The sequence below is a fragment of the Eutrigla gurnardus genome, assembly GCF_963514095.1.
Source record: "Eutrigla gurnardus genome assembly, chromosome: 11".
In the NCBI taxonomy this organism is placed as follows: Eukaryota; Metazoa; Chordata; class Actinopteri; order Perciformes; family Triglidae; genus Eutrigla; species Eutrigla gurnardus.
In genome coordinates this window covers 9,784,459-9,919,789 of record NC_139925.1, presented here as the reverse complement: position 1 = coordinate 9,919,789, position 135,331 = coordinate 9,784,459, and the positions used below count along the sequence as shown (strand labels likewise).

At 42.5% G+C, this 135,331-nt stretch overlaps 10 protein-coding genes across 13 annotated transcripts in view; 4 read left to right on the top strand and 6 right to left on the bottom strand.

The window, feature by feature from the left end:
• Positions 1-9,563: 9,563 nt before the first annotated feature.
• On the bottom strand, positions 9,564-12,027 carry nkx3.3 (NK3 homeobox 3). Its single transcript, XM_084021376.1, has 2 exons — positions 11,600-12,027; positions 9,564-10,970 (listed from the first exon to the last, which is right to left on the bottom strand). Exons 1-2 carry the CDS (start codon positions 11,862-11,864, stop codon positions 10,417-10,419), a joined length of 819 nt encoding a protein of 272 aa, XP_083877502.1. The 5' UTR covers positions 11,865-12,027; the 3' UTR covers positions 9,564-10,416.
• Positions 12,028-14,589: 2,562 nt separating this feature from the next.
• nkx2.3 (NK2 homeobox 3) lies at positions 14,590-17,261 on the bottom strand. Its single transcript, XM_084021014.1, has 2 exons — positions 16,650-17,261; positions 14,590-15,662 (listed from the first exon to the last, which is right to left on the bottom strand). The coding sequence occupies exons 1-2, from the start codon at positions 17,038-17,040 to the stop codon at positions 15,019-15,021; spliced, it is 1,035 nt and encodes a 344-aa protein (XP_083877140.1). The 5' UTR covers positions 17,041-17,261; the 3' UTR covers positions 14,590-15,018.
• Positions 17,262-18,977: 1,716 nt separating this feature from the next.
• LOC311020913 (uncharacterized protein) lies at positions 18,978-27,416 on the bottom strand. The gene is made up of 11 exons (XM_084021180.1): positions 27,386-27,416; positions 25,446-25,534; positions 24,867-25,016; positions 24,453-24,607; positions 24,138-24,274; positions 23,913-24,006; positions 23,566-23,677; positions 23,107-23,333; positions 22,802-22,976; positions 22,563-22,693; positions 18,978-22,207 (listed from the first exon to the last, which is right to left on the bottom strand). The coding sequence occupies exons 2-11, from the start codon at positions 25,531-25,533 to the stop codon at positions 21,890-21,892; spliced, it is 1,587 nt and encodes a 528-aa protein (XP_083877306.1). The 5' UTR covers position 25,534; positions 27,386-27,416; the 3' UTR covers positions 18,978-21,889.
• Positions 27,417-33,808: 6,392 nt separating this feature from the next.
• Positions 33,809-37,916, top strand: got1 (glutamic-oxaloacetic transaminase 1, soluble). Its single transcript, XM_084021724.1, has 9 exons — positions 33,809-34,004; positions 35,346-35,527; positions 35,621-35,744; positions 36,049-36,161; positions 36,252-36,356; positions 36,485-36,635; positions 36,917-37,082; positions 37,177-37,319; positions 37,407-37,916. The coding sequence occupies exons 1-9, from the start codon at positions 33,896-33,898 to the stop codon at positions 37,544-37,546; spliced, it is 1,233 nt and encodes a 410-aa protein (XP_083877850.1). The 5' UTR covers positions 33,809-33,895; the 3' UTR covers positions 37,547-37,916.
• Positions 37,917-38,779: 863 nt separating this feature from the next.
• Positions 38,780-52,553, bottom strand: cnnm1 (cyclin and CBS domain divalent metal cation transport mediator 1). The gene is made up of 10 exons (XM_084021973.1): positions 51,011-52,553; positions 47,309-47,452; positions 46,100-46,240; positions 45,761-45,930; positions 45,428-45,527; positions 43,755-43,900; positions 42,982-43,225; positions 41,791-41,895; positions 41,296-41,400; positions 38,780-40,886 (listed from the first exon to the last, which is right to left on the bottom strand). The coding sequence occupies exons 1-10, from the start codon at positions 52,479-52,481 to the stop codon at positions 40,807-40,809; spliced, it is 2,706 nt and encodes a 901-aa protein (XP_083878099.1). The 5' UTR covers positions 52,482-52,553; the 3' UTR covers positions 38,780-40,806.
• A 4,083-nt stretch (positions 52,554-56,636) lies between these two features.
• Positions 56,637-103,879, top strand: hpse2 (heparanase 2). 2 transcript variants are annotated; one of them, XM_084020994.1, is made up of 12 exons: positions 56,637-56,980; positions 58,712-58,866; positions 59,528-59,689; positions 83,605-83,778; positions 84,772-84,943; positions 87,755-87,802; positions 93,433-93,526; positions 94,552-94,658; positions 94,735-94,849; positions 98,104-98,249; positions 100,395-100,541; positions 102,724-103,879. In XM_084020994.1, the coding sequence occupies exons 1-12, from the start codon at positions 56,685-56,687 to the stop codon at positions 102,890-102,892; spliced, it is 1,785 nt and encodes a 594-aa protein (XP_083877120.1). In that variant the 5' UTR covers positions 56,637-56,684; the 3' UTR covers positions 102,893-103,879. The 2 variants fall into 2 exon arrangements, with proteins under 2 accessions (XP_083877120.1, XP_083877119.1); XM_084020993.1 differs by having other exon boundaries at positions 56,642-56,980; positions 83,609-83,778.
• A 3,046-nt stretch (positions 103,880-106,925) lies between these two features.
• hps1 (HPS1 biogenesis of lysosomal organelles complex 3 subunit 1) lies at positions 106,926-114,592 on the top strand. The gene is made up of 18 exons (XM_084020992.1): positions 106,926-107,215; positions 108,848-109,038; positions 109,153-109,287; positions 109,635-109,777; positions 109,861-109,969; positions 110,720-110,880; positions 110,985-111,087; positions 111,183-111,267; positions 111,364-111,422; positions 111,512-111,679; positions 111,869-112,048; positions 112,476-112,552; positions 112,648-112,785; positions 112,901-112,966; positions 113,100-113,244; positions 113,494-113,607; positions 113,718-113,800; positions 113,894-114,592. Exons 2-18 carry the CDS (start codon positions 108,922-108,924, stop codon positions 114,054-114,056), a joined length of 2,046 nt encoding a protein of 681 aa, XP_083877118.1. The 5' UTR covers positions 106,926-107,215; positions 108,848-108,921; the 3' UTR covers positions 114,057-114,592.
• On the bottom strand, positions 114,588-116,794 carry st3gal7 (ST3 beta-galactoside alpha-2,3-sialyltransferase 7). The gene is made up of 7 exons (XM_084020995.1): positions 116,641-116,794; positions 116,449-116,566; positions 116,030-116,367; positions 115,752-115,938; positions 115,492-115,632; positions 115,106-115,255; positions 114,588-115,006 (listed from the first exon to the last, which is right to left on the bottom strand). The coding sequence occupies exons 1-7, from the start codon at positions 116,787-116,789 to the stop codon at positions 114,920-114,922; spliced, it is 1,170 nt and encodes a 389-aa protein (XP_083877121.1). The 5' UTR covers positions 116,790-116,794; the 3' UTR covers positions 114,588-114,919.
• A 4,415-nt stretch (positions 116,795-121,209) lies between these two features.
• Positions 121,210-126,438, bottom strand: morn4 (MORN repeat containing 4). The gene is made up of 5 exons (XM_084021007.1): positions 126,230-126,438; positions 125,208-125,281; positions 123,737-123,851; positions 123,550-123,659; positions 121,210-123,457 (listed from the first exon to the last, which is right to left on the bottom strand). The coding sequence occupies exons 2-5, from the start codon at positions 125,272-125,274 to the stop codon at positions 123,309-123,311; spliced, it is 441 nt and encodes a 146-aa protein (XP_083877133.1). The 5' UTR covers positions 125,275-125,281; positions 126,230-126,438; the 3' UTR covers positions 121,210-123,308.
• Positions 126,439-128,320: 1,882 nt separating this feature from the next.
• The window catches only part of LOC311020634 (ligand-dependent corepressor), a 26,792-nt gene continuing 19,781 nt past the window's right edge, over positions 128,321-135,331 (top strand). For 2 of the 3 annotated variants that reach the window (XM_084020787.1, XM_084020789.1), the window contains exon 1: positions 128,321-128,443. In XM_084020787.1, the coding sequence (XP_083876913.1) occupies positions 128,347-128,443 (97 nt within the window). In that variant the 5' untranslated portion in view covers positions 128,321-128,346. The remainder of the gene's footprint in view (positions 128,444-135,331) is intronic. The other variant, XM_084020788.1, reaches the window with a different exon arrangement.

The following is a 135,331-nucleotide window of genomic DNA, read 5'->3' as shown; positions in this document are numbered from 1 at the left end:
CAGTCAATAATAATGTGTAGTGCAGCTTATAGTGTCTGGTATAAAAGTACTTTGTAATGATGTATGTTTACAATGCTAAGCCATTCAAATAATAATTGTTGACAGATATATTTGAATTCTATACTGGCATTTCTAAATCCCAATTTCACCTCATAAAATTGAATCAATAGAGGGATTTATATTTGCTTATAAATAAAGCTTGGGATCAAATCATTTCGAGGACCCCCTGCAGTAAGCCTGCGGACCCCCTAGGGGTCACGGACCCCCTGTTGAAGATCTCTGTATTAGATGACTTTGACCTGGTCATAATCGATGATGTGATTTAGTCCCTTGTCTAGAATCCTTGCCATTAAACCAGTGTTGGGTGTTAGTCAGGTGGGTAGCAGGTATTCTCAGGACAATCTATTATAAACTTGCCCATTCAGTTAGTTTTCTTGTAAAAAGTCCCTTCGTGCATAAAATAAGTGGTGTCGAGGCACAACTTTAACAGTGTGTGTGTGTGTGTGTGTGTGTGTCACACCTTTCTGCCACCTTGACAAAAGTTCTTCCCCTTGGGCAGATGATACAGGTTTGACCTTAGTTTCTTTTGTTTGTTTTACTGCTTTCGTTATTTCTGAGCCCATAGATGTTTTAACATTTCATCGCAGGGTGTAATTAATAACACGAATAATGGCAGCTCTCCGGTTAAGTGTGCCAATTCTATTTCTGCTATTATTGGAGGTGAGCCATCAGTTAATGTCATGAGTAGCACCTGTGCTTTCCATAGCATTACAGCTCAAACTGTCTCCTGTGTTTTGTTTTAATACTGTTTTTATTCACAAGCCGTGTAATGGATAGACAAATGATCAACCGCCAAAACAGAAACATGCTCAATCACAAAACCAAATATGCAGAGAAAAAAAGGTAAACAAATAAATATTTGGGTACCTAGAAAAGTGCTATATAAAACCTATGTATTATTATTATTATAAAAACAGAATCTCATTACAAAACCATGTTATTTTTGAAAGTTTTCCCATGTCCATACATTGTCCACGTTACTTTATTGATTTAACTGTTTGGTCCATCAGCTGTCGAACATTCAGTTGTCTGGATTGGAGATAAATATTTTCATTTCTTCTCACGGACAGGTTCATGAGTAACACTTAGGTAACTTATTGTCATCCTTCTCTCACCTATCTGTAAAGGCATTTAACAGAAAAAATTGCCTGTGAAGAGCTACTGTATGTACATTCAATACTTGTTTGATAATTCATTGAAACCACTTCAACCCTCATAACTCCTAATAGCGGAGAGAATACAATGAAGCGTCATGGGTTTGTCACAACCATTACTCCCTTTAAACGCAGCAACAAATCATTTTAATTGGATACAAATAAATAGAAAATAGTTATTGCTTTTGGAGTGGCAGACTTTACACTCGGTCATAATGACTCCGGTGTTTACCCACTGGGTGTGTGTGTGAATTATGCGTACATGTATTAATGTGTGCATCCGTGGCGGCTGAGCTCTAAGCAAACCTCGGTCACTTTTTGTTCTCGACCGAATATTATTACTATTTCAAGGCTGTCTTGTCTGACTTTGGACAGTAGCACACACACACACACACACACACACACACACACACACACACACACACTGCATACATCTTTTCTGGTGGAAACGGCTGGCAGAAACCATGCAAACACTCCCTTGTGTATTGGTGTAAGCCCATGTTTTGGAAACTCAAGCCTCCGGTCAAAGCCCCTTACAGCAAGCACCTGTGGAGGGGTATGTTTCACACACACACACACACACACACACACACACACACACACACACACACACACACACACAGTCGCAAACACACACTCCAAGGGTACTTAGGAATGTGAATGCCAGAAGGACTCCGGTCCTCGTCAGCAACTCTTCCTCGGTCGCTCGCCTTCTCTTGCGCTCTCCATATTTATGGCTTTTTTTGTTGCGCCTCTTGTCGGCTCTCTCCCCATATATTTAGCTAAATCATGACAGGACTACTCAGCATGAATAGTGATACAGGATTATGCCATAACGTCCACTTTATTCCATCCTTGGCCAGCAGCTAATGGATGAGGTGTGATTGCAGGCTCTTCGTCTCTAACTGGGAAACACACAGACACACACGAGTTGTGATCTCACGCTCCTTGGGGGTGCTGCTGGATAAAGGAGCTGTTGTTGTAATCCCTTTTGGCTGCTGCAGTCTCTCCCACTCTGGGCAGATACAGCTATTTAGAGGGGAGGAGAGGAGAGAAGCCAAGAGAAGAGGAGACACCTTGAAACAGAATGAGATAAAGCAGAAAGAGAGTAGAGCAAACAGGCATTTGGTGCAGAAATTTAGCATATAAAATAACATGACACACATTTATGGCTGGGTAATTTATTTAGATTTATTTGTTTCCTGGCATTCTGTAAAACTTGATCCTGCACAACAGTGTGCAGACAGGATAATTATGAATTGAGATATAATCTCTGATTTTCCTCATGTTTCTTTTCCATTATGGACCACAAGTGAAGTGCTAATTGGATTTATGCAATCTGATATGAATTGTATTTCTGAGAAATGTGGGCTTTCCCCCCTCACTCAGGGCTGGATCAACCCGAGGGGGAGCCTTGGGGTAAAATAGTCTGTGGGGCCCCGATGCCCCCTTAGTTTTTATTATTTGATAAAACACAAATATGACTATATACTCTGTTTGGGGGTTGGGCGATTGGACAAATATATCGGGAATCAGTCATTGGCTACATAGGCGAATGTTTGAGTTAAATTTGTCGTCTTTTTTCAAGTTTGAATGAGGTGTTTTTTTACGATGGATGTTCCGCCACTTGAACAGCTGATCTCCCAAACAAAACTACGCTCAGCTCGACTCTGTACACATAATATCCAGAACTGTGTGCTAAAACAGAATAGTAGTTATCCAATCTTGTCCAACCTTTCCCTGGTTCCCAAACTATTTTCCAGTGAAAAATAGTTCCTGGGGAGGTTTTCTGATCTGTTTGTTTATCCTTCATGCTGACATGACTCCAAAGATGGCAGCATCAGACTGAATGATGAAGCATAGCAAAATGTGAACTCTGGATGAAGGTCTATCTACCAACATCACAGAAAGATTATCAACCTATGTGCCAGTTGTGGCTTGAATGTCTCCCACAGTGCCTTGCTGTGGAGAATTAGGATGCGGGGGAGATGTGGATCCTGTCGTCACTTAAGGGAACAAGTTGGGGAGGAGAAATTCTTCCCACCACCAAGGATACAAATTGATCGCTAATACACACACACACACATGATCGCTAATACACACACACACTTACACACAGAAATCTGCAAGAGAGAACAGCTGTGATTATGAGCATTTATATGTGATCTGAAGCCTTTGTGGCGTGAGTGTGAGTTTGAAACAGGATCCTCCTCCCTTCTTGTGCAATCAAAGAATAACATGCAAGACTTGCCTTGAATAGAAAGCTCCTCGATAAATCCATGTGTTTATAGTAAAATGACTAATGGGACAGAATGTGGGGAAGGGGAGAGCGGGAGAATAATGCTCCTGTGGTAGCCAAACTGATTTCATGTGAGCAGACAAAAACTAAAGTGTGATGATGAACCAAACACACATGAAATCAAAGAGTTAGAGAAGCAAAACTTGGAGTGTGTGTAAAGAGAGAATATGTCAACTGGCTTTGTTGCCTAAGGAGGGATCCCCAATCCTCTACCGTGCTGCTTTCATGATCAAAGGCACACACACACACACACACACACACACACAAACATGCACACTTATCATCCCTCGGCCCTTGGGAGTGAAGCCTGGCAGGGTCTGATGAACTGCAGCATTGTTACAGATGACCGCAGGTGCCCGGCATTTTCTCTCCTCTGCCCTTCCCTCAGTTTTCAAATATTGTGACAGTTTCCTTTTAAAAGGTAACGAGGTCATAAAATCTTCTTACAAGCACTTCAGAGAGCTGCAACCACAACTTTAAACACACACACACACACCCTCAGTATACATCCAAGCACATGTGCAAGTGCCAAGACACTGAAGTTTACACGCACACACACACACACACACACACACACACACACACACACACACACACACACACACACACACAGCCTCAAACCAAAACTAAGGTTGTGTGTGTGTGTGTGTGTGTGTGTGTGTGTGTGTGTGTGCCAAAGCAACACAGGTGCAGTCAGGGACACCGAGGAAGAAACAGGCCTCCTGCCCTTTGAACTTGATCTTGAAAAGAAAGCTGTCTTCCCGTCCTGTCAAATAAGCTTAACTGCTATGCCTTGGAGCTCCAGTCAGCACAAACTGGTCTGGTGAAAACCATGAGCCATTCGCTTATTCGCCGGAAACGCTCACGCCAGTTCAAAAGTTTTCATTGCACACTTGAGTGACAGGTATGAGCAGCAGTGAACTATAAGGAAGCCATTTATTTTATTCATTCAATTTTCCTTTATTTTGCAAAGTCTCTGACAGTCCAGGTGAATATTGTACTTTTTTTTATCAACACACATGTCCAGAAATGGTCTTCTCTGGCAAACGGCTTCAGGGAGGATCTGTCCAATTGACATTGTATCCCTCGGTGTGTATCAGGTGGACTTTGGCTTGTGTGTGTCCAGACCTCCAGAGATAGAGCATTGGTTCAAGGTGAGGACATATTTTTTTGGGCTGCATCTCCTAACCGTGTAGCAATTTAACCGTAGTAGTGGTTTTAATTGGGGTTGTGGGCCTCACAAAGGTTTAAGAGACTTGTATAGTCTCCGTTTCCCATTGCGGGGATGAGAGTCCCTCTCATCGGAGGTGTGGAGAGAGACCATGGAGAGGAGAGGGAGGAGGAGGCTTGAGAGGCCGTAAGTGGGCCTGAGGAGTTTCTTTATCAGCCCACTGATAGGATTCGTCTCTGTGTGTGTTAGAGCTGCTCAATGCTCTCCTTGTCTCTGCTTATCACGGCTAATTAAAACATTTGGATTCCTCCGGCCGGCTCTGGAGGAGTGTGTGTCTGTCTGAGCATGTGTGTGGGAGACATGAGAGCGCAGAGGAGGCTGAGGAAGGAAATGTGGCAGCTTGGAAGACTTCCTGTCCATCTATGGACCGAGCAGCTCAACACTCACTCTCAGCCACTGATGGACACGCTGTTTCTACTGATGCATCACACTTCTCACAACCTTTTACGGTTCCTGTATTATCAATCGTTTATGTTTTATCAATAGTTTTCAAAATAGTGTCAATATAATCTATGAATACTGACATATAATGAAAAAGTACGCGTAAGAGGTCTTTGGCAAAGGGATGTTTGGTGATATGGTGTCTTTTTTGTCCCTCGTGAGATTTCCCTTTGTGCTGTTTCTTAATCTGCCTCCACTCAAACTCTCAGCCCTGAATATCCCGTATCTGCTCCTAATGGACGCACACATATAAACACACACACACACACACACACACACATGCACCACGTGGACTAGATGCTGCTTCCTTCAAATGGGCCTGTTCTGGGTGGGCTCATCTTTCTATTCTTTCTAATCCTCTCCATGACCCCTGCTCCTGCTCTGACAAAAACAGACCTGGGATCATTTCTTTACAGGCAGCATGACCACTGAGACACAAAAACCAGCGGGTTCTATACTACTCAGACTAAAACATCAATGATGTAAACCAGTTTTTGTTTTGGCAACTGTGATTATAATTGAAATCACCAGTAACTTTCAACATTGCAAACGGAACATTAGCGTGAAGCTGATCGTACAGAATCGGTTTGTAAATTGCGCACAAAGGTGTGATTATCTAATTCCTTTTGAAACCAGTGGGACCGCGAGTGAGTGCTGATGCGGTTGGCCTGATGGATGTGTCTTCCCCAGGGGGAGTTGATGTCTTACAGCTTTACTGTAAATGTTTACATTCCTACATGCACTGATGCTATCTGCTAATAGTTTCTGGAACAAGCCTGAAAAGTCCTCTGGGTGGGATTATTTGCGGTGTGTGTGCGTGTGTGTTTGTCTGTGTGTGTGTGAGGCCAGGTCAAAGGGAAGCAGATCTGTCTTTAAACAGAGGTATTAACCATGACCCCTCTCCTTCCTGAGTCCTGCCCCTGTGTCTGCCGAGGGCCAACGCATTAAGAGCTGCTAAACACACACTACTGCTCCATTTTTTCGTCCCCACAAAGCAAAATATTTAGCGGTTGTTATACTTTAGTTCTAATAGTACGATCAACAACCGGCGGCAACAAATGCATCCTAAGAAGGACATTTCTCCTTGTCTCACTGTTGCGTTAGCTCTAACTCATACCACACTGTCGCGGTCTCGGTGCCAGCAGGAGTTATGTGAAGATGATAGTGTTTGAATCAACAAGGCCCTTGAGAATATAAATCCAGTTACAATAGGCCAATCGGAAATGCAGGTTTAATTGCAGCCCAGAAGCCCCTGTTAGAAGTCTCCATCAATAGATCTGGGTCTTAAAAGCTAGCCAAGCATGGATTAAAGTGAGCAGTGAGTTTTTACTCGGCCACACCCGAAACGCATTCCTCTCGGCTGAGAAATCTGCAACAAATGTTTTTACCTGTTTCCACTGGCATTAATAAGTCCTATTTAATAAGGGTTATTTAAATCTGCCCTTCTAATGCTTTGTTAAGCTGTGTGAGCTGGCGCTGATGATTATTAGAAGAGGCAGAAGAACATGTTCTTCTGCTCTGTCTGGCTCCTTTCATTCTCTCGCTCTCTCTCTCTCTCTGCTTTATGAGCCTATTCATGGGGAGCACACTAATAAAGCACGACTCAAAGTGTTTACATACTTGAGCATTACATATTTATACATGCGGTAATGCCTGAAGCCACAGTTGGTCTACAGTAACGACACACAATTGCTGAGAATTCTGCAAAGAGGAAGAAACGCAAGCAGCCAGACAATAGCTGTTTCCTCACAGTTTGAAGTATTGCCATAGAAATACACTAGGAAGCGCTGGCGGCCACTTCTGTATAATCTAACCATCTTACGGCAGGTTGCAGACTCACTGAGGTGAGGTTTTACAGTCGTGTCTAAAACGAGTGTTGGGGTAGTAAAGTTATGGAGCAGTCAGAATAAATGATAAAATTCATCCACATACTCTTGTCGCACTAGGAAAGCATATTGCTATTTCCAGATGGGGGGCGGGTTTACCTCCATGGAGCCATCAGCAAGATTTCCTCTCTACATGACTTGCACCTTAAGATGACTTCCAGGATTCATGTATTATTGCAACCCAGACCATATTCTTAAACCTAACCAAGTGGTTTTGGTGGTGAAACCTAACCAAGCTGGCGTGTCCTGTAGTACTATATGGATCTACCATCTACTTAGAGCCATACGTAAAGTTTAGCCTATACCGCCAACTGCTATCGAAACTTTGTTTTGGGTAACCTAGTTTATTTCCTCCAAACCCCTGAGGGAAACGCACTAAATTCATTTTTGTGACATTTCAAGAGCTGCTTAAAATTCACTTGACAATTGAATGGAAACGCAACTAATCATACAGGTTTTAAACAAATCCCAAGGTTAACCACATGTATTTGGAAAAGGACAAAAACTTTCTGTTGCAAATATAAAACATACATACAGTAAGTTTCAAGTGTACACAAGTACAAGTGTATACATTAACTTTTACCTTTTAGAAAATAGACGTAATTTGACCTAACCGCTTTGTTGTAGCGATGTTCCCATGCTCCCATTTCAGCACTTAACTTTCTGAGTATAATTTGTATCATAACTGATAAAAATAATAGCAAAAAAACACGAAAATAACACCTTATTTGTCACAAATCAGATTTTTTTTAAGTAAAGATGTGGATAAGGACCACAATCATCGATATCACCCCTGGGTTGTGTCGTACAATTTATTTTTCTCCACTACCTAATTTGTTCTCTGTGAAAATTTCAGTTTGACTCACTGGGTGCAGGAAAAGAAAAGGAAACTTATCTAGTCACGGTAGGCAGCAATGACTAAAGCAACTATTCACCAGCACAATGTGACTAATCAGGGCACATAGAAAGTGGCATACCTTGGAGCCACAATGCAATACAATGACCTTTTCTGTTGCATAGTCTAATTCGGCTAGTCCTAAATAGCCAAAACACACCGTGAGAATGGAAATAATGAGACTTAATGATGCTCTGGTGATCTCAGGTTGGACAGTCCAAATGAGCGTTATGTGTAATAGTCCTCCCTCCCAGAAACCTGTTGTGCTAACCACTTAGCTTGAAGTGTGTTTTGATATTAGAGATAAATGAGGTTTGGTCTGCTGCCAGCCCAGCGGATGGTACAAGGTGAGCCTCTCCGCCACAGCAGCTTGTAGTAAGACAGATTTTACATCACAGCTGATGTCTTCAGCGTTGTATTATTGTAATAATTATATTGACAGGTGTATAGACAGGATACAAACATTTTGTAAAAAATATTTAGTGTCAATGTGATATCATTGACCATGTTTTTTTATATTTTTGTTTCTGGCCACATATAAAAATTGTTTTATCTGTTTACATGTCTTACATCAACAGACTTTGTGTTTTGCATGCCCTTCCCAGTAGCCTGCAGGCTTCATTAATGCAACACAATTTTAGCAGAAAGTATACCAGCAGTTGAGGATCAAGCCAGAGCTAGTCGCCTCATTTAGAAGTGATGTTTTTATTTTGCTATCGAATGTCTACATATCTTTGGTATGAGTGTGTAGTCTTTTCAGTATGATTCATGCGTGCTGTCTTGTGCAACATCTCCACGGTCTATTGACCCCCTCTGACTCATGCAGCACAGCAGTGTAGGCTCACGCAGGATTCTGAACATGCATGGGAAACACAATATTTTTAAAAAGGAACAGGACATATTCAAGTTGTAAAATAAATCATCTGGTTGAGTAAAATGTGTTAGTTTAGTGTAATACTTGAATCAGTGAGCAGGAACTTTTTACACTAAGTTATATTTTCACTTTGACACAGACTCGGTCTTCAAAATGTTTCTAAAGGTCCATAAATCGCATGTAAAAAAAAGAAAGTGTTCTTGCAGGTGCTATGTTGAGCCTCTTGATCAATAAAGATGTCCCATAAATAAAGTATATACCTACTTAAAATGTCAGAGGCTCGGGCATGCTACTCGCACGTCGAGATAAGCTACTTTCTCTTGTTGGGTTTGTATAAATTCTGGATTCCTTTCGGCTCTGTCTGGTTGCTTATGGGCTGTTACTGGCATTCAATAAGGAGGAATAAAAGCAAAATATAGATAGATCATCCTGTGGTCCAGTCAGGAGCCATTGCTGTGAGTCACTATCTGATTTAACTGTATGTACAGTGACATATTTTGTAAATAGTTTTAAATTATTTGAAGTGCAGCTACAACCTTTCAGACTCACTGGAGTTATTTCAAGTTTACCAATTCAAAAGCATAAACCTTTATTAAGCATGCATAACATTTAGATTACCAAAAAAATGCAATTGAAACTATTATTTTTAGTCAGTGTTTGTGTGAAAATGACTGGCGTGGGAAGCTTATTAAATCTTAATTTACGTTTTTAAAATTCCAACACTCATTTTAAATGTTTAATTCGGAACCAGCCCTTCACTTAAAAAAAAAATACATTCATCATTAAAATTAAAAAGGCAAAGCCTGAATCTTTTAGGATGGTGTTATGAATGTAACAAATTAATTTATAGAATGATCATTTTCTACAAATGAGTAAATTAGAGGAAGAATAATAGAAAACTTTTTTGTTATGCAGAAAGAGGATGAAACGTTATCTGAAATTACATGAATTAAGCCCTGAAACAGACAAGATTGTTGTCTTCAGCAGAACACACATTTATGATGCACACTTAAACAATAATTTACCACGATATGAATCTTTAAAAAGAAAAAAAATCTTGTGAGGGAACGCTGAAATTGTTGAGTTGCGTTTTTAATAAAAATACCTTTTTTTGCTTTCTCACGTTTGTCCTGTGTGTCCCTTTGTGTCTTAGATAAAATGTTAAGCCAATATTCTGAAAAAAATATCTGGCAAATGGGACAAATCAATATTCTTTTTCTGTAAAACATTATTTTTTTCTTGCAAATCTTTACAAAATAATAACCAAACTCAGTCTTCAATGTCAAACATTTCTATTAATCCAATCCACTGACAGAGCTTTCCTCACTCATTTTCACTGCAGGCGAACACTTAAAATAAATAATATTTTAATTTCTTTCTTACAGAAAATCTCTTAATTCAGCTCATCATGAGAGGCATTTGCGTTTTATGAACCATAAATAGCCTAAGATGCTAAACTGTCTACTAGTTATATGACAACAACAAAACATAACCCACAAACAACTACTGAAAAACCTGAAGAGTCTCAGTCAGTTTGACAGGAGGGAGATCCATCGAAAGCTGCCAACACCTTGAGTCATGTGTTCGGTGAGGTAAGGAGAGGGTTGGAGAGCATCCCTCCACAGGACATGTTCATGCTCCAGGGCTGGCAGCAGTAGTGCAGGTACGGTTGGTACTGGTAGACCTGCTGGTACAGGGGCACGGCCATCGGGAAGGGTACTCCATTCGTCTGGTGGTACTGCATGCGATTGTCCCTCACCAGCACCTTTACTGCCACTTTCTTGGGCGAGCTGCACACCGCCAGCTCGGCCGCCACCTGGCGCCGTTTGGTTTTGTATCTCCGGTTCTGGAACCAGATTTTCACCTGGGTCTCTGTGAGTTTCAGAGCATCGGCCAGGTCGGCCCGTTCGGGACCCGAAAGGTACCGCTGCGCGCTGAACCGGCGCTCCAGCTCGTAGACCTGCGCGTGAGAGAAGGCCGCCCTGGAGCGCTTCTTCGCGCCGGGCCTGCTCTGCTGCTCGTCGGAGGAACAGCTGACCGTCTCCCCGCTGTGGTGACATCTCTCCTCCTCCGCCTCCTCTATCTGCCGTTTGTCCAGCTCCACACTGTGGTGCTGCTGACCCGTATTGCCTAGAGACAGTAGAGATGACAATAAGTGGCGTTCTCTGTCATAAACTCCACTGGAGCTAAGGTCACGTCAACGAGGTGATGTTAGTCACTAAGAGGCTTCCTTCCCTCTTCCATCCCTTTCACACAACCAGAACCGGTCAGGTAATATAATGGAGTAAGTGATGGTGATTATTTTCGAACAAAACTATCAGATTTTACATCACAACCCTTTTTTTGTTCCATGCTTTTCTTTTCCAGTAGCCTGATTTCCTTTCTCGGACAACAATGTCTGACTGCGCAAAAACATTAAGGATTAAATTGATCTCAATTGGATACATATTTGGATTTATTCAAATACATGTTTTATTAATTGTGGGAAGAAATAAATGCCGCTGTAAATAGTGCGGTTATCTTACAATGTTTCCGTTGAGACTCGAACATATTTTATCTAAAACACGAGATTAACAGACATCGGGTGAGAGTTATTAATCCTGTTTCCTACGCGGGAGGGTTTCTTTTCTGTTCTTTTCTTCTTTATCTATCTTATCTAAATTCAGGAAGCGAAATTCCCAATGCAATGTCATATTTGTTGCCGTGTAAAACTACAGCATTCATAATTCCATCCTGTCGAATGGAATAAAACTGCTCACCTCTGAGCTCAGCCTCCTCTCCCGCGACCTCCTCGGTGTGGGTAGCAGTCCCGAGGTTCCCAACGGACAGACTCCGATCAGCAGGAAGTCTCTCCCGGCGGATGCGGTCCTCTTCCGCGTCTCGACGAGACGGATCAGGGACTCTCGTGCCATGTCCGGGGCAGACGGTGCGCGTTAGTGCGCATGGCTCTTCCGTACACCTGGTTCCAGGCTTCCCCGGGGTGAGGATGTCTTTGATGGAGAAGGACGAAAAACTTAATGTCATGATTAAAATAGGAGCACGGATATTTCCTCACGCTCGCATGCGTTTTATTCGGAGGCATCAAGAGACCAGCCACTCGAAAGCTAAAGTCCTTACTGATTCGATCTTTTCGCCGCTGTCTTTAATTGCTCTAATTTAATTGCGGTGAGTCCGGTCTGCTAATGAACAGCCTGCATCAGGAGCTGTCAAGTCACTTCCAACATTCTCAGCAGCAGCAGCACCAGGTAACCTTTGATAGGCTGTTTCCTCCGCCTGGTCCCTCCTCCGCACCGCCCCTCTCCATGTCTCCGCGCTCTGTGCAGGACGACGGACACTGATTTCGCATGTATTTCTCTTTGACGAGCTTAATGTTTCAAACGCGAGGAATTGGTTAGACTCAGTGGGTGTTATCAGCTCTTGCAAAGTGGATCTGCTTTAGTCACTGTGTGTTTAACAAGTAAACATCGTTGTAAACTGTGAGGAAATTGATGCGTAAAGTTCGTCAATTGTGCGTAAAACGCAACCCAGCTCACGCTTTCACGTATGGGAATGTGGTTTTAAATGCTTCCACGATACTATAAGAAGATAATGTAAGAATTTATAAGATACTATAAAAGTAGCTTTTAAATTTTACTTTAAAAATGGCTACATTTCTCCAATCCATCATTTGATATTAACATCATTTTCCATGCAATTCTTCACCATTGTGGATCGTAGTACTTTTTTCCTTTCATGCAGACAATTTGAGATATCTTTTTGTCTATAAAGTTGTGACGTTTTAAATGCTGTAGGCTAATATTTTAGGAGACCATATATTGTTTCTTAACACAACCCGTGAGAGAAATTTCACTGAATAACTTGATAGAGGACGTCCAGCATTTTCGCTCAAACAGGTGGGTAGCGCCACCTCGTGGTTATAATGCATCCCTTACTAAAGTTAAGAAGCTCGTGAAAACAAAGATGCCCCCCCCCCCTCCACACACACACCCTAACGCATTACACAATCAGCAGACCTATGCTTCATCGAGGAGACGCGATGACAGATGCAGTGATCTGCCTCCTCCGAGTTGTTTTGTTTGCTTCCTCTGACTGAACACAGAAATCTTTTCTCTGTTTGCAGGGCAAGATCGGCCTCAGTGTCACAACATGTCCGGATGGGAAATGTGTTACTGACTTGCCTGCTGTAATAAATGGTGTTTTAGCTGATTTAGCAACACGCCTTTGCGTTTCCAGCTCTTGCCTTCACCAATTTGGAACTCAGGAATGACTGAAATTAATGTGGCTTGTGTGGTGCATCAATTAGCTTCCACAGTGAGCCGATTGTATTTAAACAAAGCAAAACCAAACCGCAGGTTTGTCTCTGATGATATTTGTACAACGTGCCCATCCTCTCTGCTTAGTCACTCCACGTGCATTAAACATTTTACCCGACGTCTTTTGAAATTGTAATGTCAAAATACATCATATATGTATATAGAAAAAGTGTCCTCATCCATCCGACGCCACGTTGGCTGGCGGACCCTTGGAGGTCCACCTAATGGGCTTTACTCCATGCTTCTCCACGCACTTTTCCTGCTCTATATTAGGGCCCTGGTTCCTTTTGTGAGCTCCTTGAGTGGTTGCCACTGGAGACTTTGTTTGGGAAACTCCACGCCCAGCAGCGCGATGATCCGAGCTGCTATCTTTGGAAACGCAAGATAGCGATCGCAAGCGCCTGTCAGAGCAGCCGTGGCCAGGCCGCGTCCTCAGGCATCGCCGTCCTGTCGCCAGCTCTATTTACACGAGTGACTCTGCAGCACTTAGAGCTGACACCAGGTATGTCCTACCGGCAGCGCAGTAGCTCGGGGAAGTGGCCGGCGAGGCTATCAGGGGAGACAAACACTCTGTTTACGTTGCCATTCATTTCCATTAATAGTGTCTGCGTATTCGGCCATGCCTGGGAGGTGAGTGAGTGAGAGTTAAATGTGGCTAATTATTATAGGATATAATAACACTCACAACGGTACTCAAAGGCTATGAAACCAATTGTATTATTATTTGGAGTGCAATATTATATAAAGTTATTTTCTTTTAAACGTGAGTTATTTCAGTGTGATTCCTCCACATAGAGAAATATTTCCAAGCATGTTTATCATCCGAAGCTGTGTGAGTTTTTCGCTCTGTGAGTCCCGAGGATGTTGACTGTCTGGTTAATGTCCATCTCTAAATCCTGACCGGACATTAGCTCGCCTCTAAATTCTCTCGGTTTCTGGTTCTTGTCTCAGACCAAAGTCTATAGGATTCCACGAGCTTTCTCACAGGAGGAAAAAAAAAAAAAGCTTGAGAAACGACTCGAGACGATGATAAACTACACGCTTATAATAAGCTCAACTCAACGTGAATGTAGTTCATTTTACCATCCACATATATACGAATGTTAAAATGCTTTAACGCTTCCAAACGTTTTGGTCACAAAAAAAGAAAAAAAAATTGGGTTCCGTTAAACACACACACACACACACACACACACACACACACACACACACACACACACACACACACACACACACAGAGAGAGAGAACAACAGGCACGTGTGTCATGTTTTTATCATTTAATTTCATAAACAGTGATACTTTTCGTGATTGTAACTTGAGCGTAAAAACAGGTCATACACGCTGACGTTCACTTTCACTTAGACTAAAAGAAATGTCTGTTGGCCAAAAAAAACAAAACCAAATCTGTTAAAAGAGGGGAGAACGCATAATACTTATTAAGATTGCATAACCTAGCCATTGTTTTCCATGTTGTTATTTATTGCAATGGATTTCTAATGAATTGGGCAAATAATGAATTAATTGTCCTAGAATGAGCCGTGTTTCTTGGGAAATGTCCATACCATTTCCCTTTTCCTTTTAATCCCGCACACTCCATTTTGAACCACACATTACGCAAAGTCTTCTTTAGCGGCAATTAAATATCCATCAGCACAATTGGCTCGTTTTCCACAGCTTGTGGTTCAGAGAAACGTGTGCATGTTTTTTTTTTAAATCTCAGTCTACGGGTTATTTCCTCATAGGCCTTCCTTGAGTTACAGCCGACTGGCCTACAGGTTACAGAGTTGCATTAGTTGGTCAGGTTGGGTCCATTCAGCTCCCCCAGAGAAGTCTCTCCCGTGCTGTGGTTGCGCGTAAAGACGGGCTACCATGCCCGGATGCCCTGCAGAGTTCCCTGACAGGGTGTCACAACTGGTCCTTGGGACGCCGGGCTTTGCGTCTGTGCACCGAGGTTTCCCAAATTCATGTTCATAAAAGCATTAGCGGGGGCGTTGTTGGGCGGCAGAGCAGGTAAACTAGAGTAAGTACAAGAGTAGGTGTTGCTGTACACCGAGTTGTTGTAGCTGTAGGCCGGATAGCCGTTGTAGCCGTACGGGTTTGGAGCTCCGACTGTGTAAGAAGTGTTATAGTTCTGGGATCCGGTCAGACAAGGCCGCCCGTCCCGGACCAGCACCGGCACAGCCACCCTCCTGGGCGGCGGCGGGTGGTGGTGGTGGTGGTGGTGATGACCCGCCATCTCCAGACTCTTGTCCTGCCGCTGCCTCTTGCATTTGTATCTCCTGTTCTGGAACCAGATCTTGACCTGGGTGGAGGTGAGCTTCAGGGAGCTGGCCAGGTGCTCTCTCTCCGGGGCGGACAGGTAACGCTGCTGCTTGAAGCGGCGCTCCAGCTCGAACACCTGAGCCTGGGAGAAGAGGACGCGCGGTTTCCTCCTGGTCCTCTGCTGTTTGGTGGCGGGCTTCTCCGAGTCTGGATCCTCGCACCCGCCGCGCAACGCACCGCAGCTCTCTGCACGGAGAAGAAGCGTTTACATGCCCATCAGTGCTAAAACGAGACGCGTTCACTGCAGTATTTAAACACATTTATCCAACACTCTGATTTCCTAATCCCATGGCACTGATATCCACATTAATTAATTAATTTAATACATCTGAGCTTTCTGAAAATGTTGAAGCAAAAAAGTTTTCCTATAGCCTTTCACATAGCATTTTGGGGGATTTTTAAAAATGTATTACCTATATTTTGCATTATTTCCCCACTATATTCAACCTTTAAATAGTAATTTAAATATATATTTAAATAAATATAAAAATAAGTAAATTATTTGATATAAAATACTGGATTTGAAATTGCTATAGTATTTTTGCAACTTGGCTTATTTATTATGACTATAATCAAAATATGGTTGCACAGATGACAGAAGGGTGAAAGGTCTACCAGTGTTTGGATCTTGGAAATTAAAGGTGAAGTTAAACGTATTTTATTATTTGTATTAGTTTTCTGTGACGATGAACTGTATCCACATTTATTAGGAGACATCTAATTAATAATAATTGTTATAGATTGTTACATGGATTAATTTGTTAAAATTATTAATCACTTAAGATGTAAACAACACTTAAGTTGCACAGCGAATGAAGAGCATGAATCAATGGGCGTGCATCGTGCAAGGTGTGGTACTTGCATATATAAAATAATAAAATAAAAAACACCGATATATTTTTAAATCTTTTTTTAACATTATTTATTCAATTAATTTCATTGAACCCTTCATTTGTACAATTTGTTTCATTTGGTGATTGTTTCATATTTAAACATTAGTCAAATGTTCGCATTCATAATTTGTCCTTATTATATAATGTTGGCCTATTTTTTTGCAGGAGATGCACTTTTTAATGTTAATGAAGTTGTGATTCTCCCGTGGATGCTATTATTCATCATTACCGATAACAACAACAGCTATCGTCCTCCTCGGATCGACATCGTCCTACTTACTGCTCTCCTGGTCCTCCTGCTCGGTCTCCAGCCGGAGGTCTGCGGAGTGGCTCTGCGTCGGGTTGCCGAACATCTCCCCCGGCAGAGCGGACTCCACCAGCCGCTCCTGCGCCGTCAGCGTGGTGAGGTACGACATCCTCTCCTCGCTCTCCGAGAGGCCGGAGCTCATGGGACTCGGACTGTCCCTTCCGGCCAACATGCAGGAGGGCGGCGAGTGCGAGCGCAGCGGTTTGTTTGGGAACGCACCCGGCTGCGACAGCGCGCCGGAGAGACCGAAGCAGGAGATGAACTGGAGCTGCTGCTGCTGAGATTGCTGCTGCAACTCCAACTTGAGAATGTCCTTCACGGAGAAAGGCGTGCTGGAAGAAGTTATGAGCGGGCTGGGGAGCATTGTTACCACCAACGGAGAGATGATAGATCGCGAGGAGTCAACGGGCCCCAAATTGGACCGATTCGTCTCCGGACGGCGCGTAAAAGCAGTAAATAGCCCGTATGTAAGCGTGAAGAATGGTCGCGCACTGCTTGTTTTTCATGCAAACGGAGGAGGACTGGTTTTCTCTCCGCCGGGACATCCCTCTCCTTTGGTTGTGTGTCTATCACTGGAGGGCTGAGAGAGAGAAGAGAGGTCGATCCTGTTTGGTTGGCTGAATTGAGTTATCCAGAGAAAGAGCTGGGTCAGCCAAGATGCTGTCCCCTCTCTCTCTCAGCAACGTCCTGGAGCGAGGGAGGGACTGATGGAGTTAACCTCCCTCCCTCCCTCCCTCCCTCTGTCGATGTGTGTGTGCAGGAAGACATAATGCTAATTTATGAAAATAATATTAACACGATCCCCTCAGACTGTTTAAGGTCTTAAAGGTAAGGGAGGTTTTTGTTATATTTGTAACAACACTTAAACAGAAAATGCATCATAAAAGCCTTTTTTATTATAATTAAAACAATTTCGTGCCATTAAAACGTTTCTACAGGACAAATCCTCCTAAGGAGCCTTATTGTTTGAGTGATTCCGATAAACACGAGTAACATTTATTTATCTGGCGTTGGTCACAGTCGTTCCCATCATCACCGCGGTGCTTTTAAGATTAGCCATATCTCCGTTTCCTGTCTCGGCAATCCGCGGATAAGATAATATGCCGCAACTGTGGGAAAAGGGATAGATTTGGCAACCCAAGGAGATACGAAGAATATAAATTTAGTGCTTTATTTATATGTCCCCCCCCCCTTAATTTGAGAAAGATGCGGCATTCTTCTCCACCAACATTTGGCCCCCGATGGCTTTCCCTTGACATTAGGTCAGCGCTTCTGGAAAACAGCCCTGGGTAAAATGTTAAAATGTTACGAGGCACGTTTCTCTGTTGACGTTACTCGTCCCATGTGCGAGTAAGGAGATTAATCGTTTTAAATGTCTTTAAATAATACTAATCATAATCATAATAGCACCTGCTTTAAGAAGTTACTTTTCCTACAGCAGAAAATTATCTTTACAAGTTTTTTTTTATTATAAATGAATCATGCATTTAAGAATTTTCTCTCGACTTGTACCTGTGTGCCAAAGGGCAGCTGTAACGGGACACCTCTCTCCAGGTCGCCTATCTGTGGCCAAGTGCAGGCGCCAGGGTCTGAAGGCCCATTTGCTCCTAAACCGTGTGGAAAGAAAAGGGAGGCACGCCGACATAATCTCATCCGCTCCCCATCAACGAGGCGCTGTTTAGATTAGGGCAGCGTCTTTTAAAACGGCCCGTTTAAGTGGAGAAGCAGCCTGAGGAATTAGGTGTGCGGACACCACACAGGAAATTTTGAAGAGTAAATTTTACTCAATTTGAGTAAAATTTTACTCCCAAAAAGACAGTATTTGGTCCCAGTCCAAAAAGAGTAAAATTTACTCTCGTCATAGAGTTACATTTTCAGAGTTATTTCTACTCTATCTAGAGTTCATATTTTACTCCACAATCTTAAAATTTACTCAATTTAGCATAAAGTGAGAACAACTCCAACAGTATTTCACTCAATACAGAGTAGTAACTGCCTCAAAATAGAGGTCTATTACTACTAATAACAGAGTAGTAACTGCCTCATAATAGAGTTATATTTCTACTATTAATAGAGTTGTATTTCACTCTGTAAAGAGTAGTAGCTGCCTCAAAATAGAGGTCTAATTCTACTATGAATAGAGCTCTATTTCACTCAATAAAGAGTTGTATTTTACTCAATATTGATTGTAATAATGATAACTCTGGATTACAATGTTTTAAATAAAAAAGACCAGAAATGAATATTCAACAATGCACTTTTATTTTTCTTAAATGCATAACATGCATTGAGCACCCATAAAATACATGTCAGAACCGTTGGCCTTTGTAATGACAGCATTGTACATAATACATGAAAAATCAAAATTGCCTCAAAAAAAGGTCTTTCAGGGTGACACATCCCTATTATTTAATAAAATAAAAAAAACTATACTGCAAGCAGGTATGCACACTATCACCACACCATCAGTAGCTGCAGATAAGGCTGTAAAATATTGCAATAGCCATCAGCCCAGCCAAAACATTTACGCCCAATTGGTGGGCCATCACAATTTGGACACAATGTGCTCTTGGAAATTGGGTGGATTAGATAAGAGGAGAAAATATGAATAAACTAGAATTTGCATTATGGGCAAAGAAATTCAGAAATCCATTGTTCATCCCCAGTGCAATATTTAGAGCTTAGCTAGCTTTTATCATAGGAAACAGTATGGAACAATAAATGAACTTGAATCATCATTACTGTATGACATCTGCATATCGAATGCTTTGTGACACAAAAGCCCTTTGACATCAACAACATGAGGTCCTTCTGCAGTACACACTACTTTAAATGCATAAAAATGCTCATCCATACACACGGTTTGTAGTGCAAATGTAATCAACAGTAACCTGTCATCTTTTAGAACAACACGGTGGATTTTGTCAAAAACTGGCATCTCATTAAGCACTTTAAGACAAACAACTAAACCTGGACGATACATATTTCCATGGTGTTTGGCCCATCTAACATCTAACACCTTAGTGTCAATCGTTACCTGAAGAGCCTCTGCTATCTCACAGCCCCTGTCCATCACATTTAAAGCTACCATTTTACTTGGCCCAAGCACCAGTCTGTCAGGCTCAAATGTCTGCCAACTATATGCTACCTGACTTTGGTGTTTCTTTGCCAATGTTTTAGTTATATTTTTGAAGCTTTTTAGTTGTTTTTTAAAGAAATTGTGCTTCGCTTCATAGCGCATGCACCAGGTATGCAAAATTGGTCCAATTTTACGAATGCATGTAGGATAATGCACCATAAAATGATGCTTTGGGAGCAGCCTCTTGTTGGGAAATAAATGCTTGAATAAACCATGGTGCTCTGAAATCAAATGTTTCAAATAAATGGTAATGCCAGTTGATAACCTGGGAGAAAAGACAATATTTACTATTTGAAGCAACAACAGAAGCAAATACCAGTGTTGATCATCTCGACAAACCAAGTCTCCAAATATAAGTGGGAGATTGCGAAGTAAACACCAAGATTGGATCGCATTTAAACCCAAGTCATTTGAGTCCTCTACTAACTTCAATGCAGGTGGCTTGTTGTTTTGTTCCATATAGCCATAGTTAAAGTTCTTAATTCTCCTGTCTATTTCCTTTGATGTTGTGTAGTTTTTGATCAAGTGCAGTATTAGCAGCTTCATTTCATATTGTGCCACGCCCTCCAAGATATCGTGCATAATATCGACAGAGAAGTTTTCACATGTATTGAAGTACTGCAAGGAATTTAGAGCACAAGAACGTTTAACACCCATCACATAGGGAAGACTAGGAGTTTTCTCCATTATTTGGCAGTGTTCTGCGTGGAGTGCTTGAGCTCGCATCACTATCTTGGGTGAATCTTCTGTGAATTCAGTCTGAAAGTCCTCTTTCTCAGCAAGACAAAAGCGGCAACAATATCTGGCACTGAACGATTCTACGAAACCAAACAAACCATGAAGACCAAGGTTGTCACCAGTAACTTGCACAATAGTTCCATAGACATTTTCATCATACAGTGGGACCCAAATTCCTTTAGTCTCCAGCTCTTTAATGTCTTGGACAATTGGATCAAGTATTTTAGAAAAGCCATATGTTTTAATGTCTTGGGCATGGAATAAAGCGACCAAATGAATATTAAGCAGCATTGAGTTGTGCTTTGGAGAAAGATTACGCAACGTGAAATAGATTGCTCCTACTTTATGTATTCCCTTTTTACTCCCCAACGGATTTGCGCATTCAAAATCATCATAGAAAAGTTGCAACTGAATTGCATGCCTCTGTTTTGAAAATAAAGGATGACTCTTGAAAAGATCTCCATCACAAAAGTCATTAAGAAGATCTTCTCTTGAACTGGAATAACTCTGCATCATCTCTTTTATCTTAGGGTGTTTGTAAATGAAGTCTAATGTTTTCAAAATTGGGATATAAGCAAATTTATCAGTAACAACAGCTGGATCGTAAGTTCCAGTAGTCCGATTACGCCGTGTATCAAATCTTGTACCAAGAACGCATTCAACAGGTTCAACCCCTCCCCACTTCTCTGTGAAATACTGCCTTCTCTTAGTTTCAGAATTTAAGACACCAAAAGGATTTTCAATTTTTTCAAAGCACTGATCAATTTTACACTCGACCTCACTTTTGATAGGTTCCTGTAAAGATAGACACTGCTTCACAGAGTCTTTTGCTTGATTATGGATATCATCAACAATCTCTTCCATTGAAGTAACCAAAGAGTTAATGATTGTTTCGCCTACACCTGCCACTTTAAGTTCAGCCACTGTTGCAGCACAGCTGTCTACAAGACTCTTATTAAGAAGGACTGGGTCAGAAGGGGCGCTGTTTGATGGAAAGCCATCAACAAAACTTCCGGCTAAATCTTCAGTTATAGAGGGGCCTTCACCAGGATCATCACAAGGTTCATGTGCTTTGAGATGTTTTCGAAACCCAGAAAAAGTACCAAAGAAATGAGAACAACCAGGCTGACCACATTTCAGACGAAGTGTCTTTCCTGAACAAAGTCCGTGGATCAACTTTAAGTGCTTAATTAGTGAATTGGCATTTACCTGAGGGCCTTTGCAAATAAAACAAAACATCTTTGTATCAAATCAGTGCAAAATCAGAGTCCTCAAAATACAGCTTTGCAGTATAGCATCAGAACCCTCCAAACCAAAGCATCTCAAGGTGTCAAAATCAGTGCAGCATCCGAGCTCTCATCTCTTTGACCCTGGGATTCACCTTGGTGGTAGCAGCATCAATCTGGTAAACAGCGGTTTGCAAGAAGTGGTAGACATTGGCCAGATCCCTGTTGTACGAGGTAGCGAAGACGAAATGAGCTTTAAAAAGCTCGTCAAAAGAGGCAAGAGAATCTGGTGACTGACACGGGATTGCATGTTTGTCAATCACAATGAAATACTTGTGAATGGCGCTCCTCTGGGTCCCCATAGCCAGTAGATAGGGTTGACGGCTCTCTGTGATGCTGTCCAGATGCCCCTCAACACTGGTCCCAGTCTGTGACAAGAAAACTTTATTAGTCTTGCTATTAAAATTAATCTGTTGCAGTTTAGGGCCCCATCATCACCACCAGAATCACTTATTGCCACAAAATGCAAGATAAAGCATAACATTTTCAGCCTTATATTTTTATATTCTGCTAAATGTAAAAGGAATAAAGTTATTCATATCAGCGTATCTGAGGCCGATGGTGATAGATCTGTGGGGAGCGAAATCAGATAAATATCACAGGGCACTCGCTGATTACAGATGAGCATGGTCATCACATGATTTCACAAGAGTAGAGTTTTAGGTTTAATATTACGGACAGAACAGTGAGCCTTCTTAAACTTTAATTAAACTGTAACATTACCTTGATAAATCTCACAAGGTGGTCAATGGCTTGTCTGGCAGAGAGCTTTCCTGGTCTCTTGTTGCGGCCATGAGGTGATGGTGGCATGAGGTGGATAAGGAGCAAGATGGAGGACATCTCACTGTCCCATCCTGAAAATACAAGAAAATTCAGAAAGCCATTTTTACTAAAATGTTTATATTTTTGTTCCAAAACAATTTCCCTCTTCCATTATTATTATTTCTTTAATTCGAGTGTACCATCTTCCAGTTCTTCTGTTGTGGATTCAGCGTTATGAAGGATATATTCAAGGTCCCTTGTTTGGGTGAGGCCACGGCTTTGTTCAAGGACTTTCTGCCTGTAGTGAGTAGGCCACTTCTCCAGGAACTTTGCAGAGATGTCATCACCAAACATCAGACTGAAATCCTGCTCTATCTGCAGACAAGATGGAATATAGAAAACAACATGGCATACATTGTTAATAGGTGCACCAGGGATGAGATCTGTTTAAAGTCATTTTTCATTTAAGCTCATTTTAATACAAGGCAGTTTAGGAGCGACAAACCATTCCCGTGATGTCAAGAAATCTTGGAAAGGTGGTGAATATTTCAGAGGACTTCACTGGGTCATGAACCATTGCTTGGCGTTGGGTGAAGGTCTGTTTCATTTTCTCCTTGATGATTGCTTCATCAGTTGTATGCTTCATCAGTGCGATGGCCTCACGACACTGGGTTTCTGTGGTTAGTTGGTTTTCCCTACTGACGGGAGTTCTGTCACCAGAATCTGGACCACCTGTAACAGCAATCAGTGAAAAGTGAAACCACATACTGATGCAATACTTTCTTTACTTCTCAAAAAAGTTGAGCCACTTTCACCCCTCACACAGATGGCCACTCGTCTTCTTGCTAAACCCCCTGCGATGCCCACTACTGTAACAAAGAAGGACTATGCACATTAAAAGTGAATTTAACATGTGAATTCTCATTAAAAAAAACAAAAACTAAGTACACTCAAAATCATGTACCCGTCAGTGGCTGATGGTTTATTTTCTTTTGTCCTTCAGAGGCTTCTTTTTGAAGTGTTTTCACTCTCCATGCAAGAAATCCACTCCCATCTTCTGGATTGTAATACTGCTCCTAAAAACCAAGAAAGGGTTTTATTTTTCCTCCTTCAAAAACTAACACATGTCCTTGTCTGGAGAATTGCTAAAATCAAGGTCAACTAGTCTGACATCTGCTGTGTTCAACTTGTTGAGGTTAGGAGAAAGGGTCAGCATACAGAAATGTTAATATTTAGTTGAAATCTGACTTGGCTTTTTGATCACTACCAGAAGTAATGAGTAAAGAGGTTAGACTTGTTTTATGTACTTACATAGCCCAAAGTACCCTGGGGATCGGCCAGATATGGAAACAAGGCAGTGATGCCCTTCGCGTAGTCCTCTTTAACACGCCTTGAAGGGCTTGTCCTACAGTGTACACACACACACACACACAAGATCCAAACAAAAGTATTGCTATGCTGATGCCTTCTGCACCTGGTCTGCACCAAATAAAACCATAAATGCTAGGGTTGGATGTTAATTACGTGACATCGTACCCATGTTCACTCGCCATGTGTGCAACCAATATCTTCACCATGTCACGTCTTCTGGAATCTGTTAGGCTTTTTTTCCGAGCATACTCTGTAAGGATCCTCTCTCCTCCAGGTTTCTCCCTCAGAATGTTTTCAATGATCTAAGTGTGAGGGGGAAAAAGAGGGGAGGGACACAGGGATTTGGTGGCCAATTACATTTACAGTGACAAAAATGTAAACCATGCCCTGTATTTCTCTACAAATACTTTACTTTGCCATTTCCCCCCTTACCCCTTTTATCAGAATCACCATCTTGATCTCTCCATCTGCAAAGCTTACCTGAGCGAGACGAGTCAGGTCAGCTCTGTTTCTTTGGGCAGGACTAGACTGCAAAATGATGGTGTCATCAGAGTCCCCTACATTTTCTGCACCAGAGCTGAGAAAGGAGCTGCTGCTGCTGGCAATGGAGTGGCTTGTAGAGGGGCTCACTGAATCTAGAATGTTGACATAACAGGTGTGATTATAATAACATGTCATTAGCAAGAGGGGATCATCTGTGATAAGAGTAATGTAAAAGATCACATTAGATTAGGATGGATCCACACACCAAGCTAGTAATTCCACAGATGCTTTCTTAAGTGTCTGAAGAGGCATAAATTCAAAATGTCATGCAACGTGGATGAGTCTCTCTTTACTATGTTGCATTACAAGGTTAGCCAGGACTGCATGGGTTATAAGTAACAAGTGACTCACCCTCAAAATCTGAGCCCTTGGGTAAACAGACCTCAAGCACACCCAGGTCTGGTTTCATTAGAAGAAACGCAAACGCATCCTCGTCAACTTCAGTGTTCAAATCATCATAGACTTTTAAGTCCAAGGTAGGAATTTCAAATTTCTTGGAAACTGTGAAGACAAAACAATATTGCACAAGATTAATATTCTGTTGTGCAATTAATCTTATTTTTAAAACAATAATTTTATACTTTAGCTTTAAAAAGGAATAGATATTCAAAAACAGCAGATCTGCAAGCTCATAGCACGAGTGCCGCACTATGAGCTCAGTATATCTGCCTTTTATTTATTTTTTTAATCATGAAGATTTCTGCAAATCTTTGAATATACTTTTACAGCGAACATTTCTAACTCAAATCGTTCTTTTTCTTGGGGTACACAAAACAACATTTAGAGATGGGGCTCCAAAATCAAATACATATACTTCTAAGGGTCCTTGACAATAATAATAATAATAATGATGATAATAATAATAAATATAACACAGCATCACTAATTTACACATGACACCCAGTAGGTTGTGCAATTTGTTTCACTCACCACACTCCAAAAATAATTTGAAGGTCAGTTGCCCTTCAAAACAAATGTATTTCTGGCGGTCTCGGTACTTCACTCTTACAGCCTGCATCCTTTATGGGAAATAAAACAGTTACTAAGATGATATAGAGCACAACAATTCATGCATTGAATGCTACAATTAGCTTAAGTATTACAAAAGCCCTATCTACAGGTAGGCTCAATACCACTCTGCATTTGCATCTCATTAAATGCTGTTTGAAAGCTGTGTAACGGATGAGTGTTCATCATTGCCAATGTCTCCATGTGTGTCTTACATACACAATAAAAACACTAGCTAACCGAAGAGCAGGTAAAATGGTAATCCTACATAGACCTAAAACGCCTGGAAATAGTGCTATATTTTAATCAATTTTGAGCTTATATTTTCAGGTAGTACCAAGTATTATGCATCATATGATTCAGGAAAATCTGCCATTGTATCTGCTACTGTGTAAAGTCTCATTTAAACCTTACTTTTGGGTGAGCATGCCATATTTCACAAAAAACTAAAATCACCCAGTTAAAAAAATCTGTGAGTTACAGCTCATTTATCATGACAATAGACAGAATGTACAGTACCACTAAAGGCCTACACACCCAGAATATACTAAACATCAGCAACTAACAGCACACAAATACATTTTGTTAACATTTATCAATATTAACAATAAAAAAATTATGTAATGATGACTTTGGCTCACATAAAAGTGTTAATTGGGAAGTTTCTGAAGACAAATGAATGATCATAGTGATGATATAATAATAAAACAAATCACACAGTAGAAACAATAATTGTTATAAAAGATAAAATAGCCTAGTCATAAAGATGATGACAATAACAATGATGAAGTTATAATAATAGGCTAAACAAGTTACTGCTTCACAACAGTAATGACAACAGCTGGGGTCAAAAATAAGCAAGGGGTATGGTAAAATAATTAAATAAGTGTATTTTTTCCTCGTGGTGTGTAATTGTATCCGTCTGTTTTACACTACTGTCACGAGGAACCGTCTAGGGGAAAGGACGAGAGACGTCTGTTTCTGTCCCTTGGTGTCACACAGGGACCCTTCAAGGACCCTCGGAAAACAGAGAATCCCGCGATTCAGACACAGTTTACAGCTCGTTTCTATCAAACGGTTCAGTAATGACAATGAAACACGTTAAAGCGTTGCGTCGGTCTTTACACGGTAGCATCGACGCTACGCTCGTTAGCATCTGTGATCACACACACACACACACACACACACACACACCTTGGTCCTTTGGTGTCACAGGCACCATTCAAATATGCTCGGAAAGCGGAAGATCCCGCGATTCAAATACGGTTCAGAAATTAATTCATGTTTTGAAAAAACTGTCCGAAAGTGTCCTCGTGGACACTCTCCTTACATTACTCAATTCAGAGTAAAATACACTGCTTGCAAACCAAACAGCAGGTGAAAACGCTCAGTGTAAATACCTCAATTCAGAGTGAAATACATGTGCTTGCTAACGGTCCACACAAAAAAACCCACTGACTAACCGAAGAGCGTCATGACTCAACCCAGAGTAAAACACACGTGCTTGCTAACCGAATAGCAGAGAAAACAGTCGACACATACTAGACTGGCCCATTAAATTAAAACAACCGAGTGCACAACTCAATTCAGTGTAAACCTTCTTCGATAAAGAAAAGTAGAAATTAAGCTCAGTAAAACACACACGTGGTAAATTAAGCTAACAAGAGTGAGGCTCGGTTTAAATTCACATCTAATATTATAGTTTGTGCTGAAGCTAACGTTAGCTTCGACATTGGCGGTAATGCAGTGTGTGATACCACCATTCTCGCTAGCTGCAATGTTACTCACAAGCATTACCTTTAAAGTAAGCCAACAAAAATGCTGCTGACATTTTATCTTACATTAGTACTTTGCTGACTTACCTTGCTACCGCCGTCCACCACTGCCGTTCACCTCGACGTTCCACTGCTGGGGTAGAAAATGGCGGCAGAAACGAAACCTAAGAAACATTAGTGGGCGTGTTCTTGATATTACTCCAATAGGATTTACTCTATTTTTTTCCTCCTACTCTAGTAGCCACTGGAAATAATTACAATCCAAAATTAGTAAAAATTACTCTTTTAGAGGAAAATAATGATAACTCTGAAAAAAATACTCTCTCATTTTTCCTGTGCATTTAGCTCGACCCATTCCAAATACCCAAAAGAATGCAGATTTTAGATGGTCAGTTGAGTTCGCACCAACTACCGAATGCGTTTACATTATAGTTCTTTACGTAGACATGTCCACAAAAGTCGAGGGGGATTTTGCGCGTGTTATTATGAATTTATGAGGACTTTGAGTGAAATTTATTGCCTCGTAAAATACTTAGAACGTCTGTAAATCTGGTCAATTTGTTTCCCAAACATTTACCCACTTCTGTTTATTGGGTGGGTGATTCATAGAACTAAAGGGAGTATTATATATGTCTATATAAATAGAAAGGAGAACGGCATGCGCTGCGTTGGAGAGGCGACTAAAGGCTGCAGCCGTCTTCATGTGAATGCAAAGTGTCACGGGTCAGAGAGCCGGGTTACCGCGCTAATGGCGCAATTAGCTTTTCAACCCTAAACACGTACGCGCTCGCGCACGCACACAGCGTCGCGCGTCCCCAGCTGACCACCATCAGTGGTTCTTCGCGTGCCACCGGCAGCCCCCGAAGTGTCCGAGCAGAGAAGCGTGTTTACGCAGCGGAAGAGTCTGTTTCCTCTCTGTAACAAAACCCAGACTCGCACGGAGCGGCGAGGAGCTGCTCGGCCCGCTGAACGCGACCCTCCAATATATCATCTTCGTTTCAGCGTCGTCGTGATCAGATGTAGGCGAGGTCAGGCCCGCAGCAGAGGTCAGCACGGAGAGACAGCACCACGAAAACAAAGAGACAATGAACGGACTAAATAAAAAATAGTAGTTTCCGCTTGTGAGGGCAGGCGAATATCAGCCATTCCTCACAATTCACTTTCTGGTGGGTTCTTTAAAGTTGATGGCTTGCCAGGCAGTGGTGAACATGTTCCTTCTTGTTGCCGGGTCCTCTTTCTCTCCATATCACTGGCAGGCCAGCCTGTTGAAGCAGTGTCTTCTCTGCAGAGTGGCAGGTGTACAGTCAGTCGGTGGTTGCAGGCCCACAGCGCCCACGCACTTGGAGATGTATGGGGCTGAATGTTTCAGCAGATCCCTGAACATGGAAAGGAAAAAAAAAAGTTTGATGACTCGGTAATGACAGCAATTATCTCCCCCCTGTGGTCTCTGCCTCCGTAAAGTGGAGAGGTGATCGGTATCTCGGCGGTAAACTCCACACGGAGAAAGCATCAACACCTCTAGCGTGTGTGGCTGCAGCGTTACACGCACAGGCCCGGTCTATAGCATACATGTGTGTGCATGTGTGTACTGAAAGATGTGTGTTATGACTTGACGGAGCTTTGTCGAGGAGCACTTAACATCTTTCTACAAAGGAGGTGGTTGTTTACAGGTGTCACGATTAACGGCCCGAATGTGCGATGAAGAACTGAAGCGTGACTATCCATTTGTCTAACAGTAAGCCAATAACAACAATAGATTGTTACATTAGAAAATAGATTAGCTCAAGTGTGCCTACGCGCTCTGCTTTCCATGTGTGGGCGGGTTATCTAATGGGGCGTGTCAGCTTCCCCCCCCCTCCAGCATCTTGTGTTAGGAGGACGCGTTGCAATATGGAGGACATAAAAACTTTAAAGGACCTTGAAAATGTAAAAGAAAGCACAATTCCATGCAGATGGTACTGGCCTCATAGTGTACTCTCCTTTTTCAATTCATGGTCATCTGTAAGAATGGCCCTAGCACCAATCTGTTGTGTGTCGGTAATGGCTCAGCTCTCCTGGGTCCCGGAAGGTGAGCCTTATCAGCAAACCCACGTGATGCTGTCGGTAGCCAGGACCCAGACTGTGCTATTGTGCCCCTGCCTGGCTCTGAGTGACTGATGACAGCGCCTTCTCACTGGAGGAAATGAGGAGGCCAGAGGCGAGCCTGGGGGCCAGATTTTTAGCAAAACCTCGTTCTCACCCACTTACCTTCGGCTCCGAAAGTACCAAATATTCCACAATGGCGGGCCCGGGGCCTCAGGTGCCAGCTAACGTGCGTGTTGCAACAGTCCCTCGGGGCTCGTTGTGATGACCAGGTTAGGAAAAAAAGATACCCTAATTAAATAGTTTGTTTGAAAGGCTGTGAGAGGGTGACGTGTTTGAGAGCCAGTGTGTATCAAGGTTATTACTTGGAGAAAGGAGGAAGTAAGGTCAGGCCAGTCTGGGTCCCCTGCCCTTTGCCCTCCCTTGGGTCTCATAAATTAGCCTGCTGTAATTCTCCCCCAGACGGCCTTGCCCCAGCAGGTGTGTGTTTGTATATATGAGCGTTCACAGGGGGATGTGAGCGCTGTAATGTCTGTGATCTACGGTGTTGGGAATGTAGTTTGGGAGGAAACGTGCAACCTAAATATGCTTATCCTCTCCGCTGCCACACGGCCCGTGTAGATAAAGACACTGCAGGGAGGCGGGACTAAAGGAGTCGGATGTGTGCGCCTTGAATGTTCCCTCTATAGCTGTTTGTATGTTCTGTCCTATTTGGCATTTGAAAAAAAAAATATCCAAAATATCAAAAGGTTGACTCAAGTTCAGCTTGATACTGGAAGGGTTTTCTCTAACTAGCGCAGTAATGGCTCTCTTGGGAAAGACGCTGTTGCCCTAAAATAAAAGCATCCATGCATCCTGGCTACAAGTGGTAAACATCCTTGAAAGAAAACACTAGTGTCTCTCCAGCAACCACGGTGGTATCTTCATCAAAGTGACAGTTTGTTTTTGGCAAAAATCCTCATGAATAAGGTTCATTTTTGTAAATAATTTATGTATAAAACACAGAGCATTGAGTTTCAGTCTCTGTTTATGGGAGAGTGAAATCCTCTATGATGATCTCACCATGTGGATTAATAAAACATTACATCATTAGAGATCATGATGACATTGTCAGTTTTTCTTTTGTTTGTTTTGTTTTTTTTGTCACCTATCATTTTCGCGGCTTTATCCAGGCAGAAAATAAGCAGTAAGGGTAAAAATTGAGTCGTAAGTCTTCCACTTCCTGTCTTTGTTTCTTTGCATGCATATTTGTATAAAGCTGAGGTCTGGAAAGCCTGAGTTGGCCAAAAGACAGCATCAATCAATTAGAATAGCACATTGTAGACCTTGTGTTTGAGGTTCCACCCAGCCTCATAGGTTAAAGGCCATATCAGTGAAAAGCAGTGAGTGTCAAGCATATTAGCAGCCCATTGTAGATAATATCATACTTTCAATTATCAGTCAAATCTTAGATCAACTATGTAAACAGTTTGTTTGCACTAGTTATTATCATTATTATTATTATTATTATTTAACTTTATTGCCAAGAGTGTGTGTGTGTGTGTGTGTGTGTGTGTGTGTGTGTGTGTGTGTGTGTGTGTGTGTGTGTGTGTGTGTGTGTGTGTGTGTGTGTGTGTGTGTGTGTGTGTGTGTGTAGTTTTAGAGTTTTTTGTCTGTACAATAAATAGAAGCATACCTGTACATGACGGTACCCAGTTAGGAGAGGGGCATTAATCTTCTCATTCAACTCATTCAACTCGGCTCAAGAAGTTGAATAAATATAATTGCTGAAATGTTATTTATTTTTATTTTTAAACGCCTTACATGCACTTCTTTCACTCATGTCTTTTGTCGGATGTACATGGAGAGCGGTGTAAATGACTGCATGCATGTGGAAAGAAAACAGATTTCATGTCACGATATCAAATGGAGCACACAAAGGCTTGTGCATGCACACAAACATGCACACACACACACGCACACCGGTCGGAATGTCGTCGAACGTAAAGTGCACGGACGTCTGTTATTGCATGCATGCTGCCTCAGTCTTTGGGCTATAGAGGGAGCGGCGGGGAGGTCCTGTTCCTTTTGTTGTTGCTGTGTCTAGTCCCTTGTTGGAGAATTGATGACACTGTCTTGGGAAAACAAACACGGCGGGAAGCTAAAAAGGTGGTCACTCACCAGAGCTCTCTGACCCAGAGACACAGAGGCCATCGCTACATGTGAGCAACGCCGCAACATCCCCCTTGGAATGTACGGCACTGTGTGTGCACACGCTCCTGTTTGTGTTTCAGTGATACCGCAGCTGGAATGTGACTGTCTTGTGCCTGAATGTGTGCCTTTGTATGTTTTAGTGTCGGCCTCCTACAGCAACAATGAGAACCTGCATGCAAAATGAAAACACTGTGATAAAAGAAACCTTGTCGGCACCACTCTTTTTTTTCCCCCCTTTTTTTTTCATATTTGCATTACGTTGCTAGATGCCAAAATAAATGTTCCGCATATCAGTGTCAAAGAAAATGCAGAGAAGGTTCTACCTTCTAACTGAATGATCTGGATGTGACACACTCCCCCTGTGGGCACTGTCTTGCCAGAGGCTGCTCCTGTCACTCCTTGCTCTGACTCACACTTCACATCACAGCGCAGACCGTGGTCCCAGGGCCTCCCCGGTACCTACACACACACGGCAAACCCTGCCCTGGGCCCCCGAGCCTTGTTCTGGGAGCTCAAATCCCATAATTGCAGGGCTGACAGTGATAGCTAACATACGAGACACCCTCACCTGGTCGGAAAGAATGAAAACATCTACTGTCAAAGTGATGCGAGGAGATGAGTGGGGGTGTTATCAGCTATGGGGAAAGTGAGTAACATCTGGGACAAAACAGGAGGGGAAAATAGTGTCTCAGTGTTCTGTGATAACTGGTATTAAGATTACTTGTACTTCTGTATCTCTACAAGGCAAAACTAATCTTAATGAGTGGTTAATCAGAGGCACACATCAAACGTAGAGGTCCCGCCTACGCCGTTGGCAGGCAATTAACATTTAATTAATGCTTATGAACCATTGCTGTTGTTCAGTTTCTGTTTTTCACTTTGGCTATTTGGGAGCAATGGGAAAAGATGTAAAAGCAACATCATTATTTGATCACTGTAACAATGTAAACAGTTGACTATTTACACATTCAGAACAACACTGTTAATCCAATATTTACCCTTATTTTCTTTTTTGCTCTGCCGTTCTTCACCAACTACTGAGGAAAAACACATTTTCCTCTTTGGCTACGGTATGCTCTGTTTTTTTCACCGGCTAGTTGCTACTATAATTCTGTTTGGTGCTGGCGAGGTAATGATAGCATTGAAACTGAACCAAAATAGTAAGGTTGCGGGCCGTATAAAAAACAAAACAATGATCTAGAAGACGCCAAAACTCTTGTACAGCTGACGGGAACTGCAGAGTTGGTGCATTCATTACTTTGATTGACCAGTTCACATTACGTTGACACATTGTTTCTTTATTAATATTCATTTGTGCAGCTTTAACTACATGTGGTTGGACCATGCAAAGGCCTATTTATTGCAAGCAGTAAGCGTACTTGTTATTGCTGTGTGTATCACACTAGTGTCTATTACTTATTTCAATCTGTTTAACAATACACCAATGCATATGTCCAAGCTAATACGTTCTACCATCAGTTTAACTTCAAAAACTAGGTCAGACGATGCAGCAGCAGCCACTTTACCAGACAGAAATATTAAAAGCCAGCACTAAGGCGTCAAAACGAGCCGAGTGCTGCCTCCAGGATAGCCACAAAAAAAACTTTCCTACAGAGTCCCGATCGTGGTAGGGGAGAGCAGGCTGGAGTGGCCCTCATTTATCAACCACTTCAGGCCCTGCAGACAGCTGTGGGGAGAGCACAGCGGAGCCAGCGTGTTTACGCCACAGCTCAGCCGAGGCCCTCACAACAGAACGGATGAAAATGCTTGCACTTACTCATTTAGGCATCCTTGCACTGTAGCTTTTTGTTCAGTTTCAGTTCCAATTTACATTTTATATTGGGATGTTACACATGTTAGGGTGCTGCCAGATATCTGCTCATGTCATTTGATCATTAAATGTGTTATTTTTAACTCTACCATGGAACACATTGCTGTCATGCCTTCAGTAGCCGCGGTGAGCAGTCTTTAACGAGGCTGTGGCACCACCTTGTGGTCAAAATGTTTATTGCACTAAAATCACTGAACCACCCACTTTTGAACGCTTAGCATTTGGTGCGTCGTGCGTCAGTCATGCTGCAGAGGTATTCATTGGTCAGCAGCCCCCCCGTGTTGTTTTCTTGAACTTTGACCCGTCTGGGAACAGTGCAGGGATTGGCTGGTCAGATGCATCTTGATTTCTATTGGTAAACCTTCTCACACCCACTTTCACAGCGCCTCAAATCCAAGTTGAAGGTTGAAAAATGCTCTTTTGTCCCGTTAGCTCTCCCGGTAACCGTCCGTCCTGCTGTCGCCACAGTCTTCTATAAATAACCTGCAGCCATGTCGGTGTTTTGTGAGGTCCCCCAAGCAGCCCCCGTCGCTGTCTTCAAGCTGTCGCAGGACTTCAATAACGACCCGTTTCCCCGCAAGGTGAACCTCGGAGTGGGCGGTGAGTTGTCCTCAGTAACTGCGGTGACTTAATTTGCCATGGTAACGGTATCCAGGAAGAAGCAGCGGGTCCGACATCCAGCTAATGGTAGTTTGCTAGCTAGCTGGTTATAAATTGAAGCCTATATATTAACTTATAGGCTTATTTAAATATATGTTACTGTAAAATGTGAAACCCTTTTGATATGTTTCGATTATGATATCGATTGTTAAAGTTAATTGTGTTATCCTGTTAGTTTCCCACTGATATGAGGGTTGTGAAGCTCTATCTTTAGACGTTGAGAGTAAATACAACTCCTGGCTGTTTCCTGCTGTCCAGTCAGTCCACACCAACAAGCCTACTGATTGCAGCTTTGTTGATACGGTGTCCTTGTTATGTAATAAAGAGTGGAAACATCTCTGTCCTCCCTGTTTCCACCCCTCCCTCCTGTTCCCTTTGGCTCTGTGTACTAAGGAGTCGATGGGATTACTGTTACCTCATGCTACTCGCGAGAGTTACGTGGTTTAGTCCTGCCTCTCTCCTAAAGCAAGCAAATGGCACATTTTACCCCGTAATAGGCCACCACTGTTTTCAGTGCTAAATTTAGTAATCCTTGCTGCTGGTATTGCAAAGGAACAGCGTGCTAAACATTGCTTAGCTCTGTTGTGGCAGCGTGTTCGTGGTACTGAGTCCCATGATTAGTGCAGGAGGCCTTATAATCCCCTTCTCTCTGCAAGACACACAGTGCTGCAGATGGTAATCAACTACTGGGCAGCTGGGAAATGTAGGCCACACAATGTTAATGTTAAACGTCATACCGGTACTTAGGCCTGAAATAAGTAGTGCATTAATCGATACATTGATACATTGATGGATAGAAATAAATCAAAATTACACAAGGAACTAATTTCAACTCAAATGCATAGCTTTGTTTTTTTAAGACATCACATAGGGCTTTGTGATCTACCTTTTATTTTTACTATTTTACATTTTATAGACCAATTGACTGTCATGCCAGGGGATAAAGGGAAAAAAATACTAAAGATGAAATTGAGCTTGAAACTTACTTTGTGAGCTGCAGAGCAAAGTTTCTGGTCTTTGTTCTGAAGATAAAAAGGCCATTGTATACTTTAGTCCTTATCAGTCGGTGACAGAGTTCAGCCGGCTAAAACGCTTGACAGAGAGATGAAAGTGCATGTTTGTTACAGTATGTGAGTGATCTTTTCAGGGTCAGTGTCACATTCTTCTTATTTGACCCCTGAAGAATCAGCCACTAGCTGAATATTCATTCAAAACTTTTTTTTTTTTTTTTGTAATATCAACAAATAAATAATAACTGTATCCTGAAATTATTTCTTGCAGCCTACCGGACAGATGAGGGCCAGCCGTGGGTTTTGCCAGTGGTTAAAAAGGTTGAGAAGATCATCGTGCACGATGACAGGCTAAACCACGAGTACCTGCCCATCCTGGGCCTGCCTGACTTCAGATCCTCGGCCTCTAAGATCGCACTGGGAGATGACAGTCCTGCCATCCACGAGAACAGGGTTCGTGTAGTGACAGACCACGCCGTTTTTTTTTTTTTTTTTTTTTTAAATACATTACCTTTGAAACTAACTGTTTGTTTGTGTCACTGCCAGGTGGGGGCTGTCCAGTGTCTGGGTGGTACAGGTGCTTTGAAGATGGGCGCAGAATTTCTCAGGCGTTTCTATAATGGAACCAACAACACCAAAACACCTGTCTATGTGTCTGCACCTACCTGGGGTATACACACACACACACACACACACACACACACACACACACACACACACACACACACACACACACACACACACACACACACACACACACACACACACACACACACACACACACACACACACACACACACACACACACACGCGCGCGCACACACGCGCACACACACATCCTATTAATAAATCTTACATCTTATCAGTGATCTTGCGTTGTTATCAGCTCCCATGTTTGAAACATTTATAAAACAACATTTACTTTTTGTATCAAGAGCAAATATTGACAATAAAGTGAGAACTGTTTGTTTCAGAAAATCACAATGCTGTATTTGCCAATGCTGGCTTTGAGGATGTCCGTCCATACAAATACTGGGACGCTGTGAAGAGGGGCCTTGATTTTGCTGGTTTCCTTGGTGATTTGGAGGTAAGCGATCTAGTGCTCTGGTGCTACTTCGTTTTGGTCTTCAGTCATTTGCAGTACAGCACTTCTTCTCCTGCTCTCTGTTTCCCACAGAGTTGTCCAGAGCACTCCATCTTTGTCCTGCATGCCTGTGCCCACAATCCAACTGGCACAGACCCCACACAGGAGCAGTGGAGGCAGATTGCTGAAATTATGATGGTACAATACGCATACATAACACAAACGCAAGCCAACACACGCCTGGCCGTACTGTTATTTCAACTATCACCACGAATTGCCGAATGTTTAACGCAATATGATGATTGTTTTATCTTCTTCTTTTCTAGAGGAGGAATCTGTTTGTGTTCTTTGACTCTGCTTATCAGGGATTCGCCTCAGGCAGTCTGGACAAAGATGCCTGGGCGGTCCGATACTTTGTCTCCGTGGGCTTTGAAATGTTCTGCGCCCAGTCGTTTTCCAAGAACTTTGGCCTCTACAGTGAGTGAGCATTAACTTGGACATTCACTTGCTTGCATGAGAGAGTGATAGAGAATCACAATGACAATCACACAGTGTTTTGTGTGTAGAATAAAGAGAAGCCCCTAATTTAGTTATTATTACTCAACGCCTTTCAATCATGACAATACGGTATATGATAAAGAGCATACAGCTGAATCTCAACTACAGTCCATGTAGGAGTGTTAGCGTTGCCTCCTGCAGGTTTACGAAAGTAATTGCAGCAATATTGTTTTATATTTGACGCGTGTTTGTCGCATCAGATGAGCGTGTGGGCAACCTGACCATCGTGGCTCGCGATGACGACAACCTGAAGCGAATTCTGTCCCAGATGGAGAAGATTGTCAGGACCACTTGGTCCAACCCACCCTCTCAGGGAGCTCGCATTGTTGCCATCACTCTTAATTCACCTGAGCTCTTCACTGAATGGTAAAAGCGCAAAATGGCCCAAATAAATAGAATACTTTAAGCACTGTACGATGTAGAACAGGCATAAAAAGCATGTGCTTTCTGATGACTCTAGGAAGGAAAATGTGAAGACCATGGCTGACAGGGTTTTGTTGATGAGGGCTCAGCTGAAGGCTAAGCTCCAAGCCCTGGGGACACCGGGCACCTGGGACCACATCACAGAGCAGATTGGCATGTTCAGCTTCACGGGCCTCAACAGTGAGTACAAACACGCACAGAAAGCAAACCTTTTCTGTATCACCTTAATAATCAATAAATAATGTGGTTGTGCCGTATTTCCTGCAGCCAATCAAGTGGAATACATGGTGAAGGAGAGACACGTCTACTTAATGGCCAGCGGTCGCATCAACATGTGCGGTTTGACCACCAAGAACATAGACTACGTGGCCGAGTCCATCCATGAGGCCGTCACCAAGGTCCAGTAGAAGACTACACTACCCACAGTTCTCAGTTCTTCCTCCTGCCCAGCCCTGAGCCACCTGATTCCAGGGAAAGTCTTTGTGTCCAGCTTCCAGATTTCCTGGAGCAAACACAAACTCTCATTTGCACAAATATAGATGGCCTTCCACCCCAGGGCCTCGTTTCCCCTTCAGTGTTCCCCACACTTCTACCTGAACGCACACATGGGAACGATTCCTTCAAGTAATTGTTTTAATAATTTGTCCCCGTTGGTCTCCCATTTGTAGTGTGTACTTAGTGTAATGTCATCATCAATCTTTTACATGTAGTGTGCTATTAGTGTTTATGTCACTGCCGGGACCTTTGAAGGTTAGTACATCTGTGACTGCGTTACAATGACCTCAGCAGTGCTGACTCAATTGTCTAAAAGTGTTCATCCATTCCAAGTGTTAATAACACATTAACAACAGATTAAACCTGCAGCAGTTAGTGTGTATGATTAACAGCATGTGAATTATTACAGCGTACGTATTTACCACCTCTGTCATGAGTGAAGTTGCAATATTACCTTTACTGCTGAATGCAATGTGAAGAGATGAGGGATCTCAGGAAGATATTTTAAACTTGAACTATGTAATTTATTAACAATACTATGTTCTACCCAAAAGGGGTCATACTAATTACCTCCCTCTTAATCTGTAAGGACTGTTTTTATTCCTCGTTTGTATGGAGGGAGCACAAATGGAACCAAAGTATCCTAACGGTTGCCGTGACTCCAGAGTCGTCAGTTTTCGGCTGGATGTTGTGGTGATTCTGGTTCTGTCGGGCACCTGCCAACTGAATGTAGAGTTTGCACAGCGACGATCTGTTCATAGCACTATTAGGTAAGTCAATAAGTAACTCATGTCAGTGGCACAAATGCACTCTAATGATCAACCAGTTTGCTGTTGCACAGTACACTAATAACGTAGTCCTAGTGTTTAGCAAATTAAGCTGAAAATCTCCTCTAGAACGTCCGATGAGATGAAGTAACGACTCTAATAAAGAACTATGACATTATGTTTGTGGTGTTGTCGCATATGTTGGGAGTGATTTAATAGAAGGTTAAAACAGCCCTTACAATTCCATGTACAAATACGTTGAAGTGAGTGATCATAGCAAAACATTTATAGCAGTTATAGCAGTTTAAATTCGGAAACTATAAATGAAATGAAAAGGAAGAAAACCCAAAGTAGACGACAATAATAATTCAGTCAATTTATTAATAATTTAATCATCCTCTGTGTAGAACATAGTCTCTTAATATCTTTGGGTAACTTATATAATCATCTTTACATTAGTAAAAGTTTTTTTTAAATCCCAAACAAACAGCATATCAATCCTCATAAATATAAATCCGTGTTAATCAGCTGCAAAATCTCTCTGAAAGACTTTGTGATACACACAAATCCTCTCGCTCATAGTCATGTTGTCAGATCAAAAGACTTCCCGCTGGATGATGTGTGTACAGGGAGGTCAATGTGAATGGCTTAGCGGGGCAGTATCCTTTGTACTTCCAAAGCCTTACCAGGCAGAATGAAATATGTTACTGAGCGTCCCGAGACACCACCTGTGTGTGTGTCTGTCTGTGTGTCTGTCTGTGTGTGTGTGTGTGTTTGACAGGAGGCGGTGGCTTGACGTCAGCGTGCGTCACATTGCTTTCCTCTCTCATATCTCTCTCTGTTCTGTCGAGCAGTGTACCTGCCAAGATTTCACAACGCACAGCAGCTCAGTCCAACCTGAGCTGCAGCTACCACGCACATTTTTTAAAATAAGAATCAAATAACTATTTCATTATTGCAGTAATAGATTATCTCTAGAACAACGTCGCGAGGCCTCCTCCGTGAAAACAGCAGTATTTATTGCACCTATTGCTTTGTGAAACTTCACCTAAAGTTCATTTTAAAATCTAAAGTCACTTCAGATTTAAAAGAAGTCGCACATTGCACCTCTGCAGATTGTTCTCATCCTATTCATGCATCCCTTTACGTAAGCATGCATGTGGAACGGCAGGGCTTTCTACGGGGGATAACTCTACGGTAAAAGCAGCATAAACAAACATGCAAGCAGCAACTACTCTTCCCTCGACAATACTCCTAATATCCACCTGGATCCCTTGACCCGAACCCCCCAAACCCCTAGCTTATATTTAATTGGTGTATACAGCTTTATTCAGATGGACTGTACATAGAAGAATAAAATGAATGAACCCCTACGCGTTCTACTGAATGAAGTCAAACAATAGGCTAACATCAAGAGAAAAAGGTGAGTCATTGAGGGTCTTTGTTTGAAAGAAACACTAAAATTGTGTCCATACAGCTACATATGCAGTGAGGAGGGAGCGTTTAAATGGGAAGACATACTAGACGGACTGTAGGCTGTACTGAATGTATGCGTGTGTGTGGTAGCCATTTACACTATGTAAGATGACTTATATATTGCTCTCTTCATATTACTTTTGGTAATTCTGATGCTTCCATATAAAAAACTGGGTAAGAAATTTTGTCCAAGCACAGGTATTTTCAAAATTGCGCATGCCCCTCTAAAGGTTGCCGAGAGGTCGGTGTATACAATAAGTAGTTATTCGAGGTGAGAATTCATTTATGGCTTGTGTTCTTTTAATCTGGCATAAAAATTGTGCTCTTGTCTCGTGGCTTTTTGTTCGTGGTTAGGCTACGGTGTCGGGTACGGTTGGCAGTAGGTGGCACCCTTATGGCAACATTAGGACAGTTCCCTGTGCAAACATTTCAGTGTGGGAACTGCCTCATACTAACACATAAATAATAATAATAAATCATTGATTGATCAAAAGGTCAAAGCTGGCTCAGATATTGCCTTAGGACCTTGTTGGGCTCCGTATTGACAGGTCGCGTGAATTAAATGAGATGTTAAATGTTATGGATAACCGTAAAAATATGATTTAGATATTTCCCTGTTTACTACAAAACCTGTGATGAAAACCTCCATATAGTCCAGTGTAAGGCTGGATAACTCCAATACTATGTTGTTTTGATTTTTTTGTCCCATTTGTAATTGGCAGTCACTTTAAGGGGGTGAAGTCAGGTGGAGGTGGGACAGAATGGGACCTGAGTGTTACCGGTGGCTACGTCACATAGGATGGCTCAGTCTCCTGTGAGAGGTGTGTCACAGCATGGGGGGAGGCTATGAGGGGGGAGTCTATGAGGGCGGCTGTGAAGGAAAACCAGTGAGTGAGTGATGAGGAAGAAGCTTCCTCTGCGTCACTGCGCTAGCTCGTCACCGGCGGTTGCTCTGAACCTTCGTCCAAACTCCTTTCTCCATCCCGAGACTTTTTCCTCCTCTTGTTACCTAGAAACAGGAGAGAGTCTGCTCATTAACACTGGCCACAAACTGGAGCTGCATCACGTTCACATAGCTTTTATCATCTGTCCTTTATTCCTTTTTAAAATGATTTATTGTTATTGTTTAGCATTAACTGAAATAACGTCAGCTGCGCTAAGCAGAAGGAATTTATTCCCACAAAGGAATAAATTAAAGTAAATGACTCATCGATTCTGAGCCGACAGTTGTATCTGGAGAATTGCTGAAAAGAAGCAGGTTGCAGTGACAGTTGCTAAGATACACCCGGCATCGGTGCCTGCGTCTGACAGGGAAGTGAGGGCACAACTGACGGGGTGCAAGTGTGTGTATGGGAGGGGGGGGGGGGGGGGGGGGGGGATGTTGTTGCATCAGTGTTTGTGACAACTAGCTCACTCACTCAGTTTACGTAACAGCTTCTTCCCAATGTTCTCGTCCGAGCTGGACAGAGACAGAGAGCTGATGAAGGGAGAGGTGGAGGGTTCTCCAGACTCCGTAGGCACGTCTGAGAGGAAAAGTTATAGACGGATGAAACATTCAGACAGACGGGATGCAGTGGAAATGACGGAGTAGACGACCTACAGTGATATGTATCGTATATAGCCTACGAGACCAAATCAGATGCTTTAAAGAGATATGTATTAGGAAAACGGATTTAGAGTATAATGGGATTGCAACGGAACAATAACCATAATCTCCTGGTGAGGAACGGTGTGTTCACATGCTTTTGTAAACACTAAAATCTACTGTGAGAGTACACAGCGTCACAAAATCAGCAATATCACAGTAACGCAAGCTACACAGCAATATATATAATGAAATTTAGCAATGGAAACTGTCAGTTAATGTCATATCTTCACTAAGTCTTATGAAACAAAGGGGGAAAAAAGCTCACCATTCTCTCCATAATTGTCCGGCCGGTCCTCGTGGATGTAGGGAATCTCATCCATGCGGAGGAACACGGTGTCGTTCGGACTCCTCTGCCCGTCAGATTTACTGCCTGTGAAGACAGAGTTTGACCAATCAACCTTAAAGCCAAATGCAAGTCCCCACACGGCCACAGCTGGTTTGCAGCTCTGCCTGTAGAGGGAAGTAGAGAACTTTCTAGCTATCGGCCTCACAGTGGGTTAAATAGTATGAGTGGTGACTGCGACCAGTGGAGGAACTTTAATTGGCGATATCTGCTGTGTTGGGATTGACATGGCGGTACGTTTATTACTGGATGCGGCGGAACCATCTGCCCAGCGACTTATTTAATGACACACGAACACTGACTGGGTGGCGTGTTGCACGAGGCGTAAGGCAGATGGTATGTGGGAAATCCTTTAAGCCTTGAAACCAGTACAGATTGGTTGATGCCACGTCTGCACCAGTTTTGTGAGTGCGTCATTACGGGTGTTTCATTTATAGGATTCAAGCTGTGCTCATCATAATAATATATAAGATAAATGGTTGCTATTATGAGATTATTATTATGAATGCTCTGTGTGGTATTAGCTATTCAACCTCATTTTCATTTATTTTCTCATTTAATTATTTAATTTAATTATTCCCCGGGTTGGTATGAACAGCTTTTTATCACACTTCCATTTATCGTGTCAGTAAGGTTTTTTTTTTTTTTTAGCCTTTTAGCCCACAAAGCACTCCAACTTCCTCTTCAAAAGAAATCTCTTCCACTCCACTGAATCATGAAATTCATATTGAGCCTCATGGAGCGAGATCATAATTTACATTTTAGGGCTTTGGTGTTGCTCTTAGCATAGAGATGAAAAGTGAGTGCAAAAGTAGAATCCTGTCAGTGATTAATTTAACGGATGCATCAGAGAGGAAATGAGGAAAAAAGGTGGTATCGCTGAGTGAGAGGAGGGTGAACTCGGATACTGAAAGATCTTCATCCCACAAGTTGAAGCAAATGGGAAGTCCAAACTAAGAAATCAATTCAAGGCTGTCAGATATTGAGTGTCAACCTTCGTGCTAGATTGAAGTCGAACTAAATTTTCATTCAGAATTTAATTCTCGAGTCAAACAATCAGGGAAACCTGCAGTCAAACCGATTATTTGGGCCCCTTAAAGGAACAGTACTCACGAACGATCCGGTTTCTTTCGTTGAGCTGGAAAGTGCTGCGAAGGCCACCGTGGGGATGGAGATGTGCAAGGCGTGCCAGCCCCAGTCGTGTGTGTGTGTGTGTGAGGGGGAGGGCGATGCTGTGTGAGCGGGCCTCTGGGACCGCAGGCCTCCCTTTAGCATCAGGGTCCAGCGGGTCTGGCGTCTGAGGGGAGCTGTCCATCCTGGTGGCCATCAGGGCGTTCTGGTAGTGGTTCCTGGTGATCTGCGGGGGCGCCCAGAAAGAAGCTTTTAGATATGGTTGTGCATAAAGCGCTGACATTAGATTAAGGCATGGTTTCCTCCACGTGGACGGGAGGAAACATGGACTGCACTGGAGAGACGGGGAGAAGAGGTGAACTCAGAGGGCACATCCATCATTGAAGACTAAAATATTCATGGCTGAAATGGAGCTCAATTATCCCCAGTGATTAAAGGAAAGAGTGTGTATGGAGGGCAGAGAGAGAGAGAGAGAGACAGGATGTCTGTGTTCAGTCAGAATCGGGGATTAGGACATATCAAAGGCAAACGCTGCAGCAGAGGAAGAGGTTGCATTTTCTGGAATTTTGAAGATTAAATTGAGGGAGTTTAAAAGTGCAGTTGCTCGTGCTCCCATTTTTTACATTCAGGAAATGGCACTTTTAATTGACATTGTAATAACAGTGGTTGCTGTTCTGTGTGTGTGTGTGTGTGTGTGTGCGTGTGCGTGTGCGTGTGCGTGTGTGTGTGTGTGTGTGTGTGTGTGTGTGTGTAACCTTGATGATCTGCAGGTCTGAGAGCTGTCGGACTGAGTAGTCTGGTAAGTAGACCCCTCCTCCTGTAGCTAGCTGACCCACACTGCCTCCACACAGTAATGAATCTGATTGGTTCAGACCGCTGCCCCGGGAACTGTACCTCGGCCCTGAGCGGAACAAAAGAGGAAAACATACTTTTAATCGTGTATTTATGACTTACATCATCACCATTAGGTCAAAAACAGTCAGAAAGTTAAAAAAAACCATCAAAATCACTGCATTTTATATATTCTGCACACTTCTTTTCCAATTTTCAGTAATGAAGGAAAAAAGCCTCAGAGTTCAGGAAAACTCCATCAAAATTAAACTAGTCGCACAACTCTTCCCTAGTATATTATGCTCCATTGACTTTGATGGACTTGAACTGTAGCCAATCCAGCCGTGACTTCCCTGCGTGTGTGTTCTCAGGATTAGAAAGTTTCATTCATAAAACGAGCGTGCTCAGTGGTAGAGTTGGCTATGTAACATATGAACTAAAAATAACAAAAAAGAAAACTGAGAAATGTGTCGTTAAGCAGTTGAAATTGTTTTTAAAAGAAAGACATATTTTCCACACAAGCATACAGACCCACACCATGTTCAGTTAACTATACCTGTGAAATATTTTCTTATATATTAGTGCCATCCTTTTTAGAGATGTTTCATTTTTACTCATTTTTAATTGAAGCGATAAGAGAGCCAGGATCATTTTTGCTTTTAAAACATGATAAATGGTGCATTTTATTGTGTAGGTCTTCTCATTGCGTCTCTATTCTGCATAGTCTTGATGTGAGCACTGCTCAGCTGAGTGGCAGGATGTGCTGACGGAGAGCAATGACTCAGAGCGAGAGCAAGTAATAAAAAAGAGATGTGATACATCTGCAGCTGCTTGAGATAAAAATCTGGATTCTGTGTTGTCCTAAGAAGAATGTCAAATATTTATTCGGTCTTCCAAATTGTCCCCAGGAATAAAATAAAAAAAACAGTCACCAGGAACATCACATATGCAACCACATTGAAATGCAACCACCACAAAAATCAGAGAGAGACAGAGGGGTAGATTTACTAAGACTGAAAACATAAAAAAAATTAATAAAATCAAATAAATAAAAAAAATATATAATGTATTTATTTATTTATTTTGTCTGTTATATATTTAAATATTTAAAGAAAATCATCATAGTGATACAAACAACCTGTTAATCCAATATCGGATCGGATATGGATTGCACTTGACGCTCATCCTTTCCACAAGTGCGCCCTGTTTGTAAATACCGTTCCATGTTTTTACGCGTTTATTGGGAAAGAATTGCGCCTGAAGAGGGCGCAAGTGCGTTAGTAAATCTAGCCCAGAGAGAGAGAGAGTGGGAGACAGGCTTTCTGCGTGCTCTGCAGCCTTAGCTGGCTCTCATATAATCCTTTTGCAGGTCATGTCCTTCCACTGGGAAATTCTCTGAAATCGTGTCTTTTAATTACTTACTTCCCACGACTGCTGCTGCTTTTGCAGACGCTGGGTGGGATTTAGACGGCAAAAACGTGTCCAGCAGCAGCACTGCATTCATCCAGGATTATTACAGTGTCCCTGTTGTCATCAGCATGACCATCACCCTCATCCTGATATTGATCTATATTGTTTTATATGTGCACTTACTCACCAGTAGGCAGGGGGGAGATGAGTGCTGGCATGCCGTAGTAGGAAAATGCTCCATTTTCAAAGCGGAGTGCCTCCTTTCCGATCTCCACCTCCACTCGCCCCTGCAACGCCAACACAGCCATTCACATGAATCCTCTCTATGCCGACGACAAACACGCTGAATTGATTACTCCTCTAGTGGAGCCTCCCACGCAGGAAACATGCAGCGAGACACTGTAATTATATCAATAACTACAGCATAGAAGTGATATGTGATTCATAACGAACCTGCAACTCCTGTCATGCAGTGTTAGTTTTATTTTCGGCCTTAAAAGGCAGCAGCGGAGGGATTTACCTGCAGAACGAGGACAAAGTAGTCCACGGGTTTGTTCCTCTGGAAGAGGAAGTGTTGAGGAGCGTGTTTGTTCTTGGGGTTGTACTTGAGTTCCTGCACGACGCTGGGATGTTTGATGAGACGCAGCAAGATCTTCTCTGACAGATGACACAGCCTAAAAGGCTCCACCTCTACAGGATAGGACACACACACACACACACAGGAGCAGCAAAGCAAAAATCAAAAGAAAGAACACCGCGTTCCCTTGTGACATGTCCTCGTCTTCGTTTTTCTCCCGCAGTCCACCACGTGCGCTCGCCAATACTCTGCATTCATGCGTGCACACACATACGATGCTACCTGTTGCCAAGAAGCGGTGTGTTGCGAGCAGCAACTGAGGTGAGATCTTCACCTTCAGCTCGTTTTCTGCCAGTTTGAAGATGGAGAAGTCCTGCTGCTTCCTCTCGTGGTGGGACACTCGCCTTTTGTTCCGGTTATCAGCTGTGAACGCACACAGGCCGCGAATCATGAAAGTGCAGTGGCGTGCAGCGCTGCGTTCAAATTTCACATGCATTTGGATGTGCTTTGATGTGCCCCTTCCACTGATTAGGTTCGTCTCTTCTTGTGGGCACTAAGTAGAAGCTACTTTGAGGTGCCACTGACCTCATTAGTCGATGCAGCTTCATATGCTGCATGCTACCAAACACAGACCGTATTAGCGGGTTTATCTACTGCTGCAGATAGCTTGACATTATCCACCTCTGACTGATAAATTGACTTATCCCCTGCGGACATGAGGAGCATTAAACGCATTATATCCCTGTTTGCAGCGGGAGCAGCTGGTGCTATAAAAGGCCTGAAGTGCAAAGTCTGGAGAGATTAGCTCCCCTGTGCTATATTTACACATAATTATGCACACACAAAAACCCATGTTTGCGAACACCCACGCAAGTGCACCAATGAGGCTTGACTCTCTGCATGTAATTAAAATTATAGCACACTGAGAGTTTATTTATTTTTTTATTTTTTTTCCCCAATTACGGCTCGCAAATAGTGAATTACACCGAGCGAGTTGAAAGTATGGACAAGATTATATAATAAACGAAGGGACTTTGGCATTTGACTTTGTGGAGAGCTTTTCAATCCAATTAAAGATGAGTGGATTATGTTGATTATCTGGCAGACTGGGCCATTTATTCACATTATTTAATTATCTATCAGCAAGGAGCTGGGAGCAACAGGGGAGGGAGGAGCGTGGGATCAATAGTTTAATGAGAAAGCGGCAGAGGAGATGGTGGAAAGGAAATATGAATGCGCTATTAAATTAATGCTGAAACGCCACTCGTAGCATCCCTTAATAGGACTTTGTACTGCACTCGTTGGTGAGCGTTTCCCCGGCTCTGTTCTGGACCACAGAGCTGAACAAACTCTTGTCTGCTGCTGTGACAAACTGAGAGAAAATCTATTCAGTGTGGGAGCTGGAAATATAATCACATTGATTCACAGCTAATGCAGCAGGGCCTTTGAAAAACTCAGCGTTTCATAACGTGAATATGCATTCGTACGTACTATACAGGTCCGTCTCATCCACGATCTCCGACTTGATGATCTCCTCGATGACGTCCTCCAGGGTGACGATGCCCATCACTTCGTAGAAGGGGTCTCCCTCGCCCTCGTTGTTCACCCGCTGCACCACAGCCAGGTGGGATTTGCCTGCGCAAAAGGAAAAGGGTGAGTTTTCACAGTGTGACTTCATGCTGGAAACTGCCAATGCAAAAAAGGGGGTTGAGAGGCAACGTGGGATAAAAATAACACGAGTCAACAGCCTCCAACTGGATCTGTGTAGTCGAGATGAAAATCAGCATTAATACACCAGCTGGAGCTGAGAGGCCATAAACACAGGAGAGATTCTGTATATCTGAGAGCTCCAATGGGAAATGATTCGTGTGTGTGTGTGTGTGTTTGTGTGTGTTTGTGTGTGTGTGTGTGTGTGTGTGTGTGTGTGTGTGTGTGTGTGTGTGTGTGTGTGTGTGTGTGTGTGTGTGTGTGTGTGTGTGTGTGTGTGTGTGTGTGTGTGTGTGACGCAGACGAGAAGAAAGTGGGTACTGGGGGATTAGTCCGGAGACACTTTGACAGTTTGGAAGATTTGGGGCCAGCTTACGTAAACACTGAGATTATGCAATCAGTCTGGGGATGCCCGCATCTGCTGACTAAACTGCCCATGCTACTCCCACCTCTGTGTAAACACACACACACACACACACACACTTTACACATCCATGAGCAGGCCCAGCGCTCCCTCTCAGCAAGCGTTAGGTTGAACATGAAAAGCCTGCCAGATGCGGTGACGGAGCTCGCCAGCAGCGTCTCCGAGACGAGACAATAAAGCGAATGTGACAAGAAGTTTAAGCAGCCACAATGGAACATCACCGGGGGAGAAGAACACAATAACAAACACACCATTAGCAGTCACGGCGAGACTTTTTCTCATTTTTCAACTCGCCAAAAACACAGTTATGAGAAAAATGCTAAATGCACTCTTTTTTTTGTTCCATTCGTCGTCATAACTGTCGCTATCATGGTTCTTCTTACGTCAAATATGTTATCTAACCAAATGCATGACGTCACCAGAACACAGATCTCCAACCTTACTTCGGACAAAATCAGAGGCTGATGCGAGATGGGGCCGATTTAGGGGATCACTGCCAGGGGATAAAATGGATCAAATGCTTTAATCCACTGCAACGAGACACAAAAAATACAACAAAAATCCTGATTGAGTGACGGGAAGCCGTCTCCAAACATGAAACTGTGTCTGTGTGAGAACGGCTGAGATGACGAGGTTGGTCTCGGCGCTCAGGTCAGCTTGTCTGAAGAGCTCAGGTGAGTCAGAGGTGGATTTGCCATCAGCTGCTGATGTGCCCGGGCACCGCATTACATCATTCATACGTTACATAATACTCCACACACACACACACACACACACACACACACACACACACACACACACACACACACACACACACACACACACACACACACACACACACACACATCCAGACACAGTTCCCAGACACACATGCCCGGGGTGCAACTGGGTCTGCCATGGATGTCCATTTGAGAACGTTTCTGCTCCACCAGTTTCCCAGGCTCCTTCAGTCTATGTGTTGTTTTAGCTCATGATGCAGAATACGTTTGCATATAATTATGATCATTTGTCTGCTCCCTTTTCTGCAAACATTACAACCATTCACCATATGAGGAAATAATGCATTGTTCATATTTCTGCAGCTATTTTTATTTATTTTTTCTCCCGTTTTACAGGCATGCACATATTTAGCTTATAAAAACCACAATGGCTGCTTTCTATGACTTGTTGGGTGTATTACATTTCTTTAGTTCTTTGGTAGATTTTTATAATACATTTGCTCAAATACTGCACACAAGTAAACATTTAGAGTTACTTGTACTACTTTATATTTCTACTTCATTACATTTACTGTATTTAACACCCATTGTCAAAAGTTACTTTACATAAAAAACATATCTTTTAAAATATGCATATAATTACTAATAAACTGTCCAGCAGCGTATGAAGAAGTTCAAATCCGCTCCACCTTAATGACAAATTTCAAAGTACCGCTTACATGTTAACCCCTTAATAATTATGATTGTATTAAATAATAATATAATACTGAATTCTACATAGCTTTTTGCATTTGGAGTACAATACCTGTATAATACCTGCAAAATTTAGAATACTTTTACTTGTAATGTAGTGTTTTTAAATACTGAATACTAATCAATCAAAAGATCTACAGCAGATTTTGTGTTTGCCTTATGAATTGTAGAGTTAATGTATATTCCATTTACTTTTCAGCCCTCCATAACATTTCTGTCATTGCCGGTGACATTTCCATCTTTTTCTCTCACGCAAACCCCAGTGCATGGAGCTCCTCAGTGAGATCCCACCATGCTTCCTGCACGGCGGGAGCCTGTAATCCGTGAGAGCAGGAGGTGAGAGGGGAAAGGGAAAGGTTGGAGCTGAATTATTTATGGTTGCTCCGCACGTTCGGATGGCGACGACCTACAGAGTGAGGGAAGCTTCAAAGTCGCAGCGGGCTGACAATTAGGTGCACACAAACAATCTAAAGGTGAAGCCCCGATTTCACCTTTTCACCCGCCCTTAACTATAAATAACACACAATATGGAAACGCACAAGGTCACGCTGGAAGGGAGGGGGGGGCACGGATCACTGGTGTCAGACCAGAGCTATCCTTCATAATCCTGAACAAACTGAAGCTGTAGACCTCCTGACCTGTAAGTGGCAATCTGATTTATGAGCCCACCAGTCTCCACAGTGTCCCCTTTCACATTCTGATCAGACAACCACTGCCTCCAACCGACCCTATTGAGCTCTCTTTGTCAATGAAACAGATTTACATCTTAATCCCCCCCAACGTAAGCCAATGCCAGTGAGATCCTTACATAACAGCGGTTCAGATGTCTCATTTTACCACCAGAGTCACATCCACCGTTATCGCCGAGGCTGAGTGGGGTCCCCGAGGAGAGGCGGCACACATGCACGGGGGGGGGGAGCGGATGCTATCGCTGCATGTGCATGAGAGACGCAGTGCTGTAATGCACTTATCAGCAGAGATGCTTATCACACTAAAAAGATGTGTGAGTGGGAGAGATACTCGCTGCCTCTGCTGAGGGCAAATGCTAAATTCCTTCTTGACATTATGTTAAAGTGCTGCTCCAATAACAGACACACATGGTGTGATATATTAAAAAAAAGAGGGAACCAGCAGGGGCGGTGGTGGGGCATGGAAAGTTCACAGTGCCTTTGTCACGGGAAAACGACTTTTACTACGTATATAATAGATAACCCCACTCTGATCCTTGGTAGCCTCTAACTTCTGGCTGAACCAGGATCACTATGTGACACTGTATCCGATTTCACATGTGGCTCCCACTGCTATGGGGATCAAAGGGCTCTGCTGGCAGGCCCACTGTGAGCCAATGGACTGATGTATACATTGACTTCTGCACTGAAAACATGTATAAGTGCACAAGTCACTTCAAAAGGCGGTTAACTCGGGAGGTGGCGGGAGGTAGCTTTGAGAGCGTTCCAAAGCATACATGTGGCGCCTCGCATGCTCAACATGACTTCTCGCTCATAAGCTCAAAGTCCTGGACGTGTAAAAGTAACTCCCGCGGAGCACTTCTGAGGCCTGACCCCTGATATGATTTAAAGTTGGCATTACCTCTCTTAAACTCCTCCAGCATCACGTCCAGCTTGGTGTCGTTGAACACGCAGTGCATGGGATGCTTGTAAAACTGAGTGATGGTTTTTAGGGGCGTGCAGTCGTCGGGATCCACGAAGGCGAGGTCTTTGACAAACAGGATGTCCACGATGTTGGACCTCTCGTTCTCGTGCACCGGGATCCGGGTGAAGCCGCTCTGCATCACGTCGGACATGGTGCAGAAGTCCAGCGTGGCGTCCGAGGACAGCATGTAGCAGTCTGACAGCGGGGTCAGCACGTCCTCCACCGTCTTGGTCCTCAGCTCCAGAGCTCCCTGGATGATGTTGAGCTCCTCCTTGACCAGGTCGTGGTACGGATCCGTGACACGCAGCATGGCCACCAGCTTCTCCCTGGTGTAGAAGCTGCTGATCTCTTGGTGGAGCATGATGTCCAGGATCTTGGAGACCGGGTAGGCGATGGGGAAGAACACCAGCATCAGCAGGCGGGTCGCGCAGAGGGTCTTGGAGGCGATGGCGAGACTGTGCCTGGACGCCAGGGAGTGAGGTAAAATCTCCCCAATGAAGAATATCCCTAAAGTACACGAGGCGGTTGAGAGTGCGGTCATTCCTAAAATCTGGCACATCCAAACCACAAAGCATGTATTTGTAAGCACGTTGCCCAGCACCACCGTGCAGAGGATGTAGTTCCCGTGTTTACGCACGGACTCTATTTTCCGTGCGTATTTCTGCTCCTTCGCCGTGCCACTGTTCTGCAGGACCCGCAGCTCCACCGGGTCCAGAGCCAGCATGCTGATGTTCAGACCGCTGCAGAGCGCGGACAGCCCCAACAGGAGCACCGAGACTCCCGCCTGGAGCCACACGTCCGCCTCCGGAGGTCTCTCCACCACCGCCAACCAGAAGTCCTTGGTGCTGAAATGCTCCCATTTCACGCCGTCGAACGCGCACATGGAGTAGTATTTGATCACCTCGCCTCTGCGCAGGTCTTTCGCGAGGAGCTCCACCAGGACGGAGTTGTGACTTGAGCTGGATCGGAAAGAGCCCAGCAGCTCGATATCTGAGCTCCGGGCATTCTCCTCCTCGCAAGGGTTGTCCGCGGACCGGAGTCGCCTCTCCGTCCCCCCGCCGTCCCCACCGGGCTCCTCAATAAACGCGATCCACGGAGCCGCAGACGCGGCGTCGGGTCTGCCGCTGATGTTCAGGCTGTTGGGATGCTCAGTAGCGTGTGACGCGGAGTAGTACACCCTCAGTATGAAGCGGGTCCCCTCGGTCGCCCTCAGCACCCCGTCCTGCACGGACAGCTCTCCGCTCTGGGTGTCCTCCGGCCGGACGCCGAGCAGCGCTGCCGTCGGGGCCGGCAGGGAGGAGAAGGTGACGGTGAGGAAGAGGAGAGAGAGCCGGCGCGGATGCAGGATGCAGTAGAGAGCATCCGCAGCATCCGCAGCCATCATGCTGAATGAACTACTGAAGGACATGGGAGAACTGGGTCACGTGGGCTGCGGATGGGATGATGGAGCAGCTGGGTGGCCATATCCATGCAGCAGAGGGTGGGTGAGAGAGAGCGAGAGAGAGAGGCGCACCGTAGTCCTTAAATATACATGACAAATAGTGACGTAGGCCTGTCTTATTTGCTTTCTGCCCTTTTCTAAAAATAGAAAGTAGGAAATGCCCAGCCGTGAATGATTAATGTGATACACACGGGATCCAACAGCACGTGAACCAGCCTATAGAAACCCCTAAAACACGCTAAATAGCATTTGATATTTCACAAAAACCACAAATGGAGCCGTCAAGACGACGGAAAATATATATATATGCATTCTTCAGAAGCTCACCACAAATATGATGTCGATCCAAGGAACAAAATCTTAAAAGGTATTATTTGTGCGGTTGGGAGCGATTATCACACAGCTAAACATGTTTTTTTCTCTTGCTGTTTCAATGTCGCCGCTAGATGGCAGTGTTATCACCTGTTTCTGAAAAGCAGCCTTCCTGTAAACGAAGCCGAGTGGACTTCAGGCGTATTACACGATGAATGTGTGATGATTCACTTCATTGTCATAAAAAAAGATCCGTTTTGTTCTCGGATCTCGCTTCTCGTAAAGAAAACAAAGGGGGACAGATTTGGATCCTGCAGCGTAAAAGTCATAAACATACTTTTAGGAGAACCGCAGAGGAAGTGTTGATGTGAAGAAGATGAAATGTGGAATTGAGATTTCAGGCGAAACAGGCTTTCACGCGCGATGCTCTCGCGCATCCAGTGAAGCCCTCATACAGAGGTCGATGACCGCCTGTTGGATTTACGAGGTAGGAAAGTGAAGGTGAGAACAGAGTCGTGCCAGGCCTTAAACACTACACGGTCTCTGCTCTCTGTCAGACACACATCCGCCGTGATATTTGGGGGGAAAAGGCTGCGCTCAAGAGCAGAATCTACCTCCTAAATGTTCTAGTAAATAAGGTTGGCAGTTAAAATTTTTAAAGCAAAACGCCGGCGGTTCCATTCTTTGAGAACAGCTTTCCCTGTTGTTTTAACACCAGTTGTGTCGGTATAAAATGTTTTGTTGATGGCAGATATTAGACGTCGATGATAATGATTAAAACAGAAACACGCAGGCCAAATAAAAGTTCATGAAAGGCGATGCCTAATTTCACAATAACAAAATCACTCACACTGCTCTGCAGAACATCTGTGTGGGTTTGGATAAATGTATTATAATCTTATTAGAATTTAAAATCGTTCATAACGCTCCAGACTGATGCTATTATAAGTGTCCAAAATATTCCTAAAGTCAAATACAATACCTGTCAAATTTCGCAATAAATACTCATTTTAACCAACAAATGATAACGTTTTTGAAGTTCACGTTAAAGTAGCGCAAGAGTTCACCCTAATGTTGAATATTTTATGGAATACTCAAATCCACCTTTAAATATTTGAATTTAAGATGTACATTTTCCTCGTTCGATTCCCCCACTGAAGTTGTCACGTGAATACCACGATTTTCGTTGAATCAAAGCGTTTTTATTAGCGTTTAAAACTACAGATTTGTATCTATGTTTTTATTTATTTATTCCTGGCGTAATCCCTTAAATATTCCGGGCAGCTCGGTGCGTAAGGGTCGTGGTGCGGTTTTTATTTCGTTTTATTCTCATACCTACAATTAAAAACTTTATGTCAATATGTAGATAGTAGTTTATATCCTCTAAACGCAGCATCATCGCACAGACACTCGTGTCGTTTCCCTTTAATATATTATACAATTGTATTGATGTTTCGTTAGGGTGAAGGTTGTTTTCTTTAATATTTTTCTTACATCCCCAAAAATCAATGTCATGCCAGATGTGTCACAGCACCGTTTAATATTCAAGAACTCGCAGTTTATATAAATATATGAAAGTAAATATCTCTCTGTTGAAAAGAAAAACTCTGCTCATATTGAAACCACATGTCTACGACGACGTCTTGTTGAGCCAATACGACAACGTGAAACAGCAGTCTCGCTTTCCCTGCTGCTGCTACACGGGACCTCTGCTTAGACCGGGACGGACCAGGACGAAAGGGGGGTCCTGCTGGATTACACAAGTCTTAAGTTGTTGGGCCACAACAGTGTTCGCAAAGTGTGTCTGGCACTCAGGCGCGACCACAGGCTGCACATTTAGCCTTTTTCACTTTTTAGCTTGGGGAAAAAAAATATGATCAGACCAGCTTTTTACAGATGCGTCATTACAAAACACGGCCTGCTGGATTTGTTTCAACGCGTTTGATGGGAACATTCGTGCGTAAAAAAAGAAAGCTGGAACTACAACACCTTGGATAATGGGGTGGTTTATTGTATTCGTGAGTAGGTGTTGTAGGCCGGGAGGAAGAGATTAAATTGGGACTTTACTCGGTACGTTTTCTCCTCGTGTAGTTTGCTGCTCATCTGTTAGACAGCAGTGACCTTAAACGACCATGACCACCCCGGAGAAAGCACAAATATAGGATGCACTTTGTTGTTTTGGGCCCCAAAAAAAATAAAAAATAAATAACAACACCTCCATCTGGATTAGTCATATAAAGAGTTTATAGGTGAGTACCATGTGTAGAAACTTAAAATCCCAAATTGGTTTTGAATGTTTCTGGAAGGAGGCCAAACTGTTCATGTTGCCATCTCCAAGTCTCATTTGAGTTTAAAAAGAAAGAAAAAAAAAAAGAAGAAATGTGCAATCAAGCTGGCCAAGTCGAGTCCATTTATTTAGCACATTTAAAAACAACCGCAGTTGTCGAAAAGTGCTGAACAAGCACATCATTCAAAAGGAAAAACAAAGCAAAAAACAATCAGAACACAAAACTGAAAGAAGATCCCCCCCAATGTATTCATAATAATATTAATAATAATTCTAGCGCAACAGAAGATGGTGTCGAGGTGGCGACGAGGAGAGCTGGCTCTTCGGCAGTGGCTTCCATGTTTCTGTAGTAGTTTCTGGGCAGTTTTTTATATAATTAGGTAAACTGTTCCAGAGACGAGGGGCGGCCGCCGCAGAGCCTCGGTAGCCACTGTTCTGTGTCTGGTTCTGGGGACATCCAGGAGCATCTGGTCGGTCCGACTCGGAGCTCTAAGTGGAACATGAAGACGCGAGAAACACGCAATAAAATCCCCAAAAAGCGTCCCCGAAACGGACGGGATGCCAGCGGGGTGATATGCGGTCCGGTTTTAGAAGAGGAGCAGCTGGATTGTTGGACAAACTGCAGACGACGGATCAGTCGTTTGTTAAAAACAATTGAAGCGCCAAAACATTAGCTCCTCTAGACATGATTGTATCCTGTTGTTCTGTTGAGATGAGGCAGAAAAGCAGAGTTCCTTCTCTGGGAACTAAAATAATGAAATGTCGGTTTAAACCAGGGCCACGGTGACCTTTACGTCACTAGATCGTGATGCGCATTTATTTGATATGTTATGTGAATGGTTATGTCACATAAGCATTCACATAACATATATTAATCTCAGATTGACTTTTTAATTCCACCATAAACATAGTCTAGAGATATTTTTAATATAACAATATTGTACACGTTTAAATATTAATTATGATGTTCTTAAACTTAATAATATGCTTTCCATAAATTGTAGATTCTTAATAATACAGGAGAAATAACCAACATGGAGTACCCATTTTTCAAGCTACAACACAGCATCACCATCATCGTCTGATGACGTAAATCTGTGCACTCTTTGGATTTCCCTTAATTGGATTACTGGATAAAATTTTGGATTTCTCCAAAATTATATTTGAATCCTTTTAATATTTCAAACATCTGGGTGTTCACTTCACTGGAACGCACTCGTTTATCTCCAACCTTTAGAAGACGCTCTTCAGACGAGGTCGTTTTGAGCGGCTCTCATACCTCAGAGAACCTTGGAGGGGCGGTGCTGCCTCCTCCTCCCCTCCCAGCGCCTGGCCTTCCCAAAGGGGAAGGCTGGCTCGGGGCGTGCGCAGTTCCCAAAAAATGCTCAGAGGGGCGGGGGGCAGAGGGAGTGGGACAACTAGACAGGAAGACAGATCCAGATCGATGAGATCGAGGTAAAGAACCACCATCGAATGTCGTGGCAGCGACGTCTGTTTGGCCATTGTTTCCTCCCTCTTCCCTTTTAAGCCTCGTTGCGCGCACTGATCCTCCTGCTCTCCAAGCCAAGAAGATGCCCAAATCATCACCGCGCGCATTCCCATGGTCCTCCCTGTGGCTGGCATCTTTGGCAACTCTGGTGGTGCAGTCGGTGCTCTCTTCCTCCTACTCCTCTTCTTCTTCTTCCTCCTCCTCCTCCTCCGCATATCAGAGATCCGCAGCCGGCGGGAAACGACCGGGCTTCATGGAGAGGACGCTGGTTCTCCTGGATGTCAACACCCGCAGTCCGATCAGAGTCCTCAACGACAACTTCCTTTCGTTGCAGCTGGACCCCTCGATCATCAAAGACGGCTGGCTGGACTTTCTGAGGTAGAGCGTTCCGTATCACACAAACAAGCGATCTGTGTTCGTGTCCACCTCTGAAATGTTTGCTGGTTGTTTTATTCGTTACGCACGCAGCCACGTTGTCTGGATTGCAGGATCTTTTTTCCCCCCTCTCCAATGCTCCATATGACTGCATACTTTTCATCGACTGGCAAAATCCAAACCTATCACATCATTGAATAAGTCGACGCTAAGAGAGCGATGGGTTTATTGCTGTTATATTACCCAGCGTGCACTGTAGTACGCTGTGTGTAGACCGTGTACATTGTGTCGAATAATATTAGACACCCGTGTGAACCCCTTCCCCGTCGTTAACTATGCAAAATTTCAATTTCACGAGTCATTAAATTTAGTTTTGAGGTTTTATTATTTTCTCTCAAACCAACTAAAAGTGCAATTTGACTTGGCTCCAACGCCACCCACGCTGTTTCAATATTCTTCCAGAATGCATGGAACATTTTTGACTGTCTGAAATTCAGTATTGGGACTTTTCACCTCAGAGAAGAAAAAAAACACAGTTCTCATAACTGTCCAAATGACACCAGAGAAGCACATTATGAGAGCAATCTGCGCCACTGGCACACGCTCTGACAGTGGATAATGAATCATGACATTTTAAAATGTGAAACTTGGCAAAATAACCCACAATCTAAAGTTTTAAGTGACAAGACTACTAACTCAATCCTGTGCTGGATTGCATTTAATCGTATTAGAAAATGTTATTAGCCACATTGTTTGGTTCAGCTTCGAAACCACATTGAGTTATCGATGATCAACCATGATCTAAAACACGACTACATGCGGTACAGTACATTTTCATTAACTAGCCATTTACTATATATATATATATAGGCCTATATATATAATTTCATTTTTGTATTTTAATTTATTTTTCTCTCTTTCAAATAACCTCATTGGCATTAGTTCTGTGTTTGTTTAACTCCCCATTCCCTTTATTTAAATAGTAATTACTATTTTATTCATCAATATATTTATTTATAAATATTACACAATATACAACTACAATTTGACTAACGCATGATCCGATCTAACCTAAACAACAACGGTCTGTACACGTTATGCTTCTCCCATCATCTGATTGTGCTGACTTTAAACCCACTGCCCCGTAGGACGTCACGAAGAATTAACTGATGTGCAACAACATAAAAGCCCCTCGTTTATCGTTTTTCAAAACACTTAACAATTCATAAACACTATGAACTAACTAATTTCTATTTTTCATGCTGAAATAATCCACTTTAAGTTTTCTAGATACAACATAATAGTAAAGTATTATTTTGAGTACTAGTAGTATTAGTAATACGTTTGACTTGAAGCATAAAAAAGGCAGATAACACTCGTTCTCAGCCAGATGGTGACGTTTGTAAATGAAAGTTAGCTGTTTTTCCTCAGGATGACGGAGGATGTCGAAGCCCGTTTCTCGGCCCGCTGGTGTCACATGAAAACGAGGCCGTGTTGTGATAGGCCGCGGTCCTCGACCAGCCACCGTCTCTTTCCATTTCTCCCCGTCTCTGTTAGCTCGTCGTATTCATTTCTGTTTATATGTCGAAATATAAATTAAGATTCGCATTCTCGCTTTTCATGCTTCTACCAAACACAGACAGCGCTGTAATAACGCACATCTGCGACTCTGCGTCATACCTCTGACGCTCGTGCCCTTCTGTCCTGTGTGTGTGTCTGTCTGTCTGTCCACAGCTCCAAGCGGCTCGTGACCCTCGCGCGCGGCCTGTCTCCGGCCTTCCTGCGTTTCGGCGGAAAGCGGAGCGACTTCCTGCAGTTCAACAACCAGAAGAACCTCGCCAAGTTCAGAGGGCCGGGGCCCGACTACTACCTGAAGAACTACGAAGACGGTGATACGACGCGACATTTTAACGCCGAAGTATTATTTGCTCTAAATGCTACGTTGTTTATTTATTTGATTTATTTGCGTATAAAATACAACACATTGCCAGTTCATTAAGGGGAACCGAGCGCCAACTGACACCGGGCCTTCTTCCGACCGCCACCATTTTGCCCTTTTAAGACAGCTGTTTCTAATAGTTACCTTCACTAAACGTCGTGGACAAAAGACAAGAAACACGTCTCCGTGTTGCGCAATTCAAACGCACCCTCCGAAATGACCGAATTAACACCTCTTTAAGGCAGCCTCGACGAAACCTGAAAATGATAACCTTTGGGAAACAAGGCCCCTGTTTTAGACCTCGTTATTTGGGTGTAGCTCATAAAACGCTCCGTGTTTAAGTGGCGGTAAGGGTGTTGATTTTCGTAACACGGTAGCATACATGGCTTGAAATAACGAACATTTGTGTTACTTTTTGACAGCATTTATTTAATATATTTATTACCAACAATTATCCTCTGTTTAAATGACACAACCTTTTAGGTTTCAACAGGAAGTTCCAGGTAAATAAACCAAGTGAACCAACCAAACGGTGTTTGTGAAACATAATCTAATCTTTTAAATCAAGACATTTTCCCACTCCACTCCTTCTAATCCGTGCCTCCTTGCAGATATAGTGCGCAGCGACATCGCACTGGACGAGCAGAAGGGCTGCAAACTGGCCAACCATCCCAACATAATGCTGGAGCTGCAGAGGGAGAAGGCCGCCACCACGCAGCTCGTCCTGCTGAAGGAGCAGCTGTCCAACATCTACAGCAACATCACAATAACAGGTAGGAGATCACACACACAAAAGTAGGTCTCTTTTTGGGGGGGGAGGGCATGCTCATATCCTGAGAAGCATGTTGTCCATGTTCACATAGCTAGATTTTGTGGGTCACACACACACACACATGCACTCGCAGGAGGTTCAAAGCATGCCAATGTAAACCATCAGCTTTCAAAATGACAAATGTAATTTGTAAAGGAGGAATGTGGGGATGGATCGAGGAGCGTAGCAGCAAGGCTAGTAAACAGAGCGCTGACATTTTCGCTGCTTACCGTTGACGCAACTTGACCGCAGAAGCAGTCAGAAGTCCCGATATCGGACGGGCTGCATTTTTTTTATGTTTGCCGTGATTGACATTCACATGGGAATGGAAAAAGGAGCTGAGAGAGAGAAGAGAGGACACAAGGGACATGTTTGTTAGAAATGAATCCATTTTTTTTTTTTTTTTGAATCACGAGTGAGTCCAGAAATGATCAGTTAACACTCTTTGCATTCTTTCAAAGAGCTGAAAGAGAAAATACTCTTGAAGGTCAAAAACTAAAGATGTAAGAAAATAAAACCACAAGAAATACAAAATGGAACGGCATCATTGAAACATTATACCTCATGCTATTCCTAGTCTTTACTGCTCTGTTGCCTCTTCTTACAGAAACACACACTTCCTATCCTCTTTAGCATCTTGAAAATATAGCGGGTTGGGGAGTGTTTTTGGGTGGGCAGGCTCTTTTTTTTCCCCAAAGCAGAAAACCACCCAGAAAGTGAGCCTTGAAAGCCAAAGAGCACCTGTAAAAATAACTCTTGGACTTGGGAGTTGACCAGCGATCCAATCAAAGAGAATGCATTATTTATGTGCTATATGGGAGTAAAAGTCTTACAGAGCCTTTAAATGGTTCAACGTTTACACATGGTAATGTACATTGTACCATGTTCACTGTAGATCTGGAGAAATCTGAAATAATATATCATATATATAATATATAATTAAAAAATCTTCTTCCAGAGGAGCCTGGTTGGATGTGACAGTAATATGTTTGGTTAGTACACACACAGAACCGGTGGTCTGATACGAGGAGGTCTGCGAGATCTTCTCCGTGTTTTCACAGGGTTTTGATTCACTGGTGCACCACGCCAACGCTATTTCAGATCCTCTCAAGTGCAACAGTGAAACATGACCTTGTTGCGTTTATGAAATGCTTAAAGGAAGATCTGGGTCTTTCATTTTGTCGCCACGGGAACTTGAAGATGTTCCACGTGGGCCCAGCATTTTCAACTCGCATTCAACTTTGTAGTTGTCATTTTTAATGAAGTGATAACGTGATGATTTTTTTCTTGCTTTGTAAAAGCATTAGAAATGTGGATATGATGGCCAGGCGTGATGGGGCATGCTTTGTATATTTCATTTAGCACGGATGGTCGTATAAGTGCAGCAAATGATATCACGTGACTATCACACCGCTGGTAAAATGGTAAAAAAAAAAAACTACCATGCAACACTGCAATTAACAAAGTCCTACAATTATCAGTATTATCTAAATTGTCGCATTTTGGTTAAGAAAAAATAACTGCGAGCTAGTAAAACCACGGTGGAGACAACTAGCCTCTGTCTCACACATGTGGTATAGTGCTAATGTTTCTCAAAATTAAGACCACATTTCCCATAAACCTTGCTGCTTCCTGTCACAAAGAGGATGTTACCACTTGCTCTCTTTGCTTTGCAGCATGGAGTCTTCTTGGCGATAGTTGGGTTAAGCATTGGTAATGAGTTACTGCTGATGGTGACGTGCACAGCATCCTTTGACCGTAGTCTACCGTTTAACACGCTCTCATTCATTTAGTTGAATTCCTGAAATTTGAAATGTAAATATTTAAGCTGCATTTAAAGCTGGGAATTTGATGAAATAAAGTAAGAAAATATAAAGAAAATATTGATGCACTGAAATGTATGGTGATCATGATTCACCGGCGAATGTTATTTTACCACATGCTAAATATTATTGCCACGTTGTTCTGATTGATGACTACCCTGTGGAGGATTTTTGTCTTGAAAACGTGAACTCCCGGTGTGATGTTTCCTATTAAAGTGTAGAAGTGGAGACAAGCGTCGGGGAGGGGTGCCGGCGTGTTTCTGAGCAGGTGTCATCGTTGTTATCAGTCTGGTTGCAGATGAAGCCAAGCATAAGGATGTTGTTTACCCACTTTACTGATCTACTTCGGGTTCTCACAGAAACGAGCTGCAGGCTCGTCCTACGGGAAATGTTGTTCAAAGGTCTGAGGATAGTTTTCATGGATCGTTTCTGAAGCGGCTGCTTTTTTTTCATGGAGCAAAAAAAACCCGTCTCTGGTGGGATGTGACACACTGTTATTTAAATATCTCTCTGGTGACGCTGAAAAAAAGTGCTGAGAGTGTGAATGCATTTGCCTTATGGTCTCATTATTACACTCCGTTAAACTCCAAGCATGTTGTGTAAACTAGGATCTGCGCATCTCTGTGGTGGAGAGTAAAAGGGGCGCAGCGGCAATAGGGATGTGTTTAAATACGGTCTGGTAACAATCAGCCGAGATTTGTTGTGTGTGTGTGTGTGTGTGTGTGTGTGTGTGTGTGTGCGTGTGTGTGTGTGAGTGAGTGAGTGAGTGAGTGAAGGCGGTAGGTATTTAAAGGACCTTTAACAGTCTTGCTCCATCCTTTTCCACTCACCACTGTCTGACCTTTGACCAAGGCTTGTTAGAGCTATCAATAATGGAGCCACTCCGAGCTGACGCACACGCACGTGCACACGCACGTGCACACACGTGCATGCACACGTTCAACGGGGGAAGTCAAGAAAATTCCCCAAGATCAGACAAGGTCACGGTCAGGGTCATCTCAAGTCTCTGTGCAGCAGTATATCCCTCCGACAGGCACCCCTTCTTCCATTCTCTCCCCCCCCTCAATCCCCTCTCCCCCCACAGCTTAACACCTCTGCCTCATTTTCTCTCTCATGTTTACTGTTAGCTTAGCTGTGTATATTGTGACTTCATGTGAAAGTCCAGTGTTTATTTGACACTTTGGAGAATGAGAACCAGTCAATCAGTTCAACTTGTGACCTCAAAGGCCTCGTTCATGTGTTTAAGGCTCAAAGGATAAACACAACTCAATTTAGGAATTCCTATACTGTGTTATTCTTGTAGTCTAAGGCTGGCTGGTCAATATTTGAAAACATGGACAAGAAGAAAATCCTCCCAAAACAGAGAAACTGGAGAAGCAAGAGTCAAAACTAGGATGTTTTCAGTTATAACTAAGGTCTGCAGAGGCTCCTGAGACGGTGAATAGGAAACTTGTTTTGTTATCTCTGCTGGAAGTATTGAAGATTTAATTTGAAATTTTTCTCTGGGAGACAGGCAATATTGTGCACAACTGAAAAGGAGACACGAATATGCGTGGGATGATATGAAAATATAATGTCACGATTATCCGCCCAAAAATAATTGCGATTCACGTTATCCCGATAAGAAAATCCCCCAAATATGCTAAAAAACCCATAAAAGGCACTTAAACATACTGGAATCACTTTATAATAGCATTTTGTTCAGAGACAAATATTTTTATTTCATTACAGATAAGACCGTTATCTTTTTAAAGTAAAAAAAAACAATCTTATATAAGGTTGACTTAATCATAAATCATAAGGTCCTGCTGCATAAATAAAGGAATAATATTAAAAACAACCATCATTGTGTGAACCTGTTAATTAAAATTCCTGTATTTCCTTTTAAACCAGGCTGCATTTTTCACTTTTGCAAGTCACTCACTCACAATTGTTCTCTTCATGGAAATCTTCTGACAAAGTTCATGAAGAGAAGAACACACATTTTGTAAAATCTAAAATAAATCTCAAGTCCTGCAACAATGTGAACTCCAAAATAGCTGGTTATTATATTTCAGATGTTCTGTATTTGAGAGTAAATGTAGCACAGCATCAACAGATTTCCCCGTAGAATCTAAAGCAGAGAGTAGCACGTCACCTTTAATAAACGGCAGTGAAACAAAGCTCCACACCACATGATCCATGAGGTCATGCCCCATTCATATGCTAAGTTTTGGTTGGAGGTATCACATTAATGATTAGAGATGAGCCAAAAGTTGGCGTCATGAGGCAGATGGTATGAAGCCTGACATCATGGTCTCCTCTTTCTCTCTCCCTTAGTCTGATCTCACGTCTGCAGTATCAAGTGACGCAAATGTTTGGCGATTCTAATCGGTTGTAAGGTTTTAATAAAGATCGCTGAAAGTATGTCGGGACGCTAATACCTTGAACTGACACGGCAATCGCAGCCAGGAGCCTCTGCCTGGGAGCCGCAGGGCTCCACTGAAGGGAAACACGAGGGGCGGGGGGGGGGGACGACAAGATAGCAGCGCGCAGCAATGCTAATGTGACCCTGCTTTCAAAACAAACGTGCAAGTGCAACAGAGCAAGGCCATTATTTTTAAGTGGCTCCGCGCTCCTGAGCAGCTGCACTAGCCGGAGAGGAGAGCACCGTTCTGGTTTTTCACCACGTTTGGTGGCCAAAAGTTGATCCAAATTTAACTTTAACTGTGAATGTGCCGAGGTCTGGGATGTGTGCTGCAGCTCACACCCAGCTTTCATGCAGGACTGGGAGTTTGCATCTCGTCAGCGATTTACTGTCACCGCCAACACAGCTTTTTCCTCGCCTTAAATGGCCGTGCCCATAGTCTTTCCCTAACGTATGCTAGTTTGCCAGGCGCAGATCTTGCCAGTGGACACTTTTGAAGAACATTCCGACTGCATGTAGTTTGTAGCATCCCAGTTAGCTGCTTGTGGGAAGGATAATGCTTGACGGGCTCCACTTAATCCCCCACTACACTACTTCATGAAAACTACAGTATGTGCACTTGATGTTACTAAAGAGCGCCCATTAAAATCTGTTTTTTTTTTTACAATTGCTTTGGCTCAGTTATCTCGTCAGAATTTCTATCGGCAAAGCTCTTTCTGTAATACAATAATTGAGAAGGCTGAAGGGAAATACATGTCTCTGACAAAAACTATTATGAGTCACTAAACAGGACATGGAGAATGGCAGAAGGTTAGAAATCTGGGAAGGCAGACATTGGAAGCAGGCACCGAAAGGGGATTTTACTGAACATCTGTGAATGGCTTGGAAATGTTTTCATCAAAACAAACGGACACAGCTGTCTATAGTCAGAGGGCCTCTAGTTAGAGCTTTCTGTTTTTGCTCATTTGAAAAAATCAAAACATATTTTCTTGCGACAGTGGGAAATATGCTCCATCCTACCTATTAGTTCTGCTATACGACCCCTCCCCGCCTTTCATCCGCTCCTTCCCTTAATCCCGTGTTCAGACCTTCTTTTGCGAGTAAGAAGTAGAATCATCCCTCCGACATCTGCCTTATCTCCGGTGTTTAAAAATCCCTGCAGTGACCTTGTGCACACACTCGCACACAAGGTGTGAATTGTGACAAATTCAGTTTTTTATCTTGCGTTGCAGCTGCCTCAGTACCCGCTCCATCTGTCCAGCTCACTGCTGAATGCAGATTTATGAGTTCCTCCTGCCAAGTTTCACACTGTAAAGCCGCAGTACAGCCAGTTGTCGTCACAGCGGGAAAATGAATATAATCTGCTTTGATTTGTTGATATCCGTAATGATTTTATTGGATATGAGCAGTCATTGTGGATCTTGGAAAGTAAAGTGGCAAGTCAAAACTCATAAATCTGCTGTGAGAAAAAAATATCCACAGTTTTTATACAAAAACATTAAGCTTTGGAACATCATCAAATGTATACAGTGATCTCGAACAATGGTTCCAAACTATGAGTTATTCAACAGAGATTTTGTCTGTCTCTGATTTGTCTGCAAAGTGAGGCGAGGCCAAATGGATACATTTCTCCTTTTACAAGGGATATTTAACATATGTTAATGAATTTTAAATATTTTGAAGAGAGGTTTCGTATTTTTTTCCTTTTCAATTGAGCATATATTTTTTTAAATTATCTTAGCGTCTAGTTACAAATGAATCATAAGCATTTAGCTGTAAACTTTCTATGGATTGAGGTTTTTTTAATTTGAATATAGGTAGTATATATATATTTTTATTCTAAGTTTGCATGTTCTCTGCGTTCTTCCTCCCAAAGTCCAAATTCATGCAGAATAATTGATGACTCTAAATTGCCTGTAGGTGTGAATGTGAGCGTGAATGGCGCCGGCCCTTTAATAGACCGGAGATCTGCCCAGGGTGAACCCGCCTTTGTTAAGTTTTAATTGCCGTTCAAATGGGATTGTAGCAAACTGTAAGAGCCTATAAAGGAATCCATGAAAATACCAAGTTGAAAATTCAATGATATCTAGTTGCAAATTGGTTCTGGCCCTCTCTGGTTTTTCGGGTTTCATGGCAAAATATTTCTGGCAGTAGATGAAATGATGCCAACAAACTGATGAAGACGTATTAAAACCAGGCCAAGGAGCGCGGTGAAAATAGCCAAAAACGTTGCTGCCATGACCCAGGCACAACAAATTGAAATCTTGGCACTCTTGAAGACGATGGCTGCCTGGGTCTGACCAATGGAGCCAAACCCCATCTGGCAGCTACTGAACAAAACCGCTTAATGAGATTCTTTTACCACCGACATTCAACCATGAAGAACCCCATCGTTTGCACAGATGAGCGAATGCGGCGCTGTGTCAATGCACTCCATCGTGTCTACTAGTGTCAGGTTGAAACAAGACGTTTGTTTTAATTCAAAACTATCTCTGCAACTAAACTTGCAACCCTGCTGTTAACTTTAAGTGTCATACATTTGTGGTTTATAAGGATTTAGTTTGCACCATGTGCAACTTTTTAGTACGGTTGTTGCGTCGTCTCGGCCACCATGTGCATCTTTTTAGCACAGTTTTTTAAAGTCACGTTTGCCTTTAAGTGTATCCCTCATAAGCATCATTCTTTGAATAGCTAAAAAGGTTTGGATCCCGAATTTCAGCCCTGTGGCACATTGCAGTTTCACACGTGGAGGCCTTTTTTTTTTTACAATGTAACACAGAGCAGTCATAGAAGTTGACAAAAGAGTTCTGTCAGATGTGAATACAATAAATCTACATCCTATATGTTGCTGGCTGAATTCATTACAAGCCATTTTTCCAGTCTTACCTGTCGGTTTACAATTATCAGCGGTGATGTAAGCTCGGCACGGCACACTCTTGATTGCCATAAGGCCTTTTTTTTTTTTTTTTTTTTTTTTTTTCACTCTTTCCACATGGCCGGCGCGGATACAGAAGTGTCTGTTTTTCGTTGATCGAAAGAATACCTAGAGTGTTTAAATCATGGATGGACGTTACATGAAATTCCATGTGTTTGCAATATGCCCGGAGACAAGTGCCAGCAACCTGCAAACGAATGTCATTTTAATAGCCCGATGCATGGGAAATGTTTGAAAGCAGCCCCTTCTCTCCTATGATTGTTTGGCATGACATCCAACCTCCACATTTTTCCCTCAGAACTCTAGAAAACATACGTTTTGTGTCAAATTTCAAATCATGGCACTGTGTTCTTGACTGACTCCGAGACAGTTCGTACCAATGGGATGGACCTATAGCAGGAATGCTGGGACCTCTTGAGTGTGTGTGTGTGTGTGTGTGTGTGTGTGTCAGCTCTGTATGGGTCCAGATGAAGTTGTTATCCTGAGGGGAAACATGCCTCCTTCATTACCAGCGAGACACATTTTATTTCCTTAATTTGACTCTCAGGCTGTCGTCCGTTATTTATGAGGTTGCCCCGTGTGTGCGTGCGTGTGTGTGTGTATGTGTGTGTGTGTCCAAGTGTATTGATTGTGTGTAAAGTTTGTAGTGGAAGTTGGGGGCTGCTATGGGGGGCTAGGAAGCTGTAACCACTGTTTAGGGAGGCGGTTTGACCGGCTGTTTAAGAAGAGTACGCTAATGTTTCTTCTTTCAACTACTTACACTGGAATTTAACACACTCATTAGCATCACACAAATGTCTGCAGCATTTCTGCATGCATGTGTGTGGGTCGAATCCAGTGTAGTCCTGAGCTGATCACGAAGGAGGAAGGATTTACATTTTTTTTTTTTTTTAGCATGAATAGAACAATATTTTTTTACATATTTTCATATATCTTTCTTTTCTCTGAAAACAATTCACTTGTGGGTTATTACTCTGCACTCCTATGCCTTCCTCGTAACCTCATCTCCCGAGATTAAGTTTATATAATACAAATTTGTAACGGCAATGTTAAATATATTTTCCCTCCTCTTCCTTCGCCGAATCTGTTCCTCATCTAGAATCCGACATGGTAGCTTCCCTTATGTTTTCCTATCACAGATTTAATTGTGTTGACCAAATAGATCGTTAGCTTAGCTGAGGAAATGCCAGCCAGCGTTCAGTGCTGACTGAAGAAGCCCCCGCATATAAATGTAAACCCACCCCCCCAAAAAAAATGTTGCTTTCATAAGAGTTTGGCATGTTTCTCTCTTCTGGCCACTTGTGAATGCTCTTTAATTCTTCCCTTTTTTCGCTTGGAGCATATGGCTTGTTGGATTGTGTTGGACCTTGTCAGGGGCCATCTATCACTCCACGGTGTCCTGCTGAGTTGGAGATTCAGCTCTCCCTCAAAGTGGGAAAACAAGAGCGAGAGGGAACAAAGTTAGATTAAGAGAGAGAGGAGAGAGGGAAGGGAAAGGGGGAAGGAAGGAGTGAGAAATTAAATAACAGCGACAGACAGATGGGGGGAAAAGGGGGAGAGGTGAAAAGAGCAGAGAAAGAACAAAGTCTAAAGATGAGTAAAACATTTTTCCTCATATGAGACCAACAAAAGAATCTTTTCTGTTTTTTTCCCAGTCTTTTCTGTTTTTTACCATCCCAGCCGGTTCTGGCAGTTTAAACCCGTCGACCCAGTCAACACCTGCGGTGTAAAACAGTGCCTTCAAGGTTAAGCAAAGCTGTAAGTGCTCAGGGTTCAGTAGCTTCACACTTGTTAGACTCCCCCAACAGCCTCAGAGCACAAATAACATCTTCAGAGCTCTTTAAAAAAAAACCCGTCTTTAATAGAAAATGTGTTTCCAAAGACCTTTCACAAGCTGTGCGTCAATTTCTGGTTACTTCTCACAGTAACAGATGGGAAAACAGAACAGAGCGTGTTTCATATTCGTCGTATAAAAAGTGCATTTTTCTCAACGCAACTATTCTTTTATTGTTTTCATTGCATTTATATTTGAATGGATAAAACGCTATTCCCGGCTGCATTCATATCAATGTGATTGTCTCTCTAAACAACTTTCACATTGTTCTCTACGTAAAATCAACAAAGAAAGAAAACCCACAGTAATTGAGAAAACATGTCCATCCTTGTTGAAAAGAGAAAAAAAAAAGACTAAAGCTCTACCTGCTCCAGAGGCAGTGCTCCTGGCTGCGACTGGCCTCTGACCCTCACATGAATTGAGAACACGCATGTGCCTCGGAGGGCTTTGTGAAGAAGCTACTTCCTCATTATTCTGTGTGTAAGACGGCGTCCCAAGAGCCCCAAAAGCATCCCTGTGTTACAAAGTAAAAATGGGTAAAAGGATAAGCATTGAGCATTACAACACACTCATCGAGATATGTTTTATAGTCTTGAAATATCCCAAAATGCTATTTATGGTGAGACAGTATATTCTGAAGGTCTACATGATGCCGTAGTAACTTGGCATATTCTTCACCAAAGCAGCGTTTTAAGCTCAAATGTCGGACAAGAACATTTTCCTCCATTATAACTTCTTGCTTCACTGTGAGAATGATGGATGAAGCAACATCTCCCTGCAACATCTCCCTGCAAGGCTTCCTCGTTTGGCACTGCTCTGTCTCCACAGTTGTCCAGATTCCTAAAATCCAATGAGCGCTGCCTGCTCATAAGCAAGCGCTTGGTCGTGATCGACATGCATTATTCAGCAGGGTTAAAATTGGCAATTTGAAAATTGAACGAATCAACACATTCGCTCCCTCAAATATGCAACATGCATATGCAACGCCATGCACCACTATGAAGGAGGCACATGGCTAACTGGTGGGAACAAAGTGTCTCAGATAATAAACAGGGTGGAGATGCAGAGTCTGCCTGTGAAATCTTAGCAGTAGGTATTCAGCAGATGACTCACACCCAACATCAAACCTCTAATGTGGAAGCTTCAACCCTACAGGTCCTTCCAAAACAATGATTTTCTCAATCAAACAGCCAAATAACAAATAACCCTGGCATCCCAACAGCAGGATCCAGACTTCCAGGAAACCGGTGAAATGTAGAGTCAAAAAGGGAAATGTCCGTTTTGGGAGATAATGATGAGTAAGCAGCTTTAGCTAGTAATGAAAGTAATAAAATCACAGCACGGCTTTCTTTTTTTAACACTCGTTTGTGTTGGATGAAAGAAAACTTAGTAGAAGCAGTAAAAAAAGTAGAGGAGCACGATGAAGTTGTGTGTTTTTCAGTGAGGCAGAGCTCTGAATGTCAGAACCCACATCTCTGTCAGAGGCTGGGTATTTGTTTGTTTGTAAATCCGTAAGAAAGCACTCTAGAAACTTGGCCGGACACATATGGAAGCCAGTTCATGCTTGGCTGTTAGGATGGTAACCTACTTTTACTGAGACCAACAACAGATAGCGGTTTGGCTGCATCTGAAGATCAGTCACCTCCCGAAATGTTTATTGGCTCATTAGAGGGGTAGTAGAAGCTTAATGTTAGATATCTGACCAAATTGTTTTCTTTTTCATTTGCCAAAGTTTCTCTTTTGTTTCTGTTTTTGTTAATTGGCTTAAGTATCCAGTACTTGGTGCCTGGTACATGGAGATTTTATTAGATGCCGCTTGATGAATGGTTACAGGATGAAAACGAGATGAAAACTATTTTATGGGCTTTCATCACTTAAGCCGTGCAACACATTTAAAACATACAGTGACGTTGCCAGGTACGTGTCCCGTGTCTTTGACGCATTAAAATCCCAAAAGACGCAGTAAACTCACTATCATCGTGTCCAAGGGGACACATTATTCTTTCCCCCCAGATAATGACACGTCGTAAAATGACAAATGCATGTTGAAATCTTAGAAAAAGCAAAAGAAATGTAAAATAATCCACTGAGACATCATCTATCTTGTGCAGACGAGAGCTGGTGTTCATTGTCTCAATCGGCACTGGAGGGACCAACGCCTTTGCTGCATTTCATTTCAACAATCAAGGCTACCAGCTTTCCGTAAATAAACTCACATGGCCGTCGATCAATGCTGCGTTCAAGAAATGGAAGAAAGATGGAAGAAAGAATGAAATAACTGGATTCGAGTCATGACCGGGGTCTCATGCACTGAGGCACCCCTTTTATAGCTGGTTGCCCTCCAAGCCCCTTTACTTTGAAAGTCTATTGTGCGGTATGTTATTGAAGGAATTTTATGAGTTCATAAGTGTGTAATGAAATTTGCGTCGGTCAGAGGAGTGAAGCACAGAACGGAGAAGTGGAATTGAATTTGCAGTGGTATTTTCCTCAGACTTTCATACCCTGAGGGAATATACAGGACTGCTTGCAGTGGCCCAGGCAAGAGAGGCCAATTGAAACCTTTGCTTGAGGTTTTTTTGAATCTCTGCTCTGAATGGCAGGAGTCGACACCTCTAACCAGGAGCAGATGTTTGGCTTGGCTTGGCTTGGCCTGGTCCTCTCCCTGGCAGAGTAGGACACCCGGGTTCTGATGCAGCACGGCAGCGCTAATAGCCTGGCTCCGTATCACTTGTTGTTCTCTCCTTGGTGAACTCCACTGCCTTCACGGTTGCTTCGCTAGCTCCAGAAAGACACGGGAGCGGAGCCAAGCCAAGAAGAACTCTTGCACATTCACACCAACATTAGCATCACGCCGCTAGCATGACACTGCAGGTGATTCTGTTGTAACTGATAGATTCCCTGGTGTTTTTTAGTCCCGAGTCCTGTGACCTTGTGTAGCGTGTAATGCAATCAGGAGTTTTTTTAAATAATAGTTATTTGCTGCACACACCGGCAAAGGTTGCAAATTGCCAGTCATGATTATACACTGTTTTACACGTTGTAAAGTGAGAGTTGGAAAGAGTGAATCAAAATGCAGCAAAAATGTTGTAAAACATTTTAGTAATAACATAAAAAGTTGATTGCTCGCATAGACGTCCGCCAAGGATGAGCTTTGTAAGAAGTTTGTGCTGTCTAATCCCAGGTCTTCGTTCAGATATATTAAAAAATCATAAGAAAACCCACAGGGAGCATCATTAATGTAAAGTTGTTGAATAAATTGCTGTATTCAGGTGATTCAGACCTTTTTTTGTTTACTTGCTGTAAACAAATGGAGTCCAGCTGTCTCCTTTGTTTAACAGTGTTTGAGAGGAGACATTGAAGATATTAACGTTACCTTTTCATCTTCTCAAACCTCTGCTGAGGTTCTGATCCTCTCAACATGATACATTCTTTTAAATCCTCCAGATGTAACCTAAACATCTTACTCTAACCAGATGTGGACCACTCTCTCAAGGATTTCAAAATCTTTCAAAAGTAACTGTATCAACTGGCTCGTGTCACATGAAATACTTTTTAATGCTACTTTTACAAACTTGCAAGATGTCCGTGTTACACTTTTAGTCTGAGTCAACACCGGCTGCTTTTTTTTTAACAAAAGGTATTTTAACAGAGACTTTGTTATTATTTCAATATATTTTGTATCATATCACTGCAAACATCCTTAGGAGATGACTCACTTCTGCTCTTGCAGCTCACTTCCATTCACTGTTGTTTTTCATTCTCATTGTGGATCGTTTTGTAATGGTTAACTAATCTATGACTGAGACTTGGAAAAAATGGGTGCAATTTAACATAAAGAGCTACATTGGTTTTATTAGAAATTTTAAGAGCTCCAATTTGGTCTACTTTACTTTCATGGGTACAAATTGTGCAAATCAATGAAACGGATAAATACTTAAAGTGTTTATGACGTGTATAATTCAGTGTATAATTTTCATGTTTCTTATAGTGGGTGTAAATTAATTGGTATTTATCTGTAAAACCGAATAAATCTGGGATCGCTTTTCAAACCTTTAAACATACAATCCAGTTTTTGCATCAGTTGAAAGCGACACCACCAAAGCACCAAAGCAGAATGTCATCTTGTTTAAATGTTTCGATGTTGCACCCATCCAAACCTCTGCCAGCGCGTCTCAGCAAAGATTGAAAGCACAAATGGGGAGATTTTTTTTCTTCCTTTTCCCCCCCCAAATGTGGAAACGGCCTCTGATTCTTACAATGCAGCTCCGTGTGTTCGACAGATAGGATCAGGGAAACTCAGCAGGAGCTGATGAGAAGACAGCTTTGAGACTTTGGGAGTTATTTGTTAAGGTGAACGGTTGAAAGAAGTCCCATTCTCTTTCTCCACAAACATCTGGCAGGAATATCCATCACAGTGCTGGGACGAATCCCAGCTTTGTCATAAGGAGGAATTTCTGCAGAAACTCAAGTGGGACTTAAAAGTTAAGAGTTATGGGAAGAGAGACTGGCTGGCTGGCTGAGGCAGGTGCCCCCTGTAGTGTTTGTCCTACGCTGGCCAGCATTTTGGAGAGGATTGATGTGAGAGCATTTTCTTTTTCTTTTTATTCAAACTGCAACGCTCTCCCACCAAAATCATTACTCTACCACCGTGGTAATGAAGTAATAGCATCACTTAAAATGAGAGTTTGCTCATTTAAAGCCTTAAAATAGTTATTTTATCTGTGCCATATGAGTGACTTTGTGTTTATACTTCAAGCTTTTAAGGAGGATTTATTACATGCACATGCATTAGAAAAAATACTTATAGAATAAGCAAGTTAAATATGAAAATCTGGCTATTTTACGTGTAAAAAAAGTGTTTCCTTGGCTGTTTGGTCATATTCGTTCAGGTATTATCAGAGAATAATAATAAAAACATTCTATAAATTTATAAAATGCCATCCCGTCAATTATTCTATTATATCTAATTTGGTAAATTATCACCCATTATATTTAAATGACAAAATAACAAATAGCTTACATAGTGTGGTCAATACAGTACATGGTAGCATTCTTAAAACATTTTGTAACTTTTCTCAGCATCTGATATTATCAACGCCTAATTACATATAAAATGGTCATAATGCAAGCTCGTGATTCTGTGCCTGTTTAATCTGGCTCTGCTCGGGTAGCCCAACAGAACCTCCAGTTTAACTGAAGCATAAGTAATGTGTGTGGATATAGTTTGAGAGTGGAAGATGATTGCTGTGATTATGGTGATTATTCTAGCAGTGGAAGGGGAGTCTGGAATACGGTGTGTTTGCTTTACTACCCTGCTGGGGATCTGGTCTTCATAACCCTCATCCATCACACGGCCCGGGATCAAAGATACCCTCCTTGAGCCGAGAATGCAGCAGATGTCCGAATAAACAAATTGCTTTGTGGTCGTGAGATTTTTTAAACGTGATGACATTCAAGGTGGTAAAAGAGGCGCTGCTAGAGAACCTAATAATGTTCCTCCTGCGGATGAGTAATGAGTGATCTGCACTGGGTTTACGGCCCATACATGTGTTTTGTGGGAAGGGCTGCAGGCATTGTTTTAAGTCCAAGCTCTTTGATGGTTCAGGGGCAGCGAGGCCCCGGGCTCCCTTCTGCAAATCCAGACCAATCAGAGCTCAATTACAGTATCAGCAGAGGTGTGTGACTAGATGGCTAACCGGATAAGAGGTGGAAGCTTTACAACCGCCCTCTCTGGAGGTGACACCGTTACTAATCTCTGGTAGTAAAACTGTCAGGTGTGGCTCTCATTTCTGGTCTTTAATGGCTCTGCCTTTTAAAAAAAAAAAAAAAGGCAACATTACTGTTGGACTAACTAATCACATTTAATGGGTTCAAGAAGATGTAACAAACAGAGACGTACTCCATTTGTTGGACTTTTTATATAACCGTTATCATTTTCAAGCCTTCTCTGTCAAGCTCTTCAAAAAAAACTACACTGTCAAACCCTCAATTATACCTTTAAGCCTTAATATAGAGTCAGTGATATAAAAATTCCCCTCCTGTACAGTTGGGGTGTCATGATTGGGGATATTAGCTTTAGAGACCAAACCTGTTTTATGTATCAGGCTGTAAACGTGTTTATTTCTGCTGTAAAGTTGGGCATTTTAACATGAAGGTCTATGGAGGTTGACTCACTTGGAAAGAGCCTCAAGTGGCCGTTCAAAGAACTGCAGTTATTGACACTTATCTGTTAATTTTTCTGCCCCAGGGGTTGCCACTTCTTTGCCACGTCTCATTCACATTTAATTTAATCCATCAGTGATATGAAATATTGATGACGGCAGCTTCAAGGTTGCTAGACTAAATGTTGAACTCCTTATTCTTCGACTAAGAAGCTAATAAAATCCCGCCTGTTGTTCTGGCTCTTTGGCTAAGTTTGTTTACTAAAACTGCCAGCTCAGCTGTCAATCGAATATGTGCACAGGACCGCCCACTCAGAGACTTGAACGCTAAAGGAGCAAATTCCAATCCATCTCAAAACACTTTTACAAAAACATATGTAAACGTCCTTTCAATCAAACTAAACACCCTGTCAGTTTCTAATAACGGGATGGTAACATGGTAACACCTTTTCCCTTCTCCTTTTGGATGTGTTTGCTTGCGGTTTGTAGGTAGCTGCACAAGGCAAACAAAGAAGAGACACGATGTTGTTTCCCCTCCAGGGAATCGAATACTTCCACACACCTTGTATCGGTACGAGCCAAAAACAGTGAGGTCATTAGTATCTAAAAAGCGTACTTTTCTCATTAGGGAGTGATAGACAGCGACCGTTGCCAAACAGATGTGAAAACCACTCACACCCCATGTGCATTTCCCTCACACCCTATTCCCCTGACAAGTGGTTTAAGTTACATTTGTTACAGTTGATGCTATTTTGTCCACTTCTCTGTCTTTGATTTGCTGTCTTCTGCAGTCTGTTGCCTCGACGCACACACACTCACACACACACACACACACACTCACAGAGCAGCAAAGAGTGGATGTACTTTGCATAGAGAACGGTGTATGTTAACATACTGCTCGTCTTACTCACCAGCTCTGTCGACTTGCTCTGCGTCTCCTTACACTGGGTACACAGAAGAGGGCCACACGCAAGTCTAGTCACAGCAAATTCACAGATTGAGGTAATCTCCCTCTCACACTCTTGTTTCCACACACACGCATGTGCATCGGTCCCCCTCCTCACTAACAGAATTGAAAACAGGTGCCCACCGCATATCTTGCGTTCTTCCAAAAATACAAAAAAAAAAAAGTGGTTTGACCTGAATGGTTTCCGCTGGAGTGGAGCCATCCTGTATGAAAGAAGAGTCGGGGTACGGGATGTGTGCGCGCCAGCGTGTAAACACGGAGGCGTTGGGTTCTGTGTGCAACACGCCGGCGGAGCAGCACAAACTCTCCATATATTGGAACCACATTTCCCCCTCCGCGCAACCCTAACATGCAGTGTCAAGTTAACGTCGGGAGAAGTCGCAGATACACCACGCGCACATAGCAAACCACCGCATTTAATAGCTTTCGATACAGCGACCGTAACCATATACAGGTCTGGCTGTGACCGATATGGATGAACGATCAAGCTGCACGGCAGTGATAGCAGTTGTTCAACTTTTCACGATCTTTTTTTTTTTTTTTAAACAATTGCGAATTGGAAATGTCAGTTTTGAGGGTGACCTTGTTTGAGTCACAGCGACTTTTACTGCAGACACACAGGATCTGGTTAACGGAGGAACTGGGCCAATGAGAAACAGAGAGAGAGAGAGAGAGAGATTGAAGCCATGATGGAGGAGCTGATGATGAACGATGCGTTCACTTGGGTTTTCTCCTTATGGTTTAGCAGTTCACGTCCATGTCTTTCATGACTGGTGATTGTCTGCGATCGCAAGTGTATGTGTGCACGTGGTGTCTGTTAAGTCCCTCTCGTAAAATACGGTCATCAACAATTGTTCCCAACATGTTGAGAACAATTTGATGGATGGACAGCGTGAGAGTAGCTGTTTACACCACGCCTTCCCCTCTGAGGTCATCGAAGCCGGCGTAGTGCGAGATGTTACAACTGACAGGGAAAATGACAAGTAGCGTCTATATATATAAAATTAGAACAGTGTGTTTTGGTGGAACAGTGATTTCATACACATGCCTTTGTTTGCCCATCAATGATTTCGAGCCACAAATAATTACATTTTTTATAAACAATTCATTGTCTTTGTCTCAAATACACTTTGAGGTATTTGAAAGCTGCATTTTAAGAGCTCAGGACGCTGGAGTGCAACATGTGCATCTTCAGATATGGGAAAACATATTGTATCCATAAACAGGACTAAGGGCTCAGAATTAATTTCCTTGTTTGCACATCTCTTGAGGATTCAGTTTTTACTTTTTGGCTTTAAAAGCAAGCCAGAACTCAGCTTGTGTGTGTGTGTGTGTGGGTGTGTGTGTGTCTGTGTGTGTGTGTTTGTGTATGTGTGTGTGTCTGTGTGCCATTGTAGGTTCCAGACTGACTTTGATGGGGCTAAACATCCACATTTGCTGTGGAAGTCAGCTGTGTCTGGCAGCAAATCATCATATTTCAGTATTGAATCAAATCAGAGACAGAAGACATAGTTTTTTCTGCTTTGCTCCCTATTTTCTCTTCCAAGAATGCTTGAAATGTAGGAATATATCAGCATTTCTATACGGAGATTTTTTTTTTCTTTCAAGTTCAAGGCAAGAATTCTTTTTGCAGATCCATCTGAATTTTAATTGGAGAGAGGGAGTGTAAGAATATGCTGTATCGCTATAGGCTGTGTCCTCTCAGCACACAGGGATACCTAACAAAGCAAGCTTGAATGGATGCCAGTTGAATTACTGATGACTTGTTCTTCCAGGTAAATCTGGTCAACAGCAGTTTTAAGATGACTGACTTATTACCCGTCACAAATAAAGATGTGGAGGCTATTGTTTGCCAAATGCCAAAACCCACATATTGAAGCATTAGCAGTAAATGGCAAGTTTTGTAATTGTGTTTGATGAGTGTAGATTTAAATATATTTCTCTTTAATTTAAGAAATCCCTCTATTTACAATACAATATGTTTGATTTAGAGCATTTAAGCACTATTTACATTTGAGGTACATTCCATGTCAAAACAACAAAAAACAAAGATGTTGTTAATTCAACTTTTGGCCTGCCTACGCTTTAGCACAGCATTAGTTATGAAGGGCACATGGTCTCATTTGTGCTTTACTGTCTGTAACAATTTCAAAATGTGTCGACCGCTTTTCAACCTGCTTTTCATAACTTCGTTAAGAGAAGAATTTTTAAAGGTCCCCACAGCAGTTCTGTCTCATAATTCGTAACAGCGCGATGTAGTTCCTTATTTACTGGGGGACATGTGATATTATTAAAGCGATTCTTGTAGCCTAAAAGTAAAACAGATCACTATTTGAAGCTGCACCAGGAGAGACTTGTAAAATGTCTCGTCAGCAGACAGTAACTCGCTAAAGGTGCAGCTATGGAGAAAAAGTTTCATTAGGACTTTACATGGGTCTCTGGCTCGCGTGTGTGGTATATAAACCAGCGAACACTGTTTGTGTGAACGCGTTCGTAGACCTGCTTGTGTTTGAGGGGAATACGCAGAGCTGCAGAAATGAGGCATAGCACTGACTGATGCTGCCGGCCCTCTCTGCTTCACAGAACTGGCTTTTCTATCAGATAGACAGCTTGACAATATCCAGACCCTGCTCTTTCCGCTACACACAAAGGCACGCCAACACACTCAGGAACACACACATACACACACACACATGCGTGCACACACTGTTTTCTGGGTTTGTTCCGCTTGTTTCTGGCTGCACTGTTTGCAAGATAAAAGAGGTTTGTGGCCGAGTGAGTACAGTAAAGGCTGACCTCTTAGACAGACTTTCATTGTGGTATGTGTAATTGAGAATTGTGAGACTCATTTTGAAAATAGTCCAACAGGAGAAACTGTAATTCTTAAAAAAAAAAAAAAAAACTGGCAAACTGAGTAATGATGTTGACTGAGAGATGAATCAACGTCATTTTGGGATGTTCACCATTTGTTACCGGCATAATAGACGGAAGTAAAATTCAATTTCTTGTTTGCTTGATTGATTGTCTGCGCCTGTGTTTGTGAAACAGTAGATCATTTGTACTGTTAACATTTGGAAGAATTATTTTCCGATAACAGTTAGTGCTGCGACCGTAACTCACTGTTTGCCACCATATTTCATTGAGTCTTGCTATTCATTTATTTTCCTTTTCTGCATCACACAGATGTGATAGTAACGGCTCACATGCACAGATGCGTATGTGGCGTGCGTGCATGTGCATACACACAGATACTGCAGGTTTGGGGCTTCAGGGCTTTTTAGTGTCTGCATGGGACCTCTTTGATGATTGGCCTTAGTGATTTGCAGATCAGGAGTGTGAATCTACCCAGCATCCCTTTCTTGTCTGGAAGAAAGCATATGATGCCCTGCTTCCCGGCCAGTAACACTATACTTCCTCCTCGGGCGAGTGGCTGTTGTTAGCGTGTGCAACCGAAAACAGCAACAGGCTAACTGAGGATTAACCTCCATGAACAGGATGGAGCGTTCCCAGGGAACGTTACTATTGTTTGTCCTGTTTACCCAGAAAATCAGACAAACACATGGCTAGCTGTAGCTTAGCTAAACAATGAACCAGCTCCTCTGAATAACAGGGAAAGCCCAAAGTCTTCAAATATCACGTTATGTCTAACCAAATGCCCCAAATCCCAAAGATACACAATTCAATCCAAATACAACAAAGAGAAGGAGAACATTCTACAAAGCAATAGGGTTGTAGCGATACACTAATCTCACGATACGATACGATATACGATATTCAGCTCACGATACGCTATAAATCACGATATTCAGTCAACGATACGATTCGATATAATTCGATACACTTACATCATTTTCTGAAAGATTTAAAAGGTACAGTGTGATTTTGGTGACATCTTGTGAGTGTTCCATTTACTTGGATTGAATTAATATCAACTGAAAGAATCAATTACACAATATATGGCTCTGACTGGACAGAGAGTCTCCAGCTAGCAAATGCTGGACAAAATAAATCAAATATGTGGTGAGAAAATAAGTTACATTTATTTAAGTGCAAACTGTAACTTACAGAGCACACACACACACACTCCGAGAGACGATCCTGCGCGGCCGTCTCTCGGCCCCACGATCCTGCGCGGCCGTCTCTCGGCGCCGCGATCCTGCGCGGCCGTCTCTCGGTGCCAGGGGGATTTGAATGGGACTTAATGTATCGATACTCGTGGCTAAAAAATCGATACTTTCTGTGGAAACAAAATATCGATTTATATCGCAGAATCGATAAAATCACTCAGCCCTACAAAGCAATTTTGTTGTCACTATTTTTGCTTTGAAAATAATTAAAACAATTAATTGTAAGAAATAGATAGCAAAACTTTTTGTCTATAAATCGATCATTTCAACTCCATCTACTATATACAACGATTGATGTATTTATAACCAGTCATTAAGTTGATATTAGCAAATAAATCAAATCATGCAATGATTAAATATTAATTTCTGATCCACTTCCAGCAGACAAGTGCCATCTTTGATGGTGAAAGCAGCAGAAAGGCCGCCATGAGTTTGTTTGATGCTGGTTAAGTAGAATAGGGGAAAAAATCCTCAGGAACTTAAGATTCTTCTATTCGTACATGCAGAATTCATATTTGATAACACTTTATAATACATTCTGCGACTTATAGTGTAACTGTACTATCGTCATATGAATAAATACTTACCTGTACAGGTACTTAAATGTAGGTACGGCGGAATTAAGGAGAAACAATAAGGACTTTTAGAGAAAGAACAAATAAGTTGTACTGTAAGTATCTTAGTAAGTACTGGGTACCAACAATGTTTAAGAAGAAAGGAGAAATGACTTATACAGTAAGTATTTAGTAAGTACTGGTACTTAGCAGGGTACAGTGCTGGTAAACAGCCATTGTGACATCCTGCAGTACCTAAGAAATCATAATATAATGTATTTCACGGTTGTAAATTTAAATCTATACTCTCCAAACATTTCTCAAGTGCACAGCTATGTAAGGCTGAAGACGGATTTTAAAATACAGTAATAATATCATATACTGTAGTTACAAAGGAGGTCTTCTTAACATTTACTGTAAGAATGTCTGCACATAAACAACACGTTTCTATTCTTACTCACAATACACAAACAGCAAGACATGTCGAATGGAATACAAGATTTTTATTATATTATTTTACATTAAAAAAGTAAGATTTCTTAATGACTTTTATTTATTTATATTATGTATTACTTATTTCCTATCATTTATTTATTTTTATTAGCCATTTCAGTAATTTCCTCTAAAATTCCTTTTTTTCCCTTTTTTTCGTATGGGAAAAAAAACACAAAGGAAAGGTACAGCAGCTTTGTCCTTGACCTCCTAATCATTCGTTTTCATTAGCAGAGGATAAAAAGAAGAACAAGAAAAGCAACAAAATCGCAATTCACCTCAAATTCCAATGAACTAAGACATAATAAATCTGTAGAGTGGGTGTAGCTGCCAAAGTCACACCTGTCAGAAATAATTGCTGCCATCACTAAAAGGGAAATGTGTTTTGTTTTAAATGTACTTAATCAATTATTATATAATATTTTTGTTTGGTGAAATACATGATACCATAATAACTCACGCCACAACGGCTATGTTTACCACTACTGTACCCACTACTTACAAAGTACTTCCCGTAGAAAGTAGTTTCCCCATAGGTTCCCAGTACTTACTGAAATACTTCCAGTGTACCGTATTTGTACTTTCCTCTAAAACTCCCAGTTGTTCCCCTGTGCCTACATCTCTGTGTGACCCGGTAAATATTTAATGCGATTCATGCGACACCTGAAGTTGAGGAAACTTATGTGCTAAGTGTAATTGTAACGGTAATTACAGGCTGTATTATAAAGTGTTACGCAATATTTCTTCGCAGCTTGGAGCGTTTCATGATGCTTTTATGATGTGTGCGCAGGGCCGCTAGTTGTGTCTCGGAGCGAGGCTGTTCACCTTCTGCTCAGATCTCAGGTGTGGAAAGGTCTGGAATCACTCATCCTGACAGCCACATCTGGCGTTACTTACTCTGTCCTGTTGCCCTCCACTCCGCTCCCACAAACAGACACCACTCGGATTTAACCACAGAGGGAAGGAGTTATGATAATAGCAGTTATGATAATAGCAGTTATGATAATATCCTTATTTGTGCTTATTAATCAGATGGACAACATTTTACCCAGGAGACATACAATCCAATGAGCACTGTGTGTAATAAACCATTGTTACTGCTGGCTTTTTTTGTTTTGTTTTTTGTTTTCATGTTTTGTCCTGCCGCTGCTGGAGAGCCAATGAATGCCAGGTGCAACGAGCAATCTTTGTTCTCTCTATTTGCTCCGTGCATTTCACATAACCGCTGCTCTATTGGAGATGAAGACATGCAGTAAATGCTGAATTAAAAAAAAAAAAACACATCTGCGCCAAAGCATGACTTAATAAGCATTGTTGAGTGTTCCGATGTATTCTGGCAGATGTTTTAGTCCATCACGTCCGTTTATTAAATCTTACATTAGAGAAGCTCACACCTGACCATAAGGACTCGACATATATATCCTTGCATCCGCCTCTGCTTTCGTGTCCATTCAATGTCGAAGGGATTATTCAGTTGACAATCTCAGTCGGTGCCAAACCCACAGTTGAGGACAAATTCTAGCCATAACCAGACCGCCGCATAGCCTTCATCTGTTTCCTGTTGAACCTAGGAAGTTAGGGTCGGATGTCGGGGTAATATTTATGTTAATGGAGCGGCTCCAAACAGATTCAATTTCAATACAAGAGGTATCCAGGAGCAGCCTGCAGCCGCACATTAAAATATAAACAAACACTTTTGGCACTCTTACGCCATATGCCAACATCTGTGGTAGGGCCCTCATCCTTCACTGGCCGGCGAGAATAATGTGTGCTGATGGAGACAGCAGACATAAACGTGAGGGAGTAGTCAGCTGCCTAGAAACAGCAGGAGTCCAGGATGGGAAAATCTGTCTCTCTGTATTCTCACTGAACGTCGCTGAAGACGAGTTCAATATCTGGTGCGTGACGGCGCAGGATATACCCCAGTGGTAGCTCCCAGTTTATCCAAAATCCAGGACAAAGTTTCCAAACACGTTACTGAGGAATGTAATCTTCTTTTACTAATTGTATATGTTCCAATTTACTGAGGTTGACTTTAGAAGAAGCCACCCTTGGAAGAGTCACATGAGAGCTTGTTTGTTTAAATGGACAAACCCAATGTTTTCATACAAGTTTTTTGTTCATTGGGTGATCTACTCCTTTTTTTACTCTTTCTCAGCATTGGGAACCTGAAGTGCTTTATAAGATGATGCATCCCATATTTGTTGCCTGATTAACATTTTTCCTCTAATTTGCACAGCACCACAATAATCACAATAGTAACATCATTGTTTTTTGTACTCAAAAGTGAGTTGTTTGATTATACAACAAAATACAGAGATGGCTGCAGATATAGGTGGTTATGGTACCGACGGCACCATAAATGGAGTTCTAGGCTGTCGAGCAATAGAAGTGGATTCCTCCAGGTCATGGACGTAGGAGCCCACGTTTATTGCTGGACAGCCTGGAACCATAGAAGTGGATTCCTACATTCCAAATCAGTAGATCGATGTGTTCCACATCGTCTCCGTTATGTTCATATGGTTCCAGGTGCGTGAAAAGAATCAAAGTTACAACTGCTTTGTGGGTTTCTCCCAGCCAGGTCTTTAGACAAACTGTACAACTTTGCCGACTGTGCTGGTCTGCACCTGATCCTGGGGCTCAACGCGCTGCACCGGAACCCAGACAACTCCTGGAACACCTCCTCCACCCTCAGCCTCCTCAAGTACGGCGCTGGCAAGAAGTACAACATCTCCTGGGAGCTGGGCAACGGTCAGCGCCGCTACAGACACACACACACACACACACACACACACACACCACATGCTTCCTATTGAATAACAAGACGGGCTGCAGCCTTCTGTCTTCAGTAGTTTATGTCTAAAACTGGTGAAGTGGAGGATCTCTGTTCCTGCAGTTTTACTGCTTTAGAAACACTGAATGAATACTTTGACACTTCTCATGCACAATTCATATTATTTCAATGAAGGACTTGAAAATATAAATCTAGAAAAAAAGTTCCAGTAAATCTGCTATGAGAAAGCGTCACGTTTACTGGTTGTAACAGCTTGGATAGAGACATTGTTTAGATAGTGAGCTGCAAGTGAGAGTGGAGCCGTTTAAGGGTTAAAGCGAGGGTTCATTCAGGGATGAAAGGAACTGCTAGTCCTCATGTCATTCTAACCATCTGTGTTTCTGGGGAGCTGCAGTGCACACAGAGCCCTGTGTTTCCCTGCGGCACATAACTTCAAATTTTCATTTCATTTCGTCTGAAATAAAACGCACAATAGAAATACTTATTTTAACCTAAAAGTACCCATGGAAAATCCGTTGATCGAACCATGGTCCTTTTTGAAATTGGCCAGTAATATTCTCATAGTTTTCGGAAAGGCAGTCCAGACACGACCACATGAACACACAAAAAACGATATTTTTTAAATAATATTTCACAGCTCAAAACACAAGCCTGATGCAGATAATCACAATGCTCTTCGGTCGAGTGGTTAAAGGGCACAAAGAAATTATTTCCCTCAGTGTCTCTGTTTTTACTGATTGTGAAGGCCACCCTGTGGGCTTGAACCGCTCCCCCGACACTGAGTCCATCTGTCTGTATTACTGCGAATTGCCCAATTACGTCTTTTTCTACTGGCTGTTGGATACTCTCTAGGAGGGCAAGATCAGACTACTACAACAACAGTGTTCCTCTCCGTGTTCCCACTGTTGCTTGTATAAACTATCTCAGTGTACTGCATCTCCTCTTTCCAGAGCCTAATGCCTACCGTAGCATGGTGGGTCGTGCGGTCAACAGCACCCAGTTGGCCCAGGACTACACCAAGCTGCGGACCCTGCTGCAGTCCGTGCGCTACTACCACCGAGCTCACCTCTACGGCCCCAATGCAGGACGACCCCGCAAGAACGGCATCTTGCTGCTGGACGGGTGAGTCAGCGAGTGAAGCATTGATTAGGCAGAATCCCTGTCTGTGTTATAGGCTATCATGCTGGGAATCTGGAGGTAAGGCAGTGGAAAGTATGCTGCAACAGTGTGGGACTGACACACACACACACACACACACACACACTGCAATAGTGTTCAGTGTTTATGGATTCCCACTCTGCAGGTTACGGCGTCTCAGCTCCAGTGATGCCATGTCAACCTAAATAAAGTGTCATCTGATTGATAATGTGATGGGGCGATGTCCCACCTGCTAGTTTTTACCCAGAAGCTCCAGCAGCTTTATGGTTTAACCACCAGCCCTCTCTGTACTGCAGCCCGTCCCCTTTCACACGGTTATATTATTTCAAAACACAAACGTTGGCAATAAAAGAAAATCATTATATTAATTAGGTAATTTCTTTTTCTTTTCTTTTTTTTATGCCAAAGTTATGAAAGTGACTAACAAAACATTAAGACTCAGACCAAAAGCCTCACGTTGACTGTGCTTACAGACACTGAATGTAGGTATGGAGGCTACTTTAGGATGTTACTGCCTGCTGTAGTTTGTTCAGAGGGAAGAATGCTTTCTCAGCTCTGTTGACCAAATAGATGACGTCAACATATTCATCACTTCTAAAAAAGTTAAGCCTTTCGGAGCTTTTCGTTCTGTTGAAATGGAAACAAACTTGACAAAAATGGATGCATCGGTAGCGGCGTACAACAAACAGAAAATCAAACATCGGCAGATAAACTCTGTCAGCGCTGGGCGATCCACATCAAGTGTGATGTCACGGAGAGTTTTCTTTGTCCTGAATAAGAAAATACATCCACACGACCAAGAGCATAAAACTTGGATTCAGAATTTTTATGTTAGCAAGTATAAACAATTTACAGTTACTCCCAAATTGAGCCTTTATAAACAGTGTATGGACATGTAATAAATGGCTTATAACACACCTGTTGTAAGCAACAGTGGAGGACGGGGTTCAAACAGATGTGTAGTTTTAATAATATCAAATGTCTCCAGAGGTGATGTTGTAATTGTTGACAAATATTTGACGTTAACATTTATAGAATGTCTCGTATCTGCTTACAACTACATTATAGTGTTTTTTTACATGGTTTGCTATACAAGGCATTACCAAATAAGTTAATTTAAAGTTACTTAATTAAGATGTTCAGTTTGTGATGAATCTAAATGAAAGAACATATATGACAATATCCATAATATTGCTTCCATGGCAAATCTCATAGATATCTCTCTTGGTGAATAAATGAAACACTTCCATGCGTTTCATGGTTTTTGAGTAGACAGGATACAGTTGGCAACCATCACCATTAAACCTTCCGTTCTGAGTGGCTGACAGGAATCCATGCTCTACTTGTCCGTCACCAGAGATTTAAGAGTTTTTTTGGTTTTTTTTACACAGGTAACAAGACAATTAGAAGTGACGGAGCGGAGGTGGAATGTATCGCAATGGCTTTAACTGGCATTGTTAAATAACCAGGGAACAGCATTCCTTTGAAACAGAATAGCGTCCAATAAAGTTAAACTAATGTGTGCTGAAATCGTGTATGCATCGTGTGTGTGTGTGTGTGTGTGTGTGTGTGTGTGTGTGTGTGTGCAGATCCACACACAGGAGGAACAGTTTAATGTCTAAGTATATCTCAGCCTGAATCGGTCTCCAGCTCCTCTCTGCAACCACACACATTTTGACAGGTAGTTGGAAGACGGAGGAGAAAGAATAATTTGATATGGGTCTCCCTCCTTTATGTACTTGAGCTACTTACATCACTGAAACCATTAGGAACTGCTGTTTATCTCACCGAGTACTGACAGTTCAAATTTACTCAGAAATAAAATGTGTGTGTTTACTGATGTGTGTGTGTGTGTGTGTGAAAGGAACGGTTTCAGACTGATTTATGAGCGGTGGACTCGGACGAAAGGGAGGTTGTGGGAGATGAGTGGTGAGAAGAGGAGGAGGAGTGAGAGGATGAAGAGGAGAGAGCCGGAGTAATCCGCATTTAACAACGGGGTGATTCTTGTGTGTTTGACACTGTTACGAGGGGGTGGCTCTTGTGTTTGACAGCCCGACTACTCTGCTGCTCTCAGGAAATAAGATGAATTAGACACTGAGCCGCTCAACAGTCCAAATATCAGAGCCGGACAGACTAAACAAGCCGGAGCGGTGAAAGTTTAGAGACACGCAGTTGGGCACGTCTGACGAGCTGTTACTCCCAAATATGGAGAGATTTGGGTCAGGTAGACTAGGAAGCACACACACACACACACACACACAGATGCAACAGCTCAGCAGGAGGGATTGTGTATGTGTTGAGCTTGTGTTTGTATACAGGAGTTTGTATCTAACTGGAAGCAAACTGTCTAAAAAACACGTCAAGTGCTGTTTACTGCTCTACAAAACAAGTCAGACTTTAAAATGAGTTTTCTCTCATTCTCCCATCAAACACAAAACTCTTGCGTGTGAAGTGAATGAACTTCACTTGATATAATTAACACTATTAAAGTCGAGTTAATTTGCTCTTTGAACACTGTAGATAGATTATGTGCTTCCTGGTTCAACACATTCTACGACACCCAGCATGATGGTGCACAAATTCAGTGTTTTTTTTACTGCATCGCAGCCTGTCTGCCTGCCCTTATATGTACTTGCAATAGTTCCACATCCACACAGCAATTATGTTGATGTCTAACGTGTTATTTTAACACGAATGGACCCTAACTGTGAAAATGAGGTGAAAAAGAAAATGTTGGTGCCACACTAAAGATAACTCTGCTTTGCTGACTTTCAGGTTCATGAAGAATGGCGGCGCTGTTGTAGATGCAGTTACGTGGCAACAGTAGGTATTTTACCCTTTTTTCCTTATTTTATTATTTTGTCTGTAGAAAACCTGCAGACTTATTAAACAGCGGACCGCTCGGTTAACTAGCTGTAAATCTTATAGACCACATTGTGTTTTTCTGCACCATTATCACTAGTTGCAGCAGCCAGCGAGAATCATTTCAACCCTGTTACTGAGAGAGACCGATGCACAGTGTGGAGAAGTGTGTATATCCTGTAAAGGGGAACAACAGGGGGAAAAGAGCCTGAGAGAAACTGTGTGTTAAATTATTAACACCTGCAATTTGTCTATTGCACATCCTGCAGGAATGCAAATGGACATATCGATGCTTTGTTCTTTCCCCCCCCGTGTTTTATCAAAATACGTTCAAGTCGTACTGGAAGACACGCTCGCTGTAAACTCAGACAAAACCCTGTGTGACTGAGCGAGTGGTCATTAAGGTGAAGGTCATGTCTAATTAGGAGAAATTAGAAGAAACGGAAGGAGGCAGGGCTGTCAGTAAGGCTTAGAAAAACACCACCCACACTGTTAAAATCAAACCATATGCTCTGGCTCATTCCCTCTGTCAATTAGCCCATTTTACACTCGAGATCCAGATTCCAGTCTAACCAGCCTGCGTGACAGCAACTCTGACCTCTACAAAAAAAACAAAAACAAAAGTCAAACATATAAAAGTGGAGACCACTCATTAACACGTCTACGGCACAGGTTTCCCCCCCCCCTCTGCAGCTGGCTCGAGTTGTTTGAAATCAGGCGTGGTAGGTTGGAAACGCAGCGTTCATTCCATACTACTTTAGAGAACCAGTATGGATGTGTTGCAGGCCGTATCTTTCTGTGGTTTACACTCAGAGGTGTTGGAGGCCATGATGATGAAACATGTTGGTTATGTACTGGAATGTTTGTGTACCTCCCGATCCAGAAAACATCGATATGTGGTTTCATTTATGTTATGATGCTTTTTTTCCACAACATCGTAGTTTGACATCTGCAGCATCTTGTCTCAGTTACTGTTTATTCATTTTTGGATTCACCAGCAAAACATGATCAGTCTATGGAGTCATTCTCTTTCTTTCCTCTCTCTTTCCATCACTCTACAAGTGTTTTCTTTCACTTTATAACAATTGTGCCCATTTTTTCCCCTGAAGATGTTTACTTAGTTGTCTGGATGCACAATTGTTTCCCTGTTTTCTATCAGAGCACTTGAACTCCAACCCAGATTTTTTTTTTTACATAAATTAAAGGTAGTCTTCATCTATGCAGTGTGTTTTGGCTTCCTCCCTGCCTACAATCGAGATCAGAAATATCATTTAATTTGTCTTGTTAAGAAAATCACTGTGACTGTGGGTAATCTAGAGAACACACTTCTTTGGAGGAAAGTAGTTCCAGTGACACGTGTTCACATTGAGGTCTATGAATTAGCCTGTCCACACTAACCAGGACATTATTTCTGGAGAGGAATGTTTCTGTTGAATTTTCGAGCCTATTTTTTAGTGTCGAAGTGGTAACGCCTTTTCTGTCCACCTCTTTGGTCCGGGGTTACGTATCGACACGATTATGAGATGGATTGCCATGAAGCTTTTAGACATTTATTGGCTGCGAAGGATTCATCATGAGTGATTCCCTGACGTTTTCTCTCGTGGCATCATGAGGTCAGCATTTGTGATTTTACAACAAACAACAAACGTTGGATTGATTGCCTTGAATTTTGGTTCCACACATTTATATTCACCCTCGGGATGAATGAATGACATTTCTTTCAGCCTCGGCTTTCGTTGTGTTAAATGCTAATTAGCAAAATGTTAGGATGCTAAAATGCTACATGATGAACACGTCAAACATTAAGTGTAAAATGTCAGTCATGTTAGCATTACTTTAGCATTTAGCTCTAAGCACCGCTGTCCTGCATGGCACTACACCGTGTGTGTGTGTGTGTGTGTGTGTGTGTGTGTGTGTGTGTGTGTGTGTGTGTGTGTGTGTGTGTGTGTGTGTGTGTGTGTGTGTGTGTGTGTGTGTGTGTGTGTGTGTGTGTGTGTGTGTGTGTGTGTGTGTGTGTGTGTGTGTGTGTGTGTGTGTGGACTTGCTTTCCTTTTGGGTGACTTGGTTTGAGGTTAGGGTAAGGATTAGGATTAACTTTCACATTAGTTCATGTTATGTGAGCGATGGACTGTTGATCAAGAGAAGAGAGGCGGTATAAAAGTTGACAGGAATAGACATTTCAGTGGTTGTCTGATTAGGGAATAAAAGCACTTCTTGTTGTCACATTTTGGACGTTTGGATGGTTTTGTTATTATTATTTGTGGCTGCATAGGTGCGTCCGATGCTGCTTTCATCATTGCCTTGTGGTCATTTACATTAACATAAGGGTTTATAGCTATTTTGTTGAGTATGATTCAACCCCCGGCTAAACTGATTTGTAATAATGACGTGATGAAAGGTGCTTCGATGACCCTTGCTTCTGACGCACTTCTTGTACTGAGCGCTGAAACATGCACGCTCATCAGTTTTGCTCTCTGCGGGCTGAGATGACACGACGACAGCGGTGCAGAGTGTGCTGGCTATTTAAAGCGCTGGTGGAGAAAGAGGGAGATGTTAAAGATTTGTCATCTCCTCCTTTTCTAGTCTGAAAATAACAGCTAAGACTGTAAATTCACTGATGGCATTCCTGAGGGATGCTACATATCCTTCAGCTGCTATGTAATGATTTATCCGATGGTAGCCTGCTGGTCTACATCAAGGAACACATCGTCTTCTTCCTTTGCGACCCCGCTGCTCACCCCAAATCTCTCGCAACACCAGATGGCCATTCCTCGACACTTCATATTATTAAAAGTAAACTATTGGAGAGTGTACTCGTGCTTTATGCTTGACTTTAATATTTCTTCATCTAATTATGTTGGGTGTGTGGGGGGGAATCCATGTCGAGATTACTGGCCAGGAAAATCCACTTTGTGGCAATAAAATATGCAGTATGATGTTACTAAGGCATGTCTCTCACACACACACACACACGCACGCACACACACACACACACACACACACACACACACACACACACACACACACACACACACAGCACTTGGTTTGGAGAAAATGTGATTCTGCAACAACCAAATAACAAGTCAACTGATTGTTATCTAATGTGACACATTAATAAGAAACGGAACCATTTTTCTTCACTACTTTTGGGTACTTTAGTACATTTAAAGGTAATATATTCAAGTATCATTTTAAATGTAGGTCATTTGGTTGCATTTCAGTATTTTTTCCCCACACATTTTTTGGTGATGCCACTCTGGCATCTGTTTCTATCCATCCATGGCTGATATGTGCTCACATATATTCCTTCTGCTGTACTGCAATACTGTGTTAATAGAGTGCTAGATAGTTTGTGTTAGTGAGCCGCCTTTGATGTGGTGCTGGCGCAGCGAGAGCTGTGTGAAACAAGCATACCAAGTGGGTTTTTTTCTGAAAACATTTGGCCATAGTGTTTCATTTTTGCATTTGATTGAATTCTGGTCAGCTGTCAGCTTAAGTATGGAGCCAAATTATGGATGAACACACAAACAAAGGAAAAGTTCTCGGTTCGGTTTTGAGGAGTTTAGACTTGAGCTCTTGTCTTATTTTAAATACCCTCCTCCCCCCATTATTGGTCAATATAGTAAACAGTTTTCATAATATTGTGTCTTTAAAGATTTTTTGTATAATGAACCACCAAAGTTATGTAAAGAAAGCAAATCTTGTCTTATAACCTTATAGTCTTTTAGGCCGCAGACAAACTTCTGATTTGTTGTGCAAGATACCGCTATAATGTCCTGTTTTTATTCGGTTTCCATATATGAGCTGGAATTTCTGTCCCCGGATCGGGACTGAAGACTTGCTTTGAGCACTCTTGAAAGATGACAGGATAACCAAATAATTTGTGTCGAGCTGTGACTAAATTCATGCGTTGTTTACAGTTTGAGGTTTGGGAGCTGGGGACTTTTCCAACATGGTGATGAAACGTTCAACGAGGTTAAGCACAGATTGCAACACTGCTTCAAAATTCAGCTCCGTTCTCGCAATTTTGCTGGCACATCAGACATCAAAGCAGGATCAATATTTGTATGCTGCAGTTATGATGTCTTCATGTCTTATTATTCACAATACAGTTCTTCCTCGGCATTGTCTCCGTTTAATTAGTTAAACTTTTGATAAGTGTTGACTCGAGTTCTTTAAGCAACTTCATTGTCTCAATTCCAAATTGATATTAAATATCTACATATTTGGGGGAGTATTCATGAAAGGAACCTACATTTTTAAAAAAAAGCAGATTTGCAGCGTCAAGCAGGACTGAACTGAGCTGCTCTGCTATTTGATTAATAACATTTGTTGCTTTTGAAAAATCACAGAAGAGAAATCTGCTCCCCAATGAATCACAGATTTTCTAAATCTCTAATTAACAGTTGTTGCATCTGTTTCTGTTATTTTTATTTTGTCATGGAGCTGTATAAAATAATACCAATAAATTGAAAGATATTTGGGTGGATTTTGTGCAAATAATGACGGCATAGCTCTCCTTGAAGTTTCTTCTCTTTTCCCCCATTAAAGGGATTTTTAAGGGAGGTTTTGGGACAGAGGATGTCGTGTATTGTACAGAGTGTAAAGCCCTCTGAGGCAAATGTCTTATTTTGGACTACATGAATAAATTCAATGAAGTGATATTACATGAGTCACGCTACTCTCATGCATGCAAATCGTTCTGTTGCTAATTTGCAGCGAATTATTTGGAAATTCTCCAGTCTAGTTGTGTTGCTCTATGACATCACTGGGTTAAACAATTTGCTGACATTATATTATGATGATGATGTCATTCTACAGATCCAGGTGGTGTGAAGCAACGGTTCATCCTTGAGGAATGGACATTCACATTAGATATTTATTATTAAGTATTGCTACCTATGGATTTATAATTGGAATCTTGCCCCGTCTCTAATAAATATAAAGGCAAATATAGACTTTTAGTGAAGCGACTTCATTCTGGACTGCTGAGAGAAGGTTAAAAAAATACTATTTTAAATATATTTCAATAAGCTGTTGACAAATGTTAGTGAGTTATTATGGTTCCTCTTTTATAGCCTGTAAGATCTGGATTTACCTTGGCTGTCATTTGTTCTAAGACGCATTACAGTATTTACAGTATTTTACTTTCTTCTGCAGAGCACATATGATGTAAATGTTTTTTATGGGACCTGAAACATGAACTGGAGTATGTGGATGTTGCTCTCTTGGCCTATTGCAGTAAATCTTGCAGAGGCTTTTCTTCCCAGAGAGGGATGTTCATCAGGAATCTGCCTCAATAAATTATTCACTCATAAATATAGTTTTTATCATTTATTTTCTTTATCTTTATAATTTAACACCATACAAGAATGTAATCACATAGATGCCAGATCAGCCCTCCCCCTCCCCTCCACCAAGTACCTCCATATAAGCCCATATACATAGTTTAAATACATTTTAAGATTAAGTTATACAAGATCAAACTCCAAACAGGTTAAGCGGATGAATGGATGGATGGATGGATGGATGGATGGATGAGTGGATGAGAGCATTTCTCTCACAGCGTTTCTTTTGCGTTTCCATTACAGTTATTACATGGATGGCAGAGTGAACAAAGTCGAGGACTTCCTAAAAACACGTCTGTTGGACACACTGATGGAGCAGATCACTAAAGTCACCAAGGTACTCGAGTTTCCCTTTGAATCCTGAAGTTAAACTTCTGCTATACATAATCTCCGTCTACATACACTGGATGTAAACGATACCGTTTGCATCCACATCAGCAAATCTGACGAGGCTGCTTAATGCATACCACAAGTCGGTTCTAGAGCTGTACTGAAGGTACAAATTTCAGCGGTTATGTTTCAGGTTGTTCACAACCATCTCGAGGGAGGATGTGAAAAAAAAACCCAAACCAAATTTAATCATCTCATTTGCATTTTACGTAAGTTTGCCAAGTCATGCATCAACCCTCGGCTTAGTTTTTGTGATGATAAGGCCACATGTGCGAACCACAAGAGTTAGCCCTCGGGGTAAAAAAAGGTTGTCTCCACCATGAGGTAATCTCAACGCTAGCTGTTGCAGCAGACTTGCTAAGTTGTAAGACAGGAACGGCACCAAAGGGCCTGGGGACAAAGAAATTGTCATTCCTGAGAACAAAACAGGCCAGCTGTGGTGCAGAGGGGTTTGAGCAGGTCATCCCTAACCACAAAGGTTGGCGGTTCGACGGCGGTCGAGCTCCTCCTGTGTCCTTGAGCACTGAACCCCAAGTTGCTTTACAGCACCCTCTGCTTATCCTCTGCTGCTAATGCTTAGGATGGGTTGAATGCAGAGGTCAGATTTCGTATGTGACGCTTTCAGTGAAATGTAATGAAAGGGGTCTCTTCTGTGATTTCCCACTGAAGTTAGTGAGATGAAGTTTTGTGTGCATCTTTTGTTTTTGTGTCTATTCGTTTATGTACAAGTGGTCTACTGCCAGTTGTCAGTTCACTTAAATTCAGTCAATATCAGAAAAGCACAACAAAGAATAGTTCCTCAGCCCCGAGACAAATGACCTGGTTTACTCATGAAAAATACATGATCCTTTTGAAATGGTCCTTCAATTACATTTGAATGAAAACGATGCATCGATTCAAAAAGAATCCTGTTGAAACTTTCACAAAGTTGATAATATTGTGTGGGTTTTGTGCTTCTGTCACTGCGTGCAGGTTGTGAACACACATACTCCCAGTAAGAAGGTGTGGCTGGGTGGACTGGGGCCGGCGTGGGCTGGCGGCATCAGTAACCTCTCTGACACGTACGCTGCTGGCTTTCTGTAAGTACTGTCGTCACAGCGTTGCTGCTTAAGACACCGCTGTGGTGCGGTGTGTAATGAGACCTCTGTCTTCCAGGTGGGTGAACGCGCTGGGCATGGCTGCTGTGCAGGGGATCGACGTCGTCCTGCGTCACTCGTTCTTCGACTACGGATACACACACCTCGTGGACCAGAACTTTAACCCTTTACCTGTGAGTCTCTCGGCTATTAGGGCCTCAATTCACCAGTCGCCACCATAACAACCAGGATCAGACCTGAGCAGTCCTTTTCTACAGTCCGGTTCCTTTCCCGTACCAGACCCAGTGCCTCGACGGCACCTCTCGCTCTTTCCCGTGGGAGCTATTAGGCGAGATGAAAGCCGCTTAGTGGTGATGAGTGCTTAGACGCGGGGGCGAAATGCCATGTAACCTTAGCCCTTTGTCAGTAGCTCAGGACAGTGTCACTGCTCCGCTCAACCCCCATCGCAACTGTGTGCTTCTCTTGTGCGGGACAGTCGGCCAGTGAGAGATCTGCAACCTGAGATGCCGATGCACAGGCATGTTAGTGAAATAGCCTGCGACGCTGTGTGAAATGGAACCAATCCCAAGTTCCTCGGTGGCTGTGGAGATCTGAGGGAAAGATTTGAAATGTTCTTTTATTGTCCCCGAAGCTGAACATGAGTTATTTATTAGTAATTTGTTTCTTTTAAAAATGTGACTTTTAAGTCTTGTCTTAGTGTTTAACTGATCTCACTTTGCTGGAAGTTTTAAAGAGTTGCCAAGTTTATAAAAATGCTTTATTAAGTTAGTTAAGCTGTGGCGAGAGGCTTAAGTTAGGGGCATGCATAGTAAATAATTGTTTCTACAATAAAGGGGAAATACTATGGAAACAAACATTTGTTATTATTCATTCTGGCTTTGGTCAGAAGAATTTGCATTCCCAAAATACCATTTTAACAGCTTATTTTATTGGGCTCCGTAACTAATCACGTCTGCAAAATCTGACAATGATTTTTTTTCACTAAATCCCTCGTTAGTTCATTCTAGCAGGCATGCAAATCTGCCCCACTTCCACGATGAGACATTGACTCGGGATGGCTTCACTTTCTTCCCTCAGCGTCTCCATTACTTTTCTGGGAATGCGGGTCTCCTGCTAGGATCACAATGCTTTCAACATAGCTGGTTGTCCAAAGGCTGCAGCAGCTTACCTGCTGAGAGAATTCACTGCAGGGCCAACCTGTCTTCTACATGAGAAATTTATGACCTGGCCCCCCCTCTCCTGTAGGATGACTGCCCCAGTGATAACCCCCCCTCCCTACTGAAATACTGAACCACCTCGCCGGCTTCCTTCCCTTTTTCTTACTTCTATCCCAGTCATCCTCATCCACTCCTGGTTTGTAAACTCTTAAACAATAGTGAAGAGAGATGGAGGGGAAAGAACCCATAAATGTCAGTATTTACTGTCTGACAGTAGGTGGAGGCATATTGCTGCTGTCTGAAAAGATTTCCCATCAAATGCTCTGAAGGGAGAAAATATTTCACTCGTCTAGTCCTCGCATGCATCTCGGATTTGACGCAGGGAGTTGATTGTAACCGAGATTCAGAGGCAGCTTGCAAACCTTCTCCATCGTGTATATTGTGGTTACAGAACCCGTTTGACTTTTTCCTGGATATGTTTTTCTCTTAATTTTGAACAGCTGCTTATGCGGAAACCCAATTAGAGAGAAAATTGGTAACCTCTTCGTGGATCTAGTTAAATTAAAAACACCGAAATGTTCCCACTCGATGCAGCGTAATGGTATGACCTCATACTTTGATCTCTGAATTGGTGCGGATTAACAGCGTCTTAACCAGGAGTCTGCCTCTCATTTGTCCTGTTTAGCTCAACACTAAAGGTTAATTGTTATTCTCCTTGTTATCCTCCTCTGATTCCCTGAACGGTGCAGCTGGGGTTTGATTGGTCTCTGGTGTATGGTTTTACTTTTCCCCAGCCCATGACGTGTTATTGGTTTACTTGGAGCTTTCTTTGTTTCTTGGTACGGTATTTTCATTGAATCTCAAAGAGTTTGGGGGGGGGTAAAGAAGATAGAGTGAAAAAATAATTGTCAAAAAGGCAATTAGGCAGGAACACAGGCAGACAGTCAGGCCAGCTTGAGGATCTATGAAATAAAATCAGTTTTATGTCCCACCGATTCCGGCTATGGTTGGGGTTTTAAAGGCACGGTCACACATCGCCCTGCTATATCCGGGCGATATTCATGCTGAAAGCTCACTATAGTTGAACTCTGCATGAATGAAAAGATGTTTGCATTGATTGGAAGTTAACGGGCGGTGAATATTAATTTTGTGCATATATATATATATATATACACAGAGAGAGAGAGAGAGAGAGAGAGAGAGAGAGAGAGAGAGAGAGAGAGACACACACACAGTATATATTGATGGCTTCTTTTACTTGAGTTTTGACATTTGAACACAACGTAACAGGAGAGCATCAATCTGTCCATCTTGGACAGATAAAACTCCAGACTTTTTTCTTTTTCTTTCTGTGTTTTATACGCTATATAATAATCATAGATCACAGTTCTGGCCATACATTCACCCATCCATCCGTCTGCCTGTGGCCAACACTATACAGTTCCATACTGTGCTCTGCTTCTTCGATGCCTTGGCAGCAAATTAAGTTAAAGCCTGCATGGAAAAAGAAGCCCTTAAATGTTGCCATATGGAGGATTGCATGGGAACTTCCTGAGGAACACATGTTGTTCTGGGTCTCTTGAAGAGGTGTTGAGTCTGTGTAGTCTATAGAGTGAGAAACGGTGCGGTGGACCCTTCGTCAACAATATCGTGAAACAGCAATTCATGATGGAGCATAATATTTTGTAAAAGTGTCACATTTAAGACCTGTCACTTTGAAGCGCCCGGCGGTTTCCTGATGCAACGTGACATGTTACACGGGGCAATCAGCGCCGACTCTGCCGAGTGTCAAAGTGTTGACATATTTGGACCTTGACATTTTTGTCAAGTCTTTATATATATATATATATATATATTATTATTTTTTTACACCCCTGTCACAGACTAGCTGCTTTGTTGACACATTCTTACTTCTCCCAGTTTGCGAAATTGAATCTACAATCACCAGCAGGACGTTTCATGGCTGAAGAATATTTCCTTTCATGGGAATCCAGGATCCAACATTGCTGTGTCTCTTCCAATAAAATTGTGAGAATCAGCCTTGCATTTAACTACAGGGAAGTCGGCGAATCTCTCAAAGGTTTTCCTGCCGTCAGTGAGTCCAGGTCTTTAAAACTTCTTTTTCACACCTGCCTGCTTTTGCACAGTATATTAAAACAACTACCAGGTGAATCGTGTCCTGAATATTATGGTTATTAAAATGAACCCCATACTGTCATGAAAGTAATGCAAAATGTGTGTCCGTGTCCGTGTGTGTGTTGCCCTTACAGGATTACTGGTTCTCTCTGGTCTTCAAGCGTCTGGTGGGTCCGAGGGTTCTGGCTGTGCGGGTTGCTGGACTGCAGAGGAAGCCGCAACCAGGACGAGTCATACGAGACAAGCTACGTATCTACGCCCACTGCACCAGCTACTACAAGTACGTGCCACAGCTGACCAACCTTGGATTAAGTTTGTAATGTACTTAAACACAGCAAGAGTGTATACTACTATGATATACTGTCTTTTTTAACTTTTTTTTCATTCGCAGCTGGCGGATGCAAAAAGGCGCACATCCTCTCAGTATTTCAGGGATGTGTATCGGGACTTGAAAGTGCTTTAGATTCAGATGGAGAACAGACTGCTGCGAATTTAACGTTCACCACTCCCTGTGTTCTGCAAACACCTGAGGCCTCAGTGTGTGATGGCGAAGAACAAAATCCCCCCAGCCGGCCCATTCTGCTTCCCATAAATAAGCAGACCGCAGACACCCGCTCTTTGACAACTCGGAGCCTATAAAACCTAACGGGTATCACTTATCAGGTGTGTGGGTTCTGTCTCCCTGCCGTCAAAGAGCCGCTGAAAGGTGTGCGAGCCATTTATCCCATCTCGGATTGGCTGGAGGGGGGTATTCGGGGGGGGAGGGGGAGGGACAATAAGGCAGTCTGTGCCGGCAGGAGAAAAAAGAGTGCCACCCTGACCTGTTCAAGGTTATCATTTAACCCAGGCCAGTGGCTGTCAGCACCAGGCTCGATATTCGACCTTATTCTAGATGGGGCTCGTTTACGGAGGAGCATCTCTCCGAAAAAATAGTGGAGCGCCGCACAGATGGATGGCCGATAACCGTGCAGGAGTTGCATAACCAACACATGAGGCCTGATGACAGGCATGCAAATATTTGAAGTCATTTTGCAACGATCGGCTCAGCCAGCTGGCATGTATGGTGAATTTTGGAGTAAAGAGATGCCCGTTGCACGTGGTGCTGTCGGCTCTGTTCAGCGCACCAGTCAGCCACGGACCACGACCAGACAGCCAAAGCACTGAAGCGCTGATTCCAAAGGATTCAGTCTGCCATTATTTCTGCCCCTATGCGGTTTTACACAGTCAGCCCTTAAGTGGACCAGCCAGTGTAGCCTTAGTGGTTTAACTGCGCTGTAAATGTGATCAGGCAGTCAGCGGTTTAAGAATGTCTTTGCCGATTAGACGTTTGACTTTCACTGCCCTTTTCCCCCTTTTAGCGGTCTGCGTGGCCTTCTTTTTTTTTTTTTTCACTTCCCTGCAACGCGGCGACATCAAACAACATCAACACATGTTTATGTTCCTAGTTTGGATCACTAAGAACCTGATCATTTGAAAGGCCTGAGAGGTCATTATCTCTCCCTCCATCTACCATCTGATCTCTCAATCCGTGCCTTGGTCCAACGTTTCTCAGAAACAAGACTGCAAGAGTTTAACCCGGAGCCAGACACTGCTGCGTTTCCCCACCAACGGCCCATCTCTTTATTTCTCTGCCTAAATATAGTGTTGATGAAATAGATGGCTCGACCAAAAGATAAACATCCAACCCTCAAAATAAGATTGCTTTAAAGATGTGAGATTTTGTGAGGTGGTGACTGGGAGGGATGTCTACCAGCCCTGACCCTGAACACCAAGGTCCACATGTGGTATTCACTACAGCTGTGTTGTCTTTGTCCTCTTATTAGATTTTATCATGTTTCGCTCTGCCTCGCGTAGTTATTTACCTCTGGCCGGTATCCCTATCACGTTGTGTCCCCAGTGCTTTGCTCTCAGGAGAGCAACCCCAACACTGTTGTCTGAGTAACCCAAGGAGTGTTGCCCGTCGCATTCACACCCTCCGTCTGACCCTTCGGCTACGCAGCGACAGCCTTTAATATTGGACACTGTACAAGAGGAGCCGATTTTCTTGCATCAGATAGCCTTTAAAGGGAAGATCACGGCTTTGAGAATGATATGTGGTTTATTAGTTCCTGCTAAATATAGATGATAACTTGCTGCTTAGTGGAAAAGAGCATGCTTGATCTTATTTTATTATTTTTCCCTTTTGATCCGGATTAGATCAAGGAGTTGCGGTCTGATCCTCTTGCTATACGTGATAAGAATTTCAAAGGCTTTCTTTTCTTTGTTGTCATCTTTCATTATAGAGGATTTTATTCAACATGGCAACCTAATATATAATGAATCCCTATTAGCAGATGTGGGAAGGAGCTTTCATCCTTCCGGATTTGTCTTTTCTTATCGTGAAGGAATACTAATGCGACGCTCGTCTTTTTCTTTCTGGCACCAGTCATAATTACGTGAGAGGTTCCATAACGATCTACATCATCAACCTGCATCGGTCGCGGAAGAAAATCAAGTTGGCCGGGACGTTACGGAACAATACCGTCCATCAGTACCTGCTGCAGCCCTACGGCACTGACGGACTCCGAGCCAAGTTAGTGTCTCTCTCTGTCGCTGACACACACACACACACACACACACACACACACACACACACACACACACACACACACACCCCTGCTTTGAATAATTGTTTTCTCTCCAAACAACAATGTGGTTCCAGAGTATCAGTTAAAAAACATTTATTATGCAACCGTGTGGAAGACGAGAACAAAGATAACCAGGATTTCATAAACGACTTTATCGCTCTCCAAATATAGACATTTTTTGCAACACGGAAACTAAAAACGTTGCAGTGAATACATTTTATGAAAACAGTGTATTTGATGAAGTCCCTGAATGAAGATATGATGATGAAGATATTCCCTTACAAGCAATAACCTTGTCCTGTCTATCTGGAGTCTTCAGACAACATAAAGAATAATGCAACACAAAGAGAATACCGGTACACTCTTTTCCTTTTTAACGAAGGACCTAAATTACTATTAATTCCAACCGAAAAACTTGACATGTTAGTTTTATGTTGTATTTTATTTTGAAATAGACAAAGGTGTATTGAAATTACGCACATAAGACGTATGACACAGACGTTATAATTTGGTTTGTAGTTTGTTTTTTTTGTTAGTAGGAGTTGAATGGTTGTTTATCGTCTGCAGGCGATGTTTTACGGATGACATTTTTATTTCCTTTCATATTTATGCTATTCAAACACATTCTTCCATTTGAATAGCATAGTCTTTACGACGATATATTACTCTTCATGTATCAAGGTAATACGAGTCATATTACCTTCAAACGTCCCTTATAATAAAAGGTCTATGCTTCCAGTCTCTTCTGCTCCCCTTTAAGCCCCTGGAGTATCAATCTGACTCAGATTTTAGCCCCAAATCCTGGAATAACAATCTAATGACTCAGGACTCTCTCTCTCTCTCTCTCTCTCTCTCTCTCTCTCTCTCTCTCTCTCTCTCTCTCTCTCTCTCTCTCTCTCTCTCTCTGTGTGTTATACGACACCGACATACGCCTTAATGGCGGCTCAGGCCTGATCCTCCAATAACAGCGTAATGATGAAGGATGTTTTAGGTGTTAGAACAGGATTACAAGGCAATTAATAGGAGAGAAAGCTAACGATGGGCCTTTTTCAGGCCTTAAGTGCTTTCCTTTACCACAGGCAGCGCAGGGAGACTTTTATGAAGAATTTAGCAACACCAGATGTCTATAAATTTGTGTGAGAAGTGGGACTTTTTAACGCTGGCCAAGTCTTCAGGTCCACCACGTATGTTCATAAAGCTTTGAGCAACTCGGTTTGATTCATAACCTCTTTAATGAGCACAACTTTTATTTGATTGTGATTTTATTGAATTTGAGGTTCACATAAAAATAGCCACACCATTGGCCTCAATCATTTTATCATTGTGAACTTTACAATATAATGAAATATGGTTTACTAATAATAGCAGCACTTTACAGTGGAATTGGTGTGTGTTAAAGCTGGTAATGCAGTAAATGAAATCATTTCTCTCCAGAACATGATTTATAACACATAGCAATCATGTAAGAATAAAATTACATTTTAATTAAAAAAGGGGGGGAAGTCCTACTAAAGCTGGCCGTTGTGAAGGACCTTTTATGATATATTACTGCTTGTTTTCTCATTCTGCGGTCTGCTTATTTACGGTTCAATTTATTTGTTATTGTACAAATGTTTTGTGATAATTACCACTATATATATCCATAGTCCATTTGTAAAAGAGGGCACCTTAACAACTATTACGTGTTATAGCTGCTTTTTTTAATTATCTTTCATATTCTAAAAGTTTTGTGTCTCACGCAATGATGATTTCAAAGAACATGGAAATGTAATTATATCTAAAAGAATGTATATATTTTAAACAATTTGTCTATGAAAACTATATTTAAAATATTTTGTTGTACTGAAATATTTTAACTGGTACTGCAAAGGGTAGGTGCAGTGATTATTGCAGAAGTGTTTAAAATGGATTATTTCAGTGCAGTTGACTGTTTCACTGCAGATTCCTCTCCTTAAGTCCAGTTGGACAACTGTGCAGTTGTGACATTTTGCAACAACAGCACCCCCAAGTGTACAACTGAGAGAATGAAATGCCTGAAGGTGCATCGTGGTGTCTCAGAATCGGGCGTAGCGAGCCGTCACACTTATCTTACACCGTCTGTGTTCCCTGCTCTCCTCTTTTTTGCAGATATGTCCAGCTGAACGGGGAGAAGCTGGTCATGGTGGACAATGAGACATTCCCCGAGTTGAAGCCTAAGACACTGAGAGCTGGACGGACGATAGCCATGCCTCCCATGACCATAGGCTTCTATGTCGTCAAAAACATTAACGCATACGCCTGCCGAAGATATCACTGACCCACAAACCCTCTGCCGGTTTGACTCGAAGCTTAAAAAAACTGTATGGCTCTTAATTATTATTTTTTTTACATCTTTTTGGGAAAACGCAGAGAGGTCAAAATACCACTTTGCTAGGATGTTTGTGTTTTGCTCAAGAACACTTGAGCTTGAATACAGTGCAATCCTCCGGTTTAACACTCCTCTCCAGCCATTATATCAATGGTAACTTTTAAATTACAGATCGACCTGGCCCTTCCCTTGTCGTCTTCTCTCCTCGCAACAAAGACTCACCAACGCCATAGAAAAAGGGCTGCACTGAACACTTTTCAGCTCTCCTACCAGCAACACCTCATACGCCTCATAAGACCTGTATATGGACAGTGATTGTTTCCTGGCTTCGCATGAAGTTATTCAACATCATAAAAGTCCACATTCTCTGACTCTATTAAGCTATATTTTTTTTCTTCCCGGATTGTAAAAACCCAGAGTTTGTTATCTCTGCGGCTTTTCTAATCTTTCACTGGCCAACAGAAAACTGAACAGGCAACGTTTCTAAAGCATACACAAGTCAGCTTCAGTTTGACTTGATCCTTTCCACAAAGAGAAAATCCCATGGGTGTGTGTGTGTGTGCGTGTGTGTGTGCGTGTGTGTGTGTTTTATTGATAAAGCTACTGATGTGTCTGTCCAGTCTGTTTTGCCCCTAAAAGTATATGCTTCTTCCGTTGCCATATCCAGCGGCTTAAAGGGAAAGTCTGTTTCTTCTAAAGGCTGTTTTTTTTTGTACGATGTGTATGTCTTTGCTTCTCCGCTGCAGGTTTCAATCAGTTTAACCGCGAGTACGAAAGCCAAGATGCACAATGAACAATGTGAACCCAACTGTAACGTCTGTCCTCACGCAGCCAGCATCCACACAAATCCGGGTTTTTTTTTTGCTTCTGATTTAAGAAAATAATAAGAATAATTCTGATATTCCACTTTCAGGTGTATTTTAACTTATCTCACGATCTTCAGTGTGATCTCACGTTTTATAAGCCTCTTTTGCTGCTAGGATTTTTTTGTACTAAATATACATTTATATATTTTACATAATTTTGTACAGATTTACTGTCATATATATATATTATTAGATGATGTATTGTACATAAAAAAGTGATGAAAGTAAGTGATTTAAGCTTGATATGTTTACTTGCATAACGTACATCTAATTTATGCTTTGCTTTGTCTTTATATTTCCATTATAAAATACAGGCATGTTGGCATGCCCTATCTAAAATAGAAAAATCATTTTTATTAAATAATGGTATAACTGTGATGTACACGTCGTGCACACAGACAGGGTTTTTTTTCAAGTTGTATTTCATAATAAATGTAACCATCTTATTTAAAGATTGACTTGTTATTCTCAAGATAAAAGCTCAGAGTGAGTAAAGACTTCATGTTCTCTGTATTGACACGAATAAGAACAATGAATACATTTCTACACTCTTACACGGTGGAAGATAAGCAAGAGCAGGCTCAGTGCCCGGACATGTTGAGGATAAACAATATTTGTTCATAGTTCATGTAGAGATGTTCATATTTCTTTTGGAGAGCATTATTTTAATATGTAAAGTGTGCCTATATATTATTTTTTCTTAAAAAAAAGTTTACATTGATAATAAACACCTACAAATACCTAAGAAGTTGTCTTTTTTTACGCATGTATATATATAATAAAATGACAAATTGCTCATTCCACAAGCTACACTAAAGCATGGAATGCATTCCTAGTCAGATTTTGCTTTTTTTTAACTGATCAAATGAATTAAAACTTTGCTTGTGAACTCAGTAGTTGCACACAAGAGACGATACTTGTGTTTCAGCAGCTGCCAATCATGCAAATTAACATTGAGCAATGCCATTCTCGGGCCGTAACAGGATGTAGCAGAAGCACATGGTCCCGATGAGAAGAAAGGGGAAACAAAGAAGTAAGAGGATGTGATAATTACTCACACAGGAGCGCAAATAAAAGCACATATGCCCTCCTACAGAAAGAACCTGTCAATAAAACCTGACAGATTCTAGCAGAGTCCTTAAACACTCTTACACATACGCACAAACTGTTACACTCTTTTGGCCCCAGATGTGGAAGCAGCTGGAGCAAGTCTTTGTAGTGCTGTCTTGTCACTGCATGAGACAGCTGCTGATGGGAAACATGAAGCCGGGATGGGGCTAAAACCTCCAGACCTCAGCTTTGGCCCAGACAGACTGAAGCCGGGCCAGAACTGGCTCAGTGTCTGCTGATTGCATAGACATGCTGGCATCTGCTCGGTAGGAACATGTAGACGGGAAGATGAAGGATCTTGTGTGACCTTTGACTAAAAAAAAATAAAATGTTTGATCCGTTTTCTCCCCCACCAGCATGATATCTGAATTGATTTCTGTAGAAAGTGAAACCAGGCTTGAACTACACTGAGGTTTCATGTCAGCGAGTCATTAACGCTGGCGGCCCCTTCAAGAGCTGCCATCCAAAGCATTAATTATGCTTTTTTTATAAGCTCCATTCGTGTGAAATGGGCTTTTTTTTTTTTTTTTTTGCTTTTATGTGAGAAATGAATCTCAGGAACTATCTCGCGTGTGGTTCATTTCAAACAGGCCGTGTAGGAATCAAACCAGAGCTGTCAACACCTGGTCCATTCAGGCCGACAAATCTGATTCATCACCACCAAGGCCGTCCATGTGATGTGTGCACATTTAGCAGAATGTGTCAGACGTGCAGGGCTGCACTTTCTCAAGAAAATTGCTTGAAATGGGTTGTTAGTGTTCAAATGTTTGATACGACACATTTTCTAAATGACTTCTAGTTTGAAACGATTGCTTTTACTAAAATCAAACGTATGTTTGTTGAGTATACTTGACCTGCGAGTAATAACCGACCACGCGGCATCGATCAATGAGCGATTTTCAGACCAGGATCTTATCGAGAGGCTTTTGTTTGGCAAACGTTGGCTCCTATAAACCTGTACGTTGAGATAACAACCTCTGAGCGTCACTTCCCCCTGGTGAAAGCTAATTGTGTTGTGATTCGGGCGGACTGTGCCGTGTCTTTCCACTTCTGCGTGACAGTGCCTCCTTAGTGGAGGTAACCGTTACCCAGGCCTGCCTAACACTGTTTACACTCTGTGATCCATTTTGAGACATGCAAGGCCCCCTTCCCCCCCGTTAGCATACACTGAGGATTTCTCCATGTTTACTCTGTATATACAGGAGTCAGCTTAAATAAGACTTCCATGAATGCTGGATCCGCAGAAAACCGATGGACTAGATTAGACTTTGGCCCGCAACGTTGGAGCTCTCTTGGCATTTTGGACCATTTTGACCCAAGCAAGGTTAATAAAACCTAAATATTTATGTTACTATGGGGTTCTTTGCTCCGCTCAGGAGCCAAGCATACATTCTGCGCTGAATATTGTGATACAACACAGATTTGTTATAGCCATCAAAACATTGTCCGAGAAACATCCTGGTGTTTTGGTGAATGTGTATCTGTGTGTAAGCAGCATACATGTAATGTGAACCAGGAAAGACCTATTGGAACAAATGTGGGAGGCTACTCGATATTGAGTTCAGAGTAAAAAAACATTTTTAAACAAATTAATAGTAGTTTTAATGTTTTGCTTTGCTGTGTTTAGTTCAAATATTACTATGGAATTACTTAAAATACTACATTTGTGAGTTGAGTGACTTTTTTTTAATGTTTTCAGGTCCATGCATGTTGCAGGAAAGCAATAAATTAATAACTTGAATGTTTATATATATTTTGTATATATACGTGTCAAAGAGAAAACTCAATCTGAAAATGTGTTTTGTATTCCTACATATTTCCCTAAAGGATTACTTTATTATGTGTACTTTTCTTAGAGATACATGACCAACTCTAATCTCAACCATTAAACTGCATTCCACAAATACCAAACTGTCCCTGCCCCGCCAGCCCCTCGGTCACGTGCCCCACATTCAACACGAGCACGTGACTGTTTTCCCTGCCTCGCGGAACACCGGGGCTCCTCGAGGAGAGCAGCCCGTCGACAAGAACATCCTCCTTTCTTTTTTTTTTTTTTTTACTACCAGCTCTGATCCACGAACAAGACATCCTCCTCTCAATAGCTTTGACGTATCTATCTGTTCTCAGATCAGCGCGAACTTCCTGCAGCTAGTGTCACGTGACTGGGCGGCGCGCGCGCCGTTGGAGGAAACAGGACGGCGTTGAGTCGTACGCGCGAGCCGAGCCGAGGAGGGGAGTTGGACGCCGGAGACACCGGACTGAGATGCGGGCTCGGAAATCTCCAGAGAAACCCAGAGTGAGTCCTGACATGAAGTATAACTGTGTGTGTGTTTGTGCTGCGCGTGCACCGTGAGCACGCGCCAGCGGAGTTCTAGTTTTGGTAAGGGGAAGTTACTCGAGGCTTCAGGTAAAACACGGGATGTAGTTTAAGGATCGGAACAGATCAGCTGGATGGACCCTGTGAGCTCTACACAGGCTCATATAGCAAGAATACTACTTACGTAAAAGTATTAATACCTCACTGTAGATAAAGTAGCAGCCCTATGAAAAGTATAAACAGGGAAATGTTATTAAAATAATAAAAGTAATGCAGAAAAATGTATCCCCATTTGTTGTTATACATTATATCCTTAAATTATTCTTGTTAATAGATGAATGTAAAAGCAGGATTTTGAATGTTGGATTTAACTGATTCCTATACAGCAGGGCTGCAACTCATGCTTGGCTTCATTACTTAATCTGCTCGTTTCGTTTGGTTTGTAAAAAAGAGTTCTCATCACAAGTTCTCATGCCACATTAACACCAAATGAAGTTCTCAGCGCTGCAGGCCGAGTTCTCAGCTTTGATGTTGGTTGGCAACATTAAGGAAGTGTCGCAATAGCCTTTTTTGTCTGCCTTGCTATGGTGAAGAGAGCAGAGCAGGGAGATTTCACAATGGCATTCTTCTTATGATCGTTAACATCTTTGCAAATTGGCCTTGAAGTCCAGACATTTTAGTTGTTTGTAGATTTTTAATAAGCGTCGTCACCCATTTATCACCAAATTAAGGCTGATGTCTCCAACGCTGATCCAGTTCCACACAGCAAACCTTTCCTTGAGAATGACAATATACTGTATGTGTTATTAATATATATCTCATTAGTCAGCATCAGTGAATGTGATAACAGTGGAGTCTTATTTGAAATCCCCTCTGACCTTACTTTTGTTAACCTTAACACCTCATCATCACATTTTGGGTTGTCTATACCTTAATGGGGAGCAGAGCGTTCAGCCGCTCTAACCCCCGGCACTGGAACTCATTACCACCTGACCTCAGAAATGTCACTTCACGCCCACTATTCAAACCCACACTCAAAACCCATCTGTTTAAAACGGCCTTTTCCCTATGATTGAAATCGCACCGTCTAATTTAAACCGTCCTATCTGAACTATTTAAACTTATTGTTTGTTTTGTATTTTATTGGTTGTTTTTTATTCACTGTACAGTTTCCTTGAGGGCTCTGAAAGGTTCCTATAAATAAAATGTATTATTATTATGATTATTATTATTGTTTAATTTATTACTATTATTATATTAATTATAATGCTTAATTCTGCTTAACGGGGGCCCGATGTTCACATTCGTGAACACTTACAAAACGACATCATGTCTAAAGAGGATGCTTAGTTAGTTTTTATAATTATCAGGTCCCAATAAGCCCAAATAGCAAAGATAAATTAAAAATAACCAAAAGAGAGCTCAGGTCTTAGTCTCTCAACAGAGGTTGTCATTAATAAAATATAATAGTTTATTTTAGCTCAAAGAGCGACGGACTGTGGGAAATAGTTCCCCCTTGCGATCAGTTGCTCCATGTATTCATAACTAGGCTGTGTGAAAAATAATGTTCCAGACCGTTTTATATGTCGTTTGTTTCCTTCTGCTTAATAGCATAAAGCATGCGGCGTGGTTGGAGGACGTAGGACGCCACAGCGTAGCGGGACAGGAGTGCATCTCTGGTCCAGATGAAGTGCTTGCTGATCGCCAGTGAAAGCGCCGAGGTCCTCTTCTACTGGACCGACGCAGAATTTCAGCAGAATGTCCAGGATCAGTACGGGGCGTCTCAAGAGGACGGCCATGGGGTAAAGGAGGAAGTGAACAAAGCTTCCTTTAAACTGGCTTCTGTTACGATCACTCTTCACCTTTTTCTTTTTTTTTTAATGTATTCTCTCCTTTTCTTTGTTGTGATGGTTCAGCTTCCTGCCTTTGAGGACAGCATCAGCACTCTGTTTGCTCCCGTCATCATCTCCAGCATCACCATGCTGGACCGGCTGGGTGACAGCTACACCTCCTTCACCACAGAAAACAACCACATCTACGTCCTACACCAGGTGACTTCCACACCGATACCCGTTTTCACCCCCTGCACACATCCCACAGGCTAGTTTATCCATTCATATCCATTAAAGAAAAGCACATTCCTGCATTCTTGAGCTTTGCCAACAGTAGGAGCGCTGTGACCTAAATGAAGACTTACAGCAAAGCGTCATGTGAGGCTCGTTAAGGAATCAAACCGGCCTTTGTTCTCATGCAGCGCGTGACACACACTTTTGTTTCTGGTCCATTCCGTGTGAGGTCCAAAGAGGTCTTCCCTCCCTGGAGTGAACAGTTTAAAACAACCATCTTTGACTTAGTTTTCCATGCCGTTCCTCATGAGGCCGCTTCGTGTCCTCCTCAGTTCGACGAGTGTCTCTACATCGCTGTGAATGGAGACGGCGAGGAGGGGGAGGGCGACCTGAGGAGGAAGGTCTATGTGATGAAGAAGATTATCGAGGTGATGTTCGGCATGGTCACCCTCAGCAGTCACCTCCTCAGGAGAGAGTAAGACCTTCTGTGTGTTCCTCGTTGACACGGGTTTCCAACGCGGCGCCTGGTTCATGTGTGACCTGTGTGTTTGTCACCAGACTGCGGCCTCAGGACACGGAGCAGCGAGCGCGGCTGTGGAAGCTTCTCCAGAGCCTGCTGGAGACCTACAGTCACCTCCGAGAGAACGACCAGAGCTTCTTAGTGGAGGTGCAGTGCATTGCTACTTCGTACGAGGCCTTAAAGTCAATTATCACTTGTTTTTTTGTAGCGTTTCTTATTCCTATGTTATATGAGGACAAGACAATAACAAAAGACACAGCTTTATAGTGGAGTTCAGATAATACGTTTGTCCCCACAGGAGTCCTGTATGCAATAAAGCAAAGCCAGAGACGTTATTGAGCTGTCAGTGTTATGAAAATGCTCACACATTATTATTATTATTATTATTTAGGGGTATACTCTGTCATATTTCTAGTGTCAGTGTCTTTTTCATGCTCAACAATATATATTTGGCTCTTTGTTTCCATCAATCTCACAGATTTTTAATTTCTTTTTGAGACACATTATTTATAAGTGAAGCTCATTCAGATTCTGGATGTAAAAACTTTAACCACTAGATGGCAGAAACAGATAGAAAATCCTTAAATTGGGTGTTTATATTATATATATAATCTCATTCATATATCTTATATCATATATCTGCTCCCTTTTGTTTCCTTGTTAATGTGTGTTGAACTATTTCTATGAAACATACAACATTAGTTTTTAGTGGTTAGGTGTGAATGACAAGCCGATGGTTCAAGCCGTGTCTGTATCGCTGTCTACTCTACAATCTTCAGCTTGACATTTAAATTATCATCCTAAAATGTAAACAGTAATTTTTATTTAAAAAAAAAAAAGAAGAAAAAGAGAGCCCTTTTCTGCTCATTCTAATGTGCGTTCTCCTCCCTCTCTCAGGCGGTGGAGAGGCTGATCCACCCCACGCTGTGCGAGCAGTGCATCGAGTTCCTGGAGCGCCGTTTAGTTCAGCAGCTCAACAGCAGTGTGGAGAGAGCAGGAGAGGAGGTGCTGCACGCCTTCATCCTGGTTCACACCAAGCTGCTCGCCTTCTACTCCAGGTACCGACACGTCCTTAAACCCCTATTTCATAGTCAGTGAAGAGGCTTCATTTGAATCCATTGAATAATTCTTTGTGAGGGATCTTCTTTGCTGCTCCTTCCAGCCACAATGCGAGCACGCTCTGCACCTCCGACCTCCTGGCCCTCATCATCATGGCACAGAATATGTATCCTAGCAACATGGACGTGGATGATCCCAATCCTGAGGTAGAAAATGTCGACAGCCACTCACACACGATGTCACCTTGTTTCTGATTGCTTATTGTCGGTCCCTGTGCATTTTGTGTGTTTTTCCTGTAAAGGACATCGAGAGTACGTCCGGTTCTGGTCCAGAAAGCTTTTACACGCCGGAGCCCTCCCCTACAGACCTGGACTCCAGCAGCTCGGGTGGGTTGTGTGGAAGAGTCTGTGTATTCAAATTGGGAGCAGTGGTTCTCTTATTACAGTGTAATAACAACGGTGTGTTTTCGTGATGTGTGTCAGGAGGCAGACCAGTGAGAGGAAGCACACCTGTGTTTGAGTTTGTGGACCCAGACGTCCAGGTGAGGGTCCATCTCAGTGTGAACCTAATCCTGATTCATTGTGAACCGACTGCTTTCAATGAGACTGGACACGACCATAATGTCTTCAGATGGCAGAGGACAGCTTGCAGACTCTGGAAGTTCCTCCACCCGACCCTTCGACCCCTCGCAGAGTCTTCTTGGAAGTCTCCCTCAAAGACGGGCTGTATCCCATGATGCCTCACTCCATGTACTGTCTGCCGCTGTGGCCCGGCATCTCACTTGTGCTTCTAACTAAGGTTTGTGGACACCGACACACATCCACGTGCACAGCAATCTCCTCCCTCTCAGTCGTCGCGTCGCAGTCTCTCTCACACACACACACACACACACACACTTGTTTAACTACACTGCAGTGTTCACACTATAAACAACACATCTTTGCTCCCTTGGAGAACCACTTACACATCTATTCTCGTCTCTGCCAGATTCCCACCAGTGCAGTGGCCATGTCGGTGTATACGTTTTTGGAGGCCTTCGCCAAACTGGAGAAGCGTTTAAATGAAGGCCAAGAGGGATCTGCTGCCACGAGAGGCCAGCCCACTATACACGAAATCCGCAGCAAGCTGGATAAATTCATCAAAGCCCTGGGGCCGAGTGAGATACAGGTATGTGTTTTCATGTGTAGCTATATTTTCTTAACAAATACTCAACAATAATAAGAATAATTTACTCTAAAATATTGTATTTTTATATCATAGTCTAGAGTCAATCTTCCTTTTATGCTCCTTTTTTATTACAGTTTCATTTATACAAAGCGTGAAACACTTTATAGTTCCTGTATGCTGTGAAAAACTATTTTTTAACAGAGAACTGTTCATCTTTATTTAGAATTAGAATACAAAACAATCTTTTTTCCAACGTGTGTTTGGTTACCACCCTCTAAACTTGAATAAACCAACTGAATATTCAGTATAAGCACCTAATATAACAAGTTACCTTAGCTAAATTAATGTTTTAAAATGCTTTCATCATAAGAGAATATTTTCAATGTTTATATATATGCAAATGAAATGTGCTTGTGTTCCCTCACAGTCTGCACAGTTGCACTATGTCTGGACAGAGTTCAAGAACTTGGCCTTTGCCAGAGGAGGACCTGGCTTCTCCAAAGAGTAAGTCCGCTGCAGCCCTCTGCTGGCCAAAATGTGTAATAGCAACGCGGTGGGGGCGCTCCTTCTGAATGATTACGTTCATGTTTTTGAATTAGACTCATCCCGTTGTGTAAGGATATGAAGACCCAGCTGTGTGGCATATACAGACAGTGCTTCCTCATTGATTCTGGACCGGCCGACGTTCCTCGCCGTCTCTCCCCCGGTCTGCAGGAACGAGCCCAGACCATGGTGCAGTGTGTATCAGTCCACTTAGAATGTTGTGCCTAGTTTTTACTACAACGATATCCACCCTTGTTCATGTCTTATTCTCTTTCTGTTCTACTCTTCTTCTCTCACACTGTCTCCCAGAGAGAAACTGATGGACTGGAAGGATTTCCTTCTGGTGAAAAGCAAGAGGAATATCACCATGGTGTCATATCCTGTCAAAATAATCCTGCTTCTTGTGTGAATTTGTAACATTTCTGGATGTGCGTGCTTATTTGAACAACTCTGAAACGTAAGTCCCTGTTGTCCCGGGTGTGTTGGATCTTGACCCAGCTGATCTCACTTACCTGGAGGATTTCCCCGGCCTCATCCATTTTATCTGCGTGGACCGATCCAGCGGCCAAATGATTGCGCCGTCGCTCAACATCACGGAGCGCAGCACGTCTGAGCTGGGGAAGGGACCGGTGGCTCAGTTCATCAAAAGCAAGGTCAAGCACCCCAGACGTTCACGTCTTAAAAGCAATTAATGTACTCTGCTTAGCAAACTGGCTCTATATGTATGAGAGAGAGAGAGAACATAGAGACTGGAAATGGGGAAACAGTTGCCAGGCAACCTGTGGAGACTCCAGGAAGTTACTGCTAATGGCGAGAAATATTCCTGCATGTAACAAAGCGAATAAGCATATTTCTCCAACATTTGCCCTAAATTAATTTCTCTTTACTAATCCGGCATGAAGGTGTGGAGCCTGGTCAGCACCACTCGGCGCTATCTCCAGAAGGGCTACTCCACGGTCACGTTGCGTGACGGAGACTTCTACTTCTGCTACTTCCTCTGGTTTGAAAATGAAACGGTTAGTTGCTGGCATGTCATGACAATAACGAAAAAATCAATGAAGCACCCCGCAATACTGTAAAAAAAACAAACAAACAGCATCTAAGAATTTGTATATCTGATCATCAGGGCTTCAAGTTAGAGGCAGGGGACCTACCAGTCCTCCCCGATGACTCCGCCCCCATCGGGATGCTTGCCTGGGACTACTACAGGTAAAACCACGCCGCGCGCCACCAACAAACAGATCCATCTATGCATCCGAAATGAGAGTTGGTGCCAACTGTAGAACGTGATGTGTCGTGCAGGAAGCTGCTGCGGTACTACAGCAAGAATCACCAGGGCGAGGTGGTGAAGTGTTACGAGCTGCTGACGGTTCACCTGGGGGTCATCCCCTCCGAGATCATCCTCCAGCACTGCAGGCAGCTGGCAAGCAAACTGTGGGAGCCGTCACGCAACCCACTGTTGTAGACACGCCCAATGCTGTAGACACGCCCATTTTGTAGACACGCCAACTTTTGAAGCCATGCCCGTTTTGTAGACATGCCCACTGTTGAAGACACGCCCACTGCTGTAGGCACGCCCACCCTTATAGACACACCCATTTTTGTAGACACGCCCACTGTTGAAGACACGCCCACTTCTGTAGATATGTTTTTATTCGATGATTAGGTCACCTAACGTTGTTCATTGGAAGCTCTTGCGTTTATGATAATCAAACACCACTGTGCACTTGTGAACTTGTATGAAGTACATTGAGAATATCTTAACTTTGATCATATATTTTTGAATGCTGACCTGTTTGCTATTTATTATTAATACTGTAAGTTTTGTTTTCACGTTTTAAAATTTGCAGCTGATAATTTTTTTATAAATGCACATGCTGCCCATTGCTCTCTCCTACTGCTCGCCTCATAACTTGTATGAATGAAACATGCACCGGTACGTCTCCCTTTTAATATGGATTATTTCTTTGGAGACAATAAATATCAGTAGTCTCACGTTCATTTGTTTATTGAGTTATTGTAAACAGAATAGACATAGCGCTGCATTTTACAAAACCCAGTCAATCGCTGAACGCGTTCCCATGTGTGATGGCACAATTATTCATCCATGACAATCACCACACTCGTAACCGCCGGTGACGAGATACGCTAAGTTTAGTCTCGCCAATCACGAGCTCGTCTTGGCGTTTAGTTTGCTCCCTCGTCAGTCAACCCTCTAGACTGTGAGCAACTTAAAGGTCAGTCGTGCAGGATTCTTCCAGCAGGGTGTACTTATGGAGGAGGAGTGCATGTGGAGTTCAGTACATTATCAACGTCCGCCCTGCTGGCTCACAGAGCTCCTGTGAGGTCGGTCACGGCTCCAGAAGCCACCAGGTCCCTCAGGAAGAGCTTCTCAGCGCTGACGTCATGCACCACCTGGATGATGATGATAATAAAAATAAGCCACAACTAAATCCAAACACGAGGCTCGTGAGCCTTAAAAATTCATCCCGTTGTGTCGCAATCTAAACGTACCTGAGCCTTCATCGCGGCCATGCGTATGGCCTCGTAGTAGTGAAGCCTGGCCTCCGGGTGCTGCATGTCGTACCCAAACCCTGCCAGGCTCACCTGGTCACACAGCTGCAGAGCCATCACCACGGCGCTGGCACCCAGGGTTGGGATCATCTACACGAGGAGAGGAGACGCAGTACGATTGGTCATGTCCTCTTGAGCTGAAGGTTGTGTTTGCTCATCTTTCACTCCCTTAATTCCCCGGGTTATCGTCAATACATGAGCCTGGCTCATATCCATACATTATTCAGGTTAGTACACACAGTTGTGCCAATGTTTGTGTTCCTTTCTGCATGCGGTGTTGTGTGGAAGCTCACAACGAAGCATGAGAAAAGCATGTTGGAACTCACGCTTCCTTGTCTCAGAGCATATTTCTGTAGGACTTGTCCCGTCTTGTGAATAATCTCCGGGTGGAGGATCCTGAAGCTCTCTGGGCTCAGTGGAATATCATCCACCACCTCCCTCCAGAACCAGATTTTGGACCAGAAGCTCTATTTAAAAAACAACAACACAGGAGATGTCGAACCAGTTAGTGTGATCATGTGATATTGGTGTTACTGTGACACTAGCGGCTTATGTATGACAGCGTTCCTGTGATGTAGAGACCCACCAGAGGCTGTTTGGTGATGATGGACGTGAGCCAGTCCAGGTCCAAGCTCTTAAACACCACCAGGGCCACCATGGTGGTCTTCTTGTACTCGTTTGCAGAGTGAGGCGCTCCCTCTGGGTAAACCATCCGGATGGTGGTGCGGGAGCCGGCGTCCTTCTCGAAGCCAGACACTGGAGCGTTATTCAGCCTGGGAGCAGAGATGAAACGGATTGTGTTTTCTTAATGAAGGGCGTTTTCTCCACCATAGTCTGTCACACTAGAATGTCTTTACATTCTACCTGATAATGATGTCATACTGATCTATGTGGGCTCCAAGATGGCTCCCATGCAGAACGCCTCCATTGCCCACCACCACACATCGCCTGCAGCTCCCCGTATTCCTCAATGACGGAGGCAGGCCCGGCTGAGGCAGAGATGCAAGAGCCAGGGCCAGATGCTCTTCGCTGCCCTGGAGCCCCAGAGGAGGGGACCGATCCCAGGGCACGGGCCCGTCCTGCTGCACAAACACGGGGATGTCCAGGAGGCCTGCAGAGCACGACAAGGGCTTGAGGTGGTTCAGACACCAGCCAGGCTGACAGGGACCTGACAGCAGGGAGGCTGACTGGTTTAGTAACACCTGACGAGAGGGGCAAACGGAGAGATTTAGTCTGGGAAGAAATTATAAAAAAAAACATGTTGCTAAGATGTTTATCTGTACCAGATTCTGGTCGTGTTCACTGAGAGCTGCCACTCTATCAGAGGGGAGATATGCAGGAATCAGAATAGCCGAGTAGCATCCGATCAGCAGCACCAGGCTGAGGGCGAGGTTCTCACTCCTGAGAGAGAGAGAGCGTCATAGCATTGAATAACAGTAATCATAAAAATAAATACAGTGCCTGCAGAGATGTACCTGCGGAGGAAAAACTCCCTGGTGTCGGTCTTTGTGATCCCTCGCTGTCTGCAGAAGGCAGGCGTGGGTGTTTCAGTGTCCGCCGCCTCAGGCAGCAGTGGAGAGCCATCGTCTGGATCCTCGACACTCAAGTGATTCAGCATCACCATGGCACCTGTACGTCCACCTGACACACACGCACACACACACACACACACACACACACACACACACACACACACACACACACACACACACACACATATTATAAAACTCACAGAAGTGATTAGAATCTCAATCCTGTCTTGAGCTAACATTGCTTCTCCCTGTTGTAAAGACAAACTTTCGTCATAAAAACAACCTATTTCACCACAAAAGAAAACTGTATTTTTTTATAAGAGGAACATCAATTGAGTAATATGAAGAATGTAACTCACAGCCGGCCCGGTAGAGACGGAAGCTGTTGGTTAACTGTCAGCCAGCCTGTGCTCCATGCTTGGAGGGGAAAGCGGTGTTCTGTGCAGCTAAAATGGCTGCTGCTTCCTACTCCACTGAACTCTGCCTCCCTCAATAACACCGGTTAAACATTAACACGTCACACTGAGGCAGGAATGCATGTAAATATGCACGTGCGGGACCAATTGTCCCATCCAATAAAAAGGCAAATCTGTACGTAAATGTCAGGGAGAGAAAGGGGGAGGTGTCCAGAAGATGAGTTCAGTGTAAAAGCAAAGAAACATGGATGTCACTGGTGTGTGTGTGTGTGTGTGTGTGTGTGTGTGTGTGTGTGTGTGTGTGTGTGTGTGTGTGTGTGTGTGTGTGTGTGTGTGTGTGTGTGTGTGTGTGCGCGCGCGCATGACAGAGAGGGAAAGACAGAGGAGGGAGAGGGAGGTTGTGATGCTGGCACACCAAAGTGCACACACACACACACACACAAACACACACCTGTTTGATGGAGTGACACAATGAACCCAGGTGGCTTGCAGCGGTTCTGTATAAAGTGACCACAGTCCATCCGATTTGATAAACAGTTAAAATCCAAATGTTTGAGCGTTTCAACAGAGATGGAAGACATCGTGCAGCCAATGTGACGGACGAAGAAAGCTCAGGTAGGTACGAGAAATACTGTCCAAAGTGGCAGTTGTGATGGTTTTTCATTCATATGACAGAATGATAATCCATAGAAACTCCCCACGAATGAAAAGCCATGTGACTCATACCACAATTAAATAATCCCTGATTTGTGTAAACGTGTTAAATGTATTCACATAAGCGTATTTTATGTGAATAAATTTGAATTAATGAGCTGTTATATTAATTCAGCATCCATTGGGGATACATTGAAGACCACATATCAAGGACCACTAAATGTGAAATTTCTTGCAGTTGGATTGAAAAGTGGCGTGATTAGGTTTTGGCCAGCAGGGTCCATATCATCCCTTAATGCGTCGAAGGTCTTAGTTGGGACATAATTTGGCTTCTTTATTTGAAAATGTGTTTTTTTTTAATGTTTCTCACAAGCAAAGGGTTTTCATAATTGATAAAGAATCCACCAGCCAAGAATTTGTCTGTGAAAAGCACATATGAGACATTTCATCAGGAATATTGCTTATGTTATTGCCAAGCTTAACTTGATGCTCTGAATTTATTTCAACATTATCATCACCATTCCCATTGCTCAATACCCTTCAGCCTACTTTAGCACATAGTACAATAGTACCTCTCGTATGGGCTTTCTAATAGTGTTTTATACTCTTTGTCATTTTCCAGGCAGAGCAGAGAGAGAGAAACATCTCCTCCACACAACACTGTGAGACTTTAGACTTGAGTGGAGGAGAGAATATCACAGAGAAATAAGATCAAGGAAACCTCCTCCCAGGGAGTCCGTGGAAATCCCTGTGGTGAGCTACCATTTTCAGAAACCTTATCTTCATGTGCACAACAGATATAAAAATGGAATCTCTGTCTTTCCCTTTGTGTTTCTGTGTGACAGATAGAGCCTACGGATACTGCAGGATTCATGAATGCAGCCGGAGAAGGCAAAGTGAATATAATAGAGAAGTATGCGGCTGATAGTGGGAACAGTAATGTCCATGATGAGGCAGGCTCTCCCCCAAAGGCCGAGCCTCTCCGGATGGACACACTTCTTTACGGAGAAAAAGGATCTGATATCAACTTTAAAGATCAAGTAAGACGTTCGGGCACATGGCTTGTTTGTAAAGATGATGATGAGATTGGTTGAGATTATCTTCACCCACTAAAGCTCCAGCCTCTAGTGGCCTGAAGTGTGTGCTATTAATAGAATGGGACCATCCTCCTGTGCTTCAGCTGGGCTCCGGGGCCGTTCGCTGGGCCTGCAGAGGGGGGGAAGCCTGGACGTTGTCAGAGCCCCGAAGAGCCACGGGGCTGACATGAATGTTGGAGATAAGATGAATGTGCATTTTATTTGTGCCTGAATTTATATCACGCATAATATTTGGCTATTTGTGAAATCTAGGTCTTAAACTACTATGTGTTTGTCACAATGACTGCATGTCCACATTGCATTTGCACTAGAAGAACAGGCCACGCCTCCGCTGTGGACCTCTTGCTGTCCTGTGGTGCCAAAATCAACTCCAGGGACGGAGTGGGCAGCAGCTCAACACTGTGTTTCACTTCTCTCGAATTCATTTCTAAAAAAAAAAAAAAAAAAATCCCACTCTCAGGAAGGGGACACAGCCCTGTATGATGCCACACATCTCAGAAGATAGTGAAGCTGCTCATAGCTGCAGGGACATGTGAGTCTTTCTGTTGTCTGGTTTGGCTTGAAGATGATTTTAAAGGAATCGTTCCCTTTCCCCCTGAGAGATATGATGCTACATTCAGACTGGAAACAGCTCAGAAATTAACACATTGTATCCACACAAAGTATAAACCAAAATACTGTGAATTTGCAGCTTTAAGGGGGATATTTGCCAGATTATTTCTTGGCTTTGCCCAAGCAACTTTCTGGAGTCTCTGCTTGGTTGGTGGCAACTGGTCCTACCAAGAAATAACCCAAAACAGTCCTGTAGAATGACGAATTGATGTTTTTAAATTTGGATTTTTAATGGATGTTGATAAATGAGCTTTTGAGGTGCTGGTAGGTGGATTTGTTGCCTTTGGACAGAGCCAGGCTAAGTTTTTTACCCCCATGTTTCCAGTCTTTAAGCTTAAATTTGCAACATAACCCAAGAAATGCTAATGTTTTTTTTTAAAAGGAGTCTCACTTAAAAAAAAGTCTAGTCCTCGACAAGAAAGTGAATAAACATTCCCAAAATGTCGAGCTATTCCTTTAAAGGCAGTTGATTGCATATAAGAAGATTCAATACTGTGGCTCATGTCTCTTATGACCCGTCACTGACATTATGAACTGTGTTGCAGGAGGGAGTGGCTTGCAGGTAAAACCTCATGGAGACCCTGCAGAGACCGGACCTGAAAACGCCTCCAGATAGAGTGAATGTTGCAATACATTCTGTAATCCTACTGCAGGTCTGCCCGCATCACATTTCAGCATCATATGCATCATATGCACACGGCGGTTAAAATGTCAGCTTGGATGTGACGGATTCAAAATGCTTATCTTAAAAAAAAACGGAGACAGAAACGTATGAAAGAGGAAACAAAGCAGAACGTCAAAGATTTCTGCCACGCTTTGGCTTCTGAGGTTCACTTCCAACCAGCTTTATGATCTGAGCATGGAGGCTTCATATCTGATTTGTGATGCCTTTGGAAGTTGAATAACATTATTAGGCATTGCTATGCAGAAGCTGCATTTGAATATACATCAAGAGGTCCTTGTTTTATGGAGGTAGCGGATGAGGGTCAGAGCATGGAGTGGGTCTGAGACGTCAGCCGATGATAGCAGAGATGGCTGGGGTGTACTTCCCTCTGACATTCCTGAGGAAGGTTGGTCATTCACACAGTGGAGACCAGCAGCTCGCTCCACCGCTTGTACACAGTTTGTCATTACACATTTCATTTTGTGGGCACGGTTTGTCCCATAAATACTGCTGTATTTTTCAGAATGCTGTGCTCTGAAAGAGCATGCAGTCCTCTGTTAGAAAAAACAATGTGTTCATTTGCAGACGACTCATCAGATACATTATCAGCCACACGCAGTGTTTCCTGCTTCAAGCAATGCTGTGTAACTGTCCGTTACAACGTTATACAAGCTATGGGAACCTGACCTAATATATTTGTCGACCTGACCCTGACGGAGTCAAATCATCAGTGTAACAAAGTTCATGGATGAGGACGATTAAAAGGGTTGGACTCATATGTGTTGGTTGTTGTTTTCAGTTCCATGTGAGCTGAATGCTGTATGCTGTTGCTGAGGGCTGGAGTGGTGTATCGTGAGTAGGGGGGGGGATGGGAAAACTGGAGGCTTCAGCTTCGTGCCGTGCAGCCAAAAACCAGAGGAACCTGTTTATCCATGAAATGGTTAAACTTCTCTCCTACAGCTGCAAACGTCGCACATCTCGTCAGAAACGGCCGTGTGATCATCTAAGAGTGAACTACCGTGTGAGGTCCCCGTGTCCAAACGCAATGAAACAGTGTTTTTTTCTCAACACAAGGCTTTATTAAACACATTACTACCTCTGTGATACATACTGAGACCTATTCGGGGAGAATGAGGTGATACGGTGTAGTAATTGTATCTAAGAGCACTCAAAGCAACATTTTCTTGTTACTGGGGAGAAAAGAAAAAAAGATAACCATGGCAATGATATTTTTCCAGGCAGGTGAAGGTCTGGACAGGCACGCTTTTTAAAGCACCATTTGTTTCCGGTTGGAAATAGATGTGGAGTTTTTGTGAATTCAACTCCACTCGAGCAGGCGCATGTAGGCAAAGAAGACTTGGCAGAAAGGGAACAAAATACCATTAGATGACGTGAAATACATGGATATTCCCCACGTTACATACAGCAAACATTAAAGTACCGTCGGGTACGTGTTCATGGTGGTACTCACACATGCAATGGTCTGCTCTCCTGCTTCCATCCGTCTGATGTGACTTTGCAGCACACGGCCGTACCAAAGGAGGCAGCAGTATTGGTTTATGATATTGAGTATTGATCCCTCGCCGCCACATAGAATATGACAATGAAAATCAGGAAATGCAATAATCTAGGCTTAGAGACTTCAGGAATATTTACAACAGAATTTCATATCAATTCTGTTGAATCTTCGGTCCTTTTTTGTTTTTCTTGCACACTGAAGCTCCGGGTGGATTTGTCCTTATTGATTTGTCTTTTATTGTTCGGCTGTAATATCGTTTGATTGTCTTTGGTTGACTCTCTATGTAGGGAACCCCTCGAAGGCCTATTAACTGTCCAGCTACGCTGAATTCATCCGTAGTCACAGAGTCGCTGTGGTACCATGCTTAATACATTCCTCAAAATACTCACCACATTGAATAACACCATTTTCTATCTGACCGATTCATTTGAAAGGTCAGAACAAACAAAATCAATGAATATGAATATGAATACACCTCACAGAAAAACACATACACGACTACACATTCTCAAATACATATATGGTTTATAAATTATTTCATTCAGCTGCCTCAATTAAGATATATGTCCCTAATTCAATGCGCTTAATTATGTTTATTTAACAACTTTGATGGTGTTTTAGTCGTCCGAGTCTTTCAGGTTATAAAGGGGGAAACATGAGAGAATTATCCAGCGGAGATAAATCTCCTTTCCCCGTGATTTCCACTGGGAGAAGGAGGTTTATTGGAGAGAGGGAAGAGCTGCTGGACTTATGAGTGATAGAAGCGGAGAGTCAGCGCCAGCTTAGCAACATGTCCTTCTGAGTGAAGGCAATCTTCAAACACTCCTCAAATTCATTAGGATGACAGACACCTTCGGGCAAATGATGCAGAGTAGAAGGGAGGGAGAGGGCACTGCGCGTCATCTCACTTTCCGGTGGACACCCTGCAGCTGCACTCTTGTACCGAAATGTCTTTAAGGCAAACGTGAATACTGATCCTCTGAAAGGAGAAAACACCAGTGGCAACAATGCGTGCGGAGGTGATGCTCGCAGCAGCACTGTTGACTGAAATTAGATTTTAAAGGTGCCCTGTGGAGTGTTTACATTCACTGTTGTTCACAAAAACACACAAATATTTTTACATTTTTAAATTGTGCATTATTTAGATCCACATTTCCTCGCTTGCAGTACCAGAGGTCAAAACCCCCACAGGGGACCTTTAAGTACTCTGTCGTCATGGATTGCAGCATTTCTGTAAAGATGATTTAACCAAATTAGTGGCTCGTCGTCAAAATACAGACTTTTCTCCTCCTCCTAATGCAAATGTCTCCCATATTCTGTTGTTTGAAATATTAAAGCAAACTGCTCTAGAGGAAAAAAACACTAAGACACTGTTTACGAGTACAATTAGAACAAGGGAAACCCAGCAGCATTCTGTGACGTTAGAGGTGTGCTTCGTGGTGTTGTGCATTTCAAGTCCGTCGCACAGAAAGCCATCGTTTGGTCAGTCTGCATGTGCATTTCCAAGCCACTGTGAAGGAGATGCAGAAAAAGAACGAGAGAAAGACACAGCGAGGAGAGCTGGAGGGGAAGTATACGAGTACACATCCCGGAGACCCTCCTGGAAAAGTGCTGGAACCCTGGACCGTGTCCTCCTCCTCCAGGATCGGTTACAGAGCCAGGCTGCGAGCGTTGGAGGCCGAAGCCTGCGCACGCTGCACCACTCCCGGACACTTCTCTCTCTTTTGCAGCTTGTGGTTTTGGAACAAGCCCTCGTTTCGCGGCGCACCGTGAGCTCCACCTGGGAAAGTCAACAGCCCTGGAGGCACAGACACAGCACACTATGGCCAACCACAGAGACATGCCATACACACCCTGATGGACCATCTTCCAGTGGTGGAACAGACTTACCGTATCCCTCAACGCGTCCGTCTTGGAACTCCCCTTCGAACTTCATGCCGTCGTATCGACTGAACACTCCGGCGCCTTGAAACTTCCCGTGTGCAAATTCTCCTTCGTACCTGAAAAAAAGAGCGGGAGTGTCATTTGCAGCCTGAGATTTGAGGACAAAACATGCTTTTTTTAAGGGCTTACACACCTGGATGCATCTGTAAAGAGCAGGATACCAGAGCCGTGGAAGAGTCCATTCTCAAACTGGCCGGAGTAGCAGGTCCCGTCCTGAAACTTGAGCTGGCCCACGCCGTGCCTGCGACCTGGAAAGTCGCACATCGGAGTGAGATACGGCTCGACGTGACGGACACACAAGGAAACCCGTCAAGGCACCTGACCTCGATAACGCTTGTCAATTTGCATCTGATCTACGTGGGCGTCGCCATGCTTCATTCGACCACTTAGCCTCTTATGGATTACTCTTCCGTAACAGCGCGTCCTATACTGACGACCAACTGAGCATGGCATATGATCTTGCAATGCGGCGCAGGGTTTTATATTCACTTCTTGGTAATGGAGAGCCACTACATATGTCATGAGCCGGTGCATGCTCGGATTTAGGTATCCCCCCCCCTCTCTCTCTCTGTCAGCTAAAGGTTTACTCCTGAATTAAGAGTCCCATCTGCCTCCTGTGTGGTGGGAATTACAGCGCTCTAATCCAGCAGATTTTTAGCAGGGATTTCCACTTTAGGATCCAGACTGTGAAAACAGTCAAAGAATGTAGCCTCCTTGTATCCCCCCCCCCCTCCTAGTAGCCTATGATCCCCTTCTGAAGCTTATAATCATGTCGGAGGGCACACACACCTACAAGTTTCTGTCAACTTCTACAACATTTGACAAACTGGGAAAAAAAGTAGGCCAAGTTACCTCTGAAGGTAGTGGGAGTGGCAAGTTGACCTTAGAATCATCACAAACCCCCGATGCTGAGATGGAATAAAACCCTGCATGGTCTCGTTTCCCAGGATTTCGGTTGATGGGGTTTCTCAGCAACAGCTGACAGAGGACTCTCTAAGATTTCCCAAACAGGTCCAAAGTCTAATCCAGAAGATTTGACAAAGCCAGAGCTGGTAAATCTGGCTCTGCTCGTCATGGGTTGCCAATGCTGGCTAATTGGGATTTTGATTAAACCACTTGAGCTTGCATGTCACTAACATCACTGTATGTGTGTGTGTGTGTGTGTGTGTGTGTGTGTGAGAGAGAGAGAGTTAAAGCAATGCCGGCGTCCTCATCATCTTGACCACAGGTGAAAATTTGACAGAGATTTGTGCATGCACACGTCCATGAGGAGGAATATTTGCCGCCACCGATAGTTGCATTTGTTCCTGCTTGCTTCTCCATAATAAAACAACGTTACCTTAACTGATGAAGAGCTGCCACGATATCGGAGTTTCACTACACGACTTTTGTGTCCCTAAAAAATCTTGCTAATGATTTTAGCGAATGATGTTAAGGAGCATCTCTTGCTATTAATATTTCAGGCGGACTTAAGGCAATGTATTCGGAGAGACATCATGAGGGCTAGATGTACAGCACAGAAGGTGCAAGAGAAAGCTTTCCTCATCTCTGTAGTTTTTTTGCACACAAACTTTCTGTAAAACCAAGAAGCAGGACTGTCTTGCCTTCTTTCCACTCGCCGTGGTACTCTTCTCCGCTGGCATAGGTGAAAGATCCTCTGGTCAGAGTCATATCACCCCTGTTCCCAACACACAAACACAGCAAAAGAACTTTCATTTACATTTTAAAAGAAAACCACTCCGCTTTGAAAGCTTTTTCAGAGACAGAGGGGCATCTCTGCCTATCTTCCAGCTCTGAGAGGCTGGCCATGATCTCTGACCTCGCTGTCGAGGGAAGCAAGCGGAAAAAGGACATTTTCCCTAATGCCATTATTAGTCTGTCCATGAAGCAGTAAGACATATTGTTACAGTTGGATGCTTCGAAACATACTGTAATTTGGAATTACATTTAATCAGTTTAATGAGTTAAAGAGAAAAACAGCCCCATGCGTCCTACTAGTGTTTAGTTTATTTAGTTACAGTACCAAACACCATGAATAAATTAGTTAGAGGATTATTTTTCAGGGGACAACTTTCACATTTTTAAAAAGGGTGGGGATTGTCAGAATTGTTGTGGGGGGAGCACATGTTCCTGTAGTTGAAGTTTATATCAAAAGATAAAGACAATATACAACAACTCTTGTTTTAATGGCCAGCCCAGTGTGTTTGCTGGAGGCGGTGATGCTGCTGAGGAGCCCGGTTTTTTAAAAAACACAGTTGGGGGCGAGATGCCTTCTTCTGCACATGAATAGACCCCGCAGATACAAACAAAAGCGCATCGCATTGTGACCATTTAAAACAGAAATAGTTTGAGACAAATGACGGCGCGTCACAGAATGGCAGCCAGGTGTAGTTTTACACACGCGGTCGCCGTTGAATAAATCATTCATCATCTCACACCAGGACTGGAAACACAAACGGGATTGCAAACGTTCAATTCAGGCTGGCGATATGTTTCAGTGAGCCGTTTACATGCATGTAATGAGCTATCTATCGCTATGGAATGACCAGCCCGTGTAGCACATCGACTACCATGCATTGCAACACAACTACGGAAAGCGACAACAGCTATAAACGCTACAATTTACCTGTAGGCTACGTTTGTCGTCTATGAAGCATGGAAACCGCCGTACAGGAGCAGAGGGGCGTAAAAAAAATATACCGGTATATGAAAACACCGGCTGGGAAACGTATGCCGCATTCAGGTGCTCCTCGTAATCTCCTAAATCGGAGATTAAGAGCCTTGGAGTTGAAGGACATTTTCGTCGACTTCACGTTCGCTAGCGTCAAAACAAAACGCGAACATCTACAGTAAACATGTTTTAGTGGCAGTTGAATTAGTTTAGAAGTTGATAGGAACAACTGTGTAATAACACAACACTATGTCGCCCTATATTGTAAACTTAAAACGCCACACAGGCTTACTTTGACTGAACTAAAACGCTCTTTTGACCCACAAAAGGACACTTTTATACAACCCTACTCCCTCTCTTGGAGCCACGTTTAGGGCCACTTCTGCCGTTGTGTTCATGCGTGACGTCGGTTCGCGGCTCAGCTCGTGATTGAATAAATTCCGACAGCACTTGAAGGCATCTTTACAACAGCATCACGGCAGCCCGACCGCCGCGCCGTTTCATTGCATGACTGTTGCTGGCTCCCATTGAAAACTTTCTCTGATTGGCCTGAGAGTCTGCTACAGCTTGGAGATTGAGGCAGCAGTCATATTTATAAAAAAGGCTGTTGGGTATTTTGTTGAAGCTTATTGAAACACTCGACACTACCGTCGTTTAATTGGCTGTAGTCTAGGAGAGTGTTATATAAATAAAGATGTTATAATCATATTATTATTACCAATAGGCTACTTGGCAACTACTACCGTAAACTGCATAGGTGTGTTCCCCCCTAAAACACAAGTCAGATGAAATGTCTGAAACAGCATACTTTATTTATTTATGTATTCATAATTTATTTTACTGTTTATTTAACTAAACCACTGAACTCTATGACAGAAACTTAAATTTATGTGCCACCTAGATTAAAGATCATGCAAAGCCTATAGGCAAAATCACAGAAAGTGCAAATCAAGCTATTTGAATGTGTATAGGTTCAGTATAAAATAAAATAAAAAGTATATTTCAATATCTACTAAGCAACACAATTTTTGATGGAGATAGATCCAGGCCTAACTTGCTAGGTGGGCCTGATCAGCCTCCCTATTATCCAAATGTATTTTGGTTATAAGTAGATTAAATACAACTTTGTTTCATTAAAAAAAATAGCCACAAGTCCCATCTACACATTAGGTAACAAGATTCTGCTGTGTCCGAAATCACATGCAACATGTACTACATAGTACATACTCAATTACTCTATTATTGTTATTGTGTGAATAAACAGTAATATATATATTTCCGTATGCACTGAACTGTAATTACCATAATGGTAACCCATGTCAACCTCATGTGACCAAATGATGATTTGAGAGCTGAACTAATTAAAACATACATACCGGTATGCCTACTCTTATTATGAGTGTTGCCATCACTACCACAATGCATTGTGGGATATTCAAAACAGTGTAGTGTCCAGTGTTATGCAATTCAAGTGCTATTATTGGTTACATACTAGGGTTTTGGACATACTAAAAAAATCTCACATACTGTTTTAATGTACTAAATAGCATGTTAGTATGGAATTTCAGATGCAATTTAAAAGTGTGTAGTGTTTATGTTCACCATCTTAGTTTACTGTGTTACTGCCAACCGTTGCTAATTAACACTAAACACAGCTGAGGCTGATGGGAATGTCCTCTTGGGAATATGAATATGTACCAAATTTCACAGCGATCCGATAAACCCTTGCTATGCTTCACAGATAATTGGGTAAAAATACCTAATCCACATTTTCATTTGACATAAACCACCAAATATATAACCCTAAATCCTACATTAATCTATATTTTTAAGGGAAATTATTGTTTATATTGGTGGGCTGAATTCTAATATATAATTTATTTATTTGAACATGTATTGACTTAGTTACTGACTTACTGATTAATAATTACTCTGTGTTTTGGTTCGCTTCGCCACTGAACATACATTTCCCTCCCCGAGTGATTTCCTCTCCGACACAGAGGCGCGCGCGTTCACATAGCAGAGCGCTTCCTCTTTCCGTGCTCGTGCCCGCCAGACAAGAGCGATAGAAAATGGCGAGTCAGTGCAAAAGGCAGCAATGCACAATCGACAGGCGCGGCTTTCGGCAGGAACTTGACTCTTGGCGACACAAACTCGTCCACTGTGTAGGTAAGGACGATGACAGTTACACGGTGTGCAATTTTACCGGTCGAATCTCGTATCTGTGCGACCGTTATCGATGTAAATAACCATGGATTACCGGACCCACTCGGGGCATCTCCGAGCGACTTTTTGTCCTCAACTGTTTCCTTCTCACGGCAGCCAGCCGAAGCAGTTACTAAAATACTGCAGTTTGTGACATTGTTAAACTACTTCTCGTCGTCCAGCGCCTTTTATATCGTTTTTTCCTAATTTCTAACTGTGGACGTTAGTTATCTAACGTTTCTGGCGTAACGTTAGTTTGTTTAAAGGGCACCGTGCTTGTTTTAAAGGGAGTGTCTCTACGCGTCGCGTCGGCTAAAAGACCCCGTTTGATAAAATGCGCGCTCCCGTGTGATGATACTGTATTTTGGATGGGGGAGGGTGTCAAATGCCCACGGTGTATGTTCTCAGTTAACATTTAGCTTATTTGCTTTGCTCAGCTCACCTCCTGCGGGCGCGCATTACTGCATTGAGGAAGTGGCGGAGACCCCACTGCTGTGGGAGTTTCCATTTCGACGACGTTACACTAAATAAAGTAAATAACGTTAGCTAGTTTAGCAAGCCCCCCTTTAAAACAAATCATGAAAAGGGTGTTTTGACCGATGGTTCAAAGCTCAGTTTTAGTGTTTATTATGTGTTGGAGTGGGAGTTGAATCCAAACTATAATTTTGTACTAGAATAGTACCTCACTATTATAGTATAAGGGCTTGGGCAGGAAGACTTGTGCTAGTTGCATTGCTTTATGTTCTGCCTGTTTGGTCCAGACTGAAACATCCTCATATAGCGCCACCAGCAGGTGGACATTTTTGGCTCAATTAAATATTTTTTTTACGACAAAGAATTTGGTAGTAATAGGCATTCATTGTTCCCCAAGGTGATTTATTCCAGGCTCCATCCCCTGACTTTACGAACTAATAAGTACACTCTTTTGTTGACGACTAATTAGCCTGCAAAAGTATTCTGTGGATTGGGTTGGTTGTGTATATCAGAGTATTTAGCTTTTAGTTGCTGTTGCTCTACTTCCAGTTAACTGGCATTACTGCTTAAGGATAGACATATCTGTTGTTGCCTGGCTTTTTTTTCTGAAACACTTGATTCATAAAACACATCCAATCCTCCTATGAAGTGATGTGTTTTATAATCCACCTTCTATTTATTCCGTCCCACACGTTATTGACAAATGGCTTACATATACATAAGCAGTTTTCATCATTTGACAGAAGGGCTTGAAGACGAGGGAGAGGTCATTTTTTAGATCGATAGCATATCAAACGTCTTCTTTTTACTCGGTAACATAGCAACAGCCAGTTGTGGACACTCAGCATCATCGCACATCGCAAAATAGGGGCAGAGAGTTGTTGAAATCAAATCAGCTCGGCTTTTTTCTGGTTTAACCATAATTCATATTCACTTTTATCAGTCTCATAGGGAAATATGAAACAAATTATTTCCTGCTATTGGATACAGCATGTCTCATTAATGAACTACTTCCATATTTCACAAGGCTGCCTGCTTTTGGATGAATATAAAATAACAACTTTGGCTTTTTCCATGTTTTTAGTAAGAGTATCTGTGATATTGTATGCATTATACAGTATCCTACTGCAGTATTTGAATGCTTAATTATCCATGCAGTGTTTTTCCATGTGAGTTTTAGCACAATAAACAACAGAATTTGAAATGGCATTTAAACCACAGGGCATTACAATATAATTTAAAATCCATTCTCAAAATGTCACATTACGTCAATCGCACTTAAAGGTATATATGCAACAATTTCCTAAGACTGATACAAAATCAAGCCCTCTCAATCATCACTTATGGAGGCCCTCTGCCTGTATTTTCTCTTTTCTTCTTATTTTGCTATGTTCGGTGCTCTTCAGGGCATTAGGAAAGAGCATTTGGACCCTGTGTGGGGGTCTAAGCACAACATTACTTTTGTTGATAGTCTGTGTGAATGAAAACCTCATAGCCTAATTTGTAGACCAATTATGTTTCTATAAATGACGACAGCATTCTCTAATATATATATATATTTTTCTTGAAATGATGGTGCAGAATATAAACAGTCTGTCACTGTGAACGATGAGAGACATTAGCTAATTGCAAAACCAACACGTTTGAAACGTCAAAAGAAATTAAACACTCATTCCACCAGCTGCCACACCACCAAATTATGTTTTCAAATGTCTGTTTTCACAGTTTCTTGAAACATTTATTAGCTGGATTTCCAAATATTAACTATCAGTCCTTTTTCAAAATCCACATGAACCACTCTTCACTGGCATTAATTAGATCCAGTGCACTGCACTTATTCAAAAACGAAAGTATGTCACTTTTAAAGAGACTGTTTTCTGGCAAGCAACCTTGCATATAAAAGGCTATTTTTTTTTTTTTATGGAGTCCGGCACAGTGCTCACTCCACATAAAACGCACCGGGCTACATTACATCGCTTCCAGCAAACTTTACAAAGTACAATGAGGGCAGAACAGCATTACCAATCTGTTTTAACTAAACATTCTCTGGTCTAGCTCAGCTAAAAACACAGAATCTGCTGGCATCTTTTAGTGTGTCATTCAAGTGTTTTTGTGAACGATACCTTCACTTCACCCATCTCTGTCTGTGTGTGTGGTGAATCACCACCCTACTCGGTGAAACACGAGAGCAGCCCATGAGTATAGCGAAAACACTGGTTATACTTTGGATTGCGTGTCGAAAAATGTCTGATTTTGCACGCATCACTCCTCAGACAAATCAACAACCATCCACATTCGGATTCATGTGACCATAACGACTCACATGGTGGCAGGATGGGTCAACGACTCTCAGGTGACCCATCCAACACCCATTCAGGACCCACTTGCCCCCACCAAAGTGATAACGACTCAAGTTTCACTTTAGGGCAGGGTGGGTCCAGGAGTCGCATTCATTGTCATTTAGAACGGTAGATGTCTCTTGGATGGAAGGCAAAATGTCTTTAAAAAGACTCAAGCTAGTCCAATAGCCTATGATAAAGCTTTTCAAACATTACCATGACCTGGATGACTGAGAATCTGTCATCTAAGACAATGGCGCAACTACCATAAAGCATCAAAATACATTTTTTGTCTTAGTTTATTTGTATGTTTTATTAAGATATCCCATATTTAAGAGTTTTGTGGTATTGCATTTCAAACATTTCCATCTTTTGCCGTATTTAGGGCAGGTTAGAAGCCGACTTCGTAATTAGAAAGCAGCAATACAATTTACACAAGCCAGCTAAAGCTGTCAGCCTACTGTTTGTGACCGTCAATCATAGTTTGGTTTGTTTGAGTATAATGATGTTTTTATTGACGATGGAAGCGATATGTGTGGACTGATTTAAAAAAATTTTTTTTTCCAGCTAAGAGGCTACAATACTAGGTGGGCTGTGTGCTCATCATTGAAAAGAAAATGGGGAGAGAATGATGGCTTTCTGATTAGTCACTAGCCTTGACTGCCAGTTAGTAAGTTAACCCCTTTATGATTGACAAATGTCCCCTGTGTTTGGGCTATAATTGTAATGCTGCAGAGTACATGACAACAGCATCAGTCTGCTTGCTGCAGAATGGCATATTCTGTCCATGACAACAAGGGCATACTTTTGTTTGGCTTTTTGGTGGAGAGGGCTGCACGCCACCACCACCCTGCTGACGCTGAAATGAACATTTTGTCTTTGTGTGTTTAATGTGAGCAGTAAAACTGCAAGGCAGAGACAAGGGCAATTGTCCCATAGAACAGCAGCAACAATTGTCTGTATGTTTGCCTATATACATGTCTTCATGGTCCATCAGCCCCCAGATGAAAACTGTGTGGCTGAAAATGCGTGTTCTGTCTGGATTTTTGGAAAAGTACTGGAAAAGCACCAGTTAACATTTGAGAATGCCAGTTATTCATGCTTGCTGTGGACACATGGGCGGGTGGGATTAAGGATGTGCTCAAACAACAAGCAAATATTGATATCAGGCAGATTGTCTTGTTCATTATTTAAACTTAAGCGTGACCCATTTTCTGCTTCAGCACTGATGGGCTTTTGGCCTACATTTGGCCACACTGGTTCGAGGTTTGTTGACATTTTGCGAAACACAAGCCCCAGTTTAATGGTTTAATATGGAATACACTGTCTTTAACAATCTGTTTTTTTTCTGTGCATTGTGTGTGTGCATGTGCCCCCTTTTCACATTTGCCTAAAATCATGGGGATCTCATATTTGCTATTCAAAGTTATGCCTTATGCAGCATTACACCATTTGACTGTCAGTTTGCATCATATCATGTTAAGTATTCATGGAGTGTTTTTTTTCTCCTCTACTGTAGATGTTGCTCAAAGCTGCCACCTCATTGCCCGCTGTATAGCCTAACCCAGCTACTGTATTTTCCTTGTAGCTGTAGCAAAATGACATTTCAAACACTTCTTTTTTTTTTCATGCCCATATAATGGCTAAGCTTGTCTGTTAACCTACCTTTTTTTGTGGATAGCGTAGTAGGCAACAGTGAATGCTTTTTAGATGGTTAAGCATTAGGCTTGGTCTCTGTGTGACGGGCTGACTTGGGATGAAAATAGTCATGTACTGTAGCTCGACTAATTTGTGCAACTTTGTCATCTCTGCACTCATCCTCAGCCCCCAGCTCTGTCTTACATCTTCATAGAGCATTGCTCAAGGATATCAGTGACCCTCTTTATACAAAATTACACGCTCATGAGCATCACAATCTGAACATACGTATCATTTTTTTAATGGCGGATGAATCCTTATCGTTTTTTTTCCAAAGGCTGTAGCCAAAGATGACAGATTTAGCGTATATTTACTTTGTCTGCACACTGATTTCAGCTTAGGGAAGCTCCTGTTCTGTGAGCTTGTGGTCACTCCTTCTGAGATAGCATGTGTACAGTAGTTACAGTGGGGGATGGGCTGAGTGGGGGTTGATGCAGCACTGTACACTCTCAGCATTAGAGCAGCATAGGGATGGGTGGGTCATCCACTGGAAAGAGCACTGCAGTCCCATGATGAGGCTAAATGTTAGTATTATATTGACGTTTTTTTGTGATATACTAATCATAGCATAAGCAAGTTCATAATTAAAATTTGTTGGTTGGGTGGAATAATAGACATAGAAGGAGCTCATGTTTAAGTCCCTCATACTTACACAAGTGTTTTGAAATGTACACATCATCTCCCTGCTACCATGGATACAGGCACTACCTATTGTCAGAAAGAGAGAATATTTGCAGCGAGTGCTTGTGGTTCGTCAGGTGAAATGTTTCACCGTATTTTAGGAATGTTACTTAAGTGGATTACCTTTGGTGGCCAGGTTGTGGAAGTAAAAGTCCATTAATTATGTCCATAGATATTACATAGGATGTTTTTTGAGATTTTTAAACACTACACAACATATTTCCTAAGTGACTCACTTTTGTCATGGATTTATTTGGATAATATCTGCAACTGTGATGTATTGTTTTCGTTGCGTAATTATCTTGAGGAATCCTCTATGCAAAAGTTAAGAGCAGCAACGGTGAGGTTTTCATCAACAATAAACAAAGCAAATATAGGCTACAGTGGGAAGGAAATACTTCTGGAACAATGGAGCCATGTCGGCTAACAGTGACTGGTGTTTAAAGTAGTAATAGAACCAGCAACTCTGCCTACTCCACCGTTATTCAACGTAATGTCCTCCTACTGTCATATGGCGTTGAGATCCCTAACAACATACTGATTGTAAACAGTACACAGTCATATTGTGCTTTGAGGATACACATTGCAAAATTACATTACATGCTTATGAATGTATAACTAGAATTTTATGGAGTGTGTTTTGGATCACAAATCTATGTCAGTTTCATAAGAAAAACAGCACATTAAAGCACATTGCAATGCACATGCACTGTGTCATATACAAGGGTGTTGCTCTGTCATATTGTCCAAAGGCTGAAAATGTACGTTTTGGCAACACTACCAACCCCCATAGTGCATTAAGCAGTAAGGAGCATTTTTATCATGCGTTATGTTCAATTTACAGATACAGCATAGGTTAAGGTTAGGAAGTGGATTTAAAGAGGTTAAGCTGATGCGAGATCTGTGGGATTTCTCTTTCTAAGTGCTGTCGGGCAGGGTGCTGCCCACGCCTAATCGTTCCTCTCTTCCTTTTTCTGATTGGCTCGAGATGTAGGTCAGAAGAAGGCTTAAGTCCAATTCCTGGTTTGTGCGTCCGTGTGACATCAATTTGGTCATCTGCCCAAGTCCACGCTAACCTGTTCAGACTACTTTGCGAAGGTCCGTGTGCAGCCCAAAATTTGTGACTGTGAGGACTGTCCACATTGCAAGCGTGTGCTGGAAAAGTAAAATGGACGCCTGTTTCGTGCACTGTATGCACTGTATTCTGTGGTCCAATTTTCGTCAAGTGGTCGTGCATACCGTTCATGTTTTTTTACTTAATTATATTTGCCAGCCAAATACCGTCATGTTTTCTGGTACACGTGTATGCATGCCCCAATTATAATGTATAAAGGTAGCATTGTTGCTGCTCACTGTAAGCATACATAAGCCCCATGAAAAGACCTGGGAAGTTTCATGGGCAAGCTTTGCGGCTGATTTTTAGCTTTAGTCATTTATCAAATCGCAATCCCAAAAGTAGCTGCTCACACTTTCACAAAAGTAATTTGCTTGCTTTTGTCCTCTTGGCGAGATTAGTTTTCCTGTCGGTCATACTAAGTAGTTTTAAGGCTCCACTTTGTTTTTGATGAAAACGATTACTCATAAATGCATTGATCAGTATAGCACTATTACAATTATTTATTATCTTAAAGTGTCTTTAGTTGTACTAATTACAGGCCAG

Coding starts and splice junctions, on each gene's coding strand:
- nkx3.3 (XM_084021376.1), bottom strand. CDS start 11,864: ATGACATTAAGTTTTTCGTCCTTCTCCATCAAAGACATCCTCACCCCG. Junction 10,971..11,599: donor AGAGGAGGCTGAGCTCAGAG/GTGAGCAGTTTT, acceptor TACTGTCTCTAG/GCAATACGGGTCAGCAGCAC.
- nkx2.3 (XM_084021014.1), bottom strand. CDS start 17,040: ATGCTCCCCAGCCCGCTCATAACTTCTTCCAGCACGCCTTTCTCCGTG. Junction 15,663..16,649: donor GCAGGAGGACCAGGAGAGCA/GTAAGTAGGACG, acceptor TTCTCCGTGCAG/AGAGCTGCGGTGCGTTGCGC.
- LOC311020913 (XM_084021180.1), bottom strand. CDS start 25,533: ATGCAGGCTGTAAGAGTGAAGTACCGAGACCGCCAGAAATACATTTGT. Junction 24,275..24,452: donor ACCTGACTCGTCTCGCTCAG/GTAAGCTTTGCA, acceptor CCTCACACTTAG/ATCATTGAAAACATTCTGAG. Junction 22,694..22,801: donor AACAGAAGAACTGGAAGATG/GTACACTCGAAT, acceptor TTGTATTTTCAG/GATGGGACAGTGAGATGTCC.
- got1 (XM_084021724.1), top strand. CDS start 33,896: ATGTCGGTGTTTTGTGAGGTCCCCCAAGCAGCCCCCGTCGCTGTCTTC. Junction 34,005..35,345: donor GGTGAACCTCGGAGTGGGCG/GTGAGTTGTCCT, acceptor TATTTCTTGCAG/CCTACCGGACAGATGAGGGC. Junction 35,528..35,620: donor CTGCCATCCACGAGAACAGG/GTTCGTGTAGTG, acceptor TGTCACTGCCAG/GTGGGGGCTGTCCAGTGTCT.
- cnnm1 (XM_084021973.1), bottom strand. CDS start 52,481: ATGTCCTTCAGTAGTTCATTCAGCATGATGGCTGCGGATGCTGCGGAT. Junction 46,241..47,308: donor GGATGAGACGGACCTGTATA/GTACGTACGAAT, acceptor GTGCGTTCACAG/CTGATAACCGGAACAAAAGG. Junction 45,931..46,099: donor ACACCGCTTCTTGGCAACAG/GTAGCATCGTAT, acceptor CCTATCCTGTAG/AGGTGGAGCCTTTTAGGCTG.
- hpse2 (XM_084020994.1), top strand. CDS start 56,685: ATGCCCAAATCATCACCGCGCGCATTCCCATGGTCCTCCCTGTGGCTG. Junction 56,981..58,711: donor GGCTGGCTGGACTTTCTGAG/GTAGAGCGTTCC, acceptor GTCTGTCCACAG/CTCCAAGCGGCTCGTGACCC. Junction 94,659..94,734: donor ACGTACGCTGCTGGCTTTCT/GTAAGTACTGTC, acceptor TCTGTCTTCCAG/GTGGGTGAACGCGCTGGGCA.
- hps1 (XM_084020992.1), top strand. CDS start 108,922: ATGAAGTGCTTGCTGATCGCCAGTGAAAGCGCCGAGGTCCTCTTCTAC. Junction 109,970..110,719: donor ACCAGAGCTTCTTAGTGGAG/GTGCAGTGCATT, acceptor TCCCTCTCTCAG/GCGGTGGAGAGGCTGATCCA. Junction 113,801..113,893: donor CTTGCCTGGGACTACTACAG/GTAAAACCACGC, acceptor TGTGTCGTGCAG/GAAGCTGCTGCGGTACTACA.
- st3gal7 (XM_084020995.1), bottom strand. CDS start 116,789: ATGGTGATGCTGAATCACTTGAGTGTCGAGGATCCAGACGATGGCTCT. Junction 116,368..116,448: donor GTGAACACGACCAGAATCTG/GTACAGATAAAC, acceptor CCCTCTCGTCAG/GTGTTACTAAACCAGTCAGC. Junction 115,633..115,751: donor TCATCACCAAACAGCCTCTG/GTGGGTCTCTAC, acceptor TTTTTTAAATAG/AGCTTCTGGTCCAAAATCTG.
- morn4 (XM_084021007.1), bottom strand. CDS start 125,274: ATGACTCTGACCAGAGGATCTTTCACCTATGCCAGCGGAGAAGAGTAC. Junction 123,660..123,736: donor CTCTTTACAGATGCATCCAG/GTGTGTAAGCCC, acceptor TCTTTTTTTCAG/GTACGAAGGAGAATTTGCAC. Junction 123,458..123,549: donor CGGACGCGTTGAGGGATACG/GTAAGTCTGTTC, acceptor CTGTGCCTCCAG/GGCTGTTGACTTTCCCAGGT.